The 143,371-nt window shown below is 43.7% G+C and overlaps 4 protein-coding genes across 14 annotated transcripts in view; 2 read left to right on the top strand and 2 right to left on the bottom strand.

Annotated features, from left to right (window-relative positions):
• Positions 1-12,626, top strand: part of ZDHHC8 (zinc finger DHHC-type palmitoyltransferase 8) — a 119,271-nt gene extending 106,645 nt beyond the window's left edge. For both annotated transcript variants that reach the window (XM_070762721.1, XM_070762720.1), the window contains exons 8-11: positions 2,483-2,588; positions 2,938-3,047; positions 8,299-9,335; positions 10,771-12,626. In XM_070762721.1, the coding sequence (XP_070618822.1) occupies positions 2,483-2,588; positions 2,938-3,047; positions 8,299-9,335; positions 10,771-10,951 (1,434 nt within the window). In that variant the 3' untranslated portion in view covers positions 10,952-12,626. The remainder of the gene's footprint in view (positions 1-2,482; positions 2,589-2,937; positions 3,048-8,298; positions 9,336-10,770) is intronic.
• An 18,491-nt stretch (positions 12,627-31,117) lies between these two features.
• PGAM5 (PGAM family member 5, mitochondrial serine/threonine protein phosphatase) lies at positions 31,118-47,100 on the top strand. Of its 4 annotated transcripts, none has more exons than XM_070762717.1 (7): positions 31,118-31,511; positions 37,537-37,715; positions 38,659-38,784; positions 43,027-43,115; positions 43,888-44,018; positions 45,294-45,444; positions 46,457-47,100. In XM_070762717.1, the coding sequence occupies exons 1-6, from the start codon at positions 31,228-31,230 to the stop codon at positions 45,442-45,444; spliced, it is 960 nt and encodes a 319-aa protein (XP_070618818.1). In that variant the 5' UTR covers positions 31,118-31,227; the 3' UTR covers positions 46,457-47,100. The 4 variants fall into 4 exon arrangements, with proteins under 4 accessions (XP_070618818.1, XP_070618817.1, XP_070618820.1 ...); XM_070762716.1 differs by having other exon boundaries at positions 31,138-31,511; positions 43,885-44,018; XM_070762719.1 differs by having other exon boundaries at positions 31,139-31,511; positions 43,027-43,112.
• Positions 47,101-49,336: 2,236 nt separating this feature from the next.
• ANKLE2 (ankyrin repeat and LEM domain containing 2) lies at positions 49,337-74,953 on the bottom strand. Of its 2 annotated transcripts, none has more exons than XM_070762700.1 (13): positions 74,334-74,953; positions 69,807-70,241; positions 64,977-65,171; positions 63,562-63,755; positions 62,774-62,962; positions 60,703-60,825; positions 60,330-60,396; positions 59,824-60,011; positions 58,562-58,668; positions 56,860-57,044; positions 55,403-56,102; positions 53,251-53,382; positions 49,337-52,498 (listed from the first exon to the last, which is right to left on the bottom strand). In XM_070762700.1, the coding sequence occupies exons 1-13, from the start codon at positions 74,557-74,559 to the stop codon at positions 52,273-52,275; spliced, it is 2,967 nt and encodes a 988-aa protein (XP_070618801.1). In that variant the 5' UTR covers positions 74,560-74,953; the 3' UTR covers positions 49,337-52,272. The 2 variants fall into 2 exon arrangements, with proteins under 2 accessions (XP_070618801.1, XP_070618802.1); XM_070762701.1 differs by having other exon boundaries at positions 74,641-74,904.
• A 1,274-nt stretch (positions 74,954-76,227) lies between these two features.
• Positions 76,228-137,957, bottom strand: GOLGA3 (golgin A3). 6 transcript variants are annotated; one of them, XM_070762694.1, is made up of 25 exons: positions 137,816-137,855; positions 133,347-133,409; positions 132,024-132,358; positions 130,477-130,758; positions 125,648-125,760; positions 122,252-122,910; positions 119,831-119,942; positions 116,942-117,248; positions 114,607-114,809; positions 110,745-110,882; positions 108,858-109,019; positions 107,601-107,969; positions 105,405-105,482; positions 102,895-103,158; positions 102,015-102,109; positions 100,404-100,620; positions 97,161-97,304; positions 95,176-95,373; positions 90,756-90,872; positions 89,051-89,190; positions 86,933-87,065; positions 84,492-84,614; positions 83,118-83,282; positions 81,250-81,407; positions 76,228-80,134 (listed from the first exon to the last, which is right to left on the bottom strand). In XM_070762694.1, the coding sequence occupies exons 3-25, from the start codon at positions 132,136-132,138 to the stop codon at positions 79,933-79,935; spliced, it is 4,494 nt and encodes a 1,497-aa protein (XP_070618795.1). In that variant the 5' UTR covers positions 132,139-132,358; positions 133,347-133,409; positions 137,816-137,855; the 3' UTR covers positions 76,228-79,932. The 6 variants fall into 6 exon arrangements, with proteins under 6 accessions (XP_070618795.1, XP_070618799.1, XP_070618794.1 ...); XM_070762698.1 differs by having other exon boundaries at positions 130,600-130,758; positions 137,816-137,843; XM_070762693.1 differs by lacking the exon at positions 133,347-133,409 and having other exon boundaries at positions 137,816-137,957.
• Positions 137,958-143,371: the final 5,414 nt, after the last annotated feature.

The following is a 143,371-nucleotide window of genomic DNA, read 5'->3' as shown; positions in this document are numbered from 1 at the left end:
AGATGGACCATGAGGTCTTTTTCTGCCATCAGTCTTCTATGTTTCTATGTTTCTATGATTAGGGGACTGGAGGCTAAAACATATGAAGAACAGTTGCAGGAACTGGGCATGGCAAGTTTGATGGGGAGAAGGACCAGAGGAGACATGATAGCAGTCTTCCAATATCTATGGGGTTGCTACAAAGAAGGGGGAGTCAAGCTATTCTCCAAAGCACCTGAGGGCAGAACAAGAAGCAATGGGTGGAAAGTAAACAAGGAGAGAAGCAACTTAGAACTAAGGAGACATTTCATGACAGTTAGAACAGTTAACCAGTGGAACAACCTGCCTCCAGAAATTGTGAATGCTCCAACACTGGAAGTTTTTAAGAAGATGTTGGATAACCATCTGTCTGAAGTAGTGTAGGGATACCTGTCTAAGTAGGGAGTTGGACTAGAAGACCTCCAAGGTCCCTTCCAACTCTGTTGTTATTATTATTATTCTTAAAACTTACCTATGTTGGGCTGAATTCATAAAACATGCTTTTTAAGCCCTAGGGGTTAAATAACTTTCACTATCTAGGTTTATTCAACAATTTAAGGCAAAGCCAGACAAACTACCGTAAGTTATGGTCTAGCATGAGAGGTGAATCCGGTCCATCTAGGCTGAAATCCAAGTTAATCGTTTATTTCGGGTTTCAATCCCTGCAAAGGAAAAACTCTAGGTGCCGGATTTGTGCATGGGTTTACATGTATTTGATTGTATCTTGCCTTCATTATTTTTATAAATATCTCAAGGTTCAAGTTTCAAGTTTTATTAGATTTATATGCCGCCCCTCTCCGAAAACTCGGGGCGGCTAACAACAATCATGAACAATATACAATATAATCCAATACTAAAAGCAAATTAAAACCCCTTAATATATAAAAACCAACATACATACAAACATACCATGTATACAGTTGTAACGGCCTAGGGGGAGAAAAAAGTCTTAATTCCCCCATGCCTGGCGGCAGAGGTGGGTTTTAAGTAGCTTACGAAAGGCAAGGAGGGTGGGGGCAATTCTAATCTCTGGGGGGAGTTGGTTCCAGAGGGCCGGGGCCGCCACAGAGAAGGCTCTTCTCCTGGGTCCCGCCAAGTGGCATTGTTTAGTTGACGGGACCCGGAGAAGACCCACTCTGTGGGACCTAACTGGCCGCTGGGATTCGTGCGGCAGAAGGCGGTCCCTGAGGTGGCCAACATATATAACACTCCTTCCTGCTCCTATGTTCCCTTCCGCAGTAATCCTGGGAGGTCAGGTGGGTTGAGAGAGAGGGATTGGGCCAAGGTCACCTAGCCAGCTTTCATGCCTAAAATGGGGCTAGAATCCCCAATCCCCTAGTGATTGGCCCAAAGCCACCCAGCTGTCTTTCATGCCTAAGGCGGGACTAGAACTCCCAGTCTCCTGGAGATTGGCCCAAAGACACCTACCTGGCTTTCATCACTAAGACAGGATTAGAATTTATGTTCTGGTTTCTTGCCTGATACCTTACCTATCCACTAGACCAGGGGTAGGCAAAGTTGGCTCTTCTATGACTTGTGGACTTCAACTCCCAGAATTCCTGAGTTATCCTGATTGGCTCAGATATTCTGGGAGTTGAAGTCCACATATCATAGGAGAGCCAACTTTGCCTACCCCTCTATTAGACCAAACTATCTCCTAGAAAAACTTCTCAAGCTACATTAAGCAATGCATTGGTTGCTGATCAGTTTCCGGTCACAATTCAAAGTGTTGGTTATGACCTATAAAGCCCTTAATGGCATCAGACCAGAATATCTCCAGGACCGCCTTCTGCCGCACGAATCCCAGCGACCGATTAGGTCTCACAGAGTTGGCCTTCTCCGGGTCCCGTCGACTAAACAATGTCATTTGGTGGGACCCAGGGGGAGAGCCTTCTCTGTGGCGGCCCCGACACTCTGGAACCAACTCCCCCCAGAGATCAGAATTGCCCCCACCCTCCTTGCCTTTCTCAAGCTCCTTAAAACCCACCTCTGTCGTCAGGCATGGGGGAATTGAGACTTTCCCTTCCCCCTAGGCCTATACAATTTATGCATGGTATGTTTGTGTGTATGTTTGGTCTTTTTTAAATTAGGGTTTTTAAATTTCTTAAATATTAGATTTGTTATATGTTGTTTCACTATTGTTGTTAGCCGCCCCGAGACTGCGGAGAGGGGCGGCATACAAATCTAATAAATAAATAAATAAATTATTTGTTGAACCAAGGTTTGTTGAACAAGTCTTAACTGGATGGGTTTAAGCAACATATTAAGCCATAAACCAGAAAGAAAGCACAGTGGCTGTTTTCAAATGCCGGCTAAACACAAACAATGCTGCAGTTTAACACAATGTGTGAAGACCACTGTTATCCTGCACAGTGTGTAGAGACATCTGATGTGTGTGTGCATGATTTAGTTGTTAGAATAGACCGCTGGGCAACACTTAACTTTGTTTTGTGATTGTTTCCAGTCAAAAATTAGCCTAGAAGCGCTGGACGAAAACACCATAGATATACAGCCTCCACTTCCACCCAAAGGGGATTCCAGTAAATACAGCGAACTAGGAAGTACCGAAGGTACGAGATTTGTTCTTTTCTATTTTAAATCAAATGAACGTATGAATTTATCTCTTTTAAAAGGTTCTTTCCGATGGAAAAATTTATGACTGGTTGAGCCCATGTTGCAGAAACTATTGCATTCGAAGAAACATAGCCACAGTTCATTGAACTATGGTTTACTGACTAAGCCATCATGGACTGGGTCCATGTAAACACCCTAAGCCATAAGCTAAGATTTCAAAAACGCGGAGCTGAATTTACAGAGTTTGCCAAACTGTCAGCAATCAATTTATATTATATGTTATGTGAAACTCAATCATGGTTTGGGCTTGACGTAAGCCATGGCTTGTTTCTTTCTTTTTTCCAGAGAGCAGCCTTTCTCCCAAACTGATCAGCCCTCCCACACCTGCCATGTATAAATATCGCCCTGCTTTCAGCAACAACTCTAAAGTCCACTATCATGGAACATCTGAGCAGGTAAGATGGCATGGTTGCAGGTTGAATCACAATTTGGACCGAATGAAACAAAATGGCCCAACTTCAAACCCACTTGAAATATTTTTCATCTATGTAATTTCCTCTCCCTTGGGTCAAAATAAAAATTACAGTGCAGTGATAGCAGATCGAACAGTGTTTCCCAATCAGGTCTTTACATAATATGTCTGAAGGGTATGTTGTGTTGTGGTTTTTTTGTCTTGTGCCTTGTCCTGCCCTGCCTTGCCATACTATACCATGACATTCTATGTTATGTTGTGTTATGCTATGCTATACAGTGGTCCCTCGATCATCGCGAGGGTTCCGTTCCAGGACCCCTCGCGATGATCGATTTTTCGCGAAGTAGCGGTGCGGAAGTAAAAACACCATCTGCGCATGCGCAGATGGTGTTTTTACTTCCACCACAGCAGCGAGGAGCCGAAGATTGGGGTTTCCCCGCCGCCTCGCTGCTGCCGCTTATCCGCGCGCGCGCCGCCGGGGCTTCCCCCACCCACCCGGTTAGTGTTGTTGCTTCCCAGCTGGGAAGCGGGTCTCGCGCGCGCGCCGCCGGGGCTTCCCCCACCCACCCGGTTGGTGTTGTTGCTTCCCAGCTGGGAAGCGGGTCTCGCGCGCGCGCCGCCGGGGCTTCCCCCACCCACCCGGTTGGTGTTGTTGCTTCCCAGCTGGGAAGCGGGCCTCGCGCGCGCGCCGCCGGGGCTTCCCCCACCCACCCGGTTGGTGTTGTTGCTTCCCAGCTGGGAAGCGGGCCTCACGCGCGCGCCGCAGGGGCTTCCCCCACCCACCCGGTTGGTATTGTTGCTTCCCAGCTGGGAAGCGGGCCCCGCACGCGCGCCCACGCCTTTGCTCGCGCCACTTACCGGGGCAAGAGGGGGAAGACCCAGGGGAAGCCGCTCAGCCCGGTGGGGAAACTCCACCATCTATGCATGCGTGGCCATAGAAAAAAAAGGCCACGCATGCGCAGATGGTGTTGTTTACTTCCGGGTTGAAAACTCGCGATATAGCGTTTAGCGAACATCGAGATCGCGAAACTCGAGGGATCACTGTACTATCTATCTATTTATCTATCTATCTATCTATCTATCTATCTATCTATCTATCTCTATCTCTATCTCTCTATCTCTCTATCTCTCTATCTCTTTCTATCTATCTATCTATCTATATCTATCTATCTATATCTATCTATCTCTTTCTATCTATCTCTCTATCTATCTATCTATCTATCTATCTATCTATCTATCTATCTATCTATCAGATTTGTATGCTGCCCCTCTCCGTAGACTCGGGGCGGCTAACAACAATAATAAGACAATGTAAACAAATCTAATATTTAAGTTAATTTAAAAACCCCAATTTAAGAAACCAATCATACATACAGACATACCATGCATAAATTTTAAAAGGCTAGGGGGAAGGGAAAGTCTCAGTTCCCCCATGCCTGACGACAGAGGTGGGTTTTAAGGAGCTTACGAAAGGCACGGAGGGTGGAGGCAACTCTGATATCTGGGGGGAGTTGGTTCCAAAGGGTCGGGGCCAACACAGAGAAGGCTCTTCCCCTGAGTCCCGCCAAACGACATTGTTTAGTTGACGGGACCCGGAGAAGGCCAACTCTGTGAGACCTAACTGGCGGTCCCGGAGATATTCTGGTCCGATGCCATGAAGGGCTTTATAGGTCATAACCAACACTTTGAATTGTGGTCGGAAACATATGCTACCCTATGCTATACTATGCTATGGTTATAACTCCTTTGCTTCTCTAGAAGCAAGCCTTTAACCATCAATCTTTGTCATTTTGAACAATGAGGCCACAGCACCAATGAAGAGGCCATTAAAAAAATATATTGATTTTATAATATAGAACATACACACAACATATAACAATGTGCTCAGTGATTTAGTGGCCACCTCCAGACAACATTCATACCCCTCCACCAAAATGGGGGCATATTTTTTATATACCATTTTAACTCAAGAGCAATATATCTATTTAGATCAGTGTTTCCCAACCAGTGTGCCGCGGCACACTAGTGTGCCACGGGACATGGTCAGATGTGCCGCGAGCCCGGCCTGGCTGGAGCTTCCCTGGCGGTGACGGGAAGTGAGCTTTTGGGGCTCGGTGGGAGGGCGCCGGCCACTGTTGCTTCTAAGCTGCGTGGGCGTGCGCCCGCAGTCATTACACCCCCCCCGAAGAAATTTTTGAAGTGGCGCAAAGCCACGCAGTCCTGAATCGCTCCCTTCTCTGGCCAGCAAAGTCAGCTGCCCGGGAAAGTGCCGCATTTGAAAAGCCAGCGCAAACTCCGCCGTTGCCTTCGCCTCCTCCTAAGAGGCAGCAGCCACTTCCAACCCTTCGCCCTCCCAGGTGTCTATGGCGCTCAGCGCCCGGCCACGCACCGCCTCCGCCTCCTGGTACCCCGCCCGACTTCTACCTGCAGGAACGGGTGGTGGGGCGCCACGAAGGGCGGCACTTGGAGGCCACCACGGCACCATTGTCATCACGGCGCAAAGCCACGCAGTCCCGGATCACTCGCTTCTCCGGACAGCAAGCCGGCTGCCTGGGAAAACGGCGCGCTTTTAAATGTGGCGCTTTCCCAGGCAGCCAGCTTGCTGGCTGGAGAAGCGAGCGATCCGGGACTGCGTGGCTTTGCGCCGTGATGACAACGGTGCCGTGGTGGCCTCCAAGTGCCGCCCTTCGTGGCGCCCCACCACCCGTTCCTGCAGATAGAAGTCGGGCAGGGTACCGGGAGGCGGAGGCGGTGCGTGGCCGGGCGCTGAGCGCCATAGACACCTGGGAAGGCGAAGGGTTGGATGTGGCTGCTGCCTCTTAGGCGGAGGCGAAGGCAACGGTGGAGTTTGCGCTGGGGCCATGCGGGGCCGCTGATGCAGGGGTCCGCGGACCAGCAAGCCGCCCTCCACTCTCTCTCCGCTCTCTCTTTCTATGTTGCCGGCATGGTGCACGAGAGAGAAAGAGAGAGAGAGAGAGAAGGAAAGCAAGAGAGGGAGAGAGAGAAAGCAAGGGAGAAAGAAAGAAAGAAAGAGAGAAAGAGAGAAAGAAAGCAAGAGAGAGAGAGAGAAAGCAAGAGAGAAAGAGAAGGAAAGCAAGAGAGTGAGAAAGAGAGAGAGAAAGCAAGAGAGAGAGAAAGCAAGGGAGACAGAAAGAGAAAGAGTGTGTCTGAGAGAGAAAGCAAGGGAGAGAGAAAGAAAGAATAAAAGAGATAGCAAGAGAGACAAAGAGAGAGAAAGAATACAAGAGAGAGAAAGCGAGAAAGAGGGAGGGAAGAAGGGCGAGAGAAAGAGCAAAAAAGAGAGGGAAGGAAGAAAGAAAGAGGGATGGAGAGAGAGGGAAAGAGGGGAGGAGAAATAGGGCGAAAGGGAGGAAGAGAGGGTTTTTTTGTCCAAACATTTTTAGCCCGCCCCCCCGCTCACCCCCCCCCCCCCGCTCAATGTTCTCCAGGATTTTGTAAATGTGAATAATGTGCCGTGGCTCAAAAAAGGTTGGGAAACACTGATTTAGATATTATAAAGTGATACCAATTTATTCTTTGTAGCTTGGTCTTGAATTCTACTGACCATATATCCTCTTACCTTATCCCATCATCCCATCAGTTTCATTGGCCGAATTCATCCTCTTATCCATAATCTCAAATTGGTATCGCCATGTACCGATACCAGTTCTGCATTGTCCATTTTGTCGCATCCTTCCAGCCTAAGACTGTTACCGCCTGAGCGCTTTCTATCACTGCTTCTTTCATTTCTCTAAATTCTCCCCTCTCATTCCTTTTAACTAATACTGCCATTTCCTTTGTAATTGTCCATCATATATTTAACATCCTATTAATGTCCTCTTGCACTTTTTTCCCAAAGGTTCTGCGCTACCGGGCATCCCCAAAACATATGTATAAACACTCCCTTATCTTGACACCCATGCCAACATGTAAACATTCTGCTGAAAATATGCAAGTGGAGAGAGTGTGTGATACCACTTATGTATTATTTTCTTCTCATTTCCCTGGCCCTTATATTAAAATAAAAATAAAAATGGAGAGGCCATTTTAAGGAAGTTATATACTGGCTCATTAATCTTTTTTCAGGGATTTGTTCCTTGGATATGAGAGAGAGACAGAGACAGACAGATAAAAAGAGAGAGACAGAGAGAATGAAGTGAGAGAAAGGTTGACAAAGACAGACAGATACACACAGAGAGAGAGTGTCAACAGACAGTCAGAGACAGAGAGACTTAGAAACAGACAGAGAGGAAAGAGAGAGACCGAGGCACAGAAGGAGAAAAGAGAGAGAGAGAGAAACAAACACAGAGAGAAACAAACACAGAGAGAAAGACAAAGAGAGAGAGAGAGAAATAAATTATCTCCCCTGATGTAGTGGCAGTCTGCATTGGTTGTCGATCAATTTCCGGTCACGATTCAAAGTGTTGGTTATGACCTATAAAGCCCTTCATGGCATCGGACCAGAATATCTCCGACACCGCCTTCTGCCGCACGAATCCCAGCGACCGGTTGGGTCCCACAGAGTTGGCCTTCTCCGGGTCCTGTTGACTAAACAATGTCGTTTAGCGGGACCCAGGAGAAGAGCCTTCTCTGTGGCGGCCCCCACCCTCTGGAACCAGCTCCCCCCGGAGATCAGAACTGCCCCCACCCTCCTTGCCTTTCGTAAAGTTCTTAGGACTCATCTCTGCCGTCAGGCATGGGGGAACTGAGACATCTCCCCCGGGCCTATACAGTTTATACATGGTATGTTTGTGTGTATGCTTGCTTTTAATAATGGGGTTTTTAGTGTTTTTTAAATTATTAGATTTGTTGTTACATTGTCTTTGTTATTGTTGTGAGCCGCTCTGAGTCTACGGAGAGAGGCGGCATACAAATCTAATTAATAATAATAATAATAATAATAATAATAATAATAATAATAATAATGTGGAAATGATCTGGGAATACAGGGGAAGATAGGTTGCCTAGGGAATAATCGACAAAGAGACGACATAAAGGGCAAAGATAGAAACTCAGAAAGGAGTACAAACTTCCCACTATTTCTTTTTTAGCCTAATAAGTTAGAGAACTTATCAGGCCAAAAGAAAAGATGATGGGAGATTTGTACTTTCAGACTTGCAAGATAGCCTTACAATAAAGTCTTATTAGCCCATCTGGTCGTGTTTCCTGTCTGGTTGACGCGCGCGAGGGCTGACGGCAGCTCCGTCTGACCCTTTCTTTCTTTTTTCTCCCAGATCTCCCTCCAGGACGGACTCAGGCAAAGCTCCCTGGCCGATGACAACGACAGCAGTCTGGATTACCAATCCGAGCCCAGCATGGAGCTCCCCAACTATCGGAAGAGTTCCCTTCACAAGACCTACCAGTCTTCCCCGCTCCAAGCCGATCCTTTGGCCGCCAACTCCAGATCCCTCAGCCTGAAGACGGGTGGACGGAGAGGCCCCGAAAAACTGTCCCTCCACCCTATGAAGTCCGAGGGAGTGACGTCAACTCCTTACAAGAGCATCTTCGCCCCCAATTCTCTCTCCAACAGGAACGGGAGCTTATCCTACGACAGTTTGCTCAACCCCATCTCCCCAGCCGGGAAGCGGTGCATCGCGCACGCCGCGGTGGGCTCCGTCGGATACCACTCGCCATATTTGTCTGCCAAAATGTGCCACCTGCGGGGAAGGGAACTCCAGCGCCCGTCTCCCCAGACCTTTAGCCCTGGGCAGGGTGGGCCAACCCCTCACCCGCGGGACCCCTCCCCGGTCCGCTACGACAACCTGTCGAAAACCATCATGGCGTCCATCCAAGAAAGGAAAGAGATGGAGGAGAGAGAGAAGCTGCTGCACTCTCACCCAGACTCCGTGTTTGCGGATTCGGGGGTGTATGACACCCCGAGTTCTTACAGCCTTCAGCAAGTCAGCCTGCTCTCGGACGATCCCCGTAGCTTAGTCCTGAGATACGGCTCCAGAGACAATTTGATGCCCCATGGCAGCTTCAGCGCACGCAATCCGGCTTTGCAGACCTCCGTGTCTTCCCTCTCCAGCGCCATGACCCGGGTGTCAAGGACTTCCACGCCTTCTCTCCAAGCAGACCTAGCCAATAACAACATCCAAGCCCATCAGGCGCTGCAGGGCAGGATGAGTAACGGCTCCTACAAATCGCCGATCCACCAGGTTCCTTCCTCCCCGAGCGGGATCCAGCGGTCCCCCTCGTACGGCGGTCCGAAATCCGTCTCCTTCGTTAACACTATGGAGCTAACAGAAGCCCAGTCCGTAGGCACCGCGAGGTACGGAGGAATTTTAGCATGAGTGCAGTTGTGTGGGAGAAAACTGGGTGCAGAGTTCAAACTGTGGATTATTTTTTAAATATTAATTTAAATAAGGGACTTCTTAGTAGTTCATCGGCTTAAGGTTGAGTCAGCCTTCCATCCTTCCGAAGTGGGTAAAAATTAGGACCCCGATTGTTGGGGCCTAGAAGCTGATTCTGTAAACCGCTTAGAGGGGGCTTAAGAGCACTAAAAGTTTAAATATTATTGCTATTGCTCTGCCGTCAGGCATGGGGGAACCTGAGATATTCTTTCCCCCTAGGCTTCTACAATTTATGCATGGTATGTTTGTATGTATGATTGATTTTATAACAAGGGTTTTTAGCTGTTTTTAGTATTGGATTGTCACATATTGTTTTTACCACTGTTGTTAGCCGCCCCGAGTTCACGGAGAGGGGCGGCATACAAATCCAATAGAGAGAGAGAGAGAGAGAGAGATTAGATAGATAGATAGACAGACAGACAGACAGACAGACAGACAGATACATAGATACATAGGTTAGTTAGTTAGTTAGTTAGTTAGTTAGTTAGTTAGTTAGTTAGTTAGATAGATAGATAGATAGATAGATAGATAGATAGATAGATAGATAGATAGATAGATAGATAGATAGATAGATAGATAGATTAGATAGATAGACAGACAGACAGACAGACAGACAGACAGACAGACAGACAGATACATAGATACATAGATTAGTTACTTAGTTAGATAGATAGATAGATAGATAGATAGATAGATAGATAGATAGATAGATTAGATAGATAGAAAGATTAGATAGATAGATAGATAGATAGATAGATAGATAGATAGATAGATAGATAGATAGATAGATAGATAGATAGATACATACATACATACATAGATAGATAGATACATAGATAGATACATAGATTAGATAGATAGACAGACAGACAGACAGACAGACACATAGATACATAGATTAGTTAGTTAGTTAGTTAGTTAGATAGATAGATAGATAGATAGATAGATAGATAGATAGATAGATAGATAGATAGATAGATAGATAGATAGATAGATAGATAGATAGATTAGATAGATAGATAGATAGAAAGGATAGATACATAGATACATAGATACATAGATAGATACATAGATAGATACATAGATAGATACATAGATTAGATAGATAGATAGATAGATAGATAGATAGATAGATAGATAGATACATAGATACATAGATAGATACATAGATAGATACATAGATAGATACATAGATAGATACATAGATAGATACATAGATTAGATAGATAGATAGATAGATAGATAGATAGATAGATAGATAGATAGATAGATAGATAGATAGGACTAGCTGCATGAAAATCCCCTTGTTTTCTGTCCACTAACTTTGCCCCTTCTCTTTTCTTCCGGCCGCAGAGAGGACGTCCCGCTGAAGACCCCTCACAGCCAAATCAATGGACAGCCGAAGGGCCTCTCCAGAGTCGAGTGTCGGATAGGCTCGACTTCTAGTGTGCAAGCTCCCGTCAGTCCAGCTAGGCACTCAAGCGTTAAGAAGGTCTCTGGGGTGGGCGGGACAACGTACGAAATTTCAGTGTAAGAGGAAGAATACGGGCAGCGGCCACACCCTCTGCGAGTCCATCTGGGGAGCCAAATACACTGTGAAGATCCAACAGGAGGAGGAAGAGGAGGAAACCGTACGGTGGGATTTGCTCTGTATTACTTCATGGCTGGACATGATTCCTCCCCCCCCCCCCCACATCCACCAACCAGGAGTGGGTTCCTACCGGTTTGGTCCAGGTTCTGGTGCTGCGGTAGTCGGCCGCCGATGATGTAATTTTCGCACGACGACTCCGGTGCTTTCTGTCCGCACCAACATAATTATTTTTGGGGGGTAATTTTTGGTGATTTTTCGACTTTCTGAGCAGGCGCGGAAATAAAACCGTCCCTCTGAGCATGCACAGAAGTGAAATTGCGCGAGGGGAGCCGTGTCGAGATGTGCCCCGGTAGGAAAAGGTAGAAGGAACCCACCCCTGCTGCCCCCAACCATTTTGAAAAGCCAACATGGAGGTCCCCCCTCTGGCGGCCAATGCCAGCTGTAGGCGCCTTCTTCAAAGGATGATGCGCTCGGCATAGCTCGTTGGGTACTTCCTGGACAAAGTGACCTGTCTACTAACAACAATGGCAGCTGTGTCAAACCATGGTTAAAAAACCTTGTAGTCTTTGTCCGTCCCACCCTGTTGCTTTCTCCTCCTTTCCTGCTTCAAAGTCTACCACAGAGAGGAGAGGGGTTTTCCAAAGCACCCCAAGGCCAGATGAGGAGTAACAGATGGAAGCTGACCAAGGAGAGCTTCAACCTGGATATAAGGAGAGATTTGCCGACGGTGAGAGCGACCAACCAGTGGAACAGAAGTTGCCTGCGGAGGTTGTGAGAGCTCCAACACTTGATACTTTCGAAGGGAGATTGGACTGCCAGTTGGTGTAGGGACTGCTGCTTGAGTGGGGGGTTGGACTAGATGACCTAAAACTCTAATCATCTAATCAAAAGTCTCCGGGCTGTTGGAAGGTCAAAGTGAAGAACTGATGGAACTCATGAAGAAGAGGTGGATGGAACCCAGCAGGTTTCTAGTTTTCTCTTTTTCAATGATCTGTACAAATCTCAGAAGACCTGTGTTGGAGGCAAGCGAGGGCTACCTAATTCATAGTCTTCTGGTCCCTCAAACGTTTCCTTACCTGCGATGGTCTTCTTAATTCATTTCAGGGGTGGCCAAAAGGAATCAGGTTTGTGCAACCAAGCTTTGGGCCAGACGTACAGTACATCTTCCTCCTGTTCGGATGAGTGAGAAATTCATGTGCATACATTCACCAGAAACCTAATCTACCGAAGGAAAGTTGATGTATCGCACTAGACCTCTAAGTCTTGTCCAGTCTCTTAGACACCATCCTTTGGCCCAAGAATTGGGACGGTTTTCTAGCCATCTTCTTACCATCTGCTGAAGCATCCAAAAACTAAAATGCGCCCATGAAGAGCTGCGCATATAAGGGACTTCTGTCCCCCTACCCTTCCTTTGGACAACTCTAGCTAGGTTTTCCAACATTGCCAATAACCCTGTTCTTCTTTTAAAAGAAAAAAAAAATCAAAATGTTTGAGAAGGTAACTTATGATTTTAAAACAGCCATACTCCTTCCAACCCTCCTTCTCCTGGGGGCTGTGAAACGGTGTGAAATTGTGCAGCGTGTATAATCTCGACGCAAGGTATTTCTTTTGATCTGTTGAATTTCGCAATGTGTGTCTGTGCGTATGCGTGCACATGTGTGATTGTGTGTGTGTGTGTGTTTCGGTCAGCTGAACGCACGTCTGCAGGAGACACATCGGTGGCCTGTTTGGAGATGGACGAACTGAATATGCACAGGAGAGGCAGCGAGACCGCGGATGGGTAGATAGAAGAGTTGATCCCCGAAAGAGAATTTGCGAAAGAAAAGCGCTCTATAAAGTCTGTTTACAAAGAAAAAATTCAAAGTATTTCTCCTCCAAATTAGGAAGCCTTCCTTTCCTCGTTCTGCCTCTCCCCTTCGGTGTAAATTAATCTCATATTTCAGTTTTAGAAAATAAGCAGAAAATAGAAGTAGTATATTTAGAGTGTCGATACTTAGCATAATGGCCTTAAATTTTTTTATATATATAATTATATATATATATATATACAGTGATACCTCATCTTACAAACTTAATTGGTTCCAGGACGAGGTTCTTAAGGTGAAAAGTTTGTAAGATGAAACAATGTTTCCCATAGGAATCAATGGAAAAGCGATTAATGCGTGGAAGCCCAAAATTCACCCCTTTTGCCAGCTGAAGCGCCCATTTTTGCACTGCTGGGATTCCCCTGTGGCTCCCCTCCATGGGAAACCCCACCTCCAGACTTCTGTGTTTTTGCGATGCTGCAGGGGAATCCCAGCATCACAAAAATGAGCGCTTCGCTGGCAACGGAAGTCCGGAGGTGGGGTTTCCCAGCGAGGTGAGCCTCAGTGAAATTGCAGCATCGCAAAAACACCAAAGTCCTCAAAACCCCACCCCTGGCTGGACCTCTGTGTTTTTGCGATGCTGCAATTTCACTGAGGCTCCCCTCGCAGGGAAACCCCACCTCCAAACTTCCGTTGCCAGCGAAGTGCCAGTTTAAACAGGTGCTTTGCTGGCAACGGAAGTCCGGAGGCGGGGCATCCCAGAGGAGGCGGTGGGTTTGTAAGGTGAAAATAGTTTGTAAGAAGAGGCAAAAAAATCTTAAACCCCAGGTTTGTATCTCGAAAAGTTTGTATGATGAGGTGTTTGTAAGACGAGGTATCACTATATATATATAAAGTTGGGTTAGCGTCTTTCAAGACTGAATGCTGCAAAAGATCACGGTGTTAAAAATAATTGTGCGGTTGGGGAGGGGTGTTGGTCCTTTTTTTTGGCCAAATTTGGTGTCTGTAGGTGTGTGGCAAGGGAGGGCAGGGGGGGAGTGCATTTCTGAGTGCAGTGTTGGCGAGTCTTTTCAGCACTGAGTGCAGAAATAAGGATGTCCATCCATGCACCAGAGACTGGAAGAGCCGCTGACTGATGCGCATGCGTGCATTGGGAAGATATTCTTCCAATTTCCACCGTATGCATGCGCCATGACCACCTGATATTCTGGTTTCTGGCACACATGCCTGCACGAAAACCAGCTCGCTGATGCGCATACATGTGCTAGAAAATGGAAGATTATCTTCCCAGAGTGCATATGCGCACCAGATGGCTGCTCTTCTGGTTTCCAGTGCTCTCGTGCACATGAAAACCAGCTGGCCCATGTGCCAGAACCCGGAAGAGCACAGGGCGATGGCTCGCGTTCCCCGAGAGATTGTACTATGTGCCTCTTCCGGCACATGTGCCAGAGGTTCCCCATCACTTCCTTAGTGCAAATGTTGTAGTTTGGATTAGATTAGATTAGATTTATTGGATTTATATGCCGCCCCTCTCCGTAGACTGGGGCGGCTCACAACAATGGTAAACAAAACATAGTAACAAATCTAATATTTCGCAATCTAAATTACAGTTTTTAAGTAAAAAAAAATCCAAAAGAACCCCAATATATAAAAAAGCCAGCACACAATCGAATCATACACAAAAACTACATGGGCAAGGGGGAGATGTTTCAATTCCCCCATGCCTGACGGCAGAGGTGGGTTTTAAGGAGTTTCTGAAAGGCAAGGAGGGTGGGGGCAATCCTAATCTCAGGGGGAGCTGGTTCCAGAGGGTCGGGGCCACCACAGAGAAGGCTCTTCCCCTGGGTCCCGCCAGACGACATTGTTTAGTCGATGGGACCCGGAGAAGGCCAACTCTGTGGGACCTAAAATGGTCGCTAGGATTCGTGCGGCAGAAGGTGGCCCTGGGGATGTTCTGGCCCGATGCCATGAAGGGCTTTATAGGTCATAACCAACACTTTGAATTGTGACCAGAAACTGATCAGCAACCAATGCAGACTGCGGAGAGTTGGAGTAACATGGGCATATTTAGCAAAGCCCATGACTGCTCTCGCAGCTGCATTCTGCACGATCTGAAGTTTCCGAACAGTTTTCAAAGGTAGCCCCATGTAGAGAGCATTACAGTAGTCGAGCCTCGAGGTGATGAGGGCATGAGTGACTGTGAGCAGTGAGTCCCGATCCAAATAGGGCCGCAACTGGTGCACCAGGAGAGTTGTTGGTTTATTCTGGAAAGAGGTGAAACTGTTCCCCTGTGAGAATCAGATCAGAGAACGAAATGTATATTAAGAATTGAGAATTGTAGATCTTTCTCCAATGGCTTCTCACCAGCGCCGACTCTCCAGCATACATTATTTTGCGTTTAATCCTCAAAACGTTTACAGGAAGTAGTCCTTCAACTTACGACGGTTCTTTTAGCGGCCATTCAAAGTTATAACAGCACTGGAAAAAAGCAGCATGCCCATTTTTCATGCTTAATGACCATTGTAGCATCCCCAAAATTCAGGTGCTTGGCAACTGACTCACAGTGAAGCAGAAGAAAGACTGATGCTGTCTGAATTTGTCTTGTTTTCTTGTTGACATTTCATTACCCAACTAGGTAACATCAACAGTGTTGGAAGGGAGGTTGGGTTAAAGAGAAGAGGAGGAGGAGGACTGTGGGGTTTTGGTGCTCTCTCAGCTCGCTATTTTCTTGTAGACTTTTAATTTCATTTCATTCTCATTTTATTGGATTTGTATGCTGCCCCTCTCCGTAGACTCGGGGAGGCTAACAACAGTGGTAAAAACAACATGCGACAATCCAATACTAAAGTAGCTAAAAACCCTTATTTTAAAAGCAATCATATATACAAACGTACCATACATAAATTGTAGAAGCCTAGGGGGAAAGAATATCTTAATTCCCCCATGCCTGACGACAGAGGTGGGTTTTAAGAAGCTTACGAAAGGCAAGAAGGGTGGAGGCTATTCTAATCTCTGGGGGGAGTTGGTTCCAGAGGGTTGGGGCCGCCACAGAGAAGGCTCTTCCCCTGGGTCCCCGCCAAGCGGCATTGTTTAGTTGACGGGACCCGGAGAAGACCCACTCTGTGGGACCTAACTGGTCACTGGGATTTGTGCAGCAGAAGGCGGTCCCTGAGATAATCTGGTCTGGTGCCATGAAGGGCTTTATAGGTCATAACCAACACTTTGAATTGTGACCGGAAACTGATCGGCAACCAATGCAGACTGCGGAGGGTTGGTGTGACATGGGCATATTTAGGGAAGCCCATGATTGCTCTCGCAGCTGCATTCTGCACGATCTGAAGTTTCCGAACTCTTTTCAAAGGTAGCCAACTAGATAACACTATCAGTGCTAGAAAGGAGTAAGCATGGGAAGAACTACTCAAAATTTCTACTACCAGTTCCACAGAACTGGTCAGAACCTGCTGGATCTCACTTCTGCCTGTCACTCAAAACTGATGTAACATTTCTGAAGAAATGGGGCTAATGCATATTAGCGTGAAAGACTGTACCCAAAGTTTCCATTTAAATCAGAGCTTCCCTCCCTGTGCTGTTTACTGATTTTTTTACAGAAATGCAAAAGTGGAAATTATTACCTAAGGGGGAAGCTGGCTTTAATTTTCAATTTCATTCTGAGTGAATTGAAGCCATTTTTTAATGTTTTATCCAGCCTTCTCCATTTCTCTTTTCTAGCTTCTCTTTCCTTTCAAATGAACATCTTCTCTTTCTTGGAACTGGGAATGTCTAGTCCAGTGATGGCGAACCTTTTTTCCCTTGAGTGCCGAAAGAGAGTGTGTATACACTATCGTGCATGTGCGAGTGTCCACACCCATAATTCAATGCCTGGGGAGGGCAAAAACAGCTTCCCCCAGAAGCCCTCTGAGGGCTGGAAACGGCCTCTTTCCCAACTGTTCCGAGTCCACAGAGAGGTGTGGCATAAAAATCTATTGCATTGCATTGCATTGCATTGCATTGCATTGCATTGCATTGCATTGCATTGCATTGAATTGAATTGAATTGAATTGGATTAAATTAATTTTTATATATATATATATATACTGTATATATATATATATATATATATATATATATATATATATATATATATATAATATTTTTATTAAATTTTTATTACAACAAACAGACAAACAAAAAAATCTTAAAGAAAAAGTGCCCAACACCAATAAACCCCACCACCATTTAGGGGGTTAAATTATTTCCAATAAACTTCCATTTCTTCCTTAGCTCCGGTTTACATTTCTTTACACGCAAAAAGTGATTGGAATTTATTTTTCACATTGTCGTCATAAATTCTACTTAAGATATGATTTTTCACCTTATTCCATCGTGCCATCAGCTTCTCCAATTTATTTTCATCAAAGTTACTTAATCTTATTTCCATAATTTCGAAGAGGATATTAAATTAAATTAAATAAAAAACTTCTGGTGGGCCCAGTAGGCTCGTGTTTCGCCCTCCCTAGGCTCCAAAGGCTTCCCTGGAGCCAGGGGAGGGTAAAAACACCCTCTCCCATCCCCCTGGAGGCTCTCTGGAAGCCAAAAATGCTCTCTCAGAGCCTCTGTGTGAGCCAAAAATCAGCTGGCCGGCACACACATGCACGTTGGAGCTGAGCTAGGGAAACAGCTCACATGCTAGCAGATATGGCTCTGTGTGCCACCTGTGCCATAGGTTCGCCATCACTGGTCTAGTCTAACAAAGAGAAGGAGTAGGGTTGACAAAGACAGGGAGCAATGGATGGAAACTCACCGTGGATAGAAGCAACTGAGAACTAAGGAGAAGTTTCCTGAAAGAACATCAGTGGAAGTTCTGGCCTCCAAATAGTTGTGACTGCTCCCTTACTGGAGGTCTAAGGGGTCCTTCAGGTCATGGCTGTTCCAAAGATGCTTCTTCAAAAGGCAACTGGATTTTGGTTATCCTTTGAAGGTGTTTCGCTTCTCATCCGAGAAACGTCTTCAGACTGATTTCAGTCAGAACTGAAGAAGCTTCTTGGATAAGAAGCGAAATATCTTCAAGGAAAAACGAAGACCAGTTGCCTTTTGATAAAAAAAGAAAACAAAACAACCATCACTGGAGATTTTTAAGAAGAGACTGGACGTTCCCTTTGTCCAGAATGAGCCGGGGTGGCGCAGCAGGTAGAGTGCTGTACTTGCAGGCCACTGAAGCTGACTTGTAGATCTGTAGGTCAGCGGTTCAAATCTCATCACCGGCTCAAGGTTAACTCAGCCTTCCATCCTTCCGAGGTGGGTAAAATGAGGACCCGGATTGTGGGGGCAATAGCCTAGCTCTGTTAAAAAAGTGCTATTGCTAACATGTTGTAAGCCGCCCTGAGTCTAAGGAGAAGGGCGGCATAAAAATCAAATAAATAAATAAATATAGGGCTGTGATGGTGAACGTATGGCACACGGAGCCATATCGGAAGGCACATGAGGCGTTGTCACTGGCCAGCTGATTTTCAGCCTTGGGGGAGGCTGTTTTTGCCCTCCAGAGGCTTCAGGGAAGGTTACCTGAAGCCTTGGAGTGCAAAACAAAATGCCCAATGGGCAAACCAGACGTTTTGGAAAAGGGGCTTAGTGCTGTTTTTCACACTCCGGGGCCTGAGGAAGCTTCCCTGAAGGCCCCAGAGTGCAAAAAAACCAGCACAACGGGCAAACCAGAAGTCCCTTTTTCCAAACTGAGTCCTGTGCGCATGCTCAGGTGTGTGTGAGTGTAGGGAGATTGTGCAGATGCGCAGGGGCAGCATGGGGGTGTGCATGCGTGGAATGAATGTGGGCACATGCACGCATGGTAGCCCACACACACCTTTTGGGCACGTGAACCAGAAGAGGTTTGCCATCACTGGTATAGAGTCTCGTTCTAGAGCAGGGGGGTTGGACTAGATTACAGTGATGGCGAACTTTGTTTTTTTCCTTGGGTGTCAAAAGAACATGTGTGTGCATGAGTGCCCACACCCATAATTCCATGCCTGGGGAGGGCAAAAACAGCTTCCCCCAGCCTGGAGGCCCTCTGGAGGCCGGAAATGGCCTGTTTCCCAACCTCTGGTGGGCCCAGTAGGCTCGTGTTTCAAAGGCTTCCCTGGAGCCGGGGGAGAGTAAAAACGCCTACCCCACCCCAGAGGCTCTCTGGAAGCCAAAAACGCCCTCTCAGAGCCTCTGCGCGAGCCAAAAATCAGCTGGCCGGCACACACATGCACATTTGATTTGATTTGATTTTGATTTATTGGATTTGTATGCCGCCCCTCTCCGGAGACTAGGGGCGGCTAACAACAATAATAGAACAGTATACACAATAATCCAATAGTAAAAACAATTAAAAACCCATTAAAGTAAAAACCAAACATACATTCAGACATACCATGCATAAAATAGTAAAGGCCTAGAGGGAAAGAGTATCTCAGTTCCCCCATGCCTGACGGCAGAGGTGGGTTTTAAGGAGCTTACGAAAGGCAAGGAGGGTGGGGGCAATTCTAATCTCTGGGGGGAGTTGGTTCCAGAGGGCCGAGGCCGCCACAGAAAAGGCTCTTCCCCTGGGTCCCACCAAGCGGCATTGTTTAGTTGACGGGACCCGGAGAAGACCCACTCTGTGGGACCTAACCGGTCGCTGGGATTCGTGCAGCAGAAGGCAGTCCCTGAGATAATCTGGTCCGGTGCCATGAAGGGCTTTATAGGTCATAACCAACACTTTGAATTGTGACCGGAAACTGATCGGCAGCCAATGCAGACCGCGGAGTGTTGGTGTGACATGGGCATATTTAGGGCAACGGCTCACGTGCCAGCAGATATGGCTCCGCATGCCACCTGTGGCACCCGTGCCATAGGTTCTCCATCACTGGACCAGGAGACCTCAGAGAGACCTCTGTGATTTTGTAATTCTGTAATCTCCCATTAAACAGGGACCAAGTGCAGGCAATGAATAAAAGAAATGAATGCACAATTTAAAAGTCCCGAAGCCATTTGAGAGGGAGGGGGCGGGAAGCAATTAAGGAGCACAGCGGCATATTCAGGGAAGTATGAAATTTAGCAGATGACTGTTGTTCTGAACACTTTAGTAAGCATAGATCAGGTGATTTCTCTTGTTGAAATGTGCAAAGCTCGCGAAAAGCCTCCTCACTACCAGAAGGAAATTTGCCTGCCTGGTTTGGGTTCCGACTGAGGCTGTGATCAGATCAGCACATGGATGTTTCTGTAGTGCCTTTAAAATCAAAGCAAAAGGGCGGATTGTTTAAAGCAAGCACAGACATAGACACACAGGCATACAAGACACATGTATGTAACAACAGATGTTTTGCTGGGATACATACAGGTCCAGTTGTGAAACCACTCGGTTGATGATGGGCACTGATCTTTCTCTTCAACCCCCACTCGCTCCCTTTCTCCCTCCTTCTTTCTCTCTCTCTGTTCCTCTCTTTCCCTCTCTCTCTGTCTCTCCCTCCCTCCTCCCACCTTTGTCTCTCTCTGCATCTCTCTCCCGCGCTCTGTCTCTCCCGCTGTCTCTCTCTCCCTCCTCCCCCTCTATCTCTCTCTGTCTCTCTCTCTCTTTGTCTCTCCCTCCCTTCTCCCACCTTATTTGTCTCTCTCTGCATCTCTCTCTCTCCCTCTCTCTGTCTCTCCCGCTGTCTCTCTCTCCCTCCTCCCCCTCTATCTCTCTCTGTGTCTCTCTCTCTTTGTCTCTCCCTCCTTTCCTCCTCCTCCTCTCTGTCTTTCCCCCTCTCTCTTTCCCCCTCCCTCCCTCCTCCCACCTTCTTTCTCTCTCTCTCTCTTTCTCCCCCCTCTCTCATCTCTCTCTCTCTTTGTCTCCCACTCCCTTCCTTCTCCACTCTCTATCTCTCCCCCCAGAGTCTCACTCTTTGTGTGTGTCTCTGTCTCTCCCGCTCTCTTTCTGTTTCTCTCTGCCTCTCTGTCTCTCCCTCCCTCCTCCCCTCTCTGTCTCTCTCCCTTCCTCCTCCTACTTTCTCTGTCTCTCTCTCTCTCTGTCTCTCCCCTTCCCCTCCCATTTTCTCCCTCCCTCTTCCTTCTCTCTCTGCATCTCTATCTCTCTCCCTCTCTTTGTCTCCCCCCCAGTCTCTCTCTCTGTGTTTGTCTCTCTCTCCCTCTCCATTTCTCTCTCTCTGCCTCTCTTTCCCTCTCCCTCCCTCCCACCCTGCCTCTGACTTAATTTGTTTTCCCCTTTTTAACTCCTGTGAGAAAATGAGGAATGATAAGAATTAAAAAGTCAGGACAGAGCTGAATTCTGTGAGGTCCATGATGTCAAGGGTTTTTTTTTCTTCTTCTAAAGACAAACACCTGGATGCTCATGACGCTGATCCAATAGGTCCTATATTTGTGTGCAGCCGAGTGGTGTGAATTTGAAAGTGCTTATTTATCTTGGCCAGGTTGGTTTAGCAAGGCCCAGTGAAGAAGGCAAAGGCACCAGGAGATGGCACCTCATTAGGTTAAGATGGGTCCAGGTATGAACCAATTGCAAAAGGGACCTTCTCAAATCTCAGACTTGAACCTCCTTTGGCGGGGAGAAGAGCCCTTTCCCATCAATCAATCAGGCGCTAGGAGAGCTGTGCTTTTCTTGTTCTTTGAAGTCTGCATTTAAAATAGACTAAATGGCCTTGAGATGGCAGTAAATTATTCAGATCTTTGAAGTAAGCTGGCATGGACCCATTAGCAGACCCCGGAAACCGCAGATGTCTTCCCTATGGGCTTATTTCCAGCGAATGTGGGTCACTGGTAAGAAAGGGATGTTAGCTCAGATTTTGTGTTTGCGCTTAGGAGAAAGTTTCTAGCGGGCAGTTTGATGCCAGATGACCAAAATGTGGAGGATTTTAGCTCTATCCCGCTCTCTGACTTCTTTTTTAAAAAACGGATGGCCAGTTGCTCTGTTCGCCACATATGTTAGGTCAGTGGTTCTCAACCTGTGGGTCATGATCCCCAAACGACTCTTTCACAAGGGTCACCTAAGACCATCGGAAACCATATACAATGGTACCTCTACTTACGAACTTAATTCGTTCTGTGACCAGGTTCTTAAGTAGAAATGTTTGTAAGAAGAAGCAATTTTCCCCATAGGAATCAATGTAAAAGCAAATAATGTGTGCGATTGGGGAAACCACAGGGAGAGGGGAGGCCCTGTTTCCTCCCAGGAGATTCCTAGAGGGGCCCCACAGAGGCTTCACCCCACCTTTTCTGTCCCTGTTTCCTCCCAGGAGATTCCTAGACAGGACCCACGGAGCCTTCTCCCTGCCTTTTCCATCCCTGTTTCCTCCCAGGAGATTCCTAGAGGGGCCCCACCGAGGCTTCACCCCACCTTTTCCGTCCCTGTATCCTCCCAGGAGATTCCTAGACAGGACCCACGGAGCCTTGTCCCTGCCTTTTCCGTCCCTGTTTCCTCCCAGGAGATTCCTAGACAGGACCCACGGAGCCTTCTCCCTGCCTTTTCCATCCCTGTTTCCTCCCAGGAGATTCCTAGACAGGACCCATGGAGCCTTCTCCCTGCCTTTTCCAGTTTTGGAGGCAAATTGTTCTTGAGAAGAAGCAAAAAAAATTTGAACACCTGGTTCTTATCTAGAAAAGTTCATAAGTAGAGGCATTCGTAGGTAGAGGTACCCCTGTGTTTCCGATGGTCTTAGGAACCGAGACACTGCTTTTTTATCTGTCTCCGGGTGGGTCCACCCACATGCAAATAGACTACTGCAAAAAAAAAAAAAAAAAGTACCGTGGAAACTTCTGAGCATGTGCAGAAGCCGAATTTCCATCACTGCACATGCGTCGCCATCTTGTTTTTGACTCTTTTTTTTGCAATTCTTAAAAAAATGGCAGTGCGCATTCGTGCGCGTGAAAAGCGTGCACATGCCCATGAAACATGGCCACGCAGCGCAGGAGAAAGCATACCGGCAATCAGGTAAGTTGGAATCTTCCCCTGAGTTTCCTAATAATTTTATTATTTTATGGTTTTGGGGGGGGGTCATCACTACATGAGGAATGGTATTCAAGGGCCGCAGCATTAGGAAAGTTGAGATTCACTGTTTTAGAAACTTTGGTTTGTTTTGGCGTGTTTTGCATTATCTGGTTTACCAACGTTTTTTTTTCATTTAAGAATGTCGCACCTCATGTGTTAGGCTATAAACCCAAAGGTTATTCATGATTATTATTCATGAAGGAGTTGACATTGGCTGACTTTGAAAATAGGTACCAAGAACCAAGAAAGACAAATGGAGCAGTTTCCTTTATTACCTATAGACGGAATCTTGCCCAACTAAAAAAGCAAGCTACCGTATTTTTCAGAGTAAAAGACACATTTTTTCCCCTCCTAAAAAAGGCTGAAAGTTTAAGCGCGTCTAATACGCCGAATATAGCCCTCGCCCACTCATCGGCCCCTACCCTTTGGCCTCTTCTTCCTGGCTGCAGAAATTGCCACTGACAATGGCATGTGTTTTTTGCATTTTTAGCCTCCAAATGCTTGCGCGGTGCCCAAGATGGCTTCCCAGAACAGCTGTTGTCTTTTCTTATCTCTTCCCTGCTTTGCCTGAATCTCCCTCCGAGGATCAGCTGTGCTTTTGAAGCTGTTTTTCAGTCCAAACACAAACTTAGGACCTTCCTGTTTTTTCTAATTGCTTCTCCCTTCGACAATCAGCTGTGCGTTAGAAGCACAGCCCCAACCATCCCCAACTCCAACAATTCGCGAGCGAACAAATGCACTTAAGCTGATCAAGCTAAGGACCAACCAGATGAATGCCTGATAGACAGAAATCTTCTCCCTCGTTTTCCTTCCCCAAAACTAAGGTTCATCCATCTTATACTCTGGTGTCTTATACTCAGAAAAATACGGTAGTTGCATCATTGTAGCTATAGGTTTGAGAACTACTGCAAAGAAGCCATCTTAACTCTCTCCTTCCCAACTGAACTGTCTAAACTTCATGTCTCTTGGGCCTCTGGAATGTGACCCATCCCTCCTGGGAATCCAGAGTACTTTCCACCACAGTAGACTTGGGGCCTGGTTTGTTCTCATTAGGAAATGTCTGGAGTGTAGACAAGGCTGTAGGTTCAGAATAGTATCTCAGAAGAAGACAATGTCTCCGCTGTTCCCTAGAGCAGTGTTTCACAACCTTTCCACCACAGTACACTTTGGGCCTGGTTTCTTCTCATCAGGAAATGTCTGGAGTGTAGACAAGGCTGTAGGTTCAGAATAGTATCTCAGAAGAAGACAATGGCCACAGATGACAATGTCTCCGCTGTTCCCTAGAGCAGTGTTTCCCAACCTTGGCAACTTGAAGATTTGGACTTCAACTCCCAGAATTTGGACTTCAACTCCCAGAATTTGGACTTCAACTCCCAGAATTCCCTAGACAGCAAATGCTGGCTGGGGAATTCTGGGAGTTGAAGTCCAGATACCTTCAAGTTGCCAAGGTTGGGAAACACTGCCCTAGAGGGACAATATGCCCATGTAATCACTAAGAATTCAGCTTGAATTCTTGAAACTCTTGAAAGCTTTTTCGCCCCAAACATGATTCACCTTGAAGAGGTGAACTGCAGGAAGGTGATCGCTTTAGAAAACCACAACAAATTTGTGTTAGGGGTCAACTTCTTCGTCTTATCCTTCAACTACCACACTTTGCTTTCGTTTAACTGGTCTACTTATTTTATTTCCACCAAACTTCAGATTTACCTTTTTGCAATCCGTGTGTGTGTGTGTATGTGTGTGTGTATGTGTGTATCCACACACAAACTTGCAAAGAATTGATGAAGAGATAGAGGGAGACTAGTATAGATCTATTTCATAAATGGTGGCGTTTCTAGCATTTTAGGTGGTTTTGTTTTTTTAATGTTTGCAAGAGGGAACAGGAGAAGAAGAATAAGTTTAGAGTTTCAGTTTGGTTTTCTTTCTCTTCCTTTTTTAAATTCTTCTTCTGAACTTGAAGCCTTAATGTTTTACTTCTTTGAATAAGCAACAGAGGGCAGAATAGAGAAAACCAGACACTGCTCTCTTTCTGCTTGGGTTTAATAATAGACTTTATCCCGTGCAGTTAAAACAACACACACACACACACCAAGCATCAAAGACAAAGAGAAGGGCTTGTGAAGTCGACAGGGATAGATCACAGAGGATTCCTTAGGGACGTACTGTATATGTATATATTTTTGTGGGAACAGCTGGTAACGTTCAACAAATCTTTTCGGAGCTGTCAAAATCCCAAGTCATCTTTTTTTAAAAAAATATTCCCTGAGCAGATATCCTTTAGTGTTTACACACACACACACACAAAACTATGCAGATGTATGCTTTAATGTTGAAATCCCCCCTCCCCAACATGCAGCCAAGTGGTTGTGCCGGAAAAGAAAATAAGAAAAAACGTACCCAAGGTCTTGTAAATATTTGCTCATCGTATTTGTACAATGGGGAGGGGGATCTGTAAGCAAGACCTTCTCGTTGAAGCATCTTGCAGATGAAAGCTTAACAGGGGCCACAATGTTGTGGACTGGCCCTGCACCCAAGCCTGGGATGAGGGACAGAGAGAATTTGAAGACTGGGAGAGAGAAAGAGAGATGTTGCTATTAAAATCACAGTTCAAGGCCCTCGTTGTCGGAGATACCTCTTAACAGTCTGTATTCACCTGTTCTCCTATCTCAAAAAAACCTGTTTGGAATGTAATCTGTGCAGGCTTTGTGAAACTTGTGTCTGTAATTCCCATCTCTGTCGCTTTAGTCTCAATACATATGTATATATTTTTCAATCCGGCTTTGAAGGTGGCTTCCTTACTTTTTCCTTCGTGTGCAGCTGTATCGCACCATTGCTGGGGGAACTGGGATATGTGTTGGGATATGTACTGGGTTGGTGCAGAAAAGAGCTACCAAAATGATAAGGGGACTAGAAACCTGTTCTGTCGGGCTCTCTCGTAGACTCCTCCCAAAAATTCACAGGTACAACTTTCAGACACACACACGTTTGAAAATTCAAAACAATGTTCTTTATAATGAAAATTCACTTAAACTAAGCCCTCTTTTGGTATAGCAAAGAGCCCTCGTCTCCAAACAAACTGGTAATGTATACAAGTCCCTTATCAGTTCTGTGATACTTGGCTTGCAGCTGTGAGGCAATTCAAAGTCCTTCTTTCACAAAGTGAAACACACTTTGCCCTGGTTTAGTTTCAAAGCGGGGAAAAATCAGCACACAAAAAGTCAAAGTCAGTAAAGCATTCACGAAACACAAGGATCAGATAATCCTCCACAATGGTTGCTCCACAGGCTGCTATTTATAGCAGCCTCACTAATTACCACAGCCCCTCCCAACCACAGGTGGCCTCATTTTCTTTGATAATAATCTCTCAGTTGTTGCTGCCTATGCATCGCTCTCCGCATGCGTGGCTGTATCATTAACTCTTGTTCTGAATCCAAGGAGGAGCTATATAATTGATCTCCTTCTGAGCTGTCTGCCCCACTCTCCTCCTCCCTGTCACTCATGTCTTCTTGGTCAGAGGAGCCTTCATCAGCAGATTCCACCGGGGGGGGGGGCAAAACAGGCCTGCAGTATGTGGATGTCTCCCCCACATCCACAGTCCTTGGGGCAGGAGTTGGGCCAGAGCTAACCACAACAGAAACCAAGACTTACGAAGAGAAATTGCTAGTACTGGGCATGAATAGCCTAGAGAAAAGAAGGACTGGGGGGACATGATAGCACTATACTAATACTTGAGAGGTTGCCACAGAGAGGAGGGGGTCACACTATTTTCCAGGGCACCCCAGGGCCAGACGAGGAACAATGGTTGGAAGCTGACCAAAGAGAGATTCAACCGGGAAATAAGGAAGAACTTCCTGATGGTCAGAGCAATCAACCAGTGAAACAGCCTGCCAGCGGAGATTAGATTAGATTAGATTTATTGGATTTATATGCCGCTTCTCTCCGCAGACTCGGGGTGGCTCACAACAATGGTGAAGAACAGTACATAGTAACAAATCTAATATTTAAAAATCTAGATTACAGTTTTAGATTAAAAAGTCCAAAATGAAACCCCAATATATAAAAAACAACACACAGTCGAATCATACACAGAAACTACATGGGCAAGGGGGAGATGTTTCAATTCCCCCATGCCTGACGGCAGAGGTGGGTTTTAAGAAGTTTACGAAAGGCAAGGAGGGTGGGGGCAATCCTGATCTCGTGAACTCCCCAACTCTGGACATTTTCAATAAGAGATTGGACTGCCATCTGGCTGGGGAGGTGTAGAGTTTCCTGCTTGAGCAGAGGGTTGGACTTGATGACCTTCAGGGTCCCTTTCAACCCTAGTAATAAATAAATAAGTTCTGAAACATTGGAAAAAAGATCTACCCCCAGTTAATGGCAAACCTATAGAACGTGTGCCGCAATTAGCTTCTGGAGCCTGTGGATGGTGAAAAAAGGACCCAACGGGACTATCGGAAGTTCGGCAATGAACTCCAGTTGTTTCTAGTTGTCAAGTTGTTTCTGAACCTACGGTTTGGCCTTTGGGCTGTTTTGCACCTTCCACAAGCTTCAGGAAAGCACACGTCCTTTTGGCACCTGAGCAAAAAAAGGTTCGCCATCACCGATCTACCCCTATCATCATCGACACCACAGCTAGCTGCCTTGTCCAAATCTGGAGCATCCTAGAATGACCAACTTGGGAATCCTTCTCATTTCAACCCATTTAGGAGAACGAAGAAAAGGACTGGACCGGGCAGTTTGGTCTTAGACAGAAGGAACAAATGGATGGGTGCTGCTGAACCATCCCTCTGTCTAACGTAGAGGTCTTGCATCCTCGGTGGCTTGTCCCCAGCTTTCTTGCCCCTCGGATTCTTCAAAATGCTTAAGATTGTTTCAAATTGAATAAATCAGTGGTGGAATTCTGGTGTGCTGACAGTGAAACAAAACACACCAACTTTGACTCTACTTCAATAGTCAACAAGGGCATCAAAGATGCAAGAAAACTGAAGAGCTAGAGAAAATCATTAGTTGTGGGATAGGGAAGGTAATGAAGGTTAGGTAGGTAGGTAGAGATGGATGGATGGATGGATGGATGGATAGACAAATAGATAGATAGATAGATAGATAGATAGATAGATAGATAGATAGATAGATAGATAGATAGATGTAGATAAAAGGTAGGTAGGTAGAGATGTAGATACAGAGATAGGTAGGTAGATTAGATGGATGGATGGATGGATGGATAGATACGGTAGATAGACAGACAGACAGACAGACAGATAAACATGTAGAGAGGTAGGTAGGTAGGTAGATAGATGTAGATACAGAGATAGGTAGGTAGATTGGATGGATGGATGGATGGATAGGTACAGTAGATAGATAGACAGACAGACAGACAAACAGATAGATGTAGATAAATAGGTAGGTAGAGAGAGATGTAGATACAGAGATAGGTAGGTAGATAGATTGGATGGATGGATGGATAGATACGGTGGATGGATAGATAGATAGATAGATAGATAGATAGATAGATAGATAGATAGATAGATAGATAGATAGATAGATAGATCAGTCCAGGACCAATACAGAGATTTTGACAGCAAATTACAGTTCCAAAATATAAGAGAATTAGTCTTCACAATTTATTACGTGGTATATTTCTCTTGGCAAGGCTAACATAGCCTTACGGCAAGATATAACATTTAGCAGTTAAAAAGGTATCATTAAGAAAAGCTTCTAAATAACATTGGCTGGAGCTGCCAAGCAATTAGGAACTGAATTAATGGAGAATGCAGCTCGCTCATAATATTTACACCTTAAAAGGACCATTTCATTTTTGCCAGAGGCTCCAGGGCATTCTCTCATAAGAAACTGATTGTATAGTATTGTACTATACAATATACAACTGTAGTATATGGTGTCACTTTAGCAGAGATGGTCCAAATCTCCCATCACAGTTTGAAGATTTCATCCACAGATCTAGACTTTCAATGGGCCTCAGTCAAATCCTGATTCTGTCCCGAAAGATCTGAAAAATTAAGAGGATGGAAAAGGGAAACCGTCAAATAGAACTGGAGAATAATCATCTTATTCTATCTATCTATCTATCTATCTATCTATCTATCTATCTATCTATCTATCTATCTATCTATCTATCTATATCTATCTCTATATATCTATCTCTGTCTGTCTGTCTATCTATCTACCTCTATCTATCTATCTATCTATCTATCTATCTATCTATCTATCTATCTACCTACCTACCTACCTATCTATCTATCTATCTATCTATCTATCTAATTAATTTGTTTTGTCAAATACATATTGGAGGTATGTAAAGATATAACAATACTCATTTACATGATACCAGTAACAAGAAAAAAATAAGAAACATTAGATATAATAATATTCATATACATGGTAGTAGTAGAAAAATAAATAAAAGAAACATTAGGATAGGGGTGGAAGACACACTGGTGCACTTATGCACAGCCCTTACTGACCTCTTAGGAATTGGGAGAGATCAACACTTCTGCTTTCTTTTTATTTATTTTATTTTTAAAATTATATTTATAAAAATATTTTATTTATATTTATTTTTAATTTTATTTCTTTATTCTGCTTTCTTTGCATTTCAATGTAAATTAAAATTACCTTAATTGAAAAGAAAGAAGGGTGTTTGAAGACATTGCCAATTCAGGGTTAGCTCCGGTGATGGGCTACCAAAATTTTTACTACCACACTGTGGCTTATGCATTTTGTTTCAACATCTTTCAGTGCAAATTGGGTGCTCTGGGGTGGAGCTCCAAATTTTGCTGACAGTACCCGTAGGAACCCATCACTGGTTAGCTCCATTTTTTATGGAGAGCAATAATGTGGAAAAAATTGTGAAAAGGACAACGGTGTGTGTGTGTACAAAATATACTTCCATCACTCATAAAGTCACAAGTTGCCTTAGTTTTTGGACCTCCTTTCCTGAATAATATGGAAAGTTAGGAAATCCCTCTGTATAATGTGAATTAAGCAAGTGTTGCTTGCTCAGTGTCAATGAATTATGTACTGTATATTAAAAATATTTGGGCAAGAATGTCCTAAATTTGGACAAGAATTAGGACATTCTTGTCCAAATATTTTTCTTTTACTATACACAATTTATCTCTCTCATCTAAATGGTTCTATTTTAGATCTAATTCCACTCCTCCTTCTGCTACCAAACAGAAATGCCTGTCATTTGTACCAAAATATTAGCACTGCTGCCAGTCAGTCATTGTGGGTTTTTGACAGTTTGGATGGAAACCAGCTGCAAAAAGGCTCAAATCAAATTACAGTTGGAAGGTTTTCTTGTCAACATTTTGAAGGGTTCTCTGTGGTCATGCAGATATACAGTAAAACCACACCAGAAATTAGATGTCCACTTTGCTGTAGCAATTGACAATTATATACCAGTCATTTATCCTAATATTTAATCTTTTTCTGGATGGGCATTTCCCCCCTAAAATAATTGGGAGAATTTATGTCACCCTTTCTAAATCTCAGCATCTTTAAGAGGAGTGGACTTCAATTCCCAGAATTCCCCAGCTATTCTCCCTTTAATACATTCTATTCCCCCTTTAATACATTCTACTTGATTATATCCTCTATATGATTATATCCTCTACTTGATTACATACTCTATAACCCTCATTGTGTATTATTGTGTATTGGACAAAACAAATACAGTAGTATATAAAAAAAATAAAAATTCTCAGAATTCTCCATACTGGCTAGGGAATTCTGGGAATTAAAGACAGGCTACCACTCTTAAAGATGTTGAGATTGAGAAACACTGGCTTAAGAGTTTCTGTTAGAGAAACAGAAAGGACTACACCTCCCATCAGCCTGGCCCATGGCAAAGCACCATGAAAGAGAAAGCCCAATGCATTAGAGTGGGAAAGGAGCATTCTGGCATTTTAATGACCCACGCAACAACGTGGAGCCTCCCGGGTTAGGCTACCGCTCCCATCATTCCCCACCCGGCCATGACCGTGGCTGATGGGGGCAGGAGTCCATCAAACTGGACTGTAGGAAGCTAAGCTGGTTTTCCTGTCCAAAAATAGTCCCTTCTCTTTCAAGGCGGAAGGATTACGAGACGGATAGCGAAGCTTCAGCGGAAGGATCTTCTCCTTCCAAGGAGGCTCCTCCCCCTAGCTGAAGACGCTTTTCGAGGCCGTTCCGTCCCTTCGGGGCTCCTTTAACCCCGCCCACCGGTGAGTCCCCGCCCACTCCTGTCAGATCTTCTCCCCGCCCTTAAGCCGTCCAATGGTGGACGCCCCTCACCGTTCCGGCCCCGCCCATGACGCCCGTCCCTCAACGACGCCGAGGCATTTTGTCCCGCGCCGCGCCCCGTCCGCGGCGGGAAAAGGTTGGCCGCGCGGCCGCCCCTCACGCAGCCCGGCTCCATGGCGTTCCGGCGGGTCGTCGCCGTCTCGGCCGCCGCGGCCTGTGGCTTGGCAGGAGGGTCCGTCCTCTTCTCCGCCGTGGCGTTCGGGAAGCAGCCGCCCTCGCCTCAGCACGAGAAGGCCGGCGGGGACGCCCCGGAGAGCCTCGCCGCCTCGCTCACGGGACCTCTGCCGCCGCCGCCCCCGCCGGGGCTGCTGCTGCTGCCGTCGCCCGCTACCTCAGCAGCGCCCGCCTGGTTGGAGAAGGCCAACGGCTGCGGCTATTGGGACAACAACTGGGACAGGTGAGGCGAGGCCCCTCCCCTACACTGCCCCCCCTCAGAGCCCCCTCCTCCCAGAGTCCCCCCCCCCACTCGCAGGACCCCCTCCTTTCAGAGCCCCCACCGACCAGACGCCCCCTATTTGCCACTCTATAATGCCCTAGTCCAGAGGTAGGAAAAAGTTGGCTCTTCTATGACTTCTGGACTTCAACTCCCAGAATTCCTGAGCCAATCATGCCAGCTCAGGAATTCTGGGAGTTGAAGTCCACATGTCATATAAGAGCCAATTTTGCCTACCCCTGCCCTCGTCAGACCACACCTAGAGTACAGTACTGCATTCAAATTTGGTCACATTGGACATTGGAACTCTAGAGCAAGTACAGAAAAGAGCAACAAAATGATAAAGGGACTGGAAACCAAGACATACGAACAGAGGTTGCTGGAACTGGGCATGGATAGTTTAGCAAAAAGTGGGGGCAGGTGGGACATGATAGCAGTATGCAGGTATTTAAGGGGTTGCCACAGAGAGGAGGGGGCCACACTATTTTCCAGGGCACCAGAGAGCCAGACCACGAGCAACAGATGGAAACTGACCAAGGAGAGATTCAACCTGGAAATAAGGAAGAACTTCCTGATGGTCAGAGCGATCAACCAGTGGAACAGCCAGCCAGCAGAGTGGTTCCTCGGAGTTGTGGGTTTGAAGCACCTGGAAAGTGCCAGCTGGGGGTGGGAAGGCGATGCCTGAAATCCACACTCCTTTTCTCTTAGCTGCCCAGAGTCCACTGAAGTTCTGCGGCATATCAATCTTGTTAAACATTAAACATTTATGTAGATTTATATTATGTTGTGAACCGCCCTGAGTCTCAGGAGAAGGGCTGCATAGAAATCGAATAAATAAATAAATAAATAAATAAATTTTCTCCTTTTTTGGTAGGTGCTCTCAACAATCCCCTGAGAACCCTCGGGGGGGGGGGGGGTGTCTTGCATTTAGGGAGCGGCTCTTTTCCGTCCCTCTTGGCCTTGGTTTAAGTTTCCTTGTTTTGACGGATGGCATCTTGGCTTGAACTTTTGTAGGCCCGGAGTCAAGAAGGAGAAATATAGACGTTTGATAAATAATTAAATTGCAGTGTCTTCAGTTAAGGGCTTGTCTCCAGAAGTTGTGGGTTGTTCCAACAATGGAGGTTTTCGAGAAGAGGCAGGACAGCCATTTGTTTGGGGATAATAGAAGGGCTTTTGCTTGAGCAGGGGGTTGGGCTAGAAGACCTTCAAGGTCCCTTCCAATTCTCTATTCTGCCCCAGTGAAGCTACATTGAGGTGGGCAGCTGTTGCCCTCTGGTTAGTGAAGTGTTGAAGGGGAGGATGAGGGAATGTTGAATGTTTTTATCCTGTTCCAGGTTCTGCATCTTGGCTGCTTGGGGTCCAATATTAAGTTGGCCTCCCTGGCAGGCTTGTTGGGAAAATGAGTTGGAGAGAGTGGGCAGGGCCTTGACAGTCCATGTTCTGATAGAGGAAAGGAAAAGATGCCCCCACTTTGGCACGTGAACCCAAAAAGATTCACCATCACTGTTATAGGGTCTCCTGCTTGAGCAGGGGTTGGACTAGACAGTGTTTCCCAACCTTGGCAACTTGAAGATATCTGGACTTCAACTCCCAGAATTCCAGCCAGCATTTGCTGGCTGGGGAATTCTGGGAGTTGAAGTCCAGATATCTTCAAGTTGCCAAGGTTGGGAAATGCTGGACTAGAAGACCTCCAACATCCCTTCCAACTCTTGTTAATCTGTTTCGGTATCTCATCTAAATGCTTGAATTATTAAGAAAACCTCTCCTTCTCTCCCCAGGGTGCCATTAAGAGCTTTTTAAGTTGAATCCTCTATTTGTGCAAGTTTCCTGCCCAATTTAGAAATACTTTCTCAAAATATGTTCTGGGTGCTGACCCTGTAAGTGAACATCTGGATCAGTGCTCTGGGATAAAAGGAGACACTTTATAGGGGTCCTTATTTCCTTCTAAGTAAGGTGGCTGAATGTACTGAATGTAAAGTGTTAGTAACTAAGGTTTCTCGTGCCACATCCTGCTGTTTGTCTTAAGGGTGAACACAGCAGGAGTTGCTGAAGATAAACAGTATGAATGAACTTTAGTGGATGTCACTTCTTCCCTGATTTGTTGACATTATTATTATTATTATTATTATTATTATTATTATTATTATTATTATTTTAGCAGAGCACAGCCATAACTGAGTGGAGTTTAAAATTGTTGGCTAGTGTTCTACTAATATCATAGGAACTGGAACCATATTCTTCAATTTTAGGGTGGTTTAGAATCCAGCAATCCTGCCATTCCCGTAAAAAAATCTCAAATGTTACCAATCCTTAAGCTTTGGCTGCCATTTCTGCTGAACATGTCTTGAATAATTGCCTTAAGCCTTACCAATTCAGGAGAACCTTTGAAAATATATAATCTATGGCAGTTCATATTCTATTTAGACACACACACAAACAAACACACACTTCACAGTTATTGGAAATTTCAGATGTCAAAGTAAATTGCCAAATGATTTCTGTTTTTCTGCTATAAATGAAATAATACCTATGCTTTTCTGAACGCTGCAGTTACTAATTCACTTAGTAAAGAGAATTAAGCATTATTTTCTGCCTGATCCCTTCCAGATTAATAACACTAAATCTGAACGAAAGCCTTACTAATATTTAATTTCATAATGGATTGGAGCTGCTTGTCTCAGTCTAGGTATTGGTAAGCAAAAAGCCCATAATCGGCTTATATGGAGACACTGGATCCCGTCTAAGGTTTGCATGCATGTATGTATGTGTGTATGTATGCACAGTATGTATGTATGTATATGTTTGTGTGTGTTTATACACACACATACACACAGAATAAACTCTAAACCAGAATGCTTTGGGAAGAACTGAACTTGCTGGTACAGGCTTTTTAATTGACGATGTCCAAGAGTAATTTTTGCTATAGGAAAAAAAGAACTTGAATAAATCATTTCTTGAATCCAAGCCAGGGTTCGTTGGCTTGTTGTAACATGCAGAACGGCTTATTTTGAATGTCTGAGCACTCATTTGTGGTTGGTTTTCTTACGTCGTCCCATTTGTAGAACTTTTAGCATATCGGGTATTCTGTCTGGGTCACTCCAGAAGCCAATACCAACCCAAAAAGAGAAGCCAGACACACTGGTAAAAGGCAAAGGCGGTTTTATAAAATTCAAGAAAAACACAGGTAACAGAAAATGTCCTTACAAACAGGAAAATGCTGTATCTTCAGATATATTCACGAAGGCCAAAAGTCCATGCAGCAATACAGAATTCTTGCTGCCAAGCCAAGGCTGTAGATAGAAGACCTATACCTCCCACGGATCTTCCAAAGCTGCTGGGCCACAAGCCAGGAACAGAGACGCCGAGAAACAAGACAGGATAACGCCACGCCAAGCTGATAACACTCCACATGGCTTAAAGGGCTTGCCTGCCTTTTAAACCCTGCTGATGAGTACCACACCCAAACCCAGCTGTTTCTACTACAATGGTGAAAATATCTCTTTAACTGCTCCTTTTGTTGCTCTGAACGTCGCTGTCTCATGTCAATGACAGCTTGTGCGTCATCACCTAATGACTCCAAGCTACTGGCTGGGGAGAGCCCCCCCCCCTCCCGGGGCTCTCATGCTGTTCTCCTTCATCCCATTCCTGATTTTCCTCTCCCCCGTCCGACTGTTCAGCCCCCTCCTCTGCGCTGTCATCCTCCTCCGGGCATGGAGCCAGCAGAGACACAGCTGGTCCCTGAGCAGCCTTAGGCTGAATCACAACATCGAGTGATTTGGTTTAGCAGCTATTATGGGCAAATAGTTCTTTTTAGGAATGATGTTGCTTATATGTTGTAAGTGTCCCTAGCTGTTTTTCTGAACAGTTAGTTGGTATGACTATATACCCTATGTTTCTAGAACTAACCACAGTTAATATGACTAGAGCCTAAATCTGTATGCAGTGGGCTTGAGCGGTTCAGTGGGGTTCCCTTTAAATAGGTGGTATTGTTTTCTTTATATTTGTATTTTTATGTGCATATTTCCTTTAAAAAAAAATCCTAGTTAAATTTTTTCTTTAAAACTAGGAATCAATACAGATTTCAAGAAAAAAATACTGATTTTGCAAATCAGAAAGTATTTAGCAAGAGCTAATTGATATTCATAACTATACCCTTGTAAATTTACCTTGCCATGGATTCCATTTTTAGAATTTACATTCAGATGTATATTATTTTTCAGTGGCCACTGTTGGGAAAGCGAAACACAGTATCTGCTTACCTGAAAGTGTGATTAACACCACAAACATCCATGACATCAAACAGATGAGATAGCTTTGTGCTGGTTATGTCTTTCATTGTCTGACTGCATTTTGTTTTGGCAGTTCCCAAGGCTTTGATCTGACTTGACTCTATTTCTCTACTGTACTTGTTTTCTTCAAAAGAAAAGGATTTAGGGGTAGTGATTTCTGACAGTCTCAAAATGGGTGAACAGTGCAGTCAGGCAGTAGGGAAAGCAAGTAGGATGCTTGGCTGCATAGCTAGAGGTATAACAAGCAGGAAGAGGGAGATTATGATCCCGCTATGCTGGTGAGACCACATTTGGAATACTGTGTTCAGTTCTGGAGACCTCACCTACAAAAAGATATTGACAAAATTGAACGGGTCCAAAGACGGGCTACAAGAATGGTGGAAGGTCTTAAGCATAAAACGTATCAGGAAAGACTTCATGAACTCAATCTGTATAGTCTGGAGGACAGAAGGAAAAGGGGGGACATGATCGAAACATTTAAATATATTAAAGGGGTTAAATAAGGTCCAGGAGGGAAGTGTTTTTAATAGGAAAGTGAACACAAGAACAAGGGGACACAATCTGAAGTTAGTTGGGGGTAAGATCAAAAGCAACATGAGAAAATATTATTTTACTGAAAGAGTAGTAGATCCTTGGAACAAACTTCCAGCAGACGTGGTAGATAAATCCACAGTAACTGAATTTAAACATGCCTGGGATAAACATATATCCATCCTAAGATAAAATACAGAAAATAGTATAAGGGCAGACTAGATGGACCATGAGGTCTTTTTCTGCCGTCAGACTTCTATGTTTCTATGTTTCTACTTAATAAATCATGATGGGTAGAAGCAGGAATAAATGGCCAAAATTGGATCTGCTCTTAAATGGAGAAAAAAATTATAATCTAGTGATGGGAAATGAGTCAAAGTGCCTGGGGGGCTGAACATGTGGCAGGAACTGCCTTTTGTATTTTTAAATATAAACAGTTGCAGGTAAATTGCTGTCTTAGTGGATGGGTTAGTAGTTGTAAGTGAAGGGATGAATGAAACAGGTGTCACAAATCCAAAAACCGGTTAGTTGTTTGTAGAGTAAATGGAACTGCTCTGTGTATTGGCCAAGAATATAAATTTCTGCAGGCTGACTTGCATTAGCAATAGAGTCTGGTGGTGTTTGAGGCACATACTTCAAATCAGCCATACAAGATCTGAAATGTAACTATAGGTAGTCCTCAACTTATGGCCACAATAGAGCCCCAAATTTCTATTGTTATGTTAAGTAAGATATTTGTTAAGTAGACCCATTTGACAATCTTTCCTGCCACAGTTGTTAAGTGAATCACTGCAGTTATTAAGTTAATAGCCTGTTAAATGAATCCGGCTTCCCCATTGACTTTGCTGGTCGGAAGGTCATAAAATTGGGATCATAAATATGAACCAGTTGCCAGGCATCCAAATTTTGATCACATGACCACGGGGAGCATTGCAACAGTCATTAGTCACAAATGTTTTTGTAACTTTGAACGGTCACTAAGTGAGTTGTTGTAATTCGAGGACTGCCTGTAGCTTCCATTCGCCCATTACTCTTCTGTCTCTTCGAGATAGTAAAAGGCCCGAAGGAGATATTTATGCAGTCTCAAGCTGCTAAGGCTGACTTAGAGCGCTTTGCCCTGTCTACCATGTTTAATAAAAGAATATGAACTTCCTGTTTCCTGCTTTTAGGAGGGAACCCCTAGCGCTCATGAACTTGAAGAAGAAAAATGAAGAGACCGGCGAACAGGAGGTCTCATCTCGCTTATCCCACTATAAAACAAAAGCTACCAGGCACATATTCCTCATACGCCATTCACAGTACAATCTGGATGGGCAAAAGGATAAGGACAGAATCTTAACGAACCTGGGTAGGTATGATGGGGGTAGTAGGTAGAGGCACAGTTCTATGGCGATGCTCAGTCATCCAGGCCATAGTTGTCCCAAAGGTGCTTTTCCAAGAGACAACTTGACTTTCTGTTTTTTCTTTGAAGACCTTTCGCTTCTCACAGTAGAACAGTGATGGGGAACCTATGGCATGGGTGCCATTGGTGGCACGCAGAACTGTATCTGCTGGCACATGAGCTGTTGCCCTAGCTTTGCTCCAACATATATATGTGTACTGGCCAGCTGATTTTTGGCTCCCACAGAGGCTCTGGGAGAGCCTCCGGGGGGGGTTGTTTTTACCCTCCCCCAGCACCAGGGAAGCCTTTAGAGCCTGGGGAGGGCGAAACACGAGCCTACTGGGCTCACCAGAAGTTGGGAAACAGGCCGGTTCCAGTCTCCAGAAGACCTCTGGGGGGTGGGGGAAGCTGTTTTCACCCTCCCCAGGCATTGAATTATGGTTGTGGGCACTCACGCATGCATGATAGCGTGCACCCATCCTCTTTTGACACCTGAAGAAAAACAGGTTCACAACAGTTTCTTCAGTCTCCTCTTGAAAAAAGCATCTTTGGGATACAATTTATGCTTACTTGGTGTATAATTGATGGAGAGCCTTCTGTACTTTCCTAAAAGTAGTTTTTTTTAATACTGATTTGCTTAGTAGCCATTCAGTCAAATGTCTCTGCTGGTTTTAAACATGCTAACCCCATTAACTGGTATCTGTTTTCAAGGCAAGGAGGCCTAGAAACCTTCCATTGCTTCCATTGCTTGCCAGCTTGCAAAGTTCTGTCTGAATGCAAAATGATCCTTTATATAAAAAACGCAAACAGGAATGCTTGAAAAAGCAGCACATTGTGATTTTAAAATACTGTGCCGAAACAAACAAATACAAATCTCTGAGACTAATTTACAGATAAATATACTTTTTAGGCCGCGAGCAAGCTGAGCTGACCGGGAAAAGACTTGCGAGCCTGGGGCTGAAATTTGATAAAATTGTCTATTCTTCAATGGCCAGAGCAACGGAAACAACCAACATTATTAGCAAACATCTTCCTGGTGAGTGTCTTCTTGGAACTGAGTTTATGGTGGTAAGCAACATTTATGTAGTTTTTTCCCACATGCCTGCAGGGCCAGCTGTCTGATTTTCTTATACTTTGAGCCTTTGTATCTGAAGGGCTGGATTCGAAGTCTGTACCTGTAAGGGACCCAAGAGGTTTTGCAGATTCTCGAAGGCTTAGCTCAAGGTGAGCAAGATCAACAGATCTAGGTTAGGAATCCTGCTGCATACTGGTCACTGGGAAATCTTGTCTTTTTGTGTAAGCGGTGTAACAAAAACGGCCTCATTTTAAATGTAAGGAAAACTAAAGGGATCGTTGTCAACTTCAGAAAAGCCAGGCACAGCCACACACACCTCTACGTATTAATGATTCACCTGTGGAGGTGGTTCATAGCATCATGTTTCTGAGTGTGCAGCTAACAAGTAGGCCGGCTTGGTCGCTCAACAGGGAGGCATTTATTTATTTATTATTTATTATAAACGGACTTTTATGTCGCCCCTCTCTGAGGACTCGGGGTGGCTCACAACATATAATAAAACAATACATAACATTTCGGGTCCAGTTAATTAACATTGATAAAATGGGTACAATAGTGGCTGCATTTTCATTTTCTTTTATATATTTATTTATTTCTCATGCAGACACTCAGATATACAATCTCTTAATCATTAATAATCATTTACCTTATCTTTCCTAAAATTTAAGCATATGATCGACGTTGCTCTTTTACTATTCCGTATCCTCTCTTCATTCCACAATAACCCTTCCCCTCCTTCTCTCCCCTTCTCTCCTTTCTTCTCTCCTTTTCCACTTCTTTCCTCCTCTCCTCCTCCACTTCTTTACTCTTATTTCCCCTCCCTTTCTTCCTCTCCGTCTCCTTTTTCTTCTTTCCCCTCTCTCTCCTTTCCTCTCTTCTCCTCTTCTTACCCTTCTACTCTACTCTCCATTCCCTCCTTTCATCGTTGTGTAGTGCCTGCATTTTCTGTGTCGTATGAGAAAAGCCTGCTTTCTTCCCCTGTCCTTACCACTTTCTTTGTAAAGTGTCCGGTTGTATTGCATTACAACTTGGGCGTCCGCAACTTGGGTGTCCTCCTCGATCCACAGCTCACATTAGAGAACCATCTCTCAGCTGTGGCGAGGGGGGCGTTTGCCCAGGTTCGCCTGGTGCACCAATTGCGACCCTATCTGGACCGGGACTCACTGCTCACAGTCACTCATGCCCTCATCACCTCGAGGTTCGACTACTGTAATGCTCTCTACATGGGGCTACCTTTGAAAAGTGTTCGGAAACTCCAGATCGTGCAGAATGCAGCTGCAAGAGCAGTCATGGGCCTACCTAGGTATGCCCATGTTTCACCAACACTCCGCAGTCTGCATTGGTTGCCGATCAATTTCCGGTCACAATTCAAAGTGTTGGTTATGACCTTTAAAGCCCTTCATGGCACTGGACCAGAATATCTCCGAGACCGCCTGCTGCCGCACGAATCCCAGCGACCGATTAGGTCCCACAGAGTGGGCCTTCTCCGGGTCCCGTCAACTAAACAATGTCGGTTGGCGGGTCCCAGGGGAAGAGCCTTCTCTGTAGCGGCCCCGGCCCTCTGGAACCAACTCCCCCCGGAGATTAGAACTGCCCCTACTCTCCTTGCCTTTCGTAAGCTCCTTAAGACCCACCTTTGTCGTCAGGCATGGGGGAACTGAGACATTTCCCCCGGGCATATACAATTTATGAATGGTATGTCTGTCTGTATGTTTGTTTAGAAAATGGGGTTTTTAAAATATTTTTAAACTGTAATTTAGATTTGTTGTAAATTGTTTCACTTTGTTGTGAGCTGCCCCGAGTCTGCGGAGAGGGGCGGCATACAAATATTAATTAATTAATTAATTAATTAATTAATTAATTACTGTCTGGTTTGGAAACATTCCTGCTTCAGGCCTGAAGGTGGTGCAGAGAGTGGTAAGGACAGCAGAAAAGATTATTGGCACTTCCCTCCCTTCTATACAGGGCATGGCATATAAGCGATGCTTGAGCAGAGTCCACAGTATTGTCTGGGATGCTATACAACCTCTCCATTACCTATTCCCCATGTTACTTTCTGGGAAGTGCACCTTTGGGCCTTTCTCCGTAACCGTTGCAAACTTATTTCCCCCCAGACGTGGCTGCAGTTGGGAACATATCTTTTCAGTTCTATAAAATAATTGCAACATTCACTCATTTTATGTTTGTTGAGACTTCATCAAGGTTTTGGAATGCATTGTGTCAGGTCATTCTGGCCTTTTGCTTATCTCTTTTTTCCCAGCTGTGATACAGATTTTTGTGTGTGTATCAGACAAAGATAACATTCTAGGACATAATGCCTGAGTAACACATGTTGTTGTTCCTTGTTCCTACTTCTAATCTTGGCTAGTTTACTCCCGCAACCCCAAGTCAGCAGTGTTGTTAGCCAATTACATTCCCTAAGCATCATATAAAATAACCTTGAAACACCTAGGTAGGCAAACAAGAAGCATTAGTCCAAAGGGTGTTTAGTTAAGGTTGGTGCTGATTTAATGATTTGAGAGAAGAGAGAATATTGTGTCAAAATGACCACAGTGTGTTAACAGCATTAACTTGGAAAATCAAAACAGTGTTCCCTCGATTTCCACGGGTTCAAACTTCGCGAAAAGTCTATACCACGGTTTTTCAAAAATATTAATTAAAAAATACTTCGCGGGTTTTCCCCCTATACCACGGTTTTTCCCACCCGATGACGTCATATGTCATCGGCAAACTTTCATCCGACTTTAATAAATATTTTTTTTAATAAACTTTAATAAATAAACATGGTGAGTAATAATCTGAATGGTTACTAAGGGAATGGAAAATTGCAATTTAGGGGTTTAAAGTGTTAAGGGAAGGCTTAGAATATTACTTTGACTTAAAGATTTAAGATTTTATCCTTTTTTCTGTATTAAAAATTGACTTCAAGAAAAGAGGGGTAATTGTAACCCCTACTATGTGTTTAAATGTTTGTGAGTTTGTATGTCTTTTTATTGAAAATTAATAAAGTTTATTTAAAAAAAAGTGTTAAGGGAAGGCTTGTGATACTGTTCATAGCCAAAAATAGTGTATTTACTTCCGCATCTCTACTTCGCGGAAATTCGACTTTTGCGGGCGGTCTCGAAACGCATCCCCCGCGAAAATCGAGGGAACGCTGTATTCGTAAAGAAGCCGTGACTGATTATCAGAAGATAGAATTGGGTTGAAAGGAAGATATAATACCAACCAGAGATGCCTAGTTAGTGACAAACAGGAGAATGAAACAAAATATTAAAATATAAGGGGAGGGTGAAGTTATGTGTTACTTGTTCCTGACTCTAGGGGGCGGTTCTCATCTCTGTTCCAAAGCCGAAGAGCCAGTCTCTGTGGCCATGTGACCAGTATGACTAAATGCTGAAGGCGCATGGAGCACTGTTGCCTTCCCACCAAAGGTGGTCCCTATTTTTCTACTTGAATTTTTCACCTGCTTTCGAACTGCTAGATTAGCAAAAGCTGGGACAAGTAACAGTAGCTCACCCCATTACATTGAATTGATGAACTGCCGACCTTTCGATCAACAAGTTCGGCCACTGAGCCACTGCGTCCCGATAAGGGGAGGGAGATAAGTCCATTTCAATGAAGAGTGGTAGAAATGCTGCAAACCATTTTTGAAGAATCAAAAACCTGTTGCAAAGAAACATCTAAGGGCTGCAACCACAGTTTCATAAGGAATTAATATTTTATATTGAAAATACAGGAGGCATAGTGGTGGTGTGGAACAAGTTTTAGGATCTGTGACAATATGAACAAATTTTGGAGTCCATGCTGGTCTGGGACTATAATAAAAATGATTGATTGAAGTCCATCATAAATTAGGACAGTCTTTCCTTGAAAGCTCTACAAAGCAAGACAAGGCATGTAGGTTGGCTCGACCATGGGGGAGGGCCTTTTCTGTAGCTGCCCCGGCTCTATGGAAACAACACCGATTTGCTAATATCTATCCAAAGTCTGTGATGGCCCTCTTTCATTTCAAAAGTAAGACTTGTGTTGGGGTATTGGCAGTAAACATCTGTGTCTTAAGTCTGTTTTGGAATTGTGTGCATGCCTATGGAAATGGAAAGACATCAAGACCGAAAGTCCTTTAAATCCTCTTGTGTACATTGGGTTGTGTATAAATCAGACCACACAAGGGTTGAACACATCCTTCTCTTCTGTCTTCCTCAGGGGTGGCCAAGCTGAGTACTGATCTCCTCCGCGAGGGAGCTCCCATTGAACCTAATCCTCCCAGTCCTCACTGGAAGCCTGAAGCTGTGGTAATATCTATTCCAGAATTTAGTGGGTATAAACTTCAGGGCTTCTTTTATGACCGACTTCTCTCCACCCGCCAGTAGTGGGTTTCTCTTACCTTTGCGACTGCAAATGCTCAGAGCATTTTTGATGATGTCTGGGAGTGGGCAGAGCCTCTTGCCACGGCCACTACCAGTTCGCCTGAATTGGTGCGAACCGGTAACAACCTACCATTGCCGCATTCATGTGTCAGGGCTAAAGTTTTGCACGTTGATAAGCCAGTCATCAATTTGCAAAGTTTACTATTCGCTATTCTTTTAGTGACGATAAATGAACCTTAACTTATTGGCAATGTGTTTTTCATTAAAATGGGCATATATAGATTAAAAGAATGATGCATTAACCGCAAAAAAAATAAAATCAGACATTGATAGTATTTCTTGGGAATCCAAAACTATTCTACTGAGGGTTTGGTGGTTTTTTTGCAATTTGTCTATCTTTCTATAATTCAGCAAATATAAGAATCTAAAACTTTGCAGAATATTTGCTTAAAGAAATGGTTCTGGTACAGATGAAGCACTATTTACATAGACGGCAAGGCTCAGCACTTAAAACTGGATTTCAAGAACTTATACAGACTGTTCTTTTAATTCCTGCTGATTCCAGCAATCCAAATAATATTAAATACCAAGGCCTCTAGATTTTAATCTGTTCCGCTCAGTAAAGGGGGGGGGGGGGAGAAAATCTATGCCAGTTTTAATGATCTTGCCCCTATCACCAAACTTTTGCTTTTAGCAGTATTACGAAGATGGCGCTCGCATTGAGGCCGCCTTCCGAAACTACATTCACAGAGCTGATATCAAGCAGGAAGTGGACAGTTACGAAATCTTCGTTTGCCACGCGAACGTTATTCGCTATATTGTCTGCAGGTAACCCGGGCCGCGGAAGAAATCCCCGGGAGGGAGGGGTTGTTGCGGCAACGCTTCTAAATCCTTGTGGTTCTTAAGTGGGTTTTAGCACGTTATGTCATGCATTAGACGGAGAGATCGGATGCTCTTAGCACATGGCTGGGAGTTTAGAGAGGCCCAGTAATTGGAACAGTTGTCTGCCGGATTAACTCAGAGCTTCGGTTTCTCGCTCTTAAATAGCGGGATTTTAAAAAATCATTTAAACAAATATAATATTTGAAAACTGGATGGGGAAGAAACAGAATATTCTATTTCCTGGGTTTGGAGCCCTTCTGAATTAAACATCAGTAAATTTCCCCACTTCACTTTGCCTCCACTGTTTCCCCCAGTAAGAAGCCTTGTTGATAGCTGTGGTGCTTCAGCCAACGGCTGGGGGAGTGGGTAATGGGAGTTGTAGTTCCTTACATGAGGGCTGCAAGAGACGGGATAAAGGGACGAATAGATTGGTTGGAATCACTATCTCTCGGAGGTTATTTCAAACGTGCGAGAAGCTTTTTATGTACCATGTTCTTGACAAATGTATATTTTATTTTATGTACACTGAGAGCATATGCACCAAGACAAATTCCTTGTGTGTCCAATCACACTTGGCCAATAAAATTCTATTCTATTCTATTCTATATTTGCTATTAAATTTAAAGCTGTGCCAGTTTCAATGACAAGCGATCTATACCTAAACCCATCTTTATATCTAGCTGTGCATACTATGGACAACATTATTAGACTTGAGATGAGCTGTTTTCAATTACTTAAGATTACCTTCACAAGATTGCTTTGGTATTTGCTAAGTTTATTTTGAGTTGGAGGAAGGTTCTAGAAGCAATTATCTCAAGAGAGGGGAGGGTGAGAGAGAGAAGGCAGGCAATGGCTGTAGAAATATTTATAGTCTTGCTGAAATAACAATTTCCTCTCTTAAAGATCCTTTCAACTCTCCTGGGGGAATAAAAAGCTTGCCAATTTAATTATGATTCTTCATTACGGCTCTTATTTCATCCCAGCATAATGAATTTCTTGGAAATGCTAATTTTAGGAAACCAGTTTGCTTTTGAGAATAGTTGAACTCACAACTCTGCCTTATAATAATAATTATTTAATAATAATTTCTTGATTTGTATGCCGCCCCTCTCCGTAGACCCAAGGAAGGGGCATCCTGATTTTATTTATATCTTGCTTTTCATTAATATTTTTAATAAATAACTCGTTTTCCTTTATTTATTTATTTTCTTTTTTTAAAAGAGCGTTGCAATTTCCCCCGGAAGGTTGGCTTCGGATATCCCTCAACAACGGCAGCATCACTCACCTTGTGGTTCGTCCCAACGGCAGAGTAGCCCTTCGCCTGCTTGGCGACACTGGGTTTATGCCGCCAGAGAAGATCACCCGCAACTGAGTAAGCCTTCTTTGGCGTTTCTCCATCCGCCTTGAACCTGTGCAATAATATTGAGAAACCATGCAGGTGGTCCTCCACTTACAGCAGTTCATTTAGTGACCATTCAGAGTTGAAGTGTCACTGAAAAATACAACTTAGGGACATTTTTCAGTGTTACAACCTTTGTAGCGTCCCGATCATCAGGTGATCAAAATTCAGACACTTGGCAAATGACTCATATTTGTGACCTTTGCTGTGTCCGGAGGTCACGTTTTGCGACCTTCTCACAAGCAAAGTCAACAAGGAAGCCAGATTCACTTAACGACCGGGTTAAAAGTATGCGGCTGCGAGAGCCATCGTGGGGCTTCCTCGATTCGCCCACGTTTCTGCAACACTCTGCGGCCTGCACTGGCTGCCGATCGGTTTCCGGTCACAATTCATAGTGTTGGTAATGACCTTTAAAGCCCTACATGGCATTGGGCCAGAATACATCCAGAACCGCCTTCTACCGCACGAATCCCAGCGGCCGATAAGGCCCCACAGAGTTGGCCTTCTCCAGGTCCCGTCGACCAAACAATGTTGTTTGGCGGGCCCCAGGGGAAGAGCCTTCTCTGTGGCGGCCCCGGCCCTCTGGAACCAACTCCCCCCAGAGATTAGAACGGCCCCCACCCTCCTTGTCTTTCGCAAATTACTTAAGACCCACCTTTGTCGCCAGGCATGGAGGAGTTAAGTTATCCTTTCCCCCTAGGCTACTACAAGTTATGTATGGTATGTTTGTGTGTATGTTTGGTTTTTTTATAATAAGGGTTTTTTAGTTGTTTTTATTAATTGGATTGTTCATGTTGTTTTACCACTGTTGTTAGCCGCCCCGAGTCGTAGAACAGGGCAAGGAACTAATTTAACTTTAACAACAGAAATGTTTTGGGGCTCAGTTGTGGCTGTAAGTCGAGGACAACCTGTAATATTGGAACATTACTCCTTTGTAGTATGCTAAGTTAATTAATGCCTCTTTCTTGTCCGTTGTCCTTTCAAGCTGGTGTAAAACAGGGAGGATCTCCAACCAAGAGGACAAAGCTACTTTCACACGTGGACAACACTTTTCCCTCAAAGCTCCGGGCTCCCTCGACTGGGCTTCGTTAGTCTCGGACTCTCTTACAGGTTAAGATTTTGCACTAGCAGGTCCTGGCGTGCGATACTTGCCGTTGAAAAAGTTTGGGGAGGACCCACCTTCTTTGCGGCTTCGAAGCAACAGTGCTGGTGGCCTCTCACCAAAGCCCATCCAAGGATTTTCCCCCCTCCCCTTTCACTTTGGGGGTGGGGGCAGGGAGTCAGAAATACTACAATGTCCTGGGATACATTTTGGGTTCTGGAATCAGTGTAAAGCCAGAAGCCACCAGATCCTGAGGAGGAAGGAGACGAAACCTTGAAAGTAGCGCCTTCTCTTGTTACGCAGCTCCAATTTGCACAGGGACACTGACAATATACTTTTAATATCAATGAAAAAAGATTTGGAGGCGGCGTCTGCAGTTAGAGTTGTCACCCGAAGCAGCGCTTGAATAAAAGCATAGAATTGTCTATGCTCTTCTCTCTTCAAGCCCTGTCTGGTTACTTGGTATTTTACTTCAAGACTTTTTGCTACAGGTGTCTCTTCCTAAAAATAAATTAATAAACCCTAAATAGCAGCCTTTCTTGACCGTTAATAACTAATTGCAGGATACCATTCATCGCTTGATTCCACTGAAGCACCATTGAGTTAGAAGTAAGGGTAAGCTATTCTGTTGATCCTTCTGTTGATGACCCAGGCAGTCAAGGCAAGGCAAAGTCCTTTATTTCTCTCAACACCTGGTCCAACCAATGACCCATCAAACAACCCGGTAAGATCCCCCCACCCGAAGGCAGCCACCCTCAGTCCCCCAAATATTGATTTATTCAATTTCTAGGCTGCCCTTCTCTTGAACTCAGGGCTCTTATAGTACCCACCAAGAAGGAGCACGCTCACAGGGCAGGGGCTGAGGTACCAAGTCCAGTCTACAAGGCAGAGTCTAGGGACAAGACAAGGGCAGTTCTTGGGACAAAGACAAGGCCCAAGGCACGAAACAGCCCAAAAGGCGAAGAGGGAGGCAAGGTAAACCAGCAACAGGCAGGAGTCCAAGCCAGGGGAGCGTAAGCCAATTGTTCCTGGCAGGGACTATAATTCCCCAGGCTTCTCCTGAAGTTACTCTCCTTCAGGTGCTCCTTGTGAGGAGGGGCAGGGCGACCTCCTCCCGAGTAGACTTGCAGCCTTCTCTTCCTGCACTCCGCTCTCCGTGCCCTTGGATCAGTGGAGGAGGCAGCTGTCCCTTACCAGAGGGGATCTGCTGCCTACCAGCATCACTGCCTGTCAATCCTCCCGTTTCTCTGAAGGCAGGCGGCTCTCCAGCCATGTGGCTGACCACTTCCCCATGTCTGAGGGACCCAGGACATCATCCTCAAGCCTCTCTTAAGGTGACCGGTCCATCCCTGTCAGACAGTTTCAGTTCCAACTCCTCCTCCGAACCGGACTCCGATGGCTCCCATGCCACTTCTGTACCTCTTAGAGCAAAATTTTACTTGTGTGTGTGTGTGTGTGTGTGAAGGGGGGCAACTGAACCCTCGGCCAGTAACTGCCACTTCTAGACCGATTCAAGTGCTTCTCGTAAACCTTGTTATCTTGCTGCTTGTGGAATTGCAGAACTGGAATTAGCAGGAGGTCGGCGTTATTCTGTGGTCAGAGGAGACACCGGTGGGTCTGTCTCAAATCAGTGTGGAAAATGTAAGTTATTTCTATTTGTCTTTATGAAAAAAAAAATTGAATTGGTTTTCACTCGAGACTGCTTTAAAATTAAAGAGTCCCTATTTTTTTTTTAATGAAGGTTTCAAATGAGATTGAATGCATAAAAATTCACATAACGCAACAAAAATAGAAGTGTGACATTTGTCTGGGCCTTTGCTACTTAACGCAATGAGACATCCAATTTTATTTTGGTGGTGGGAAGGCGGAATTGGAAAATAACAGGCATTATGAAATGTATCCCGGTTAATTTCAGCTGCTGCTGCTTTGGGTCAGATTCTAAAAAGGCTTGGAACATGTAAGTTTGTGTGTAATTAGCAAAGCCTTAGTCATCTGTGGTGTTTCTAATCTTACACACTTTGGAAAATTTTAAAGGCTGTACTTCAAAGGAGTTATTTTTTAAAACTGCCTGATTTTTTTCAGCATTTTAAGATCCATAGCTGAGTAGAATGGGATTAACAAGCTTCCTGTGGCCTGTACAGCTGTCTTCAGAGTCGTAGCATAGCTGGCTGGAGCATTCTGGGAGTTAAAGTCCACAAGTCTTAAAGTTGCCCAGTTTGAAGACCTGTGGTCTAGAGCAGTGTTTTTCAACCAGTGTGCCGTGGCACACTAGTGTGCCGCGAGACATGGTCAGGTGTGCCGCGAAGCTCAGAGAAAGAAAACGAGAGAAAGAAAGAGAGAGAAAGAGAAAGCAAGAGAGAGAAAGAGAAAGCAAGCAAGAGAGAAAGAGAACAAGAGAGAAAGCAAGCAAGAGAGAGAAAGAAAGAGAGAGAGAAAGAGAACAAGAGAGAAAGAAAGCAAGAGAGAGAGAAAGAGAGGGGAGGGAAGGTGGGAGAGAGAAAGACATAGAGGGAGATAGGGAGAAAGAGTAAAAAAAGAGGAAAGAAGGAAGAGAGAAAAAAAGAGGAAGGGAGAGGGAAATAGAGCGAAAGGGAGGAAGAGAGAGAGAATTCTTTTGTCCAATATTTTTTTAGCCGCCGCCGCCGCCCCCCCCCCCCTCAATGTGCCCCATGGTTTTGTAAATGTAAAAAATGTGCCACAGCTCAAAAAAGGTTGAAAATCACTGGTCCCTTCTACCAACAACTGATTAATGGAGAAAAGACATTTTTAAATAAACAAATTTAATAAGCTTGTTTAAAATTCACATTAACACAATTGACAAAAAAAAATACACAAGTCCGTTATAGACAATATTTTCAAGAACAAGTCTTTGACCTTTCTTCAGACTTAACAAAAAAAGTATTAATTGAACATTTGTGCTCCTAGAAACACCTTGTTGAGTACAAAAATATTAACAAAAGCAAAGGAAATTGGTCAGTTGCCCACGATTTTAATTTGCAGTGGCTAAGCACGAATGCTTTCCTTTATACTGTGGAGTAAGCGCTACACAAAGCCTGCCGCTGTCTACTATAGCCCTATCCAGCTTTGTACCATTTACGTAGACAAGGTGTAGAGCACTGCACAAAGGCTGGATTTTAGAAAAGTGCTACTATACTAAAGGGATTTTTTAGAAAACTGCCTTTTGATTGCAACATGTGTCAATTAGTACAAACCTGGAGAGGTTTTATACTTTCTGGAGAACGATATTGATCGCAAAAGCTGGGTGGCCGAAGAGGGGGCTGCTCCCAAAGCTGGTTTCTATTCCAAACTAGCTATTATTACCTGGTATTTATTTATCCTAAACTTGTATTAGACAGGAAAAGGACTGAATTATATCTATAGTGTCAAATCAAAGCTGTTTTATTTACAGGGGTTTAAAAGTATAAGGACCTTGTTCAAATCTCAGCTACAGAACCTGTGGGCAGCTGGGGGATTTAGAAGTGCGCCCTCCCCCTCATTTTACTATTTCCTCAAACAGCCTGGGACTGGAACATGCATCCCTGAGCTGGCCCGTGCTGCGTCTCCACCACCCCTGCTGAACTTGGCTGGCTCTGGCTTCCATTATCTGTTTCACCCTGATCGGGGTGGTCCCGCCCTTCATAGAGTGAGTTGGGGCGAAGGACGATCCTGGGAACATGGGCCGAAGCTGTGAGTGGGTGGGTGATCCGCTTAGGCTGTGGCGCATTTACTCAAAGGCCTCTTTACTGGCCTATTTAGGCTCCCTTCGCTTCGTAGGCCTACTGCGTGAGGGAAGCCTAGGCCCAGTGGTGGGCTATGAGCCGGAAGGCTAAATTGCCACGACGGCTCATAAGTGCTTGCGGGGCCAGCGCAATTTTGCTTCTGCACCTGTGGCGGTAGCAAAATCGCGCATTGAGTCGCAGGTGCGCCTGTGTTTTGGTATGCGCGGAAGCAAAAATCTCATCGAAACACCGGCGCACCTGCGGCTCCCTGCACGATTTTGCTACCGCCACAGGAGCAGAAGCAAAATTGCACTGGTCCCACAAGCACTTACAAGCTGCAGTGGCGAGCGCAATTTAGCCTTCCGGCTCGTAGCCCACTGCTGCCTCGGCCTCTTAAGAAAAACGCTGAGCTAGGAACACGACTGTTGACCGTTGTTCTGAAAGGCCACCCCTGGGGGTGTCTTACCCCCATGGTATTTTTTGTCAGGTAGTGAGTCATGCGTGTCCCAAGTTTGGTTGAGGCATTCCAGAGTTATACATACATACAGCCATTTTTAGATAGGTGATCCTTAAATCGCTTTGTTTAATTTTTGTTTTGTGTATAGGACACACACATATTACATATATAAAATAAATAGATGGTTACAGTACTTCTCAGAATCTTTCAAACTATAAAAAACTGCAAAAGTGGAAAGTTAAAGTGTGTTTTAATACGTAAGGGGACGTTACCCGTTGAAAAGCAAGACAGGAATACCAAACGTAAAAGTTACAAAAGGCACTAATAAAACTGGAAGAGTCTTTGAGTGTAGTTCTGAAGTTTTAGTACCAAAAACATCAAACAGGTAGTATATAAAATGTGGGTTACACATGGATAAGGAAACCACCGGTGCAGTTCCTAATGCTGTGATGATTTCAAGTTAGTGTGCCAGAAATAACTCCTCCCGCCACTCTTTTCAAGCCCTATGATTTAACAATTTCTCCCCTTTTTGTATTTCCCCCCCTCCCTTTTCAGCTATTGAAAAGTGCACAAGAGTAGACCTTTGCAGAATGGAACTTTGCTATTTTATTTTTTTTAAATGACCTGCGGTGAATAGAAGCATTATTTGGGGCAGGTTTAATCTTAAATGTTGGACACTCAGAAATCAGCCATCATTAAACAGCGTGAGATTTAAAACAACAGCAGAGTAACTGTGATCTGTTCCTAGTGGTTTAATCAAACACGGAGTTAATATCAATGCTATACGCTCCCCACGGGATGCAGTGATGAACTTGGCCGTGGATGGGAAATTGCTTTCCTGCCACGTGGAAGCTGCAAAGTCTGCCCCCCCTCAAAACCAGGGGCGAATGGGAGGGGGGGAATTCACTTGTGTTATTTATAACTTTCATTAGCTTTTCTTAAAGCTTCAGCAAAAGCCCCCTTATGCGTTAACGATTCCTAATTAAACCAGGTTGCAATCTGCCCTTGTATCCTCTGGGATTGAAGGTGGCTTATTCCTGTCTTGGCCCAACTGGAAGATGGGTTACGACAATGGAAATTCTCTTTTCAGGCGTTTATAGTCACAAGGATCCAAACATGTTCAGAGAGACTGGGAGAAAGACAGATTGAAAGTGAGAAAAAGAAAGACTGTAAGAGATGGGGCTGGGAGGGAGGAAGAAGAGACAGAAAGAAAGAGAGAGAAAATTACAGGTAGACTGGAATCTCAGTTTGTAATTCCTTGAGTCCAAAAACGCCCCTTGTACGCATGAATCCCTCAACCTCAAGATTTAGGCTTCCCATTCAAAGGCCTTGAACTTCCTAACCTTACAAGACTCTGACAATCTGGTGAATGGAATGCTTCTCTCCCCCCCCTCTTTCCAGCAGCCCCCTCTTCCAAGAAATAAATAAATAAAAAGTGGTCACAAAAGCCATCCCGTCAAGGTTTCCACTATCCAAAAATTCACTTCCAACCTTTTCACGGCCAGGGCGGCTGATTCCCCGCCCTAATGATTAGGCAGTCCTGAGTAATGTTGCCGCTTATAGTTCACGTAGTTCATGTAGTTCACGTACGCTGGCGTGTACCGTCCCGGGCTCCCTAAATCCGGAGAGAAGCTGCCGGCCGCTGCGTTATACTTCCCGGGGCTGTTCTTCCCTGGGCTGAAGTACGGAAGGTTTCGGGCAGGGCTGGCTTGGCCCCGGGGGAATCCTTTCAGGGAAGGGCTGGCCCACCTGTTGGGAAAAGGCAGCGGTTTGGTTAGAACCGAGGGGCAAAATTTGGGAAAAACTGCTTCTCTTAGTTTTCTGTACAGCGATTGGTCGTAAAGGGACTGTTAGAAAAAGGGAGCCAGAAAAAATGTCGCTGTGGCTTTTATAGATTATTTGTAATTAAGTGCAGGTCTTAGTAGGAAGTAATCAAAAGTTTCTTGACTGACAACAGAGAAAAATGCAAACATTGGTGTCTTTGTCCAAAATAAGGTTTCTCAACAACTCAGTGGTGGACCACTCACAACAGGTCACTTGAAGATGGGCGGACTTCCAATTCCCAGAACCGGTTGGGGCATTCTGGGGAGTTGAAGTCCACCCATCTTCAAGTGGCCAAGGTTGTGAAACACTGGCCCAGAATTGGTTCCAACACCCTTCCCTTGGCACCCAAAACGTTATCTGGAGGAGAAAACAGCTTTGTCCTTTCAAAAATGTATGTTGTCCCCCCCACCAACCGAGGGGAATAGGCAAAAAAACAAAAACCGAGTAGTAATTAATTTTAGTTCAGTATCTTTAGTTCAGCGCCACAAATTGGATTCTTAAGAAAGTAAGTCACCCGAGTAGTTTTAACTAGGGGGAAGAAGGCGAAAGAACAACAGACAACACTGTGCAGTGTAGCTTTTTACTCCCTGTATGCTAGAATGGATGTGACACCAACGCGAAGGGATAGCTGCTCCTCCCCCTGCCTAGTGAACCGTTTCATGCTTCCCGTAAGGTACCTTCGCCGTTCGGAAGCAGGGTAGGCCTGCACGGACTCGTTCCACTTGCAAATAGCAGGGTACCTCTGGGGGTCGATCTCTACGCCGAGTAACGCCATTAACACATCGTCGTCCCATTTTGACGGTTGATCCCTAAGCACAGGAGGAAAAAAGCTGGATTAAGGCAGCTGAGCACCACCAAAGGCAGCGGTTGATACTCACTAATCTCACAGAAATATTTCAGGATTTTTTTAAAAAAAAATAAAAACGTCTGGCCTTTTGCTGAGAGAGTGCCCCAATTGAGCAAGTGTCCCCTCGGATGACCCCGACGCAAATAAACAGCTCCTCCTAAAACTGGACAAGCTCTTTCAGCTGGAACAAAACTAAAGGAGCCGTGGTGGCGGAGTGGTTAGAATGCAGTATTGCAGGCCAATTCTGCTCACTGCCAGCAGTTCGAACCTGACTGGCTTAAAGTTGACTCATCCTTCCATCCTTGTGAAGTCAGTAAAACGAGGACCCAGGTTGTTGGGGGCCACAGGCTGACTCTGTAAACCGCTTAGAGGGGGCTGTAAAGCACAATAAAGCAGCCTATATGTGCTATTGCTATATCTGTTGCTTGTTAATTTTGTGCACATTTATCAATCACACCTGGCCAATAAAAATTCTATTCTAATTGGCCACAGTACTGAAGGACTTGCACAAAAAGATGCTTAAGGACTGAAATAACCCAGTGTCAGGATTTGCACAGCATAGACTAATCTAGAGAAGCAACCTAGAACTAAGAAGAAACTTCTTAACAGAACAATTAATTAGTGGAGCAACTTGCCTCAAGAAGTTGTGAATGCTCCAGCACTGGAAGTTTTAAAGAAGAGATTGAACAATCAAGAGATTGAATGCTTGCTAAATGAATTGTAGCAATAGCCCTTAGACTTCTCTACTGCTTCACAACCCTCTCTAAATGGTTTTTTGCAGTCAGTCTCCTTCCCCCATCAAGATGGGTCACCCACCTCAGGATGGAAAGCTGAGTTAACCTTGAGCCAGACAGGATCAAACTGCTGGCAGTGGGCAGAGTGAACTTGCAATATTGTATTCCAACCACTGTGCACCATGGATGGATGGAAGGAGGGAGGGAGGGCACTAGCAATAGCACTTAAGACAGGAAGGATTATATACTGCTTCACAGTGCTCTACAGCCCTTGAAGTGATTTATAGAATCAGCCTATTGCCCCCAACAATATGGGTCCTCATTTTATTAGAAATGTGGAAGAATGTTTGATAAAACTAGGACAGATGGAAGGCTGAGTAACCTTGAGCCTTCAAAGTGCTGAACTGCTTTAGCTGGCTGTAAACAGAATTACGTATTTTTTGGACTGTAAGACATACCGGTGCATAAGGTGCACCAAGGTTTTGAAGAGGTAAGTAAGGAAAAAAAAGGTTTTGTCCTTCCAGCCCCCAGAAGCACTCTGCAGGCCTCCCAAGCCCTCTGCATACTCAGTTCTTGCAAAAATTGGAGGCAGTAGTGGAACCTTGAGAGGTCAAAAATGGCTGTATTCTGTGTATAAGATGCACCAACATTTCCACACTCTTTTAGTGGGGAAAATAGTGTCTTATACTCTGAAAGATACAGTAGCCAGCAAGTACTGCATTCTAACCATTGCGCCACCACAGACCACCCACATGTGTTTAAAAGAACATTAAAAGTTAGCAGTCCTTAAAAACATTTCCTGATGTGTTTTTATTTTATTTTTTTTAAAAAATAAAATAATAAAATAAATAAAATTAAATAAAAAAATAAATAAAAATAAATAAACCATCAGAAAATGTTTATTTTTTATATTTGTTTTTTTTAAACAAAAAATAAAAAAATAAAAAATGAATAAAAATAAATAAAAATAAAACAAAAATAATTTTTTTTTAAAAAACCCACCAGGAAATGTTTCTTTTCTTTTCAAAAATAAAAATAAAAAACCCATCAGAAATTTGTTTATTTTTTATTTTATTTTTTTAAATAAAAATATATAAAAAAATAAACATTTCCTGATGGGTTTTTTTTGGTTTTATTTTATTTTTTTATTTTAAAAAAACAAAAAAAAGCAAAAAAATAAAATAAAACATTTCCTGATGTGAAGCCCACAAAGAAACCCCTTTCTCTACCCCAAGCCCCCTTTCATACCCTAAAAGGAACATCTGGTTGGTTTTCCTGTTCGAGGAAGGCGTTTTTAGCAAACCAGGAACGGACGTCTCGGTTTGTGATTCCAAAGCGCCCGGCGGCTTTCTCTCCGCGGGCCTGACCACCTCTGTTTCCGCCGAGGGCCCGGCTGCCTCTTGGGATTCCCCGTTTTCCTTCCTGCTTTTGCCATCCTTGTTCTTCCTGGCAGCTGCCCCTGCCTTAGAAAGCAAGGAGCCCATTTTAGGCAGCTGCTCCTCGCATTTCCACGTTTTTACCACCTGGTTCGGCTTGCCTGGCGAGCGTTCCCTCGACACATCTGGATCCTGGCAAGAGAGTTGATCAAATTTATCCATTAAGTTGGCAACGGGGGGCTGAAAGTTTTCTTCCTGGCTGGGATGCCTCCTGTGGCTTCCTGTCCTATCATCACTAGTGCCCGGACTGCAATATCCATTTTTACTGACGGGGTCTCCTTTTTCGGGCGGCCGGCTGGGGGTTTTTGTCCTTGGCATGATAGCCGCCGTATGTTCCATGGACAAGATGTCGCACTTGGCGCTTTCAAAGGTACTGATGGTCGGTTCATTGGGGGCTATGACGGGGCTGAAATTTCTGGCCGCGTTTTGCCTGTTTTTGACTTCTTCCAAACTCATGTCGTCGTCATCGAGAAATGCGCCAACAGAGACAGAATTACAGTTTTTGCTTTTACCTGTAACGTCAACAAAAATAAAAACTGTGTTCAAAACAATATGCTACAATTGCTGTGTCATACAAGTAAGAGTTTAGAGACTTGGAATGAAGCTTGGTTCAAAAGGTCTGACTGATTGGAAAACTATAGTTAATTATTCTTTTATGAAACAATATTTTCTGGTATTGACGCTACAACACACAAAGTTTAGTTCTGTTGAAAACAGTCTTACTCCGAATTAGAAAATTAACTAATTAGAAAATTAAAAATTGGTAACGCCAGTACCACCAATGCTTATTAACCAGGGGTGGGCAGCTAATAACCCCTTTGTCAGGGCTGTTTTTTCCAAGACGCAACTGGACTTTCTGTCTGTTCTTTGAAGGCATTGGACTTCTCATCCAAGAAGCTACCTGAGCTCTAATTCAGATGAGAAGCAAAAGGTCTTTAAAGAAAAACCACAAAGTCCAGTTGCCCGGGGGGGGGGGGGGGAGAAGCACCTTTGGGACAACCGTGACCTGGATGACTGAGAATTTCCATAGACATTTAATAACCCCATTTATGACCTGCAGACTTCAACTCCCAGAATTCCCGAGTCAGCCACTGAATTCTGGGAATTGAAATCCACAGGTTGTAAAGGGCCATTTTGTACTCCACCAGCTAGGTTTCTCCTGGGACTTTTCTAAGCGTTAGCAAGTTTGGCTAAATTTGCTTTGGAGGTTAAGCTATCCATTTAAACCACCCAACCAAGGTCCCTTGCCTTTTCAGCCTTCAATCTTACCATGAGGCTGTGGAAGTTTGTTGTGAGCCTCGTTTTCTCCTAGCTGAGCATTATTGCTCATTTCCTGTTGTTGACTCAGATGGTCTTCTAGGCGTCCTAGTCCCTCCTGGGAAGACAGGTCAACAAAACAGCCCAGGAATTCCCAGTATTCGACCCACGGGAACCCCTGCTCATGCGCTAACTCCCTGCAATAAATGAGACAGAAAGAAATCATTTGGGATGGTATGAAATTAATGTTGGCGACAAATTCACACTTTTAAAAAAATGATCCACCTCAGGACTGCACTTCAACACAAAAACTATCCCACACCTACAGTTTTCTGGTTTGTTGCAATCACACACTAAAATGCCAGTTTGTTTTATGCACTCATAGAATCATCAGGAAAACCAGCCAACCAACCCAACCCCTTTAATATTACTGTATTTGTTGCCCCCAAAAGAAAATCATGCCAAATTTCAAAAAAGTCACAACGAAAGATCAGGAAAATAACGAAGTAAAAAATACAGTGAGATAGATTTAAAAAACCACATGTAAGTTCCAGTTTCCAAATGAGCCAACTCAAAAAAGTATGACATGACACTGAATGATAATAATTTTTTTAAAATCAATTGTTTCAAAAAGCAGGACTGCTGAATACACAATGTTTAAGCCTCACAGACTCATCCCAATACATTTTATTTTCAAAAGAAAACATTCCAGGTAGTCCTTGACTTAACAACCACAATTTTGAGCTCAAACTTCCTGTTGTAAAGTGAGACATTTGTTAAGTGAGCTTTGTCCCACTGGCAATCTTTCTCACCACGGTTCGTAAGTGAATCGTGCTGTTCTTAAGTAGCATAGTTGTTCTGGACTTTGCTTGTTAGAAAGTCATAAAAGAGGATCATCATATGACCCCAGGACACTGCATCTGTCAGTCAGTTGTCAATTCTCTGAATTTTGGTCACAGATCTGTGGGGATGCTGCAAAGATCATGACTATGAAAAACATTCCATATTTGTCAGAGTATAAGACGCACCATTCCCCCTTCAAAGGAGGGTGGAAATGTTGGGTCCATCTTATACACCGAATATAGCCATTTTTGGCTTCCAGAAGCCCTGGTTGAAAAATGGCTCATTTTTCGCAAAAATTGGGGCATTTCTGCCTTCCTCAACCCACCAAAAGCATCCTGCAAGCCTCCCAAACCCTCTGCATGCCATTTTTCACAAAAACAGGTGAAAAATTGGTCTCTTTTTGAAAAACATGGGGTGTGCAGAATGCTCCTGAGGGCCGGGAAGGACAAAAACCTTTCTTTCTTACTTACCTCTTTGAAATGCATCTTATACACCGGTGCATATTATAGTCCAAAAAATACAGCAAGTCACATTTTTTTTCAGTGTCGTTGTAACAGTCATTAAATGAGCTGTTAAGTCAAGGACAACCTGTATTGTAGTTAGGAATGTTTCATGGTGATGTGTCAAACCACAGAGAAGTATTTAAAAGGAAACGGCCACCATCTGAAACACTTAATCTCTGCAATAAATGGTCTGTTCAGTTTACAGATACACCGTGTGCATATAATAATAATAATAATGATTACTTGCAGCTCTTGCTAGTCTATTTGGTGCACATGCTTGCTTTAAAGGCTTTTTACATGTTTCATGTTGAAGCCCAACTCCTCCCCTGCCTTTGGCCACCTGGCTTCAGGCACCGAGTCTGAAATACCTTCCAACTCGCTCGACCCCTCTTTCCAAATCAGATTTTCGGACGTGGTAGAAGTAGTCTGCCCTCTCGCGAGGTGGAGTCTTCCAAAGCCTGCGGAAATCTTCTGCCTGCCAAAAGGGAGAGGAGAGATGAAAAGAACAAAATCCCTACTTTTCCAGCCAGCTGGCCCTGATACTTCAAGATAAGCAGTCCCATGCGGGCGATTTATGGACCTGCGTTTTACTCTCAGGGTAGCTGTTCTGCCCCAGCTACAGACAACCAAGAACGCAGCACATACAAAGTCTGTACAAACACTTACTTTACCAATTAAGGACTATTAATGAGCTTCTTAGTAGCTGTCAAACACAAATACAATTTAAAGCAGTCTTTTCTGAACACCGGCTGTCAATTCAACTTCATTAACAGCCAGCACGAGTCCACGAAATAATAATTCTGAGTAAACAGTTTTGTAGATAGCAGCAATCTTACGGTGGTTGGCAAAATGTGGGACACAACAGTAGCACAGCCCTGACTCTTCAATTGTTATTCATATAATAATATTGTTAAAGTTACTGCTATTAACTTATGCACAGGCAGCCACTTGGCGAGCATTTGAAGTTACGACAGCACTGGGGGGAAAAGGGATTTGTGACCGTGTTTCACACACAACCGTTGCAGCATCCCAGTGGTCAGGTGATCAAAATTTGGATACCTGGCAACTGGCTCAAATTTATGACAGATGCGGTGTCTTCTGTGTGTGTTTGTGTGTGAAGTGGGAGGGAGAAAGCCGATCCGCCCAGTGGTGGCAAGAAAGGTCATAAAACACGCTGAACTGTCTCGCTAAACAACAGAAAGGTTGGGCTCAACTGTGGTCATATGTGGAGGACTACATGTACACCGTCTACCCAGCCAACCTCCAGGCCTGCTTCATTTTTAGATATAGCATCTTCATCCTAGTTTCACAGTCCCACAATAAAAAAATATATATTTACAATCCTGTCTTCCCTTAATTGGGGATAGAGTCAGGGCGACCTGTAGACAGCGGAGCGTTTACTGGCTGGATACCTTTCCTGACACCTGTGTGGTGTTCACAGCAGATATTTCCTCACTGTGCCCTGAGAAACAACTGCCTAAAAAACACCTGGGATTTAACCCTCCACCTTCTGAGTGGGGAGTGTGACTCTTCACCACTAAGCCCTCATGCGCCTCATTTTCAGAGTCTTGCAATATGCCATCGAAACAGAAGGCAGCGCTTCAGCGAAGAGTCCCTTCGCTCTCCTTACCTTGGAAGGACTCAGTGGCCCCGCGTAAGCCCTCACTGTCAGCATGGGATCTTTGGGGCTGCCGAAGTATCTGGGAAGAAGCGAAGAAGCCAGCGGGCTGCTGTCCGTTTGATCTGGGGACCAGGGGGCACCAATCATGGGCGAAGTGGCGTTATCTTCCGCTCTGAAGAGGGGCACGTAACACTGACCTAGTTCACAAAGGAACAAAAGGGATATTCAGGTAGGGAGCCTCCAAGGAACCGGTAGAATTTCCTACACATCTGCCACCCATCTCTGCTGCTGGTGTATGAAACATTTCCCAACTTCATCACTGCCTGCAGATTTTAAAAAATATATTTATTTGCTTAAATACAGCTGATTTGATTATCAGTTTGGTTTTTTTTTAAAAAAAGAATTCTACATTAAATATCCTTTTTGGTCTTGTGTTGTGCCATTTGCTTTTTGAACTGCCCCAATGCCAGCATGGTAGAACAATGCCCCCAAAACCGGCAATGTAAAATACGAACCTTCTAAGTATTCCCCGATTTTTGCTTTCAGATCTGCCGATTTATTTTTGTTCCTTTCACAGATGACCTGTTAGGCAAGAAGGCGTAAGGTGTATTAGTTAAGCTAAGTTGCTTCGGGTTTTGGACTTAAAAGGGGAACTTAGGTATAAAGCAGCATTTCACAGCCATGGCAACTTTTGAGATTTGTGGACTTCAACTCCCAGAATGCCTCAGTTCAGCCATGTGGATTTCAATTGCCAGAATGCCTCAGCCAGCATAGCTGAACTGAGGCATTCTGGGAGTTGAAGTCCACAAATCTCAAAAGTTGCCGAGGGATAAAGTGTTTTTAATGTGAAATCAAGACATTTTCTGACATGCTCTGAATGCAACTTACATCTGCTGGAGTTTGATTGTATTTATTTTTGGGATTCTTTACAATGCCCGGATGGGAAGCAAGAACACTGACCACATCTGGATTCCCAAACTTGCAAGCGAAGTGCAGCGGTGTATCAAATACCTACAAAAAAAATAAATGTATGAATAATCCATTATTGTACACTGTTCCTTTACGGATTGGGTGGTTCTGCTTTCCCAAAATAGTTTCTATTCTATTCTAAAATTCTATTTTAGAGACAATAGCAATGGATTCTTGAGGCCCATAGAAACAAGCAAGAGAGAATGTGGGAAGACAAATAATAAATATTAGACCACTCTCCTTCAATTTAGAATGAGGCATTTCAGGTGAAAAGCTTTTGATCACAGGCCTATATTTTCAGGACTACGTAGACTAGTATCCATTCAGTCGTATCCAACTCTTGACGATTCTGTGGGGCAGGTTTCTCTACATCGTCCAATCTTGCACTAATTTTTTCAGCTGTTCTATGAACTGGCTGGAGGCAACTTTGATGGTGTCCAGCCACCATGTTCTTTGTGCTGTGGCCTGTTGGCCACCAACCCCTTAAGCAGCTAAATCAGAGTAGGCGTTGGGGGAGTCAGGGCCAGCCTCAAGGCAACCTGAGAACTCCAAGGGGGAAGAGGGAATGGAGGTGGCAGAGAGAAGGAGACAGAGGCGAAGCCTGGGCCGTCCGTCAGCCCTCAGATGGAGAGTCAACAGCCCCCAGGTCTAGAGGTGGCTGATGAGGAAGAGGAAGAACAGCTGGGTCCAGTGGCTGACAGGCAGATGTGCGGAAGACAGAGGAGAGGAGAGCAGTGGAAATCTATGGGCCTGTCCTTGGGATGGAAGAGCCACCATTGTTAGCGAGGCCCCACTCTAGGTCTGGGGGCAAAAGGCAGGCGGCGGAGATGACTAGGTCTGGTGGACAACTATTCATCTCCCTGCTGGACAGACTTGTTAGAGAGAGAAACTTTTTAGAGGGTCTGCTGGCGCTCCTAATAAACAAATGATTTAACTACAGAGGGTTTGTCATGTTTGGCAGCCACTTTGGTGGCCTGGTTTCCTTTTACTGCTGACTCTTCCAAACATCGAACTGCTTCCTCCAATGAATTCCCACATGGCCAAAGTAAGTGAGAGGCAGTTTTGTTTTGCCTTCCAGCGACATGTCTGGTGTTATGGAGAACACTGTACCAGGCAGATTCCGGCTGACACGAGTAGCACTTTTCCACTTAAATTCATAGATGGAATTTACCACCACTATCTTTCACCGATTTCCTAGAATTAAATGGGAACGGTTCCGCTAAACAAGCAAGATGGGTGGCGTTAGCATCCTTTATCTTTTCACAACCCCATCATCCCTTCTGAGCTGGAGCCTGGGCAACTGAATGGAGCTGGGAGAGTGTTTTAATGGCCAGATGCTCTTCCTGTTGCCAATATGGAGCTTTGTTCAGCAGATATAGTCTCATGTGCCTCTACTAGGATCGAACTCACAGCCTCCTGACTATGTGAGGCAAGAGTTTCATCACTAGGTCATGGCACCATTCCTTTGGGTGGGATTCAAAGTGTTGGTTATGACCTTTAAAGCCCTACATGGCAATGGACCAGATTGCCTCCGGAACCGCCTGCTACCGCACGAATCCCAGCGACTGATAAGGTCCCACAGAATTGGCCTTCTCCTGGTCCCGTCGACTAAACAATGTCTTTTGGCGGGCCCCAGGGGAACAGCCTTCTCTGTGGCGGCCCCGGCCCTCTGGAACCAACTCCCCCCGGAGATTAGAATTGCCCCCACCCTCCCTGTCTTTCGTAAACTACTCAAGACTCATTTATACCATTTATACAAATCCAATAAATAATAATAATAATAATTATTATTATTATTATTTATTTATTTATTTATTTAGATTTGTATGCCGCCCCTCTCCGCAGACTCGTATAAATAAATAAACTGAATGGATCTCGGTTCTAAGTGGAGATGGGTCTGGCAGCATCTTTGAATGTGTCATAGATGGGCCCTTGGAAAGGAACAGGGTTTACTGCGAATATTTCGGCATGAAAGCCGAGGGAGGCTCACCATTTTATCTGGCGTATTCAGATAAAGGTCCACTATGTAACTGATGCGCTTCTCCAACATGACGGTGTCGTCGTCAGGATACATCAGCCGCATGAATTCTGGGTTTTCCAGAGTGTCCAACAGCAGCCGGCAAATGCCGGGTTGATTCTCTTTGGCTGCCACATGCATGACGTTGTACCGACACCCCTCCTAGAAAAAGAACAGAGGTCTTCACCATTTTGGACTCCTGCGCTCCAACATAAACATAAATTTCTTCTTAGCCTCCCAGGCTAATTCTCCAGGCTCTACTATCAGCCTCAAAAATTAGCTGATAAAGAGAGACTGGATGTCACACCTCATAGGGTGTGTTGGGTGTAGTGGTTAGGGTCTTGGCCTAGAAACAAGCTGACTGGGAGTTCTAGTCTCACTTTAGGCACAAAAGCCAATTGGTTGATTCCAGGCCAATCACCAGGTGGCTGGGAATTCTAGTCTCACCTTAGGCATGAAAGCTGGCTGGGTAACTTTGTGCCAGTCCCTTTCTCTAAGCCTAATCCAATTCACAGGGTGGGTGGGTGGGTTGGTGTGTGGGGGCGGGAATAGGAGGGAAAAATACACCTTGAGTTATTTGTAAAGATGATAAAGGTGAGATATAAATAAAGAAATACATCGCTCTTATTGCAAGACTGGCCCACAAGGCAGCGACACATTTCCCTGAATATATCGTGTCTGGATGGGAGAGGAAGAAAAGGGGATCTTGTTTGTCCTGCAGCTGGGAATAGCCAAGGCACCTTTGTTTTGTTTTTTTTTACCTGGACAATCGTTGGATTGTCCCCAGAGCCGATGAGATAGCGAGGATTACTCCAGATGAGCTCTAAGAAAGTACTTTCATCTCCTTTCTCCACGGCTTTGCGAAGCTTTGCAGTCAGATCCTGGGTACGAGGGCTTTTGTAACTGTTGGCTCTTTCTTTACTAACCGTTTCCAGTTCGGGAGAGCACAAACCATCTGTTAAAAAGATTTAAATAGCATTGTGCACACTCTTGATGCAACAGAGACTCACAAGCACACATTGGCTTTTGGCAAAATGCGAACTTCTGCATACAAAGGTCTGAAATGGCTCCCGTTAGCTTTTGGCTCATAGGTCAACTTTGCAGTGTGAATTTTAAATTTTTTAATTTTTTAATCACTAAGGCAGGCCTAAGCATCTGCGGTCCTCCATAATAGGATTAAATAGTAACTTTCAGCATTCTTACTCCCTATGTAGAAAGTAAGCCTACGAAACAGATCCAACTGCTGGGCTCACCTCTATTAGCCTCTCTCAAGATTCAGTGGCTGCTCTTTTTTCATAACGTTGCAAGTTCTTTTTTAAAGCACAGCCCATCCTTCTCTATAGTAATACCCTGCAATAAGGCCCAGCGCTTATTTCAGGGTTCAAAAAAATATAACACTTTTTTTCTTATTTTCGGGGGGAAACCTGTTTTTAAAGCAGTCTTAAGTTTAAAGTCTAAAGCAGTGGTTCACAACCTTTCTAATGCCGCAACTCCTTGATACAGTTCTTCATGTTGTGGTGACTCCCAACCATAAGTCTAAAGCCAATTCTCCCAACAGAGCTTTAAGCTGATTGGCAGGAAGGTCAGAGGGACACACATACACCTGTAAACGTCTGATTGGTCGGATTGTAAAAATATGTTCCAAGGCACAGAATAGAAGCTTTAGTTCCTAACACCATGGGAAATTTGTCTTTTCCCATGGTCTTAAGCGACCTCTGAGAAACGGTTGTTAGACCCCCCAAAGGGGTCCCAGCTCCCAGGTTGAGAATCACTGGTCTAAAGGTTCCCCTGCACCTGTGTGATAGTCGTTCCTGACTCTAGGGGGTCATGCTCATCTCCATTTCAAAGCCGAAGAGCCAGCTCTGTCCAATGACGTCTCCGTGGTCATGTAGCTGGAATGATTAAACGCCAAAGGCACCCGATACGCTGTTACCTTCCCACCAAAGGTGGTCCTTATTTTTCATGTGCTTTCCAACTGCTAGGTTGGTAGAAACTGGGACAAATAATGGGAGCTCACCCTGTTACACGGCGCTAGGGATTTGAGCCGCTGAACTGCTGACCTTTCGATCCAAAAGCTCAACTTCTTAGTCACTGAGCCACTGCATCCCCATAAACCAGTCTAAACGCCATTTAACTCTAAAAGCCCCGGTGGAACACACTTAAGCCTCTCACTTACCTCTGCTGAAGGCCGAACAGACTTTGACAGGAGACAGAGAAATGGCAGACTTGTTTGGAGACGGGAAGTAATCGCATACACCTTTGGCAAATTTCTCTGCATCTTCTCTGTTTGGGAAAGCTTTAAAACGTGACCCCTTAATCATTTTTACAGCTTGCAAAGCTTCCTTTTTGTCCTCATAGACATGTACCCTTTCTTTTTGGGGGGGGGGGAGGAGAAAAAACAACAGCAGTGAAGTAAATTCATTTCTGATGAAAACAGAAGACAATGCCAAGTTAAGAAATATATTCCTCTACTTTTAATCCCAAATGTTTATACAATGGAGACTGACAGCAGAAAACACTCAGATCAATTACGATAAATTTGCTTTTTGGTGAATTTTACTTTGGGGGAGGGAATTTTTCCCAGGGCCTTCCATCTAACGGATTAATTCTACTCAAAACTGCAAAGAGGTAATTAAATCAATACTGGAACGGAGTTAAAATCATTTCACTTAAATTATGATGCAACGTTGGGTTGTTTTTTCATCAGCAAGTCAATTTTGTTCCTTGAGAAACTAAACAACCTTTTGAAAGGAACGGAATTTGCTTAAAATTGTGGCTTGAAGTCAGAGACAACATTTTAAAAAGCGATTAGATTTACAGTGTATGTTTTCATGTCCTCCGGCACTGCTGTAAGGGGCCTCTCAAAGAATCCGTTGCATCTTCTGGGGCCTTGTTATTTCTTCCATTTCTGTTCAATATTTTATAGTTCCAGAACAGGTTGTAATTAACAGCTTGATCTTATCTTGTTTGGAACAAACCAACCCTTAATTCAGAATTGGGAACTCAGCCTGAAGGGCCAATTCAGGTAAGAGCTAAAAACTGGAAGGAGAAAAAAAGGCACCAGTCCCTAGAAAAATCAGGCAAGATGGGATTTAGCCTCTGGGACTATCCCTGAATTCAGCAAACTGAAGATTGCCAGTTTTGTATGTAACAAACAACTGGGCTCCTTTTAACAAGAGAAATAAATCTTTGTAATTCCAAAAACTGTTGTGGTTAGCTCTGGCCCAGCTCCTGACCCGAAGACTATGGATGTGGGGGAGACATCCACATGCTGCAGGCCTGTTTTGCCCCCGGTGGAATCTGATGATGAAGGCTCCTCTGATCAAGAAGACATGAGTAACAGGGAGGAGGAGAGTGTGGCAGACAGCTCAGAAGGAGATCAATTATCTAGCTCCTCCTTGGATTCAGAACAAGAATTAATGATACAGCCACGCATGCAGAGAGCGATGCATAGGCAACAACAACTGAGAGATTATTATCAAAGAAAATGAGGCCACCTGTGGTTGGGTGGGGCTGTGGTAATTAGTGAGGCTGCTATAAATAGCAGCCTGTGGGTTTGGCCATTGTGGAGGATTATCTGATCTTTGTGTTTCATGACTGCTTTACTGACTTTTACCTTTTGTGTGCTGATTTTTCCCCGCTTTGAAACTAAACCAGACCACAGTGTGTTTCACTTTGTGAAAGAAGAAGGACTGCGAATTGCCTCACAGCTGCAAGCTAAGTATCACAGAACTGATAAGGGACTTGTACAAATTACCAGTTTGTTTGGAGACGAGTGCTCTTTGCTATACCAAAAGAGGGCTTGGTGTAAGTGAATTTTCATTATAAAGAACATTGTTTTGAATTTTCAAACGCGTGTGTCTGAAATTTGTACCTGTGAATTTTTGGGAGGATTCTACCAGAGAGCCCGACAGAACAAAAAACAAGCAAGGTGGTAACGGGTAGGAACAGAGGCAGCTTGCAAGCTCAAGATTCATGCTGGGTCATCTCCTTCCTCTTAAAGCTTATACAAAAACCAAACGTCTTTGGAGAGGGGCAGCATACAAATCTAATAAACTATAACTATAATCTATTAACTATCATTAATATCTCCAGCTATTCTCTTTGGAAAAGAAACACACACACACACACCAGTATTTTTGTACTCCAAATCAGGGGTGAACCGGTAGCGGAAATTTTGAATAGTTCAGAGAACCTGCAAATACCACCTCTGGCTGGGCCCAGAGTGGGGTAGGACTGGAGATTTTGCAGTATCCTTCCCCTGCCATGCCCAAGTGACGGCTATAGAACGATAATGGGGAAAAAAATATTTTCACCCCTGCCCCAAATTTTCCAATTTTGCATGGGTGGGGGGAGAGAGAGAGAAACACGAGCCACCAAACAAATTCAAAATCATAATCCATAAACATTAAGCTCTGGGCACCACATCGATCGTTGAATATGCAGCACTGCTATTTTTATGCCAAGTATTCATTGCTATCACACTAAAAGGTCTCGTCCAGCGGCCATTTCTTCTCAAGCAATTCAACCAGGATGGCGCTGCGTGCACATTAAGCGCGGGAAATCGATGCCCTCCTGTTGAATTTTTAATTTGCAGGCCATAAGAAAGCCATCTATTAAGCCTCGCTGACATTTGTCTCACATGAAGGAGTCTCAGACTCAAGGCAGCTAACCGTCTGCTGTCTGTTCCTGCAGTTGTGCTGCAGAAAGTCAGATAATGTTGGGACTGCAAGATCCATCAGAACCAAGCAGCCTGGCCAATTTCAGGGAGTTGTCAAAAGTTACTGGAGGGAGGGGAGGGGGGGAGGGAAGATGTGTTTACACAACAGCTACCGTGTTTCCCCCAAAATAAGACCCTCTCTGTCTGTCTGTCTATCAATCTATCAAACTATCATCTCTCTCTCTCTCTCTCATCAATCTATGTATGTATGTATGTATGTATGTATGTATGTATGTATGTATGTATGTATGTATCTATCTATCTATCTATCTATCTATCTATCTATCTATCTATCTATCTATCTATCTATCTATGTCTCCCTGAAAATAAGAGAGTCTTAATTTTTTGAGCCCTGAAATAAGCCCTTGGCCTTACTGCCATGTGCTCAAAAGCCTGTTTGGACCAGGGGATGTCTTATTTTGGGAGAAGGAGAGTCCTCGACTTGCGACAACTGAACCCCAACTTTCCATTACTGAGCAAGGCAGATGTTTAAATGTGTTTTGCCTCATTTTGTGACCTGTTTGGCTATAGCTAGTCTTCGGAATAGCAGCATACAAATCTAATAAATAAATAAATAAATAAATAAAAATAAATAAACTATTACGTGAATCAAGCAGTACAAGGTTTCCTCCAAGGACTCCGCTTGTCGGAAGTCAACTGGGAAAGTGGGAAATGGTGATCACAGGGCCCTGGGATGCTGCAAGCATCATAAATATGAGTCACTGCCTGGTGTCTGCATTTTGATCACATGACCATGGGGGAACGCTGCGACAGTCTTAAGTGTGAAAAATGGCCATAAGTCACTAAATGGATGATTGTCCCAAAGGTGCTTTTTCAAGCAGCAGCTGGACTTGGATTTTCTTTGAAGACGTTTTGCTTCCCATCCAAGAAGCTTCTTGAGATCTGACTGGCTCGTGGGGAATGGAAGGATTTATGGTTCCTTGCAGGCAGCTGGTTGGCCTCAATAACCCTTACAAAGGATGCAAAGGACCAGCTGCAAGGAATAATCAATCCTCCTATTCCCCACCATCCAGTCAGAGCTCAAGAAGCTTCTTGGAGGAGAAGTGAAACGTCTTCACAAAGAAAAACAAAGACCAGTCCAGTTGCCTCAAGAAAAAAGCATCTTTGGGACCTGGAAGACTAAGAATCTCCACAGACATTTAAACGAATGGTTGTAAGTTGACTGTTAACGAAGGAGGCCTTGAAGGGACCTATTTCGAGCATACCGTATTTTTCAGAGTATAAAACGCACCTTTTCCTCCACTAAAAGAGGCTGAAGTTTTGGGTGCGTCTTATACACCAAATGTAGGGGGGTTTTTGAAGGTATTTCCCCCCAGCCCTAATGAGATGCTAATGATCTTCCCAGCTTGGAGAATTTTTTAATTCCCCTGAAGTTTGTTCCAGCCCTAAGTCTTTGCAGGCTTGTTTTCATTCCTACTTCCACTGAAGATAGAAACATAGAAACATAGAAGTCTGACGGCAGAAAAAGACCTCATGGTCCATCTAGTCTGCCCTTATACTATTTTCTGTATTTTATCTTAGGATGGATATATGTTTATCCCAGGCATGTTTAAATTCAGTTACTGTGGATTTATCTACCACGTCTGCTGGAAGTTTGTTCCAAGGATCTACTACTCTTTCAGTAAAATAATATTTTCTCATGTTGCTTTTGATCTTTCCCCTTGTTCTTGTGTTCACTTTCCTATTAAAAACACTTCCCTCCTGAACCTTATTTAACCCTTTAATATATTTAAATGTTTCGATCATGTCCCCCCCCCTTTCCTTCTGTCCTCCAGACTATACAGATGGAGTTCATGAAGTCTTTCCTGATACGTTTTATGCTTAAGACCTTCCACCATTTTTGTAGCCCGTCTTTGGACCTGTTCAATTTTGTCAATATCTTTTTGTAGGCGAGGTCTCCAGAACTGAACACAGTATTCCAAATGTGGTCTCACCAGCGCTCTATATAAGGGGATCACAATCTCCCTCTTCCTGCTTGTTATACCTCTAGCTATGCAGCCAAGCATCCTACTTGCTTTCCCTACCGCCTGACTGCACTGTTCACCCATTTTGAGACTGTCAGAAATCACTAGATGATTTTTTTTCAGCCCTAACCAGAAGATAAAAGAATATGTTTGATCAGACTAAGGACGCCAGCCAGATGAATACCTGGTAGGTAGATCCCCCCCCCCCCCCCCTATTTTCCTCCTCCCAAACTAAGGTGTGTCTTACACTCTGCTGTGTCTTATACTCAGAAAATACAGTATTTTTCAAAGAAACTCTTACCATTTCTGGTCAGTACGTCATCGTACACTGGGCACACCCCGTAGTAGAGCAGAGGCTCCTTGGAGGGATTCTGGGAACTAAGGGGAGAGCCACTGGCTTCACGCAGCAGTGCTTCCTCCTCGGGAGGGTTCAGGCCCAGGCTGTAGCCAAAATCACCCTCCTCGGCAGAGGCGGCAAAGTGGCCATTTGTTTTTCCAGATTCTGGCTGGTTCCCATCAGTCGCAGCATTTCCAGGGATGCCATTCGGAAAGGGAGCTGTGGTGTCGGAGGGTCCTTGCTGTTCCCATAAAGCCTGGGCCAATCTTTTTTCAAAAATGGCCCTCGTGGTTAAGGTGATGGGCCCGCATTTCAGGCCGGCTTTGACGATCTCGTCTCTCAGCTCATCAGGGTTCAGTTCTTTTAATCGGGAGAAGATGTCATCCATTGTTATCCTCCCTGTAGGGGGGGGGGGGGAGCAGAGATCATAGATAATTAGATAGTCCTTGGTTTACAACAGTTGGGCAAAATTCACTTAACAGATGTCTTGCTTGGAGATAGAAATTTTGGGCTCAAGTAGAGGACTACCTGCATGATTAAAAAGCTGTGCAAATAGAGGCAGAGTCAAAAGAAGTATTGGTCCGCTATGTTACACATTGATAGGATTAGTGTTTTTCAACCTTGGCAACTTTAAAATGCAAGGACTTCAACTCCCACAGTTCCCCAGCCAGCATGCTGATGGAGTTACACCCCGCCCCCCAAAAGCAGCGGTCACCAACTGGTAGTCCATGGACCATTGCAGGTCTGCAAGAACATTTTGGAGATCCACAAGAGAAAATATTTGCATTTTTTATGTTGCACTAAATCAGGGGCCCTCAAACTATGGACCCTGGGCCGGATACGTGCAATGAACATTTGTGTTGCTGAAGAGTCTCCCTCCTTTGAGGTCTTTTTGTGCGGGTTGGAGGGGGGGGGGCAGAAATTCCAACTTGGAGTCTGATTCAGCCTCCTGGTGCGAAGGCTGGAGGGAAGCGTCACTGGTGTCCAAGAGCCACAGGGCCTTGTTCCAGTGGGACTGCATCACGGCCTGGAACTGGCTAACCATCTCAGCCTGCTGAGCCTCCAGGTGCCGGTACCTGGTCTTGCACTCCCACAGGCCTTCCCTTTGCTTGGAAAGCCTATGGTCCTAGTCCTCAGTGAGGTGCTTCTGCTGAGTGACATCGAGCTAGTCACACCCAACCAGTCCCATGATCACCTAGCCACGCTCACTCAGCCGGTCATTAGGCAGATGATATTAGTGGTCCGTCGGATTTAAAATTATGAATTTAGTGGTCTCTGAGGTCCAAAAGGTTGGTGACCCTGCCGTAAAGCAATGTGTCTACTTATGGACATCATACTTAAAAGAAAGACTCAGGAAAAAAACCCTCTAGCTAAGAGCAGTTTGATAAGCTTGGTTAATCCGCTCAGAGTCTTCGGAGAGGGGTGGCATGCAAATATAATAAATTATTATTATTATTATTATTATTACATCTGGCTTGAAATACATTTAATAACTAATTAATTAAACAAGTTCAATCTTCAAAGTTACTGTACTTTAAAAAAAAAAAAAGCAGATCAGATCATTAATCTATTTCTGTTTTAGCACAGGATCTAATGTTAGCAGCAAGCATGCTGAGAATTATTCTAAATCTTAATCATTAAGCATCTGGCAGAATGCTTAAATCCACTTCTTCCCCCTTATTTAAAAATAGAACCAAGTAAGAGAAAAATCTCAACCGTAAAAGGAAAGCTGCTGTTAAGGACTGGAAATAGACATAAACAGAGCATTTCAAGGCAGTAAGAATATTGGATATATTGATTTTAACCAATATTTTAGAAAAAACAATTGCTATAAGTTTCCACAAAATCATGGATTTTGAAAGCGGGATGGTTTCTTTTAAAATGGAAAATAAATTGGCCCCTCTGGCCATGAGATTCTTTTACAGATTTATTTCCTCTGCATTGTTTCAAATTGAAGAAACTGATGCGAAAGAAATGCTAATTTAACATGTATTTAGCACCTTCTTAGGACGCCTAAATACTTTAGGAGATTTTTGCATTCATACAGAATACTTTGCATTCAATGGAATTTGAATACTGTTAAGAGAGGTTGACATCTTTGCAAATATTATTGTTGATCACAAATAGAGAATATCATACAATAAAATAGTTTTAATCAAAATATATAAATACACATTGCTTTCATGTCATTGATCCCATTAGGTGCAACAGCAAAATCAATATCTAGAAAGCAAACCCTTTACTAGTGACTCAAGCAGTCTGAATAAATATTTCTTGGGAACTAATTTCACCAGGGAACTAAGATTTGGGTTTATATCTAAGCATGTTTGACTTTTCCAGGAAAAAGTAAAGGCTTTCATATAAAACCAAAACAAATACGAGAACAGAACTATTGTAACTATCCTTATGCACTCGTGATTTTTGTCTTTATTATGCTTATATGTTACCAAATCTAAACAACCCTGTTTAACGAGTCTAAGAATCTAAATTGGAACTACCATAGAGAGAGTCTGTTCTTTTTGCTTTAAAAATTCTGCATTTCCATATGAATATCCTTTAAATAAGAAGTTCCTCAGAATTATTTGACATTTAGGCAGCTCTATCTGCCTACATAGTGATAGTCTGTGCATCCCCAGATACCCAAAATAAATATAGCCTAGGAATCCACAGAGGGGGACCAAGTGAGGGCACAGGCATCCTGACAACTGGCAAATGATGCAATTTGTGTAGTTGCATCAGATGTCATAATTGCCATCCTTTTGCATCGGAGGCTGGTCCTGGGTGCTGCTGCAGGATACAAGAAACAAGAGGAGGAAAAGGAAAGGGTAATTTTATGTCACTTTTTGATAGGCGCCATTTTACGTAGTGTATTTTGTTTTGTATTCCACTTTTATTACTTTTATAAAACCCCAAGGCAGCAAACTTATCCAATACATCTCCTTCCTCTTATTTTCACCATGATAATAACCCTGTGAGGCGGGTTGGGCTGAGAAGAGCAACTGACCCAAGGTCATTCAGGCTGCTTTCATGCCTAAAATGGGACTAGAACTCTCAGTCTCCTGGTGATTGGCCCAAAGTCACCGAGCTGACTTTCATCCCTAAGGTAGGATTAGAACTCCCAGACTCCTGGTGATTGGTCGGAAATAACACAGCCTTAAGGCAGGCCTAGAATTTCCAGACTCCTGGTGATTGCCCAAAGTTACCCAGGTGCCTTTCATGGCTAAGATAGGACTACAACTCACTGTCTCCTGGTGATTGGCGCAGTCACCCAGGTGCCTTTCACTGCTAAGGTGGGACTACAACTCCCAGACTCCTGGTTATTGGTCCAAAATCATATTTGAAATTGTATTTATTGCTGCTGTGTCTTTTATACTTGTAAGCCGCCCTGAGTCTGCAAGAAGCGCGGCCTATAAATCTAATAAAATAAATAAATAAAGCCACCCAGGTGCCTTTCATCGTTAAGGCAAGACTTGTATTCACCGCCTCCCGCTTTCTAGCTCTACACCTTAACCATTAAACCAAAGTGGCTGAAAAAAGCTTTTCCTTGATACTTAGGTGGGATCAGGGCTGGGCACAATGGCTCTTCCTCAGATTGTTTGCAGGAAAACTATGAAATAGTAGAAATGAGGCATAGAGAATAAGCATGTGTGTATATTTGTCTCTCCTGTTTTGAGCAGGAGGCTGGACTAGAAAATGTGGAAATAAGTTTCGGTTTTATGACCACATCTCCAACAACCATCTGGAACCAGAGATTAGTATTGCCCCCACCCTCCTTGCCTTTCGTAAACTCCTTAAAACCCACCTCTGTCCTCAGGCATGGGGGAACTGAGATATCTCCCCTTGCCTATGCAGTTTTTTTAGACTTTTAATGTTAGATTTATTATTATAGACTTTTAATATTAGATTTGTCATTGTATACTGTTTTTATCACTGTTGTGAGCATTTTTGCTAGGCTTGCAGGTGGTAAATCTATAAAACATTTTGTAGTTTTCCTGCCATATTTTTTTCCACTGTTCTAGTTGTATGTGGTGGCCAATATTCTTTGCTCAGCTATCATGCTTCCTTTAACTATTTCTTCTACCATCTTATATTCAAATAATACTTTATATTTACCGACTCTGTTCTTCTATGAAAGGCACAGAAGCTTCCCAAACGGTTGGATGCTTTTGACAGGCATGGCAAGCTAACCGAGAAAAAGCACATTCAGGCCATAGGAGAAGAACAGCCTGGCCTTCCTCCAGGCACCTTTCTGCTTGCCTCACCTGCTCCTGCAGGATTACCTGGTGGTCTCCCATCCCCACATTTTATCTCCCACCCCCCTCATTCTTGGGATTAACCAAAGCTCTCTCTCCCCATTCACGGTGCTTGGGGACTCCAGCTCCCATCATCCCCTGCATGGGGGAGTCCAAGACGTCTCCCGCGGCCTACCTGGCAGGGAGGCGTTTGAGGGAGAAAGGGGCAGAAAGGCGGCCGCGGGGAAAGGCCTCTCACCTCCGTCGCAGTGGTCGAGGCAGCCCGAAGGCCTCTCCTCAGGAGGCGGCGTGGACGGAGGCGTCGCGACAGGCCTCGGCCCTCGGCCTCTCCCGCGCGGGCCCCGCTCCAGCAGCCGCAGAAGCCAGCCCAACGCACCGATGACGGCGCAGGCAGCCAGCAGTTCCCAGGTGGGCCAACCGGCCCAGCCGGCCCGCCAGAACCCACCGGCCGCCCAGCGCTCCATCGCTTCCCCGGCCAACGGACGCCACTGCGCAAGCGTAAAGCAGCCTCGGCAGAGCAAGGGGGGAGAAATCCCGGGCGGTACCTCCTGAAGTATTTCCCGGCGTCCGTCGCGCTCCCTTTTCCCTCACACGTCGGTGCGCAGGCGCAGACGAGAGAGGGGGGGCGCGCGCCGACTCCAGGCACTCCCGCCCCCCGATGCTCCAACGGACGTCCGCGCGCCGGGCTGCCCGCGAGAACGCCTGCGCCGAAGGCATCGGCTCTCCCTTAGCCTCCGGTCAAACCCCCATCGAGGAGCTGGGGAGGAGGCCACCGCCTCGAGGTCCGGGTTTTGACTTGTCCCGCGGCCTCGGCGGCGAAGCAGCCTCTCTCTCTCGCGCGCGCTTAGGAGTTTGAAGAGGCCCCCGAGGTAACCAGTCGCGAGCCGCCACGTCACACGCAGGGAGGAGGAGTGAAACGGGCGTGCCGCGCTGCATGACGGGAAGCCCTTGTCAGAAATTCGATGGTTTGAGTTCAGCCGTGCATGGGAGAAAAGCCCATAATCCCTGCAAAGCATCATGGGAGGTGTGGTCCGATCTCGTGGAGGAGCCCCGCCGTCGCCTTGAGAAAGTGGTAGCTCGGTTGCCCCCGGCAACGGCTTGAGGAACAGAGAAAGGCGACGCGAGGGAGACACTTCCGGTTTCGGATTGAAGCCGGCGAGAACGCCACGCAAAGGCTAGAGATGAGTGGCGAAGTCGAAGCCGCACAAAAACCGGAAGTGGAGAATGCAGCCTAGTTCTCTTACAGCAAAGCCACGTTGTGCTTTAACTCTTCAGCATAAAAGTTTAAAGGTGGTTTAATTTTTCTAGCATACGGTTTCCAAAGGTGGTTTACTTTGGCAAATGCCTGGTTTCAAATTATTATGTTTTCAGTAGTGGATTAAAGTTGAACTTTCTGGACAATTTTCATCTCTGATCTGGTCTTTTTATCAGATCATTGTCTTGTCTGTCAAACACAATCAGTTATTCAAAAAGGGCCCTTCTATTGATCCTGTTAGGAGTGTACTACAGGTAGTCCTTGACTTATGACCACAATGGAGCCCCACATTTACGTTGCTAAGTGAGGCAATTGTTTTGCCCCATTTTATGACTCCATGCCAGGGTTGAGCGACTCACTGCAGTTGTTAAGTGAACGGGGCTTCCCTTAACTTTGCTTCTCAGATGGTCGCACAAAGGAATCGCCTGATCTCTGGACGGTGCAACTGTCATAATTATGAGTCAGTTGCCCAAGCATCTGCATTTTGATCACATGAGCATGGAGATGTTGCAACGGTCATTAAGTGTGAAAACGGCCATTAAGTCACTTTTTTCAGTGCTGTTGTAACTTCGGGCACTAAATGAATTGGTGTAAGTTGAGGACTACACGTCTAGTTGTTGGGGTGTTGGTTTAAAGGAGAACTGGACTCAGGCGGCTAAAAAAAACCAATATATCTCTGAGAAAACAATTCCAGCCTTCCCACTTGAGGTATAAATGACCAGATTCAAATGATCACAGACAATATATGCCCATGGACTGCTGATATAGCTCATATCATGAGGAATCATTGAGTCTCTCATCTGCACCTCTATAACGGTCTGGTTTGGTTCTGAGAGCCGTAGACTACATGGCTCTCTTAAAAATGAACGGGCACATCTTTTTTTAATGAAAAATAGTTTATTGCACAAAACCTTTCAAGAATGTTTTAGCATATATATCTTCCAAGATTTTTCTTAAATTAACATGCCCCCCGTTTAAAGCACAATTATTAATCTTTAATCAAACACATCTAACTCTTCTTTTGGAACACTCACTCAAACATGTTATGAAAATGACATTTCCCTCCTCATTAAATATAATCAGACAACCATTTGCCGGGAACAAGCAAAAAAAAATGTGAGAAAATGATATGCGTAAGATTCTCTCTGGGGAAAAGAAGGATTCCTCTGACTTAAGAATCAAAACTTTTTCCATCTTGGAGGGTAAGCATTCTGCATTTTCAAACAAGGGGGAGAAAAACACTTTGAAACAGATCCTCATTATAAGTGGGACAGTTTGACCAGGATTCACTTTCTAAATTAAGGCAACTTTCTACTTTTATTACGTACCTGTCACTTGAAAAGTCAATGACATAATTTGGTTTGTAAAGATGATATTTAGCATCAGTGCTCCCTTCTCACTTAGTGTAGCACCTTACCTACCTCCCCACAAAAAAGTTAATTACAATTTTGATACAGAGAAGAACCAGCTTTCCCAAAGCATTTTTCAAACTCTGCTTCCCTCTGGAGAGGTTTTTTTTCCCCCTTTCAAGCAGAATTTTGTTTTGCCAAATTGGAAAATGAAACTGATGATGAACAAGGAAAACGTTTGCAGAATGTGTTAAGACTCCAAATAACCTGGAAGGCCGTAAGGTGAATTAATATTCACCATATTGGTGCGCTGCAGAAAATTGCTATGAACACTTGACAGATTGAAGCCTTCGGAACCATCATCCGCTAATATACAGGAGGGGGGGGGGGAAACCACTGAAAATTGTCACATCTATCATCCAGATATGAATAAACACATTTTTTTTTAAAAAAAATGCAGTAACCATAAAGCAGGGGTCCCCAACTTGACAACTTTAAGACTTGTGCACTTCAATTCCCAGAATTCTCCAGCCAGTTATACTGGGAGTTGAATTCTGGGAGTTGAAGTCCACAACACTGAAAGTTGCCATGTTTGAAGATCTCTGCCATAAAGGCTCTATTATAGAGGTTTTGTGAAGTGTGAATTAAATGATAGCTGTTTTAAAAAGAGAGGATGACAGTAAATATTTTTCCAGGAGGAAATTTGCTGAGTCAGGATTCCCGGACTTAACACCAGCCACTTCTTTCCTAGCCAAAATGACAAGTCGCTGAAATATAAATAAGACTGTTTGAAAAAGGGAAACGGAAATTGATTTTTCATTTAGTACAAATACAACAATGGGGTTTTTCTCCCTGTTGTTGTCCCTTCAATTACCCGAAATTGTTGAAGGATTATTCTTGGGGGGGGGGGGGGGTGTCTGATTTTATAATACTTACAATGCATTCAGCTATGACTGATCGGATGCTCAGAAAAATCTTGAAGGGTAAATCAAAAATTGTGAAATGCAAAGAACTAAGTGGAAAAGCAAATTTTGGAAGTGATCATATGCATATTATCCATTACGTAATATTAACTTTGGTGTTTAAATACTACAGTATTTCTTGCTTACATTAGCAGATACATAAGCTTCACAGATATAAGCGACAATTTTTTTTTTGCTATTTTACTGTATAAAACCAACTTTATAATAAAAGTGACCACCTGTCTAAATTGACCCATAAAGCTTTCAAGCCTTGATAATTTAGGATTCGTCTTATTAAACACTTAAGCATGTGTGAGATTCCTTTTTCTCAAATTTAGTAAGCTTTACATTTAAAAACCACCTTTCCTTCATGTATTAGATGAAAATAAAAATAAAAAAATTCCTCACCAGAAGTTTCAGAATCAGAATACTAAAAATATCCAAACTTAGGTTGGAAAAAAGAACTGAACAATCGAAGTGTCCTGTTTTGAAAAAAAAGAATACCTAGAGAGAGAGAAAATGTCTTGGCTTTAACAGGAAAAATCAGGGTGACATTTCTACAAGCACTGGGGAAAAAATAACCTTCCACATTCAATCAATCCACACCGCTCACCGTTGGGCGATTTCTTTGGTCAGACTGCTGAAACAGAAATTTAATTTAAGAGATTGTGTCCATCTGTCAGTCCGGCTTCAAAATTTCGTTCATCACGTTTAACGTTCAGCCATCCATGAAGTTCTCTAAACTTTAGGCTTAGGTTTAGCCCTGGGGACCACTTTTCCTTTATTGCTTTTCCTCTCTTTCCATTCTCCAAACATCGTTTTCCTCCTTGTTTTCTTCATATGTGAGACTTCCCACCGTGACACAGTAAAATGCTGGGATCCATCCATCTTCAGTTGGGATACAGCTCATTAAAGATCCACAGCCCTCTATCAGGTCTACAAACTAGACTCAACTAAGCTGGGATGACAAAGAACACTAGATTGATGTGGCATTTTTAGGGGCAGTATGGTATGCTCCCGTAATGTGATGAGCACCAAGACAGGATGGAGTCCCACGTATGCAGTTTCACAATTGTGCCTGCTAAAGAACTTGGACAGGAGTCCCTCACTTGATTCTGCTTCCCAAACATTTAGAGTTTTCAGCCAAGGTCACAACAACTTCCTGTTTTTGTCCTCCGTTCACTCTTCCTTTTATTTCCTAGCATATCCTACAGTGCAATTTAGCCAGGGTAAAATCCAGCCTTTCCACCCAGACCACAAAAAAGGTGCTGTCAGTTGTTGAGAATTTTTTAAAAACCACCAACCTATTATTTCAACTGATTAATTATAAATGAAGATGCATTTGCAAAAAAGGACATGGATTCTGGCTCCTGGTTTAAGTCTCAGAGAATGGAATGGGGGATGGAATTAAAGCTAAGAAGCTAGGATTTTATAGGCAGAATAGAACATTTTTCTTTGACAGATAAATGAGTGGATTCAATGTCTAAAAAGCTCTGGTTTTAGCTTTCTCAGGCCCGTATGCATAACGTTTTGCAGGACACCAAAACTTAAAAAGTCACCTTAGTAAGACCAAAAATAAGACCGACCATGTGCTTTATAATCTATAGAAGAATCCATATATATATATATCCACAACAAAGCAACATCACCCACAACTCTGCCCTTCAGATGTCTGCAAAGACAAACAACAAAGATGTGCAAACAGCATCTGTCAGAACATTTTACTGGAAAATTATCTGCTTGGGAGTCAAATCAATCAACCCCATTGGAAACGGCTCCGCTGTGGGTTTTTCTCGAGATGAGCAATTTGGTTGATGGATTTGTTGGAATATGAATCAAAGATACACTAATTTTAAAAAGTGTGGGATTTGGTGGAGTATCCATTAACAGTCATGAAATTCCCAAGCTTGAAGCGGACCGAACCGTCACCAGATGAGTTTAGCAATTTTTTAAAAATAAGTGGAAACTAACGTCTTTTCTCTGCAGCCATCCTAATTCGAATCCTTTGTTCTCAAAAGCTCAGTAGGGCAAACCTCATGTCTTTTTTCTCTGTTCCAACCCACCGTCTCTATCTCTGCTCAAATAGGGCCAACAAAGGTCTAATCAAGCCACGGCCTTCACGTTCCTTTTTTCCCTGTTTGCTAAAACAAACTGTAGACCGAGGACTCTAAAAGGCTTAAGAACAAAATATAAATAGGATTTTGATAAATACTTTCTTTTCTTTTTAAACATACTTAAAGCAGTTCTGACGGGAATCCGTGGATCTTGGGATCACTGGGTCAACTCTTCCCCGACGTCCGAGCTTGGCTTATGACCCAGGAGGTCTCTGTGAGGAAGACTCTCATTGGCTAACGCAGAGAGGTCAGCAGTGAGGTCCGTTGTCTGGCCTTCAATCTGCGGCCAGGAAGACATCGATTCGTGGACCGTCACGGTGTGCTCTTCCATTTGACGCTGCAGGCTGTCCATCTCTTGCCTTTGAGGAGGTCAGAAACACGGGGGAGAAATGGAACGATTGTTTAGAGCCGTGGAGGGGCAGGTTACAGTGCAGCATCGCAGGCTGACTCACTGCCCATTGGCAGGAGTTCGATCCTGACCGGTTCAAAGTTGACTCAGCCTTCCATCTTTTCCAAGGGGGGAAAATGAGGACCCAGATCGTTGGAGGCAATACGCTGACTCTATAAACAGCGTAGAGAGGACTAAAAAGCACTGTGAAGCACAGAAGGGCTATTGCTACCTCTTTCTCTCTCTCTCTCTCTTTCTGCTATTTGTCAGTTTACTCTCTCTCTCTCTCTTTCTCTCATCACTCTGTCCTCTATTTATCTTCCATCTATATTCTATCATCCATCCATCCATCCATCATCCTTCAGTTATCCATCATCTGTCTGTCTATCATCTATCTATCTTTATAGTTATCTATAGCTCTATCCATCCATCCATCCATCCATCTATCTTTCTTTATAGTTCTCTATAGCTCTTTCTTTCTTTCTTTCTTTCTTTCTTTCTTTCTTTCTTTCTTTCTTTCTTTCTCTTTCCTCTCTTTCTTTCTTGTTATCTATAACTCTATCTATCTACCTACCTATCATCTATCTATCCACCCACCCACCCACCCCACCTATCTTCTATCAGAATTCAGTATTGCAACTAATTCTGCCCACAGCTCAATTTTGATTCAGCCTTCCAAGGTCAGTAAAATGGGGATTGTGGGGGCAATATGTCGATTCTGCAAACCGCTTGGAGAAGGCTGTAACGCCCTCTGAAGCGCTATATAAGTCTAATTGCTATTGCTGTTGCTATTAAGAAGAATCCTGCTGAACCATCTGTGTTTGTTTCCTAGGGGCTTCTAGATGACCACCGAAACCGGGAAGACAGTCCCTAACCCCAACCCTTTGTTATAGAAATATAAGAATATTCATTGGTGGTAAAAATCGAGTCAACTCTCAACATGGCACTTGTGATTCCCAAGTTACAGCATCATTTGAGATTATTTCTTTCTGGATGCTTTTTGTTTTTCTGCACAGCCATTTTTGATTTTTAAAAAAATGATTGATAGGAGTTGAGAAAAAAATAAAACCAGAAAACGTGACTCACCGGAGTTGCTGAAGGCAGCTATTGAGGTTCCTCAGTGGCTCTTTACTGACAGCTGATGGGGGTTTCAGCAGCTCTTCTAGCAAAGCAGCAGGGACCGGGCAATCGGGAATCTTCACTGGGGTCACCGGATTTGAACTGGTCTCCCCCTTGAGTTTCTTCTTTTCAAAAGAAAAAAAAAAACCACATCAACAACAAACTAACTTTCAGGCTGACTCAAGATTGACTCAGCCTTCTATCTTTCCGAGATGGGTAAAATGAGGATCCAGATTTGTTGTGGTTAGCTCTGGCCCAGCTCCTGCCCCAAGGACTGTGGATGTGGGGGAGACATCCACATGCTGTGGGCCTGTTTTGCCCCCCCCCCCCCCCGGTGGAATCTGATGATGAAGGCTCCTCTGACCAAGAAGACATGAGTGACAGGGAGGAGGAGAGTGGGGCAGACAGCTCAGAAGGAGATCAATTATCTAGCTCCTCCTTGGATTCAGAACAAGAGTTAATGATACAGCCACGCATGCGGAGAGCGATGCATAGGCAGCAACAACTGATAGATTATTATCAAAGAAAATGAGGCCACCTGTGGTTGGGTGGGGCTATGGTAATTTGGGAGGCTGCTATAAAGAGCAGCCTGTGGGTTTGGCCATTGTGGAGGATTATCTGATTGTTGTGTTTCCTGACTGCTTTACTGACTTGGACCTTTTGTGTGCTGATTTTCCCCCACTTTGAAACTAAACCAGAGCAAAGTGTGTTTCACTTTGTGAAAGAAGAAGGACTGTGAATTGCCTCACAGCTGCAAGCTAAGTATCACAGAACTGATAAGGGATTGGACAAATTACCAGTTTGGTTGGAGACGAGTGCTCTTTGCTATACCAAAAGAGGGCTTAGTTTAAGTGAATTTTCATTATAAAGAACATTGTTTTGAATTTTCAAATGTGTGTGTGTCTGAAATTTGTACCTGTGAATTTTTGGGAGGAGTCTACCAGAGAGCCCAACAGAACAAGATTGTTGGGGAGAAATAGGCTGACTCTGTAGACCGCTTAGACCTCTCCATGTCTGTCCGTCTATCTGTCTGTCTATCATCCATCTTCCATCCATTCATCCATCCTCAATCCATCCATCCAACTCCCAGAATTCCTGAGCCAGTCATGCTAGCTCAGGAATTATGGGAGTTGAAGTCCACATGTCATACAAGAGCCAACTTTGCCTACCCCTGGGCTATACAAACGGAACGTAATACACATATTTTTTCCAAACATACAAAATCAAATTACACAGCTTAATAAATCTGCAAACTAGATAAAAGGACTCATTGATAGGTCGCTTAATTACAAAAGTCAACAGTATGGTTGGCAAATAGATCTTCTATGTAACAAATTATTATTATTATTATTATTATTATTATTATTATTATTATTATTATTATTTATTAGATTTGTATGCCGCCCCTCTCCGTAGACTCGGGGCGGCTCACAGCAACGATAAAAACAATATATAATGACAAATCTAATAGTTAAACTCTAAAATAACAATAATACATTTTAAAAAGTCTAAAAACAAGGAACCCCAATATATAAAAAACATACATACAGTCATATCATACACAGAAAACTACATAGGCAGGGTGAGGTGTTAGTCTAAGTGCACAGAGTAAGATAGTTATGAAATCGAATAAGAACAAATAACCTAACTAATTATGAATATGTAGAAAAGAAAAGTGATGTTGTGATAGAATGTGTGCCTACAGTATGTAATTTAAGTTTATAAGCTTGTTAGTCAAACTTTGTTTACTTGTTTTAATTTAAATATTTAATAAAGATTTTTTTTAAAAAGGGGGGGGGAGAAAATGGAGGGACCCTCCGCGTTTCTCCAGATACCTTTTTCATCTTCCCCTGTTTCAAATCCAACTTCAACTGCTGGTTCTGCTGGAGCAGTGTTTTGATGCTGTTCTTCAGTTCAGATACTTTTGCCTGGAGCATGAATTTATCTTTCTGAGTGATGGACAAATCGTCCCGAACCATCTCCAATTCCGTCTTGAGGTTCTAGAAAGGGAAGCGTGCATAGCCAAGAAACCGTTAATATAATTGTGTGATTGGACATGCTAGGAATTTGTCTTTGGTGCATAAACTCTCTGTACATAAAAGAAAATATACATGAATCATGAGGTGCAATACTTAATTGTTGTGGTTGGCTCTGGCCCAGCTCTTGCTCCAGGGAATGGGGAGGTGGATGCAGGGGAAAATTCAACATGTTATTGCCGACAGAATCAGATCAGAGTTTAGGTTCCTCGGACGAAGAAGAAGGTGGGAGTGACTCGGCAGAGGGCTTGGCACAGAGCCAAGTCAGTAAATCTTCCTTATCTTCTATAGCTTCAGATGATGACATCTTGGACCCACGCAAGCGCAGAATTATGCGTAGAAGAGACCAAGTAAGAACATATTACAGGAAATAAGGGAGGCCACCTGTGTTTGGGTGGGGCTCAAGTAATTAGGGCTGCTGCTATAAATAGCAGCCGTAATTACTGGAGCCCCATAAATAGCAGCAGCCAGGTTTGGCCGATGTGGAAGAATATCTGTTGCAGTTTCGTCAGGAATCTTGTGTGCTGGACTTTGTTGCTTTTTCACGCCTTTGAAACCAAAGCAGAGCAGTGTGTGTGTGGGTGTCTCCCTTCGTTGGAAGAAGAAGGAGTGTGAAGTTACTCCACAGCTGCCGGCTAAGTACTTAATAACAGCTTAAGGGAAATTGTACAGACTATCTGGTTGTTTTGGAAAGAGTGCTCTTTGCAATACAAAAAGAGTGCTTAGTTTATTTTGACTTTTGTGATAAAGAATATTATTTTGAATTTTCAAACATGTGTGTGTCTGAAATTTGTATCCTTTAATTTTCGGGAGGCTCCTATCAGAGACCCCGACAGAACACTTAATGATTGTCATAGGAGTCAAATAAGCAATGAAATCATAGAACAGAATTAGTGTAGTATAGAGTAGAGTAGAGTAGAGTAGAGTAGAGTAGAGTAGAGTAGAGTAGAGTAGAGTAGAGTAGAGTATAGAATATAATTTTTTATTGTCCAAGTGTGATTGGACACATAAGGAATTCATCTTTGGTGCATAAGCTCTCAGTGTACATAAAAAATATAAGCGATAAACCATGATCATAGTCATCATAAACTCATCATAGGATGACCTGCCTATGGAAAAAACTCATAGAACAACCTGCCTATGGAAAACATCTGTAGAATCCAGTGAAAATACCTGGAGAACTAACTGCACGCCTTCTAGCTCCTTCTGACTCCGTTGTTCGGTCAAATCCAGCTGTTGCTTCAGAGCTTGGAGTTCCCTCTCTTTCTGTTCAACTTCCCATTTGAGATCTTCCAGCTGCAAGGGCAAACAGACAAATCAATGTCAGGGCAGGTTTTGTGTAGACTTTTGCTGCAGGAGAGGTCAATAGCAAAAAGACTGTAGAATTCTATTCAGTGCAAAGAAAAGTAGGTTTCAAAAAGGGGGCTTTCCTTTGCCATCAATCATCCAGGAAGGAATTCTGTTTAAGAATCTGAATTTATTTATTTATTTATTTATTCAATTTTTATGCCGCCCTTCTCCTTAGACTCAGGGCAGCTTACAACATGTTAGCAATAGCACTTTTTAACAGAGCTAGGCTATTGCTCCCACAATCCGGGTCCTCATTTTACCCACCTCGGAAGGATGGAAGGCTGAGTCAACCTTGAGCCGGTGATGGGATTTGAACCGCTGACCTTCAGATCTACAGTCAGCTTCAGTGGCCTGCAGTACAGCACTCTACCTGCTGCGCCACCCCGGCTCACCTACCTATCCATCAACCCAATCCTGGCTCAAAACTAATGAAAGCCCTTTCTCTCCAAGAAGTAATTTCACTATGTAGTGGAATGCAGTCTGGATTCCCAGCAGGGAGGGGCTGCATTCCAGAGGGCTAAGAGACAACACAGTTTAGGTAGTTTGGTTAGGAGAAAGAGAATCAAGATAGCTTCTTCCTAGAAGTTCTCAACATATGTCTTTAATGATGTAACTAGCCTGCTTGAGATTGGCAAGATTCTGTCTACCGGTGAGGATCAATAAAGGACACAGCTCAGAAGTAACTTTGCATGTCTTTCTTGGTTTTTGGAGCCTGACACAACCTTTCGGAGTGCCAATTGAGCCACAAAGCATGTTGTGGCAGCCAGATCTATAATTTTATTACATATTACAAAGGCGGGGTAAATAGATCCCTATATTCAGATTCCAAGTACTGATGGCCTATAATAGGACAATGAAAACAAAATGCTTAACAATGCTTTTGTCTTTTCTCCACCTCAGTTAAAAATCCAAACTTGTAATCTTTACACTTAAAGGGAAAATTTAAATAATTATGGGCTGCCCTTCTTCGATTAATAAAGGAGAATATTTGTAGCTCAGGGTTGACCGGAGGGAGGCCTTAGTGCTCTCTGAACTTGTTTCCCTGAAGATGTCTCAAAATGGGTGAGCAGTGTGGTCAGGCAGTAGGAAAAGCAAGTAGGATGCTTGGCTGCATAGCTAGAGGTATAACAAGCAGGAAGAGGGAGATTGTGAACCCCTTATATAGAGCGCTGGTGAGACCACATTTGGAATACTGTGTTCAGTTCTGGAGACCTCACCTACAAAAAGATATTGACAAAATTGAACGGGTCCAAAGACGGGCTACAAGAATGGTGGAAGGTCTTAAGCATAAAACGTATCAGGAAAGACTTCATGAACTCAATCTGTATAGTCTGGAGGACAGAAGGGAAAGGGGAGACATGATCGAAACATTTAAATATGTTATAGGGTTAAATAAGGTTCAGGAGGGAAGTGTTTTTAATAGGAAAGTGAACACAAGAACAAGGGGACACAATCTGAAGTTAGTTGGGGGAAAGATCAAAAGCAACGTGAGAAAATATTATTTCACTGAAAGAGTAGTAGATCCTTGGAACAAACTTCCAGCAGACGTGGTTGGTCAATCCACAGTAACTTAATTTAAACATGCCTGGGATAAACATATATCCATTGTAAGATAAAATACAGGAAATAGTATAAGGGCAGACTAGATGGACCATGAGGTCTTTTTCTGCCGTCAGTCTTCTATGTTTCTATGTTTCATTACCCAACCAGCTGATATCTTCAGTGTATTGATGGCATCAGAGAGCACCAAAGACCCCCACCCAACATTTTAAATGAAGTTGCAACATAGGTTCTTCACCTATTCAGATCTTTTTCACCCTTCCATCCAATTTCCTTTTTATTTGTCGTTGTCTTCTTCTACTGCAGTAGTTCTCAACCTTGCTAATGCTGCGACCCCTTAATACAGTTCTTCATTTTCTGGTGACCCCCAACCGTAAGTCTACTGCCAATTCTCCCAACAGAGCTTTAAGCTGATTGGTAGGAAGGTCAGAGGGAGACTCCCACTGTAAACGCCTCATTGGTCGGATTGCAAAAATATGTTCCAAGGCGCCAGGATAGAAGCTTTAGTTCCTAGCACCAGGGGAAATTTGTGTTTTCCCAGGGTCTTAGGCGACCCCTGTGAAACGGTCATTCGACCCCCAAAGGGTCTTGACTCCCAGGTTGAGAAACACTGTTCTACTGTGTTCCCTCAGTGCGTTTCTACTGCACAGGTAAAGCCCAAACGCTCATCAAGGAGGAAAGGAACATCCAAGACCGAGATTTACCTCTTGGTTTTCTACGGGTTGCTTCTCAAGTTGATCATCCAGCTGCTTGTGCAGTAGCTGAAGCTGGGACCGAGCATCGACAAGCTCTCGCTGGATCTGAGCGACTTCCTCAGAGTGCTTTCCATCTTCTGCCCTAGAACGGACATGACACTGAAATCAACTTGAGAACATCAAAGTCCTCAAGAAACTACCGTCCAACAGCATTAAGGAATATAAACTACATATTGATTTGTGACCACAACTGAGCCCCAAAATTTATGTTCCTAAGTGAGACACAGGAATCTTCTCAGTTCAGAGTTATTATTATTATTATTATTATTATTATTATTATTATTATTTATTGGATTTGTATGCCGCCCCTCTCTGCAGACTCGGGGTGGCTAACAACAGTAACAAAACAGTATAATCCAATACTAAAAAACAGTTAAAACCCATTATATAAAAACCAATCATACATACAGACATACCATGCATAAAATTTTAAAGGCCTAGGGGGAAAGTGTATCTCAATTCCCCCATGCCTGGTGGCAGAGGTGGGTTTTAAGCAGCTTACGAAAGGCAAGGAGGGTGGGGGCAATTCTAATCTCTGGGGGGAGTTGATTCCAGAGGGCCGGGGCCGCCACAGAGAAGGCTCTTCCCCTGGGTCTCGCCAAACGACATTGTTTGGTTGACAGGACCTGGAGAAGACCCACTCTGTGGGACCTAACTGGTCGCTGGGATTCGTGCAGTAGAAGGTGGTCCCTGAGTAGTTAGCACCTACTGATGTTCGTCCAACGTATTCTAAGAGGACCTTGACATATAATGGGTTGTGGGCTGTACACGATATGTCTGCAGGTGGCTGGTGAGGCCCATATTGGTAGGAAATGTTCTGCCACATGTTGTGTGTACCACTGTCACAGCACCTATATCGCCAGGCATGGGGGAGTTGAGACACCTTCCCCCAGGCTCTTTATATTTTATGTTTAGTATGTATGTGTTATAAATTATTATTATTGTTACATACAGGTCAATAGGACTTCAAAGGAGGAGTTGGACTCAGTTCGCTTGTGGCCACGTAAGGATTCCAGGTTGATACCTCTCTTAACTCCGTCCCTGGGTTTATTTATTTATTCTATTTTTTAATGCCGCCCTTCTCCTTAGACTCACGGCAGCTTACAACATGTTAGCAATAGCACTTTTTAACAGAGCCAGCATAGGGGTCCCTATAGCCATAGGAACTAGGGCTCCTCTAGTCCAGGGCTCAGCAACCCACAGCTCTGGAGCCGCATGTGGCTCTTTCATCCCTCTGCAGTGGCTCCCTGTTGTTGGTTGGTAAAAGGGAAAAACACCGTGCTAGGAGGAGACTCTATGGTGGGGGAACCGGACTTCCAGTCGGCAGAGGAAAAAGGACGCCAAGCTAGGAGGAGACTCTATGGTGGAGGAACTGGCCATCCAGTTTAGATCCAGAATTGAATGGGGAGCTTCCGGTTAGGACTTTTATGGCTCTTTGAGTGTTTAAGATTGGCGACCCACACTCTAGCCCAGGGGTCCCCAAACTTTTTACACAGGGGGCCAGTTCATTGTCCCTCGAACTGTTGTAGGGCCAGACTATAAAAAAAAACTATGAACAAATCCCTATGCACATTGCACATACCTTATTTTAAAGTAAAAAACAAAATGGGAACATACTATTTAGAGGGGGGGAGAAATCTGAAATTCATATATGTTTATGTTTTGTTTTTAATTTTCTTTTGTTAACATCTGATTGGCTATACAAGGTTTTCTTGGTTTATAGAAAAATGTATAAAAAAGAAGGAAGCACTTTGGCATAATGATTAATAAGTTAGAAATATAATTGGTGTTGTACTTTTTGAAGGAACATCAAGGAGAGAATTTAATTAAAAGTATGTACCTGTGCTCTTGTCACTCACCCGCGGGCCGGATAAATGGCCTCAGTGGGCCACATGTGGCCCACGGGCCGTAGTTTGGGGACCGCTGCTCTAGCCCTTCTGTAGGTTGCTTCTCTCGCTCACCATCCCAGGTTCCCTCCCCTCATTTGCACAGTTCACACATGACTAAGGCAGCCAAATGCACAGTGCCATAGGAACACCCCCGTTTCCTTTCGGTTTCAACACTCACTGCAACTTGTCGACTTCCGCTTGGAGAGCCTCGATCACGACCTCCTTCGCTTGCAGCTCTCGCTTGACCTCGCCGAGTTCCAGGGCGGCAGCTTTATAATGCCGGCGGTTGTGTGCCGACTCCGCTTTTGTTGTTGCAACCTGCCACAGGACGATGCATCATTACCGCACCGGCAAAATGTAGCCCTTTCCCAACCAGATGGGCCAGGTTTCAGCTCCCCCACACTAAGAAGTTAGGAATTCTGGGAGTTGAAGTCCAACCCATTTGTATGAGAGTCTATGTAGGGGCGGGGGAGATAGGAAGAAGAGGATGCTGCTTAGGAAATGCGTCAGATAAGAGGCAGCGTAGCCCACAGCTGCATAATGGGTGGGGCAAGAGATTCAGAAGGGGTCCACCCTAGTTTCTCGGGCTGTAAAAGAGACAGTGGGAGAACTGCAGTTTCAAATTTGCAAGATTCTGTCAAGGTTGCTTTACAATAAAGTATCGTTAGTTTATTGTCAAGTTGTGGTCCCTGTCTGATATACTTGATCAGGCCAAACCTGTGATCTGACCCAGCCTGGGCTTAGCCAAAGAATCACAATTGCTTGCTGTACACTAGAAAAAAATGGTTGTCTACGACAGTGTTTCCCAACCTTGGCAACTTGAAGATATCTGGACTTCAATTCCCAGAATTCCCCAGCCAGCATTTGCTGGCTGGGGAATTCTGGGAGTTGAAGTCCAAATATCTTCAAGTTGCCAAGGTTGGGAAACACTGGTGTATGACAACAGGCCACTCCCAAACCCCTCCTATTTATTTCCTAGCCAGGGAGGGGCTAGCTGACGCCTACGTCTGCCCTTCCCCGAGAGCCGGCTTATTGCTTTCCGTTGCTCTCCTCTCTATACATACGCGCATCCATCCAGGCAGGGGTTGCCGCTACGCCACTATCGGTGCGCTACACATGCAGCTTTGCATCTCTGGCTTGCGTACGTGCGCTTCCCAGAGATATTTTGCTTCTGGATATGCGCAGGAAGCAAAATCTCATGAGAGGATGAGCACGTGAGATTTTGCTGGTTTTTTTGCTTCAGGGCATGTGCAGAAGCAAAATACAGTGGCACCTCTACTTAAGAACTTAATTGGTTCCTTGACCAGGTTCTTAAGTAGAAAAGTTTGTAAGTAGAAGCAATTTTTCCCATAGGAATCAATGTAAAAGCAGATAATGTGTGCAAACCCATTAGGAAAGAAATAAAAGCTCGGAATTAGGGTGGGAGGAAGAGGAGGAGGAGGAAGAGGAGGAGGACAGTCGCTGCTGAAGGAAGAAGGGGAGGGGAATCAAAGAAATCCAAATCTTTAAGGCTTAAAAAAAAAGAGGGACTCTGAGACGGCGAGGAGGAGCAGGCACCTCCCATACACCCGGCACGAGGCTCCCTCTCGTACACTGCGCCAGAGAGAGAAACCCAGGGGGAATGGCAGGAAACTGGCCGGGCCTTCATGCTGCTCTCAAATTTCCTGGGAAAATTTTCCGGGCTCAGGTTCTCAAGTAGAAAATGGTTCTTAAGAAGAGGCAAAAAAATCTTGAACACCCGGTTCTTATCTAGAAAAGTTCGTAAGTGGAGGCATTTGTAGGTAGAGGTACCACTGTACCATCTTTGACCTTCTGCCCAGAGGTGACCAAGCACCCAAGAAGTCCTTTAACGGAGCTCTGAACGCTTCCAGCCAGGACTGTACCTGTTCCTTAAGACTGAGAACGTTGGCTCTTTCTTTCTCCAAAGCCATTTGCAAAGTCTGAATCAGCTGCTTCATCTTTTGATCTTCTTCTTCTTTGCTCTTCAGAACCGCCTGGACCTGGAAGGAACACAAAGCAGAGAATGCACCGTTTATTTCTGCGCTTGTTTCTTAATTTAATTCTTCTGCCGCACGAATCCCAGCGACCGATTAGGTCCCACAGAGTGGGCCTTCTCCAGGTCCCATCAACTAAACAATGTCGGTTGGCGGGCCCCAGGGGAAGAGCCTTCTCTGTGGCGGCCCCGACTCTCTGGAACTAGCTCCCCCCAGAAATTAGAACTGCTCCTTCCCTCCTTGCCTTTCGTAAACTCCTTAAAACCCACCTTTGTCGTCAGGCATGGGGGAACTGAAATATCTCCCCTGGGACTATACAATTTATGTATGGTATGCTTGTATGTATGTCTGCTTAATAATGGGGTTTTTAAAATATTTTAAATTGTAAATTATTAGATTTGTCATGAACTGTTTTTATTGTGTTGTGAGCCGCCCCGAGTCTACGGAAAGGGGCAGCATACAAATCAAATCAAATCAAATCAAATCAAATAAATAAAAATGAATGAATGAATGAATGAATGAATGAATGAATGAATGAATGAATGAATGAATGAATGTGTGGCACACCCACCGACGCGCAATTTATTAAGCTTTTCAACTCCCGGTAGGCCAAATATGGATAAATCCAAGAAAAGAAACATTTCAGAAGAAAATAGAATTCAACTACATATGCTAGTTTTGTGGCCACTCGGGAAATAGTCAGGCACAGGGAGAGTTTTGTGGCTCCCGGTGTTTTCTTTTCTTTGGGAAATGGGTCCAAATGGCTCTCTGAGTGTTTAAGGTTTAGGAATCCTTTAAGGCAGTGTTTTTCAACAAGTGTGCCGTGGCACACTAGTGTGCCGTGAGACATGGTCAGGTGTGCCGCGAAGCTCAGAGAGAAAGAAAGCAAGGGAGAGAGAAAGAAAGAAAGCAAGAGAGAGAGAGAAAGCAAGAGAGAAAGAGCGAGAGAGAGAGAGAAAGAGAACAAGAGAGAGAGAAAGAAAGCAAGAGAGAGAGAAAACAAGATAGAGAAAGAGAGAGAAAGAGAGAGAAAGAAAGCAAGAGAGAGAGAGAAAGAGGGAGGGAAGGAGAGAGAGAAAGACAGAGGGAGGGAGGGAGAAAGAGAGCAAAAAAGAGAGGAAGGAAGAGAAAGAAAGAAAGAGGGATGGAGAGAGAGAAAGAAACAGGAAGGAAGGGAGACAAAGAGGGACAGAGAAAGAAATAGAGTGAAGGGGAGGAAGAGAGAGAGAGAGAGAATTTTTTTGTCCAAACTTTTTTTAGCCGCCCCCCCCCCCCCTCAATGTGCCCCAGGGTTTCGTAAATGTAAAAAACGTGCCACGGCTCAAAAAAGGTTGAAAATCACTGCTTTAAGGCACTTTCAGATCACAGAGAAAGGTAGTGCTCCTTACATTTTGTATTTTTTGAATTCAAGGAGGTGGGGCAGATATTACTGGCTGTAAGGGACAATTTTATTGGCAGTTTGTGTTCAAGCTGTAAGGGACAATTTTATTGGCAGTTTGTGTTCAAGCACAGACCACTCAGGTTAGGCTGCAGTGGGGCTAGACTGGGAAGTATAAAAAGGAGGGTAAAGCCATTTTAAATTGCACTTTCAGATCACAGTGATACAGGAGAGAAAGGTAGTGCTCCTTACATTTTGTATTTTTTGAATTCAAGGAGGTGGGGCAGATATTACTGGCTGTAAGGGACAATGTTTCTATGTTTCCAAGGTTGCAGACCCTGGTCTAAAACATCTGGAGACCAATCACTTGTAAAGCTGCAGGAGGCGGTCAGATGGATCCACGATTAGATTAAGAATGCAGAATCTCATGATGCAGGTAGTCCTTGATTTACAACAGTTCATTTAGTGATCGCTCAAAGTTACAAACGGCACTGAAAAATGTGGCTTACGACCACTGCAGTGTCTCTGTGGTCACATGATTTAAAATCCGGGTGTTTGACAACTGACTCACATTTATGATGGGGTTATGTTTCCCCTTTTGCGACCTTCCAACCACCAAAGTCGACGGGGGAGGCTGGAGTCAGTAGTTACATTAATTGTGCTGCTAATTTAACTACTGCAGCAATTCGCTTAACAACCGTGATGAGAAAAGTCGTAAAATGGGGCCAAATTCACTCAACGACATAAATTTTGGATCAATTGTGGTCGTAAGCCAGGGCTACCTGTATTTTCCTATAATCAGCACAGACCTACCGTGTTTCCCCGAAAGTAAGACAGTGTCTTACTTTCTTTTTATCCCCAAAAGCCCCACTATGTCTTACTTTCGGGGTATGTCTTATATTGGAGCTTCCCTAGCGGTGACGGCGTGAGCTTTTGGGGCCCCGGTGGGAGGGCACCGGCCACTGTTGCTTCTAAGCGGCGCCGTTGTTGTCCTCACGGCGCAAAGCCACGCAGTCCTGAATCGCTCCCTTCTCCGGCCAGCAAAGTCTGCTGCCTAGGAAAGCAGCGCATTTGAAAAACGCGCGTTTTAAAAGCACGCTGCTTTCCCAGGCAGCCGGCTTGCTGGCCGGGGAAGCAAGCGATCCGGGACTGTGTGGCTTTGCGCCGTGAGGACAACAACGGCACCGTGGTGGCTTTCAAGCGCCGCCGTTCGTGGCGCCCCACCACCCGTTCCTGCAGACGCGGCGACGTATGGAGAGGGGGACGTGGGCAGGAGGCGGCGCGCAGCTACGAGAGGGAGGCGGCAACCCCGTGTTTCCCCGAAAGTAAGACATATGTCTTACTTTCGGGCTACGGCTTATATTAGCCGACCCCCCTGAAACCCCCGATACGTCTTACAATCGGGGGTGTCTTACTATCGGGGAAACACGGTAGGAATGGTCTAAGATCTTCATCACGGGGAGAAGTAGACTGAGGGGAGAAGCAAGAAGGAGGAGGATATTTTCATAGTAATGGAGAAAGTGGAGAAAGTGGAGAAGGAGAAGTTGTCATAATAACAGAAAAAGGAGAGGGTTTTTTTCATAAAGGAAGAGGAGGAAAAAGAGGAGGAGGAAGAGGAGGAGATGTTTTCATAGTGGTTATAGTTATAGTTTATTAGATTTGTATGCCGCCCCTCTCTGAAGACTCGGGGCGGCTCACCGCATAGCAGTAATACAATACATTACAAATCTAATAATAAAAAATTAAATGCATTTAAAAAGACATTAATAACATAATAAAACCCCTAACTATACAGTCACACACATTCAACCTAATCTATCATACAGAAAGGCCAAAAACATGATGAAAAGTAATTATCCCCACGCCTGGTGACAAAAGTGGGTCTTCAGCATTTTACAAAAGGCGAGGAGGGTGGGGGCTATTCAAATATCTGGAGGGAGTTGATTCCAGAGGGCCGGGGCCGCCACAGAGAAGGCTCTTCCCCTGGGTCCCGCCAGCCGACATTGTAAGGGAGAAAGAGGCAGAGGAGAAGGAGGGAGGAGAAAGGAGGAGGAGTTGTTGTAGTTTTTGTGTACGGTTCGATTGTGTGCTTGTTTTTTACATATTGGGGCTTCTTTTTTGGATTTTTTAACCTAAAACTGTAATTTAGATTGCTAAATATTAGATTTGTTACTATGTACTGTTTTTTACCATTGTTGTGAGCCGCCCCGAGTCTGCGGAGAGGGGCGGCATATAAATCCAATAAATTTAAATCTAAATCTAATAATGGAAGAAAAGAAGAAAGGTTTTTTCATAAAAGAAAAAGAGGAGGAGGAGATGTTTTCATAGTAATGGAGAAAGAGGAGGATAGAGGAGGAAAGAGAAGGAGAAAGGGAAGGAGGAGAAGAAAGTGAAAGAGGAGACGTCATAATAATGGAAAAATAGAGTTTTTATATAAAAGGGAAAGAGACGGAGGGGATGTTTTAAAAATGGAGAAAGAGGAAGAGGGAAGAGGAGGAGGAGAAGGAGAACAAGGAGAAGATGTTTTTATAATAATGGAGAAAGAGCCGGGGTGGAGCAGCAGGTAGAGTGCTGTACTGCAGGCCACTGAAGCTGACTGTAGATCTGAAGGTCAGCGGTTCAAATCTCATCACCGGCTCAAGGTTGACTCAGCCTTCCATCCTTCCAAGGTGGGTCAAATGAGGACCCGGATTGTGGGGGCAATAGGCTGGCTCTGTTCAAAAGTGCTGTTGCTAACATGTTGTAAGCTGTCCTGAGTCTAAGGAGAAGGGCGGCATAAAAATTGAATAAATAAATAAAGAAGGAGGAGGAGGAGAAGAAGAGCAGGAAGAGGAGGTTTTTTTTAAATAATAATGGAGAAAAGGGAGGAGAAGGCGGAGAAAAGGAGGAGAAAAGAAGGAGGAGAAAGGAGGAGGATGCAGCAAAGTCTACCTGGAGATTCAATTGCACCAAATCCGCCTCTCTCTTAGCTAGAGCCGCTTCAAGGATGCGGTTATGTTCTCGCAGAGCCGTGTTGGACTGGCCAAGGCCGGTGAGCTTTCCTCGCTCGTGTTCTAGCTCAAGCGAAAGCTTCTTGTTGGCGTCTTCCAGGCGCTTGATCTTCCTCCGGAAGCCTCTTGCTTCTTGAAGCTGCAGGGCCACACAAACAACACCCACCCACCCCCATTTAATTGAGCACTGCATCCTCAATAAAAAGGAAAAAAAAATACTGACCTCTTTCCCTGAAGAACTTTCTCAGGGGTATCTCAGCGTCATCCAAGGATGGGGCCAAAACAAGATTTGGATGGGTAGGAAAACTACACTTAATTTTGAAGACAAGACGGGTAAACTCAATTAGTGATTCCAAAGGACCCCATATTTCTTTCTTTTCTTAAACTCTCGGAAATACTTGAGTTTTTTTAATTCGATAGGGCAAGGACTTGTATATAAATGAGCTCAACTCTCTTCTGGCACTGATGATGTTACCTAGTTGAGTAATGAAACGTCTGCAAAAAAACAACCAAGTTCAGAGAGCAGCAAGGACCCCATCGTCCTCCTCCTCCTCCACAAACACCATTCCCTTCTAGCACTGATGGTGTTGCATAGTATGGTCATGAAACGTTTGCAAGAAAACAACCAGCTCAGAGACCTAACTCAGCTAAGAGTTCACAACACCGCCCTGATGCGGCCATTGAGCCTCAGTGGCGCAGTGGTTAGAGTGCAGTACAGTAAGAACTCACCTATTGCTGGTGTTACGTTCCAGACCTGGCCGCGATAGGTGAAATCCGCGATGGGGAATTTATCGACTGATAGTACTTATTTAAGTATTTATATTGTAATTGTTTGGTAAGTTTTCATTGTTTTAAGTGTTTATAAACCCTTCCCACACAGTATTTATTTTAGATACAGTATTTAAATACAGTATTTACAATTTTAGATATTTTTTTTTTTAAAAACCTGCCGATCGAGTTCCGCGGGCTGTTTAAATCTGCCGATCGACTTCCTCAGAAACCCGTGAACCAGCAAAGATCCGCAAATGATTTTTTTCATTAATATTTCTTGAAAACCCGCGATGAAGTGAAGCCGCAGTAGGTGAAGCGCGATATAGCGAGGGACTACTGTACTGCAAGCTACTTCTGCTGATCCCCGGTGCCAGCAGTTTGCCAGATTGAATCTCACCAGGTTCAAGGTTGACTCAGCCTTCCATCCTTCCGAGGTCGGTAAAATGGGGACCCAGATTGTTGGGGGCAATAGGCTTACTCTCTGTAAACCACTTAGAGAGGGCTGTAGAAGCACTATGAAGCGGTATATAAGTCTAAATGATATTGCTATTACTATTAAGGGTTTTTTTGTTTTTTGTTTTGTTTATTTACTAAATTAACAACAAACAAAAAACACTTAAAAGAAAACGTGCCCAACACCAATAAAAACCCCACCACCATTTAGGGGGTTATATTATTTACAATAAGTTTCAATTTCTTCCTTTACATTTCTTTACATACAAAAAGTGATTGGAATTTATTTTTCACATTGTCGTCATAAATTCTACTTAAGATATGATTTTTCACCTTATTCCATCGTGCCATCAGCTTCTCCAATTTACTTTCATCAAAGTTATTTAATCTTATTTCCATAATTTCGAAGTGGATGTGGTCCACCATGTACCAGTACCAATTCTGGATTGTCTATTTATTGCTATCTTTCCACCCTAATACCACTACTGCTTGAGCGCTTTCCAAAGCTGCTGTTTTGATTTCTTTAAATTCTCGTAATTCCCCATATTTTACTAGTATTGCTAATTCTTTTGTAATTATCCAATTAATGTTTAGCATATTATTTATTTCATTCTGTACTTCCTTCCAAAAATTTTGAGCTATTACTATTAAGTGAAATTGAGTTTGACACCCTGAACTGTCAATCAACCATTTAGCCCTTACCTCATCTTCAAGCTCAAGGACCTTCTCTCGGTATTCTTCCAGTTCTTGGCTGGTGACTGAGATGACTTCTTGAAGTTCCTTCTCGAGAATCATCTTACTATGGGTTAGAGACTGCAATTCCGCCTCCAGAGTCCGGATTTTTTCCTGAAGGTAAGAGAGAGAGGCACATCAAGTGAGGGAAGTGAGAATTTAGAGGCATGGGGGATAATAAATATTTTTGAAGGTAAGCCATAGCGGTTCATTTGGGAATAAAATAAAAAATTAATTGGTGGTTGACCCAGGAGACAAAACAAGGTTTGGAAGAAGCAGCAGCAGATGAGTTAACATATACCTAGAGTTTCCCAAATATGCCCATGTTACACCAACACTCCACAGTCTGCATTGGTTGCCGATCAGTTTCCGGTCACAATTCAAAGTGTTGGTTATGACCTATAAAGCCCTTCATGGCACCAGACCAGATTATCTCTGGGACCGCCTTCTGCTGCACGAATCCCAGCGACTAGTTAGATCCCACAGAGTGGGTCTTCTCCGGGTCCCGTCAACCAAACAATGTCGCTTGGCGGGACCCAGGGGAAGAGCCTTCTCTGTGGCGGCCCCAGCCCTCTGGAACCAACTCCCCCCAGAGATTAGAATTGCCCCCACCCTCCTTGCCTTTCGTAAGCTGCTTAAAGCCCACCTCTGCCGCCAGGCATGGGGGAATTGAGATACACTTTCCCCCTAGGCCTTTAAAATTTTATGCATGGTATGTCTGTATGTATGATTGGTTTTTATATAATGGGTTTTTAACTGTTTTTAGTATTGGATTATTGTTATACACTGTTTTATTACTGTTGTTAGCCGCACCGAGTCTGCGGAGAGGGGCGGCATACAAATCCAATAAATAAATGAATGAATGAATGAATGAATGAATGAATGAATGAATGAATAAAGAGTTATATTTACAGAAAAGATATAAACATAATAATTATAGGAGAGGCATCGCTAGTCTAAAATATTTGTTTGTTTGTTTGTTTGTTTGTTTGTTTGTTTGTTTGTTTGTTTATTTATTTATTTGTTTATTTATTTATTTATTTATTTATTTATTTATTTATTTATTTATTAAATTCGTATGCCGTCCCTCTCCGTAGACTCGGGGTGGCTCACAACTGTAATGTATGGCATATGTCATCAGTCTGTTAAATATGAGATTAACTGAGATAAGAAGCACTGAGGGAGAAGTAAAGAGGAAGAAGGAGGAAGTAGAAAAGTGAAGAGAGGGAAGAAGGAGCGGAGGGAAGTAGAAGATGGAGAGAAAGAGTAAGAAGGTTGAAGGAGGAGATGGAGATAGAAGGGACGGAGTGTAACGGAGTGAAGGAAAGCAGACTGATGAACAGGATAAAAATAGGACTAAAAATAGTCAAAAATAACTCATCCCGTTGACATTCTCTATTTTCCTGAGAAAAAACAGGATATATAGCAGATAGGAAGGAACAAACACTAATATCAATGCCATATCATGTGTGTACACTAAAAGATCAAGAAGAGGTAGAACTAAAATTTCCAGCACTGGGTAAACCTGGAAACTACAGTGATACCTTGTCTTACAAACTTAATTGGTTCAGGGACGAGGTTCTTAAGGTGAAAAGTTTGTAAGAAGAAAAAATGTTTCCCATAGGAATCAATGGAAAAGCGATTAATGCGTGCAAGCCCAAAATTCACAATTTTTGCCAGCCAAAGCGCCCGTTTTGCGCTGCTGGGATTCCCCTGAGGCTCCCCTCCATGGGAAACCCCACCTCCGGACTTCCTTTGCCAGCGAAGCTCCCGTTTTTACAATGCTGGATTCCCCTGCTGGGATTCCCCTGCAGTATCACAAAAACATGGAAGTCCGGAGGTGGGGTTTCCCATGGAGGGGAGCCTCAGGGGAATCCCAGCAGCGCAAAAACAGGTGCTTCGCTGGCAACGGAAGTCCGGAAGCGGGGCATCCCAGCGGCAGTGGTGGGTTTGTAAGGTGAAAATAGTTTGTAAGAAGAGGCAAAAAAATCTTAAACCCCGGGTTTGTATCTCGAAAAGTTTGTATGATGAGGCATTTGTAAGACGAGGTATCACTTGTACCAATATACCGTTTATTTAAGATCGGATTCCTACATGGGCTCGGATCAGATTAAACCATTAAAGCTGGAAGTTCATGAAGCAAAACCTGTGCCGGAAAAACATCCACAGTGGGATACAGCAATAGAGGTAGATGAAGACCAGGAAGACAGTGAAGGTTTTGAAGACAGTTTTGAGGAAGAAGAAGAGGAGGAGGAAGAAGAAAATGACTAAATAGTATAATAAATGAACTCTGCGATACAGGATATCTCTAAAAATGTGTCCTGGGAAAAGATAAACACAAATGCAGTTGAACAAAAGATTATTTTTTCAACTTTCTTTTTACCAATTATGAATACTTCGTGTAGTTTCCCAGTATAGATCTGTCAGTCAGTTGACTACAGTGTTCCCTCGATTTTCGCGGGTTCAAACTTTGCGAATAGCCTATACCACGGTTTTTCAAAAAAATATTAATTAAAAAATACTTCGCGGTTTTTTCCCTATACCACGGTTTTTCCCACCCGGTGACGTCATATGTCATCGCCAAACTAATAATTTTTGCAAATAAATAAAAAACAAAAATAATTATTGTTAATAAATAATTATGTTTATAAATATCAGGATCACTAAGTGTCTTATTCAATGGTGAGTACCAGTAATAATGGTGAGTAAATGGTTGTTAAGGGAATGGGAAATGGTAATTTAGGGGGTTAAAGTGTTACGGGATGGCTTGTGATACTACGTAGCCAAAAATGGTGTATTTACTTCCGCATCTCTACTTCGCGGAAATTCGACTTTCGCGGGCGGTCTTGGAACGCATCCCCCGCGGAAATCAAGGGAACTCTGTATATAACTTGGGAGATGCTTAAGGCTTAAGTATAGGATTCATTTATTTCAACAGAAAATAAAAGCTTTTCTATTTTTTAAAAAAGAATAAAAATAGGTATGAAACAGGATATTGATTTTTGACTGGTTGAATAAAAATGTATAGATATGTATGTGTTATTGACATTTTAAGGTATATGAGTTGACATAAAAATGGAAATTGTGGAGTAATTTTGTTAAACAAAATTACCAAAAAAGAAAAGAAAAGAGAGAGACACATTCTGGGTTAGCGTCCCCACTCAAACAAGGGTGCAAATGTTTTAAAAGATCAAGGAAACGAGGTCTCCTTACCAGGCTAGCGTGGTTATTTTCGTTCTCAGAGATCTGGGCCTTGAGTTCATTCAGTTCGGCTTCGGACGACTCCTTGGCTGTGAGGGCCTCCTGAAGGCGCCGGCTGAGGACCCCAACGGCGTTCTCGTAGGCTTTGTGCTTGGCTTTCATCTCCTTCTGGGCCGTGCTCAGGTCGGAACCCAACCTGTTCATCTTCTGCTTCTGTTCGGTAATGGCCCTACGAAGGGAATCCACAAAAGCAACTGCAGTTTAATGTTTCCAAATGTAAAATAATGCACTTGGGGAAAAGGAATCCTCAATCTGAGTATTGTATTGGCAGTTCTGTGTTAGCAAAAACTTCAGAAGAGAAGGATTTAGGGGTAGTGATTTCTGACAGTCTCAAAATGGGTGAGCAGTGCAGTCAGGCGGTAGGGAAAGCAAGTAGGATGCTTGGCTGCATAGCTAGAGGTATAACAAGCAGGAAGAGGAAGATTATGATCCCACTATATAGAATGCTGGTGAGACCACATTTGGAATACTGTGTTCAGTTCTGGAGACCTCACCTACAAAAAGATATTGACAAAATTGAATGGGTCCAAAGACGGGCTACAAGAATGGTGGAAGGTCTTAAGCATAAAACATATCAGGAAAGACTGAATGAACTCAATCTGTATAGTCTGGAGGACAGAAGGAAAAGGGGGGACATGATCGAAACATTTAAATATGTTAAAGGGTTAAATAAGGTCCAGGAGGGAAGTGTTTTTAATAGGAAAGTGAACACAAGAACAAGGGGACACAATCTGAAGTTAGTTGGGGGAAAGATCAAAAGCAACATGAGAAAATATTATTTTACTGAAAGAGTAGTAGATCCTTGGAACAAACTTCCAGCAAACGTGGTTGGTAAATCCACAGTAACTGAATTTAAACATGCCTGGGATAAACATAGATCCATCCTAAGATAAAATACAGAAAGTAGTATAAGGGCAGACTAGATGGATAATGAGGTCTTTTTCTGCCGTCAGTCTTCTATGTTTCTAAATGGCAGTCGGTAAAGAACGAGGGCTCGTGCGGTTAGGATGCTGGTGGACGAGCAGCAAGCTCAGCGTTCAATACCCAAGTGGTGTCGTGGGATGGGATGAGCTTCCGTCCTTAGCTCCAGACGGAAATATGAAAGGAGCCTCCCCCCCCCCAAACCTCTTACAATACTAGACAACACAGTATCAAGAGTCGAGACCTTCAAATTTCTAGGTTCTATCATAATTTTAACCCCTTGCTCCACCCAAGGAATAAATGTGTGATGGATGATGGATGAATGTCTTGTTAACTTTTAATTGTGGGGATTTTAATCTGAGAGGGGCGATTTTAATTGGAGTGGGGCAGCATATAAATCTAATAAATTATTATTATTAATTATTATTATTTAGATTTCTACATGTTGATAGCCGCCATGAGTCCCAGGAGAAGGGCAGCAAAAGAAATCAAAATTAATGAAATAAATAATAACAGTATTACGCAATATGCCTCACTTTGTCCTTCAGGTTTTGCAATGATCAAAAGGGGAAAATAGAGTTATCTAAGAACGGATAGAGGGAATGTGGTAGATTCAGGTAACTAAAGCAAGTTTATACTCACATTTTTGTTTCTTGTTGCATTTCGTCAACTTGTCGTTTTAAGTCTTCGTTTACTTTGACAAGAGCTGTCATCTGTTCTTGGTCAAACTGCAAAGACTGGGAAATTTGGTAAAAACACGAAAGAAAAATATTGAAATAATACGTTCTTTAATGCAGCGAGCTCACCTATTTAGGAATAGGGCTGGTTTAATTTAATTTAATTCAATTAATTTGACTTCTATGCCACCCAATCCCAAGGGGACTCATTGAAAGAAACACACGTAGTCCTTGAGTTATGACTACCACCGAGCCCAAAATGTATGTTCCCTGAGGGAAAGCTTTTGTTAAGCGAGTTTGCAGAATTCCAGACACAAATTATTACTAAAATCTGATAAACATAAATTTAAAACAGAATTGAAATAAAATACCGTTTAAAATGAAATTGGAATAAAATACAATTAAAAATGAAATTTTAAAAAAATCAGTTTAAGGTGAAATCGGAATAAAAATACAATAATTTAATATAAAGTATGATAAAATTATACGCTGCTCAAAAAAATTAAAATAAAGGGAACACTTAAACAACACAATATAACTCCAAAGTAAATCAAACTTCTGTGAAATCAAACTGTCCACTTAGGAAGCAACACTGATTGACAATCAATTCCACATGTTGTTGTGCACATTCAACTTTGTACAGAACAAACTATTCCATGGAAACATTTCATTCATTCAGATCTAGGATGTGTTATTTGAGTGTCCCCTTTATTTTTTTGAGCAGTATATTTCAGTGCCATCCCTACAGGATTATGGAAAAGAAGAATGGTTTTTAAAAAAGGGAAAAGTACAGAAATGTCTCAGGTTTTTTCTGTTGAATTCTTAAATTTAATTCTCCTTCCCACCTGTAGCTCTGACTCCATGTCGTTTCGTTCTTTCTGGGCCACGTGGAGTTGGCTCTCCAGTTCTTCCATCTGCTGCTGAATCTGCTGCAGTTCCTTTGCTAACTTGGAGTTCTCCAGCTCCGTGGATTTTTTCTCACCCTGCAGCTGAAGGAATTGCCGCTTCAGCTCTTTGACTTCGGCATCCAGCTTCTTCTTCGTGGTCTTCAGTTCACTGATTAGCTGGTCTTTGGAAAGTGCGTCTCGGCGGTAGGCTTCCACCATCACCTGCAGACCAAGAACCAAACATAACACAGGTCTACAAAAAATATTTTTTGCAATCTTCTCAGTTGACCTTGTACTTTTCTGAATCGTTTTTTTAAAAATTCTGATTTCAAAAAGGTATATAGTTTTTTCTGTAGCAGGTATAGTTTCCACAGAGCAGCATCATTATTATAAGGTATAGGAAACACGGGTGTAGAGAAAATATTTTTTGTAATCATCTCAGTTGACCTTGTACTTTTCTGAATCATTTTTTTTGTTCTGATTTCAAAAATGTATATAGTTTTTCTGTAGCAGGTAGAGTTTCCACGGAGGAGCATCATTATCATAAGGTATAAGAAATATACTGGCGACAGTAAGTAAACAGTAATCTACACATCAGAAATAATGTAATAACAAAAATGCTTCTATATCAGACACTTTATGTCAGGGGTCCCCAAACTTGGCAAGTTCAAAACTTGTGGACTTCAACTCCCAGAATTCTCTAGCCAGCTATACTGGCTGGAGAATTCTGGGAGTTGAAGTCCACAAGTCTTAAAATTGCCAAGTTTGAAGACCTCTGCTTTATGTGATAGAGCAAAACTAAGCATATTTTTGGAATCAGCACATCAAACTCCATAAAACAGACATATTGCTTTTGCTGATAATTTTTTGTGTTGACCAGTGCAATTGTTTGATGGAAAATATTACAGGATATCTAATTGTCAGGCTGAAGCCAGATTTGCTTGGAGATTTTGGCCTGCCACATTATGCTATATTCTTTTGGAATGTATTCGTGCTGTGAGGATTTGGGAGGGGCTGTTGAATGAGGAGGTAGAGACAGCCATAACAAATTCCTTATAGGAATTTCAAGGTCATCCTTTGTCCAGCACCTGCCCAGAAGAAGATGGGAGTGTACGGACCTGTTGGCAGACGATGAATGGTCTAAGGGACAAACGTGTGGGTGCAGAACAGGGGAATGAACTTTAAACCGGAAGGAGAAATCCTGGGAATTCAGATTCGAATTTCTCACAAATGCACCAGCAGGACTATCGGAATAAATTGGAACTTTGAGGAAACTTTTGCCTTGGACTCTGATTTGAACTTAGATGTTATTTGGAACGTTGACAAAACTTGTTTTGCAGCAAACTGGCTGTTTGGATCCCGGGGGAGGGAATACAACTGCTTTAAAATGGTGTAAATATGTACGGAATTTGCAAATCCAAAACACTTTTGGAGATCGAATAAGAAGAATATGAATCTTGAATATGAGACAGCAATGTGCGGCAGCAGCCAAAAAAAGCCAATACAATCCTGAGTTGTATAAACAGAGGCACAGAATCAAGATCACGTGAAGTATTAGTGCTGCTTTATAAAAACCCTAGTAAGACCACACCTGGAACATTGCAACCAATTTTGGTCACAACACTGCAAGAGATGTTGAGACTTTAGAAAAAGATCAAAGAAGAGCAACAAAGATGATCAAAGGCCTGGAGATGAAAACATATACAGTGATACCTTGTCTTACGAACTTAATTGGTTCCAGGACAAGGTTCGTAAGGTGAAAAGTTCGTAAGACGAAACAATGTTTCCCATAGGAATCAATGTAAAAGCAAATAATGCGTGCAAATCCTTCAGGAAAATCCCAAACTTTAGAAGGGAGGCGAACAGAGGGCAGGGAGGAGCAGCTAAAGGGGGCAGGTGGAAGAAGCAAGGCTAGGCTAAAGGGTGAGTGGGAAGGAAGAAAGGCAAGGGGGGCGCCCCTCCCTTTTCTTTCTTCAAAAAACACCCTTTCAGTGCCGCTGCAAGCACGCTGCTCTCCTACTTTTGTTAATGCAAACTCTTTCCCCCTCCAAGCCGCCCCTCCCTTTTCTTTCTTCAAAAAACACCCTTTCAGTGCCGCTGCAAGCATGCTGTTCTCCTACTTTTGTTAATGCAAACTCTTTCCCCCTCCAAGCCGCCCCTCCCTTTTCTTTCTTCAAAAAAGGAGGAAAAAAAGAAATCCCTTCTTCCCAGCAGCAATGGCTTGGGTTCGTAAGGTGAAAATAGTTCGGAAGAAGAGGGAAAAAAATCTTAAACACAGGGTTCGTATCTCGAAAAGTTCGTTAGAAGAGACGTTCGTAAGACGAGGTACCACTGTATATTATTTCAGGTGCTTAATTTGACAGTGCCAATTAAGGTGCAATTACGGTGTTTTATTAAGGATAAAACATTTCACATTTTCCAATTTCTCCAAAATGAGAAAATTTGGAAAAAAGAACGCACGTACACACCTTCTGTTGGAGATACTGTTCCTTCACTTTCTGGGTTTGCTTCTTCAGATTTGTACTTTCCTGTTGCAGGTTTTCCACCTACCAGAACAAAAAGAGGAAATGTTAGATAAGAACTAAAAAAGAAATTGAGCTAAATCAAAAAAAAAAAAAAGATTCAGTGTATTTCGAGGTTTGGGATATGTTTTACAAATGGATGGAAAGAAAGAAAACAGAGGGAAAAGGGGATGCATAAATATATATAGTTGTAATCATGAGGGTGAAGGAAAATAAACTTCTCAATCAAAGAAGGAAGATATAAGTAATGATATGTAAGGAATAGATATTATCTTTATTATAATAGGTAAATATCAATCAATAATTAATTAGTGATAGATGAAAACTGTAAAAGAAATACAGTTTAACATAAATACATACATAAATACATACATACATACATACATACATACACACACACATACATGGAAATGTGACATCAAAGCAATTTACCGTACCAAAAAAAGTGTGATAAAAGTTTTTGTGCTTTGTTTTTCTGTTTTGTTTGTGTTGTACTGTCTTAAGTTTGTATTGTAATGTTTTAAATGTTTTTTTTAAAATATTTATACTCAATTTAAATTTTTTTAAAAAAAAGAACCAAAGAAGAAAAATCAAGGGCCTCATGCATAATCAGGAAGCAAGACTGAACCTAGGAGACCAACGTTTTAATTTCCATTATACTGGCCAATACAGGTAGTCCTCAACTTGTAACGGTTCATTTAATCACCATTCAAAGGTTAAGGACGTAGTGGCTCAATGGCTAAGATGCTGAGCTTGTCGATCAGAAGGCTGGCAGTACGGCGGCTCAAATCCCTAGCGCCGCGTAATGGGGTGAGCTCCCGTTACTCATCCCAGCTTCTGCCAACCTAGCAGTTTGAAAGCGCATAAAAAATGCAAGTAGAAAAATAGGGACCACTTGGGTGGGAACAGCGTCCCTTGCACCTCCTGCATTTAGCCACATGACCACGGAGATGTCTTTGGCTCTCCAGCTTTGAAAAGATGAGCACCGCCCCCTAGAGTTGGGAACGACTGGTACGTATATACAAAGGGAACCTTTACCCTTACAAAGTTATAATGGCACTGAAATAAGTGACACGACTGTTTTTCACCCTGACGATGGTTGCCGTATCCCCGTGGCCATGTGATCAAAATTCAGACCCTTGGCAACTGGCTCGTATTTAAGATGATTGCAATGTCCTGGAGTCACGTGATCCCCTTATGTAACATTCTCAGCAGCAATAGGTCAATAGGGAAGTCAGATTCACTTATCAACTGAGTTACTAACTTAATGTTGTGGCCCGCCAGCAGCCCATGCAGCTGGTAGTGGATTCCGTTCAAAAAGAGACCGACTTGGTGATGCATCAGTGGCCTGTGCAGCTGAACCCCAAGTCGGACAGTGAGGAGGCTGACGAGGACTCGGTGCCAGAGGCAGAGGTTCATCAGGACCTTTGGAACCTCCAGGACCTCAGAGCAGCGATGAGGAAGAAGAGGCTTTTCCTCTTCCTGATGCATGAGCGCGCGGAGCTGCCCAGAGACAGGAATGGTTAATCCAGAGGAAGTCTCCTTGGGAGTAAGACTTGGGGCAAATTGGCCACTCCCCTAGTCTACTTAAGGACAGCAGAGGCAGCTGAAAGGCTGCAGGAAACAACGTTTTAGAATCATGTATCTGTCGTGAGTAACTCAGGTCTATAAAAGCTTATACTCTGTTTCTCTGCTTCGGCTTGCTTATCAAGGAAGACTTCTAGGCATTTTGCCAAGCCTTTGAAACTTTGTGAGATAAATAATTGCATTCCTCTGATTTAAGACTTTTTGAACCTAGGCCAGCTATTAATGAAGATTAATCTTTTGTAAGAAAAGATTGCTCTGAGATGTGTGTGTGTGCTACTAAGCCAATTATTAGTCGTGGTTTGTTGATTACTGTTTGTCCAAACTGTATGTTTGTTACGTTTGTAACTGGGACAGAACTGGGGCAGAACACTCAATAACTGCAGTGATTCATTTAAGAACGGTGGAAAGGTTGTAAAATTGGATAAAATTGATCTTAAGAACTGTCTCGCTTAGCCACAGAAATTTTGGGTTCAATTGTGGGTCGTAAGTCGCAGGTTACCTGTAATAGCTAAGAACACTAATGAAAAAGGGAGGGTTAAATGGAGAAATTTATACCTGGCTTGATTTGATGGCTATTTCTTGCTTGAGCTGCTCCAAAACATCGGAGGCTGCCTCAGTGTGGCCCCCCAAATACTGGACGGACTCTTTGAGTCCTTCTTGCCCTGACTTTGCCACCTGCAGGGCAACTTCTAAGACGATCTTCTCGTTCTGCAAATAGCAGATGGAGTCGTCCTTCGAGGCGGCCTCTCCTTGTAGTTCAGCCCACCTGGCCTCCAGTTCGTCATAGCGCAGCTGAAGGTCCTCCACGGTTTGGTCTCGGGTCTGTAACGTCTCTTGGGTGATGGTCAACTGTTTCATCAGATCCAGCTGTTCCTGCTGCAGCGTCTCCACCTGAATGTCTCGCTGCTGAAGGGTTAATTTGACCTGGGCCAAGAACACAAAGAAGTTCGCCATCACCATGATATTCTCCCAAGGTAAAAGAAAACATCCTTCTACCTGGCCTTAACTCAAGACGTCCCAAAGGTGCTTTTTCAAGAGGAGACCGGACTTCGTGGTTATTCTTTGAAGATGTTTTGGTTCTCTTCAGTTTTAGAACTGCAGCTTCTTGGATGAGAAGCAAAACGTCTTAATAGCAAGAAAGTCCAGTTGCCACTTGTAAAAGCACCTTTGGGACAACTATGACCTGGAGGACTGAATATCTCTATAGACTCTTAACTCAAGAGTTGCCAGCTTCCAAAAACTGAGAAAGGCACATAACAATTCTTCCAAGCAAGGACCAGCCCATAGATTTCCACTGCTCTCCTCTCCTCTGCAAATTCACGCATCAGCTGTTTCTCCTGTTCCTCATCAGCCACCTCCAGACCTGAGGGCTGTTGACTCTCCATCTGAGGCTCTGCCTCTGCCTCTCTCTCTGCCAGTTCCATTCCCTCTTCCCCCTCAAAGCTCTTAGGTTGTTTTGATCCTGACCTTGACTCCATCACCTCCTCCTTCTCCTCTGGTTTGGCAATAGAAGGGCCCTCAGTTGAAAGGCCACAACAAGAATGCTTTGTTGTTTCTCGCCCACTGACAGAATCTTGCCAAGTTAAAAGCAAACTACCGTCCCTATAAGCAAATATTGGGGGAACTGTTGAGGAGGAGCCCTCTTCACCCTCTTTTTCAGACACACAAACTCTGATTTGCCTCTTAACTCCTCTGGAACATAGCCCCTCCCTCTTGGGAATCCAGACTACATTCCACCACAGGAATCAACCTCAGCCTTTACACGAGAGTCACACACCTTTGGCTGTAATGCAATGCACAAAACATTTGTACCTTTTCTAGCTCCTCTTCCAATGATGCTGCGGAATCAGCCATCTTCTGAAGCTGCTCTTTCTCGTCCTCAAACTCCTCCAGTTTCCTCTGCAAGTCGTCTTCTACCATACTCTTAGCCTCCTGGATTTGCAGAAAGGCCGCTTCTTGGTCTAACATGTCAGCCTGTGGAGAAGAAGCATCAGTGGTTTTAAAATTGTGGTGAAAGCTGTCAAGGCGATGGTTAACTGCATGTGTGCGGTTAACTGCACCTTTGTAGAGATTCTGCTATACAATTTGGGATGAATACCCTTGGAAAGGTTTGGGAGTAGGAATGAACTTCCATAGGAAATAAATTGCAGACTACAGGAACCCAGAGCACAACTCAGATGACTCTGAGGACACAGATAAAACTCCAAGTGGCCTCAATGACACTCTCAAAGAATGCAAATGACCAGCTCTCTGTAAGGAATATACAGTATAGGAATATGAGATATATTCAGAGTATAAGAGGCACCCAAATTTCCAGCCTCTTTTAGGGAGGAAAAAGGTGTGTCTTATACTTCAAAATACGGTACTTTGGTTGCTACTTGGAAACCGCTTCTTGACTTTATGCTTGAGGTGGGCAGGAAAAACTGAAACCTTGATTTTGGGTTTTACTGATTAGACTGATTTGTTGTTATAGAAATGGCTAGTTTGTACTATTACAGAAAAGTAAAAAGTTGAGAAAGTTCCCTGGGGAGGGGGGGAACTACTGACCCCCTCAGAGAGGGTTCGCAACTTGGGCGTCGTCCTCGATCCACAGCTAACATTGGAACATCATATTTCGGCTGTGGCAAGGAGGGCGTTTGCCCAGGTTCGCCTGGTGCACCAGTTGCGGCCCTATTTGGACAGGGAGTCATTGCTCACAGTCACTCATGCCCTTATCACCTCAAGGTTCGATTACTGTAACGCTCTCTACCTGGGGCTACCTTTGAAAAGTGTTCGGAAACTTCAGGTCATGCAGAATGCAGCTGCGAGAGCAATCATGGGCTTTCCTAAATATGCCCATGTTTCACCAACACTCCACAGTCTGCATTGGTTGCCGATCAGTTTCGGGTCACAATTCAAAGTGTTGGTCATGACTTTAAAAGCCCTACATGGCTTTGGACCAGACTACTTCCGGAACCGCCTGCTACCGCACGAATCCCAGCGACCGATACGGTCCCACAGAGTGGGCCTTCTCCTGGTCCCGTCGACTAAACAATGTGGTTTGGCGGGCCCCAGGGGAAGAGCCTTCTCTGTGGCGGACCCGGTCCTCTGGAACCAACTCCCCCTGGAGATTAGAATTGCCCCCACCCTCCCTGTCTTTCGTAAACTACTCAAGACTCATTTATACCGCCAGGCAATGGGGAGTTGAAATATTCCTTCCCCCTAGGCCATTACAAGTTATGCATGGTATGTCTGTGTGTATGTTTGGTTTTATAATAAGGGTTTTTAGTTGTTTTATTACTGGATTGTCACATGCTTTTTTTATCATTGTTGTTAGCCGCGTCTACGGAGTGGGGCGGCATACAAATCCAATAAATATTATTATTATTATTATTATTATTATTATTATTATTATTATTATTATTATTATTATGCTTTATTCTATTGCAACAGAGGGAGTTGGATTTTCAATGCCTTTTTCCTGAGACCAATTGGGATTGGGCGGCATAGAAGTCAAATTAATTAAATTAAATCCCCCCTGCCCACTTTTCTTTCCCTTTCCCCTCCCCACAGTGTCCTATTATTTGCTCTTGTGCTTTTCTATTTTTATTCTAGAATCTAATAAAATGTTAAAAAGTTATTCCTTGGAACGGGATTGCCGATCAAATAGTCCCGATTCAGATAACCTGTGTTGCGCAGAGAAACCTGTGTCATCTTTACCTCGATGTTTTGCAGCTGCGCAGCGATGCGCTCCTTCTCCTTGATCGATCTATGCTGCGTCTCCGTTAATTGATGAGACAGAGTGACGTTCTCTAACTTCAGATGTTCCAGCACCCCAAACTGAGTCATCTGTCCAGCCTGGGAAAAACGGAGAAAAAATAACTGTATTTAGAGACATCTGAAGAAATCAATTCCCAGCTATTAGGAGTTATAATTTGTGGCCTTCTTTTCTGTTGTGATTAGCTCTGGCCCAGCTCCTGCCCCAAGGACTGTGGATGTGGGGGAGACATCCACATGCTGCAGGCCTGTTTTGCCCCCGGTGGAATCTGCTGATGAAGGCTCCTCTGACCAAGAAGACATGAGTGACAGGGAGGAGGAGAGTGTGGCAGACAGCTCAGAAGGAGATCAATTATCTAGCTCCTCCTTGGATTCGGAACAAGAGTTAATGATACAGCCACGCATGCGGAGAGCGATGCATAGGCAACAACAACTGAGAGATTATTATCAAAGAAAATGAGGCCACCTGTGGTTGGGTGGGGCTGTGGTCATTAGTGAGGCTGCTATAAAGAGCAGCCTGTGGGTTTGGCCATTGTGGAAGATTATCTGATCCTTGTGTTTCGTGACTGCTTTACTGACTTTGACTTTTTGTGTGCTGATTTTCCCCCGCTTTGAAACTAAACCAGAGCAAAGTGTGTTTCACTTTGTGAAAGAAGAAGGACTGTGAATTGCCTCACAGCTGCAAGCTAAGTATCACAGAACTGATAAGGGACTTGTACAAATTACCAGTTTGTTTGGAGACAAGTGCTCTTTGCTATACCAAAAGAGGGCTTAGTTTAAGTGACTTTTCATTATAAAGAACATTGTTTTGAATTTTCAAACGTGTGTGTGTCTGAAATTTGTACTTGTGAATTTTTGGGAGGAGTCTACCAGAGAGCCCGACAGAACACTTTTCTTTAGATTAAAAGGTGATTTGGCTTGTAATTGTGGATTTGATACCCTTTATAAAGAGATTCAAAGCAACCGTTTATTGCTGATTGGTGTTGCTCTCATGAGTTTTTACATCGTTGTGAGTGTGCCCGAATTTAGCAGTCTAAGTGAGATGCCATTGTGAGATGGATGTCTGTCCATAGAAACCGATTAAATAAATGAACAAGGAGGAAGAAGAATAGCCTTCGCTGTGGCAGCTATGGAAGAACTACAGAGAGATTAACAGAGTTGGAAGGGACCTTGTAGGTCATCTAGTCCAACTCCCAGCCCAAGCAGGAGACCCTACATCAGGGGTCCCCAAACTTTTTACACAGGGGGCCAGTTCACTGTCCCTGAGACTGTTGGAGGGCTGGACTATTAAAAAAACCTATGAACAAATCCTTATGCACACTGCACATACCTTATTTTAAAGTGAAAAACAAAATGGGGATGTACTATTTAGAGGGGGGAGAAGTCTGAAATTCATATACATTTATGTTTTGTTTTTAATTTTCTTTTGTTAACATCTGATTGTAGGTTTTTTTGGCTTATAGAAAAATGTATAAAGAAAGAAGGAAGCACTTTGGCATAATGGTTAATAAGTTAGAATATAATTGGTGTACTTTTTGAAGGAACATTAAGGAGGGAATTTAATTAAAAGAAAATGAATGTAACTGGATGACAAAATTAGAAAAAAAACTTTTGCAACTTTTTTGATGATAGATATTAGTTACTAACAAAATACCGCATTTTAGTCATAGGAAATTAGATGGAACCCTGTGTTGTGTCACTCACCCACGGGCCGGATAAATGGCCTTGGCGGGCCACATGCGGCCCGCGGGCCATAGTTTGGGGACCGCTGCCCTACACTATTTCTGACAGATGGCACTCTGGTCTCTTTTTGAAAGTCTCCAGTGGTAAAGCTTCCACAACTTTCGAAGACAACTTCTGTTCCATCAGTTGATTGTTCTCATTCTCAGAAAGTTTCTCCTTATTTCCAGGTTGAATCTCTCCTTGATCAGTTTCCATCCATGGTTCCTTGTCTGGCCTTCAGGTGCTTTGGAAAACAGCTTGTCCCCCTCCTCTCTGTGGCAGATCCCCAAATATTGGAACACTGCTATGATGTCTCCCCTGGTCCTTCTTTTCATTAAACTAGACATACCCAGTTCCCGCAACTGTTCATTATACGTTTTTGCCTCCAGTCTCCTCATCATCTTGGTTGCTCTTCTCTGTATTCTTTCTTGAGTCTCAATGGTCTGCAGCTGGTTTGCTCAGAGTCAAACATGTGTCAGGACCCAAACCAAGAATGACACGCAGTAATTCTTCCAAGCTGTTTCATACCTATAGATCAGAGGTCTTCAAACTTGGCAACTTTAAGACCTGTGGACTTCAACTCCCAGAATTCTCCAGCCTGCTATGCTATGCTGGCTGGAGAATTCTGGGAGTTGAAGTCCACAAGTCTTAAAGTTGCCCAACTCTGGGGACCCCTGCTATAGATAGTCTCGTGCCAGGCTGAACTACACTGCTCAAAAATAAATAAATAAAGGGAACGCTCACAGAACACCTGCTAGATCTGAATGAATGAAATATTCTCATTGAATACTTTCTTCTGTACAAAGTTGAATGTGCTGACCACAAAATGAAATTGATTGTCAATCAGGGTTGCTTCCTAAGTGGACAGTTTGATTTCACAGAAGTTTGATTGACTTGGAGTTATATTCTGTTGTTTAAGTGTTCCCTTTATTTTTTTTGAGCAGTATATACACATCTGCAATATAGTCTGGGAACTGTTAGGGGGAGACTGTCTTCACCCTCTTTCGCCCCACGCATAATATCCAAGTTGAATCCATCCCCTCCCTCCATCTCTTCACATCCAGGGAAACCCGCAGAAAATTGTTAGAAACATAGAAGTCTGACGGCAGAAAAAGACCTCATGGTCCATCTAGTCTGCCCTTATACTATTTCCTGTATTTTATCTTAGGATGGATATATGTTTATCCCAGGCATGTTTAAATTCAGTTACTGTGGATTTATCTACCACGTCTGCTGGAAGTTTGTTCCAAGGATCTACTACTCTTTCAGTGAAATAATATTTCCTCACGTTGCTTTTGATCTTTCCCCCAACTAACTTCAGATTGTGTCCCCTTGTTCTTGTGTTCACTTTCCTATTAAAAACACTTCCCTCCTGAACCTTATTTAACCCTTTAACATATTTAAATGTTTCGATCACGTCCCCCCTTTTCCTTCTGTCCTCCAGACTATACAGATTGAGTTCATGAAGTCTTTCCTGATACGTTTTATGCTTAAGACCTTCCACCATTCTTGTAGCCCGTCTTTGGACCCGTTCATTTTTGTCAATATCTTTTTGTAGGTGAGGTCTCCAGAACTGAACACAGTATTCCAAATGTGGTCTCACCAGGGATCACAATCTCCCTCTTCCTGCTTGTTATACCTCTAGCTATGCAGCCAAGCATCCTACTTGCTTTTCCTACTGCCCGACCACACTGCTCACCCATTTTGAGACTGTCAGAAATCACTACCCCTAAATCCTTCTCTTCTGAAGTTTTTGCTTAACACAGAACTGCCAATGCAATACTCAGATTGAGGATCCCTTTTCCCCAAGTGCATTATTCTACATTTGGAAACGTTAAACTGCAGTTTCCATTGCTTTGACCATTTATCTAGTAAAGCTAAATCATTTACCATATTACAGACCCCTCCAGGAATATCAACCCTATTGTTTCCCATTAAAAGCAAAGATTGTCACCCCCCATTTGAAACCACAATCAGCCAATCCCCCTTCGGATCTATTGAATTAACACGGTAATAGCGCACCTAGGGAAATAAGGTCTGGGTACTGAATGGGAGGAGGAGGAGAGAAGCAAGCTGTGCTCACCTTTATGTTGGCCATATCGCTCTGCAGACGAATCCTTGCTTGTTGAGCTACAGCCAACTGTTGTTGGTACCAGTGCCGAACTTTCTGCAGGGATGCGATCTCTGCCTGGGATGACTTCAGCTTACCGGTCAAGGACGCGCGGTCCAGCTCGACCTGCTGGAGTTGGCTTTTTAACGTGGAGAGCTGCTGCCGGAGATCGTGAACTAAAAGTAGAGGATGAAAAAAAATGTAAATAGAGGAAGGGTGGAGTTATATTTTTTTCAAAACCACAGTCTAAAATAAATCATACGACATCCAATGGAATGGAACAGGTCATCAAAGCACAAAGAAGCTCCTGAATAGACTTCTCTTTAGAAGATAGCAATAGCACTTAGACTTATATACCGCTTCACAGTGCTTTACAGTCCTCTCTAAGCGGTTTAAAGAGTCAGCATATTTCCCCCAACAATCTAACATTAGAGAACCATCTTTCGGCTGTGGTGAGGGGGGCGTTTGCCCAGGTTCGCCTGGTGCACCAGTTGCGGCCCTATTTGGACCGGGAGTCACTGCTCACAGTCACTCATGCCCTCATCACCTCGAGGTTTGACTACTGTAACGCTCCCTACATGGGGCTACCTTTGAAGAGTGTTCGGAAACTTCAGATCGTGCAAAATGCAGCTGCGAGAGCAATCATGGGCTTCCCCAGGTATGCCCATGTCACACCAACACTCCGCAGTCTGCATTGGTTGCCGATCAGTTTTCGGTCACAATTCAAAGTGAAGGTCATGACCTATAAAGCCCTTCATGGCATCGGGCCAGAATATCTCCGGGACCGCCTTCTGCCGCACGAATCCCAGCAACCGGTTAGGTCCCACAGAGTTTGCCTTCTCCGGGTCCCGTCGACTAAACAATGTCGTCTGGCGGGACCCAGGAGAAGAACCTTCTCTGTGGCGGCCCCGGCCCTCTGGAACCAGCTCCCCCCGGAGAATAGAATTTCCCCCACCCTCCTTGTCTTTCATAAACTTCTTACAACCCACCTCTGCCGCCAGGCATAGGGGAACTGAGATATCTCCCCCGGGCCTATACAGTTTACGCATGGTACGTTTGTGTGTATGTTTTCTTTTTAATAAGGGGTTTTTAGTGACTTTTAATTGTTAGATTTGTTATATATTGTGTTATTGTTGTTGTGAGCCACCCCGAGTCTACAGAGAGGGGCAGCATACAAATCTAATAAATAATAATAATAATAATAATAATAATAATAATCTGGGTCCTCATTTCACCCACCTCGGAAGGATGGAAGGCTGAGTTAACCTTGAGCTAGTGGTGAGATTTGAACTGCTGAACTACAGCTAGCAGTTAGCTGAAGTAGCCTGCAGTGCTGCACTCTGTTGTGGTTAGCTCTGGCCCAGCTCCTCCCCCAAGGACTGTGGATGTGGGGGAGACATCCATATGCTGCAGGCCTGTCTTGCCCCCGGTGGAATCTGCTGATGAAGGCTCCTCTGACCAAGAAGACATGAGTGACAGGGAGGAGGAGAGTGTGGCAGACAGCTCAGAAGGAGATCAATTATCTAGCTCCTCCTTGGATTCGGAACAAGAGTTAATGATACAGCCACGCATGTGGAGAGCGATGCATAGGCAGCAACAACTGAGAGATTATTATCAAAGAAAATGAGGCCACCTGTGGTTGGGTGGGGCTGTGGTGATTAGTGAGGCTTCTATAAATAGCAGCCTGTGGGTTTGGCCATTGTGGAGGATTATCTGATCGTTGTGTTTCGTGACAGCTTTACTGACTTTGACCTTTTGTGTGCTGATTTTTCCCCGCTTTGAAACTCAACCAGAGCAAAGTGTGTTTCACTTTGTGAAAGAAGAAGGACTGTGAATTGCCTCACAGCTGCAAGCTAAGTATCACAGAACTGATAAGGGACTTGTACAAATTACCAGTTTGGTTGCAGACGAGTGCTCTTTGCTATACCAAAAGAGGGCTTAGTTTAAGTGAATTTTCATTATAAAGAACATTGTTTTGAATTTTCAAACGTGTGTGTGTCTGAAATTTGTACCTGTGAATTTTTGGGAGGAGTCTACCAGAGAGCCCGACAGAACACTAACCATTGTGCCACCTCGTGTTACTTGGAACCCTGACAAAGTCTTCATCTTCCCACTTACCAAAGGCATGATAATTAAGGAAGGATGAATCAGAAAGACTTGTGAACTTTCTGATTTCTCTCTTCCATACAGACTCACAAAGAAAGTGGTTTGGGGTCAGGTTCCAATCAATCTATTTGGGACTCGACGCTTTGTAGGCTTCTCATGCAAGAGCAAATGGACCGAAGACACTCAGCTTGGTTCTACTCACCCACGCTGTCCTTGCCAAGGACATTTTTCTGCAAGTCTTCCACCTTCCCCATCAGTCTCTGGTACTGTTCTTCGGCCAACTGAAGGTCATTATGGGAAGCAGCCAAGCCAGCGTTCTTGGCCTCCAGGGTGGTCTGCAGCTCGGCCATGGCACATTCCAGTTCCCAGCAGGACTGCTTCAAGGTAGCCACCTCTGAATTCAGCGAGTCCTGCTTCCGCTGGCTGGTCTGCGAATGCTCCATGTGGGTTTGGAGTTTCATCTGGACCGCGGCCAGCTGGGCTTGCAATTCTGCTTTTTCCTTGAGGGCCTACACAAAGATAAATCTGGTGGTCATGTTTTCTATCATAGCCAAGCAATGGTGGAAGTATCGTCATCGAAACTGGGTTGAGGTAGGCCTTCAAAAACCTTCTATAATAGAGATCTCCAGCCTTGCCAACTCTACAACTTGTGGACTCCAACTCCCAGAATTCCTTGGCCGGCCATGCTGGGTAAGGAATTCTGGGAGTTGAAGTCCACACATCATAAAGTTGCCAAGGTTGGAGACCTCTGAAATACCCTTCATGTTTTGGACACAAAACCAAATACAGTAGTACCCCTAGATACGAGCATAATTGGTTCCATAAGGGAGCTTGTATCTCAAGGCAACTCGTATTCTGGAACAAATAACTTTTTTCCCCTCCGAGATAACCAAAAGCAAGGATTCTAACCAAAAGCAAGGATTCTTGCGCCACCTAGTGGACGCTCGGCTCGTATCCCGAATTTCAGGTCGGGAATAGAACAGAAATGTCTCTCCCCTCCTAGCTCGTATCTGAAAATACTTGCATGTAGAGCGGCTCGTATCTAGAGGTACTACTGTATCTCGTCCATGACACCTCTTCAGAAGGATTTTTTAAAAAGAATTGGTTTTTTAAAAAATTACTTACTTACTTACTTACTTACTTACTTACTTACTTACTTACTTACTTACTTACTTACTTACTTACTTATTGGATTTGTATGCCACCCCTCTCCGCAGACTCGGGGCAGCTTTTTTCTCCATCATATATAAAATAATTGCATCTATATATACCACACATAATAATAGAAAAAAACCCAAAAATATCTTGCTTCGATTTCAATCTGGACTACCAAAATCTGCCAGTCTGAAATTCCATTTTTTATTCTCCTCTTATCCCGCTACCTTCTTTAACTTTCTCTCCTCCTTCCTTCTCCAACCTCTCCACCCTCTCTCTTCTCCGGCCTACTTCCTCTCCTTCTTTCTTTGCTTTTCCCTGATTGAACTGTTTGTAATTCTATAAATCGTTTATTAGAAAATGCTGGCAGTTTCTTTCTATTATCTTGTCATTTTGTCAAAGTTTTTTGTTATTATATCATAATTTTTAATCTAAACTGAACTTGTCTTGTATCAATGCTGCCTCCCCACTCCCTACTATTCTCGGCAGGGATGTTTACAGGTGGATTGTAGATGTGGATAACAACCCTAAACTACCATCAAGATCATAAACCATCCCGTATTACTTTCACACTCGCTGTCTAGGAAGAACAGAGGCTAATCCCCCATCTCCTTGGAATGCTTTCATTGGGATCCCTACACCTGGAAGCAAACGGAATCCTGCGGCTTAAATGGCCCCAGTCTAAGATCATATCATCTCAAGATGTTTTGAGTTCTACAGATAAGACTACATTGATCAACAATGACCTGAAATGCCCCCCTCCTTCTAGTGATACCTAATATATACTGCTTGCTGTGGTTAGCTCTGGCCCAGCTCCTGCCCCAAGGACTGTGGATGTGGGGGAGACATCCACATGCTGCAGGCCTGTTTTGCCCCCCGGTGGAATCTGCTGATGAAGGCTCCTCTGACCAAGAAGACATGAGTGGCAGGGAGGAGGAGAGTGGGGCAGACAGCTCAGAAGGAGATCAATTATCTAGCTCCTCCTTGGATTCGGAACAAGAGTTAATGATACAGCCACGTATGTGGAGAGTGATGCATAGGCAGCAACAACTGAGAGATTATTATCAAAGAAAATAAGGCCAACTGTGGTTGGGTGGGGCTGTGGTGATTAGTGAGGCTTCAATAAATAGCAGCCTGTGGGTTTGGCCATTGTGGAGGATTATCTGATCCTTGTGTTTCGTGACTGCTTTACTGACTTTGACCTTTTGTGTGCTGATTTTTCCCCGCTTTGAAACTAAACCAGGGCAAAGTGTGTTTCACTTTGTGAAAGAAGAAGGACTGTGAATTGCTTCACAGCTGCAAACTAAGTATCACAGAACTGATAAGGGACTTGTACAAATTACCAGTTTGTTTGGAGACGAGTGCTCTTTGCTATATCAAAAGAGAGCTTGGTTTAAGTGAATTTTCATTATAAAGAACATTGTTTTGAATTTTCAAACGTGTGTGTGTCTGAAATTTGTACCTGTGAATTTTTGGGAGGAGTCTACCAGAGAGCACGACAGAACACTAAGATCATGTCATCTCAAGATGTTTTGAGTTCTACAGATAAGACTACATCTATCAACAATGACCTGAAATGCCCCACTCCTTCCAGAGATATCTAATATATACTGCTCAAAAAAAAAGAGGGAACACTCAAATAACACATCTTAGCTCTGAATGAATGAAGTATTTTCATTGAATACTTTGTCCTGTACAAAATTGAATGTGCACAACAGCATGTGAAATTCATTGTCAATCAGTGTTGCCTCCTAAGTGGACAGTTTGATTTCACAGAAGTTTGATTTACTTGGAGTTATATTATGCTGTTTAAGTGTTCCCTTTATTTTTTTTGAGCAGTGTATGTTTCATAACCCATCCTTGAACCTACAAGACTAGTGACATGCTTGTCATAATTCTGGACAATGAGTTTTTTTAAATAAAGATCCTTTTGTACCTCGTTGGCTTCCAATGACAGTGCCTCTAGTTGTCCTTCGAGCCTCATCTTCTCTTTGAGGACCTGGAGTAGCTCATCATGGGTTCCTGCGATCGAACTTTCCATGGATATGCTGGGGTGAGACAAAAGAAACAAGTGCCTTGTGAAACTGTGCCAATTACAAAAACCTTAGCGGATCAAACATATGCAAGGCAACAATCCATGATGTCTATGGAGATTCTCCATCATCCAGGTCATGGTTGTTCCTAAGGTTCTTTTTCAAAAGGCAACTGGACATCGTTTGTTTGTCCTGGATACAAAGGGAATTCCTTCTTTCAGTTCTGAACTGAAGCAGATTCTTTTTTTTAAATAAACTTGATTGATTTTCTTAAAATTGACAAACATACAAACACACACTTAACATAAAGTTGGGGTTGCAAATACCCCTCTTATTCTAGAAGTCAAATTGCAATACAGAAAAAGAATTCATTATTAATATCTTAAGTCAACCTATTACTTTAAATCAGGGGTAGGGAACGTTGGCTCTTCTGTGACTTGTGGACTTCAACTCCCAGAATTCCTGAGCTAGCATGATTGGCTCAGGAATTCTGGGAGTTGAAGTCCACAAGTCATAGAAGAGCCAACGTTCCCTACCCCTGCTTTAAATGAAAAGAAGAAATTTTGTGTAACCTTATTATAAAAGAAAAATAAACTTCATACATAAGCAAAATACAAACGCAAGGATTAAATCCTAACCATACTACTATTGTGCACACCTAGCATTCATTTTTACTTCTTCTTTTTCTCTATCCATATATACACTTTATTCCAAATCACATAAAATTCAGATTCTTCTTGGTTATTTAACCGCCTTGTCATCATATCCATTTCCTCTTTAGGAATATCTTCCCCCTTCCAATTTTGCGCATATACTATCCTGGCCGCTGTCGTTATATGAATGACTAGATGTAAAATATCTTTCTTATATTTCTGTTTAGCTATACCTAATAAGTAAAATTCCGGAGTTTTTTTCTATCTCTTGCATTACTATTTCTTTTATTATTCTTTCTATCATTTTCCAATATATCTTAGCTTTGCTACAACTCCCCCATTGATGATAATATGAACCTATTTCTTTTTTACACTTCCAACACAATGGGGACATATTAGGGAACATTTTTGCAATTCTACTTGGTGGGAGATGCCACCTATAGAACTGAACTGAAGAAGATTCTTGGATGAGAAGAACGGAACTGAAGAAGCTACTTGGATGAGAAGAACGGCATTCTGTCTAAGTTTCGAGCCCCAATAATCAGATGCACACAAATTGTCTAACTAACAAAAGGATTTAATATTTACAAAAGTCTCAGTATTGTAAGAGTTCATCCAAGAAGCTTCTTCAAAGGGAGAAGCAAATCAAGTCCTATCAGTTGGTCAAAATCCTAGAGCAAAGATAAACATGGTAATAATTTATCAGCTGCAGCAAGAGTTCCAAGGCGTAGTTCTCAGAACTTAACTGGAAGACGGAAGCTCATTATCAAAGCTAAGAATGTGCTCTTTTGAAACACAAACTGAATTCAAGAGTGAAGAATAAATTATTCCGAAATGAACAACATTGTTTTCTGCAACAAGTCGGAACATGCCTCACCCTTAAATAGTGAAGGTGTGACCCAATAGCCAGCAATACCACTCATGGGTCAATCTACTCTTAGCCAACCATTCATGTGTCTTAGATGCCCTCCGAACTCTGGCATCCAGAAGAGGCTCCTCCACTTCCCCTGAGTCACTCAGCACAGGAAATGCTAAATCATTCTTTAACAGGAAGTGCTGACTCACTCATGTCAGGAAATGCAGAAGGGCCCTGGTTGTTGTGACCCTGGCCCCTCGTCAATTTCACTGTCACTCGCAGGCGCCAGGAATACAGGATGCCTGCACCGCCCCTCTACAGTCCCTGCATCCTCTGAGTCCATAACGCAAGTGAACCGTCACAAACAGAACTGAAGAAGCTTCTTGGATGAGAAGAACAGAACCGAAGAAGCTTCTTGGATGAGAAGAACAGAACCGAAGAAGCTTCTTGGATGAGAAGAACAGAACCGAAGAAGCTTCTTGGATGAGAAGAACAGAACCGAAGAAGCTTCTTGGGTGAGAAGAACAGAACCGAAGAAGCTTCTTGGGTGAGAAGAACAGAACCGAAGAAGCTTCTTGGGTGAGAAGAACAGAACCGAAGAAGCTTCTTGGGTGAGAAGAACAGAACCGAAGAAGCTTCTTGGATGAGAAGTGGAACATCTTCAGGAAAAAAATCTCTTCATCCAACAAGCATCTTCAGTTCAGAACTGAAAGAAGGAGGGAACTTCATTTGTTCCCAGGACAAACAAGCAAAGTTTTTGAAAAGGGGACTAAGCTGGGGACTTCAGAGTTAGAGAAGATACCCATATAGTTTACCTGCTAGAAATACTGTCCCGTCGGCTTCTGGGTTCCCCATTGACTTCCTGTTCCTGAGCTCGTTGCTCTGTTGCCGCAGCCTGCAATACCTCCCTAATGGAAGGAAACTGTCCAACAGCATCCAGTGGGACCACCTGCCCGTTGACGGTGACAGCCATACCCGGCTTGCTTTTGGGGCTGGAGGAAGTGAGGCCTCTTCCCGACATGCTACTGTAGGTCGAGCTGTCGCTTTCATTGCCATCCAGCCTCATTCCCGCTTCGCTGCCATCCATTTCTGACACGCTGTCTCCTGCCAAGGACGAAGCTTCTAGACGGTCGTCTGAATCAGGCGTCAGACTGATGGAAGACACAACGGAGGCCAGACTGTTTGAGTTCTGTTTCAGAGACCCGCCCGAGGAACCGGCACTTCCGTCTGGGTTTTCTGTCCGGTAATCTGCCAGCGACCGAATCCGACTTGTTCTGGAAGATTTGGAACTTTTTTTCTCTTTAAAGGAAGCCGGGAGGCCCAAACTCCCCACTTTCGGGCCTCGTGGGACATTGGTTCGTAAAAAGGAATATTCTTTGGTCATTGCCACAGGGCTGGCCCTCGGTAATATCTCCGGATTCCACATCAGCTCGGGATCCAGGGTGCTGGAGGGGCGACTTTTAGCTGTAAACAGCTGGAGTAGATGAAAGGCAGGAAAGAAACAAATGAAATAACAACAACAGTATAGCAGTCATCAAAATGATGTGATTATGGATCTAACATGTAACCGTGATACCCATTGTCATTGAAGCACTTGGCACTATGTCCAAGAATTTTATTTATTTATTTATTTATTTATTTATTTGATTTGTATGCCGCCCCTCTCCATGAACTCGGGGCGGCTAACAACAGTGGTAAAAACAACATGTGACAATCCAATACTAAAAACAGCTAAAAACCCTTGTTATAAAACCAATCATACATACAAACATACCATGCATAAATTGTAGAAGCCTAGGGGGAAAGAATATCTCAGATCCCCCATGCGTGACGGCAGAGGTGGATTTTAAGGAGCTTACGAAAGGCAAGGAGGGTGGGGGCTATTCTAATCTCTGGGGGGAGTTGGTTCCAGAGGGCCGGGGCCGCCACAGAGAAGGCTCTTCCCCTGGGTCCCACCAAACGGCATTGTTTAGTTGACGGGACCCGGAGAAGGCCCACTCTGTGGGACCTAACTGGTCGCTGGGATTCGTGCGGCAGAAGACGGTCCCGGAGATAATCTGGTCCGGTGCCATGTACGGCTTTATAGGTCATTACCAACACTTTGAATTGTGACTGGAAACTGATCGGCAACCAATGCAGACTGCGGAAAGTTGGTGTGACATGGACATATTTAGGAAAGCCCATGATAGCTCTCGCAGCTGCATTCTGCACGATCTGGAGTTTCCGAACACTTTTCAAAGGGAAGCCCCATGTAGAGAGCATTACAGTAGTCGAGCCTCGAGGTGATGAGGTCATGAGTGACTGTGAGCAGTGACTCCTGGTCCAAATAGGGCCGCAATTGGTGCACCAGGCGAACCTGGGCAAAGGCCCCCCCTCGCCACAGCTGATAGATGTTTCTCTAAATTACAAAATACATTCGTTTCTTTTATTAATTAAACACGAAACTCAGTCAACTGAACATTTGAACATTTTAAAATGTATCACAAATATTATTGACTGGCACTGATGGTTGATACGAGTTGCTACCAGTTTCCTAGGTATCAACCACATATCTTCTTAAGATGTACGATGTTCCGAGTAGCACAGTTTTTTGCAGTTCCACTGGTGTTATTGTAGGAATCTGCAATTTTATGATGTGTTTTGTAAAATTATTGGACATGGTGCCAAGCGCTTCAATGACAATGGAAGTTGAAATCCATAAGTCCTAAAAGTTGCCAAGTTTGAAGACCCTTGCGATAGGGAAGTGATGGCGAACCTTTTTTTCCTCGGGTGCCGAAAGAGCATGGGCGCAAACTATTGCACATGCCCAAGATCCCACACTTATAATTCAATGCCTGGGGAGGGCGAAAACAGCTTCCTCCACTGCCCAGAGGCCCCCTGGAGGCTGGAAACGGCCTGTTTCCCAACTTCTGGTGGGCCCAGTAGGCTCATGTTTCGCCCTCCCCGGGCTCAAAGGCTTTCTTGGAGCTGTGGGAGGATAAAAACGCCCTCTCCCATTTTCCTGGAAGCTCTCTGGAAGCCAAAAATGCTCTCCAGAGCCTCTGAACTGAGCCAAAAACCAGCTATCCGGCACACACATGCATCTTGGAGTTGAGCTAGGGCCATAGTTCCCTCTAAGCTGAGCAGTGAGCAATCGCTCACTTAAAAATCATCATCAACTCAGAGTTTTCCAAACCTGCCCAGAAGCCGAGAGGGAAAGAGTGAGAGGGAAGGAGAGAGAGAGGAAGAGAGAGAAACAGATAGAAAAAAGAGAGGAAGGAAAAGAGAAAGAAAAAGAATGGGAGTAAGGAAGAGAGAAAGAAAATCAAAATCTAGTTTGAAACTAGCTCAACTATTTAAGTGGCATTTTGATATTGATAGAGTTGCCCTATTATGAGCTCACTGTTATAGACACACAGTACAGTATTTTATTTTGAAATTCTCTGAGGCAAAACAGGGTGGGTTTTTTATTTGTTTGTTTGTTTGTTTGTTTATTTATTAATTATTTCTGTGCTGCCCAGTCCCGAAGGGACTGCCGCTCAGACACTATACTTTTCCGCCCACCCCAAAAAATAATTAGAGGGAACACTGCCTAGGGCTACAGCTCGTGTGACAGTAGATATGGCTCTGCATGCCACCTGTGGCACCCTTGCCATAGGTTCGCCATTACTGCAATAGGGGGACAATAGGGAGCCTGAACATCTGGCCGATTCTCCAATGATTCCTAATACTGGCATTTACACCATCCTTTATCAGTCAATTGCCAAAGGCAGCCTTATTTAGAACAGCTGACATCCTGCAACAATGAGCCGGGGTGGCGCAGCAGGTAGAGTGCTGTACTGCAGGCCACTGAAGCTGACTATAAATCTGAAGGTCAGCGGTTCAAATCTCATCACCGGCTCAAGGTTGACTCAGCCTTCCATCCTTCCGAGGTGGGTAAAATGAGGATCTAGATTGCGGGGGCAATAGCCTAGCTCTGTTAAAAAGTGCTATTGCTAACATGTTGTGAGCCGCCCTGAGTATAAGGAGAAGGGCGGCATAAAAATCAAATAAATAAATAAAATAAATAAAATAATTCCTAAACATCAACTTGTGCTTATCAGAGATCCTTGGGAAGGGCTCAAATCAGTGGACAAAAATGCAATTTCCAGCCTAAACAACCGGCTGGCCATGCGAGGAATTTTTTTTAAAAAAAACAAACGCCTGTGAAATTTTTTTTGCTAGGCGCTTACTCTCTCCTGATGCCTCTTGACGCGGTACTGCTTGAGCTGTTCTTCCAAGCGCTTCCGGGCCTGAAGACGGATCAGTTCTTCCTTCTCCAGCGGGAGAGGAGCATCGGCTGAGCCTACGGAAGAACAAAGCAAGTTAAATTGTTCGGGGGACACTAAAGTCTAAAACGAGGAGGCAGGACAGACAGGAAGCCCTCTTTGCAAAGGCGCCAGAAATTTAGACACCAGGTTAAAAAAGGAGGTTAAAAATGTTCTAGAGTGTTGGGTTTCGAGGCAGTTTGATTTTTTCCCCCTGTGTCCAAAGCAAAGCATTTCGTAAGGAGAGTGCCAGTATTCCGAGTCTCCGGAGAGGGGTGGCATACAAATCTAATAAATAATAATAATAATAATAATTCCAGAGATCAACAACCAGATGCTTTCCAAATGTTTTAGATACTAACTTCCTGGATTTTCAGAATATATTCAGACCAGAATAACTCCGAGACTGCCTTCTGCCACACAAATCCCAGCGGCCGATTAGGTCCCACAGAGTTGGCCTTCTCCGGGTCCCGTCGACTAAACAATGTCGTCTGGCGGGACCCAGGGAAGAGCCTTCCCTGTGGCGGCCCCGGCCCTCTGGAACCAACTCCCCCAGAGATTAGGACTGCACCCACCCTCCTCGCCTTTTGTAAGTCATTAAAAACTCATCTCTGCCACCAGGCATGGGGAAATTAACACACACACCCATTGTCAAGGTTTGTGTATGGTTTGATTGGATTGGGTGATTATTTTATTATAAGGGTTTTAAATTGTATTTTAAAAATTGGATTTGTACACTGTTTATGTTCTTGTGAGCCACCCCGAGTCTTCGTAGAGGGGCGGCATACAAATCTAACAAATTACAGTATTATTATTATTATTATTATTATTATTATTATTATTATTATTATTATTATTATATGCACTTCACACATACACCCTAAAAAGTTGAAATTTTAGGTGCTATTTGTTTGTTTGTTTGTTTGTTGATTGATTGATTGACTGGATTTGTATGCCGCCCCTCTCCGCAGACGCAGACTCGGGGCGGCTAACAACAGTGATAAAAAAACAGCATGTAACAATCCAATACTAAACAACTAAAAAAAACCTTATTATAAAACCAAACATACATGCAAACATACCATGCGTAAATTGTAAGGCCTAGGGGGAAAGAATATCTCGGTTCCCCCATGCCTGACGGCAGAGGTGGGTTTTAAGAAGCTTACAAAAGGCAAGGGAGGTGGGGGCAATTCTAATCTCTGGGGGGAGTTGGTTCCAAGGGGGCCGGGGCCGCCACAGAGAAGGCTCTTCCCCTGGGTCCCGCCAAACGACATTGTTTAGTTGACAGGACCCTTATACTCCGAATGCGAAGCTTTTTTTCAGCTTTAACAAGGTGCTAAGAGTTGAGGGTGAAGCATTTGCCCGATTCTTTTATTGCTACCCCCCTCCCCCCGAAAATCAACTGTGCGGTAGAAGCCTTTTCCAGCCCTAAGGAGGTGCTAAGGAGGGAAGCAATCTTCTTTGCCTGCTTTTTTAGATCGCTTCTATCAGCTGTGCTTTAGAAGCTGGGTTTTTTTTATTCCGCTCAAAAACCAGCAAACTAAAATGACCAGGGGTGGTAGCCAGATGAATACCTGGTAGGCAGAATTTTTTAATTCTTCTTTTTCTCACCCCCCCACTCCTCCCCAAAAAACAAGGTGTATCTTATATTCCAGTGCATTTTATACCCCGAAAAATATGGTAATTAGGATGACAATGTTATTGTCATCAATTCAATTCAATTCAATTTATTAGATTTGTATTGCCGCCCCTCTCCGAAGACTCGAGGCGTCTCACAACAATAATAAAAACAGTATAACAATGGAACAAATCTAATAATAAAATTACGTTAAAAACCCCACAATTTAAAAACCATACAACACATACATACCCAAACATAAAAAATAAGAAAGCCCTGGGAGAGATGTCTTAATTCCCCCATGCCTGGCAATATAGATGGGTCTTGAGTAACTTGCGAAAGGCAAGGAGGGTGGGGGCCGTTCTAATCTCCGGGGGGAGTTGATTCCAGAGGGCCGGGGCCCACCATAGAGAAGGCTCTTCCCCTGGGGTCAACCAAACGACATTGTTTGGTTGACGGGACCCGGAGAAGGCCAACTCTGTGGGACCTTATCGGCCGCTGGGATTCATTTCATTTTATTGGATTTGTATGCCGCCCCTCTCCGTAGACTTGGGGCGGCTAACAACAGTAATAAAAACAACGTGAGACAATCCAATACTAAAGAAACTAAAACCCTTATTTTTAAAACCAATCATATATACAAACGTACCATACATAAATTGTGGAAGCCTAGGAGGAAAGAATATCTTAATTCCCCCATGCCTGACGACAAAGGTGGGTTTTAAGAAGCTTGCGAAAGGCAAGAAGGTGGGGGCTATTCTAATCTCTGGGGGGAGTTGATTCCAGAGGGCCGGGGCCGCCACAGAGAAGGCTCTTCCCCTGGGGCCCGCCAAACAACATTGTTTTGGTCGACGGGACCCGGAGAAGGCCAACTCTGTGGGACCTTATCGGCCGCTGGGATTCGTGCGGTAGAAGGCGGTTCCGGAGGTATTCTGGTCCAATGCCATCAGCATGTTTGCTTTGCGATCTGTCAGTCTAACATCATTGAAGAATCACAAAAGGGGGGGGGGTGTTGTGTGTGTTTGTGTGTGTGCGTTTGGAATGTACCTTGTGTCGGACAAAGAGGCATCTTCTTTCCAAAAACAAAATCAGCATGGCTAAATTGGACCATGGCTGATTGCAGGGTCCGGGGGGTGGCCAGGGGAAAGGGAAAAATTAATGGGTAAAGTTTTGGGACTAATTTGCCAGATTTCACAAAGTCCCCATTCCCTCCCCCCACTGTGGGCCCAACCAGAGGTGGTATTTGCCGGTTCTCCAAACGACTCAAAATCTCTTGAATCTGTCAGAACCCGTTGGATTTCACCTCTGGATCAATCCGTGAATAACTGTTGTCCGTCGTTCAAAACATAATCCAGCCAATCCATTCATCCCAAATGAAGCTTTGCACCACCATCTAATCTGCATGAAGATAGCCAGTTTGCCTCCCCCCCACCTTGGAACTTCTTAAGCCTTGGAGAGTCACAGGGAGATGACAAGTGAATGACACAGAAGTGTGACTCAATTTTTTCCTCTTTGTTTGGGTGACTCTGTGTTAACTCGAAATAGGATTGTCGCTCAGAAGTAAAACATGGTCTTGTGTGACCACGGGACACCGCAGATGTGTGTAAATGCCATGGACGCAAAATCTGGTCTTGTGATGTGCCTGTCTGTCTGTCTCTCTCTCTCTGTGTGCTGTGAATGCATGCATACGTCTATTAGTCTGTCCAAACTTCAAATCCAGGTCCTTTGTAAACCCCAAGTGGGTCCCTTGGAACTTCAAATGGCTGCTCAGCCACAAGTCCCAAGTCAAGGACCATCTGTCTTAAGAACCTAAGAAGAGCCATGCTGGGTCAGGCCAAAGCCCATCGAGTCCAGCATTCTGTGGCCCACAGTGGCCCACCAATTGTCCATGGGGATCTTGAGCAGAAAGAGAAGGCAAGACCCTCCCTTTCCCTTGACCCCCAACAAATGGTACCCAAGGGAATCCAGCCTGCCTCAACCAACATAGCGGTGGCACTTGGACATCCGTTTCAATAACCACCTATGATAAACTTGGCATCCATGAATCTGTCTAATCCTGCCTTGCAGCTATCCTGGCTGACAGCCGTCACCTCTTCTGCAATTGACAATTGACAGCCTCGTCTTGACAATTAAGAAACGACCACAACAGCTGACTTACAAAGTTCCTTTAGTGGCTGTTCAAAGTTACAACACCGATAAAAGTGATTTCTGACCGTGACTGCATCCCCATGATCATGCGATCAAAATTCGGATGCTGATGGACAAACTAACTCATATTTATGACGGCCCCTTACATTTTGTAGGATGGCCGCGTAGACAGGATCTCACCACATTGCGGCCCAGGGGCTTTGAGTTTCGACACCCCTGATTTAAGAGGCAAAAAACCTTGTTCCTAAGAGAATGGGAAATGGCAACCTTGATTACAACCCACCAGGTCATTAAAATAATAATAATTAATTTAATAATAATAATTTATTAGATTTGCATGCCGCCCCTCTCCGAAGACTCGGAGCGGCTCACAACAACAATAAAAACAATATTATACTGGCACAATTCTAACATTTTTTTAAAAAAACTATAATAATTAAAAACCAAACAGCACATACATACCAAACATAAATTATAATAAGCCTGGGGGAAAGGTGTCTCAAATCCCCCATGCCTGGCAGTATAGGTGGGTCTGAAGTAGTTTACGGAAGACAAGGAAGGTGGGAGCAGTTCTAATCTCCGGGGGGAGTTGATTCCAGAGGGCCGGGGCCACCACAGAGAAGGCTCTTCCCCTGGGGCCCGCCAGACGACATTGTTTAGTCGACGGGACCCGGAGAAGGCCAACTCTGTGGGACCTTATCGGCCGCTGGGATTCGTGCGGTAGCAGGCGGTTCCGGAGGTACCCTGGTCCAATGCCATGTAGGGCTTTATAGGTCATAATCAACACTTAATAACAATAATAATCAAGCCAATTTGTTAAAGGCAAAGTCGGAGACGCCCAGGGTTAAGAACCAGCTCATGCTTCCAAAGCGGCATTCAGAACAGATTCTGCAGAGGCAGAGAAATGGAAATAAGGAAAGGGGAGGAGACTTCTTTGAAGGCGGAGCGAGAAAGAACGAGGTGGGCTCCACCGCGAAGAGATGCTTACACAATTCCGTCTCTTGCAAATGGAGGCTTAGTTTGAGTGACTGCAGGGTGTCCTTCCTAAGATCTAAGCTCTCATCACTACCGCCCTGAGACGCCTTTAGGTGCTCACGGAAACCAAGCACACCTGAAGCGGGTTCTTCCCCCCGGGAGTTTTCCGTGGGGCCCGGAGGCACGGGTGATTCGGGGTTGTAAGACGTCGGTCCGTTCGTGCAAGGATCTTGGCTGCTCCTGAGGGCTAAGGCGTCGCCTTCGGTTGGCACTCCGGCATTATTTACACTAAGCGCTGGCGGGGGAAAAAACAGAACAGGGGTTGCAAAGAGTTTAATGACAGATGCGAATCCTAGGGGACGATTAGGTCCCACAGAGTCGGCCTTCTCCGGGTCCCGTCGACTAAACAATGTCGGGGAAGAGCCTTCTCTGTGGCAGCCCCGGCCCTCTGGAATCAACTCCCCCCGGAGATCAGAACTGCCCCCACCCTCCTTGCCTTTCGTAAGTTATTGAAAACTCACCTTTGTAGCCAGACATGGGGAAATTTACATATCCCCCAACTATCTTAGTTTGTGCATGGTTTGATTGGATTGGGTGATTATTTTACTATAAGGGTTTTTAAAATTGTTTTTTAAATATTGGATTTGTAGACTGTTTATTATTGTTGTGAGCCGCCCCGAATCTTCGGAGAGGGGCGGCATACAAATCTAATAAATTATTATTATTATTATTATTATTATTATTATTATTATTATTATTATTACCTTTCCTTTGCTCAAGAAGTCACGGAGGGAACAAACGACCAAGAACATCCAATATACCACATTTTTCAGAATGTAAGAGGCACCTTAGCTTTGGGGAGAAAAATAGGGGGCAAAAAATCTGCCTACCAGGTATTAATCTGGCTAGTGTCGTTAACCTGGTCAGCTTCAGCACATTATTTGATCCCCTAGTTAGGGCTTTGAAAAACCTTATTCAGATAGAGTAACAATGAAAAAGCCTGCAAGCCAAAAAGATCATTAGCACCTTGTTAGGGCTGAAAAATGCTTGGGAAAAAGCTACACTCAGGCGTATAAGACAGCACCCAAATTTTCAGCCTCTTTAGGGAAGAAAAAAGTGACCAATATGGTACAGTACTCCTACTCCCGAATCGCTTTAAATAAATTGCAGGTGAAAGCAAGCTTAGCAAGTAAAAACATAATCTTATTAACTGGATTTACATTTACATATTTATTAATTGGATTTATATGCTGCCACTCTCTGGGGACTCGGGGTGGTTAATAATAATAGCAATATTTATTTATTTATTATTTATTAATTAATTGGACTTATATGCCGCCCCTCTCCATGGAATCGCACTTAAGACTTATATTTTCCAGCACGCTCTAAGCATTTTGCAGAGTCAGCCTCTTGCTCCCATAATCTGGGTCCTCATTTACCAAACCAGAAGGATAGAAGGCTGAGTCAATTAACAACAGCAATACCAGTTAAGATTTATACACCGCTTCGCGGCCCTCTCTAAGTCGTTACAGAATCAACCTCTTGCCCTCAACTGCTTACAGTTAAGATCCTCTCCTTCCATTGTCCGCTTCGATTTGACCTCCAGGTCTGGCCGCTGTTCAGAACTTCCCAGGGTACCATTGCTGGCTTCCTGAATGATCACCGATGAGTCCATGGCTGGTGGAGTTAGGGTTCAAAGGGAAATATTTCCCCAGCGGAACTTTCCAAGTGATTTATTGAGTCCAGTTTTTCTCCATCAATAAGGCTGGGAACCCAAAAATGAGCCTGCACATTGTTAGTGCCTTCTGCGCCAATTTATTCACAGCAAAGCAATTTGGTTGAGTTCCAGCCTGCTTGATGGACAACTGAAGAATTTCTGAAGATCATTAGGGGAGCTGCAAGAGAAAGAAAACAATGCGAGGAGTTACATCACACGCTGAGATAAATAGACACAAACACACAGACACACACACACACATGTGGAATGACACTCCTTTTTAAAAATAGTTCCTTGTGGGTTTTTTCCTGCCAGAAATCACCTACAGCTGCCGCACATATAATTCTGAGCTCACTGGGTGCCAATCCTTATGTAAGTCACATTGGCACCATCTTTTTTATTTTTTATTTTTATTAAACAGACATAAAAATACAATATTCAACACTGAGGACACAAGACAAACAATTGGAGGTACTATAGCCCCCTATACACAATAAGAAGTTTTCATCGGATAGAATCAAATTATATTATCCATTAATAAATATATTAATGTTCCTATGTGTTGACGTGGTCTTTACAAAAATACAGGATTTTGACTACTTCTTATCATGAATGTGCTTGTTATGTAGAGATAGTATGTTCACTAATCAGTTAATATAAGAATATTCATTTAACATGTGTTTTAGAATTTAAGAATTCATTAATTATTTTTTAAGATTATGAGGGGCCAATATGAAGCAGATACTAACTACAGTAAATTCTGCTATTCCGGTCACAATTCAAAGTGTTGGTTATGACCTATAAAGCCCTTCATGGCATCGGACCAGAATATCTCCGGGACCACCTTCTGCCGCACGAATCCCAGCGACCGGTTAGGTCCCACAGAGTTGGCCTTCTCCGGGTCCCGTCAACTAAGCAATGTCATTTGGCGGGACCCAGGAGAAGAGCCTTCTCTGTGGCGGCCCCGACCCTCTGGAACCAGCTCCCCCCAGATATCAGAGTTGCCCCCACCTCCTTGCCTTTCGCAAGCTCCTTAAAACCCACCTCTGTCGTCAGGCATGGGGGAATTGAAATTTCCCTTCCCCCTAGGCTTATAGAATTTATACATGGTATGCTTGTATGTATGAGTGGTTTTTTAGATTGTTTTTAATATTAGATTTGTTTACCTTGTCTTTTTATATTGTTTTATATTGTTGCCCCAAGTCTTCGGAGAGGGGCGGCATACAAATCTAATAAATACAAATACAAATACAAATGAATGATGGATGATTGTTTTCTAACAACTGGCGTTTTTAGATTAGATTTAGATGAATTTTAACATTTGGGTTTGTTACATATTCTACTTCTATTTATTCTTGTAAGCCGCCCTGAGTCTACGGAGAAGGGCGGCCCAGAAATCCAAATAAGAAATAAATAAGAAATAAATAAGAAAATTGGGAATCCTTTAAATTTAAATGTATTTTGACTTTTTAACCAACACGTGCTATGGACCTTCGATAGTTTCCTGCTCTGGAGCTTATTCCTTGTACGTGGTATCAGTTTCGGGGAATGGGATTGTTTGGGATTCTTCAGGGTTTCCTTTTGAATAGACTTTGGATTTACAGGTATTAGTAACTTCCAGATAAAACATGTTTTATTTGTATGTTCCTAGTCTTCTCCCATGCCCACCTTTTTCTCTGTAGAACAGTTTTGGGGGGGGAAATAAAGCACTATAATAAAATAAATATAAATACTTTAGACTGTGCAGTCCTCTCTTAATTATTTTAAGAATTAACAGTTATGCATCATTCATTTAATCTTTCTGCCTCTCAACCATTCATAAAACCTGTTCCATACATAATAGAAACATAGAAGACTGACGGCAGAAAAAGACCTCATGGTGCATCTAGTCTGCCCTTATACTATTTCCTGTATTTTATCTTACAATGGATATATGTTTATCCCAGGCATGTTTACATTCAGTTACTGTGGATTTACCAACCACGTCTGCTGGAAGTTTGTTCCAAGGATCTACTACTCTTTCAGTAAAATAATATTTTCTCACGTTGCTTTTGATCTTTCCCCCAACTAACTTCAGATTGTGTCCCCTTGTTCTTGTGTTCACTTTCCTATTAAAAACACTTCCCTCCTGAACCTTATTTAACCCTTTAACATATTTAAATGTTTCGATCATGTCCCCCTTTTCCTTCTGTCCTCCAGACTATACAGATTGAGTTCATTAAGTCTTTCCTGATACGTTTTATGCTTAAGACCTTCCACCATTCTTGTAGCCCATCTTTGGATCCGTTCAATTTTGTCAATATCTTTTTGTAGGTGAGGTCTCCAGAAGTGAACACAGTATTCCAAATGTGGTCTCACCAGCGCTCTATATAGCGGGATCACAATCTCCCTCTTCCTGCTTGTTATACCTCTAGCTATGCAGACAAGCATCCTGCTTGCTTTTCCTACTGTCCGACCACACTGCTCACCCATTTTGAGACTGTCACTACCCCTAAATCCTTCTCTTCTGACGTTTTTGCTAATGCAGAACTGCCAATGCAATACTCAGATTGAGGATTCCTTTTCCCTAAGTGCATTATTTTACATTTGGAAACATTAAACTGCAGTTTCCATTGCTTTGACCATTTATCTAGTAAAGCTAAATCATAATAATCAGTTTCCTCTTTTCTTTTTAATTCCTTGGTTAGCTTGTCTATTTTGGCACCATTCATTATCTTTCTAATTATATCTTCATCCTTAGGTATTTCTATACTTTGACATTGGCACCGTGGAGAGGAGTTTTACCGGGCTTCTTCAGACTGGATGGTAAAACTAAGGAACTCGGGGGAGGAAATTCACAAACTAAAAGATTTCAGGATGTGTACAGGTCTCTCAGCAACACATCCGAGCTTTCTAAAGGTGGCTGACACAGGCCGGATCAATGTCCCTTTGACTGTTCCTGCGGGGAGTGAAAACAAAAAAACTATTTTCATTTCCAGTTGCTTTTTTATTTCCATCATGGCAACTGCCAGCCAGACTATTTTATGCTGCCGACCAACCCGGGCAGTTTGATTTATAGGACTACGCATGTGTTTATGAGGCTGAGGATTTGGCAGAGATTAAAATACCTCTTATTGCAGATGAGCATCTTACTAACAGAGGATTGGGGGGGGGGAAGAGGGGAGAGAGGCCTATGGCCTGTTAAGGTTGCTTCATTTTGCCCAAGGAGATAAAGAATCACAGGAAGTCCTCGAGTTACAACCATTCATTTAGAACTTGAAAAAAGCAAGTTAGGACAATTTTCCCACTTACGGCCCACTGCAGAGGAGTGTAAATTTATTTATTTATTAAATTTGTATGGCGCCCCTCTCCGCAGAGTCAGGGCGGCTCACAACAGCAACAGAAAATAATATATAATATAAATTCAATAATTAGAAAGCTAAAAACCCATAATTTAAAAAACCTGCACACATACCACACATAAACAGTATAGGCCTGGGGAAGATATTTCAGTTCCCCCATGCCTGATGGCAGAGGTGGGTTTTAAGGAGTTTGCGAAAGGTGAGGGGGGGCAGTTCTAATCTCAGGGGGGAGCTGGTTCCAGAGGGTCGGGGCCGCCACAGAGAAGGCTCTTCCCCTGGGACCCGTCAAACGACATTGCTTGGTCGATGGGACCCGGAGAAGGCCAACTCTGTGGGACCTAATCGGTCGCTGGGATTCGTGCGACAGAAGGCGGTCCCGGAGATATTCTGGTCCGATGCCAAATGCAGCCCAGCCAGGCACACAAAATCTGATCATGTGATACCTGTGTGTTTGTGTGTCTTTACATGTTTGCATGTGTGTGTGAACTTCAAATACAGGTCCTTATTAAACCCCGATTAAATTTTGGGCTCAGCTGAGGTCTTAAGTCGAGGACTACCTATATAGAAGAATCCAGCCAAAGGAGGACTAAAGAACCTCAGAATCAACTCTCATACAATGTTAAAAGTCAAAATCTTTCAAAGAGGTTACCCAGTTTCAGATCACAAAATCCGTTGAAGCCATCACCAGGGATAAATTGTCAAAATGCAGAAAGCAACTTGTCAAGGCTGTCCTTTATGGGGCACTTAAGAGGCGAAGGCTTTTGAGGGACCTCATTGAAGTCCTCAAGATATTCCATGTTTAGCTGCCAACCTAAGATACCGCTTAAAAAACGGGTTAGCAAGGCATTAAAGTCCTCTCCTTCCTGTCATTTAGAAAACAGAACTGCAAGGTTTCAACCCTTGATGTCCATCTTGGAAGGGTTTTCTTAGCAGGCAGACTTTAGCCTAACACAACTTGCTGGGATGGCAGAGAAGAGGGGATGGTACATCCAAGCCCATGTTTCCTTGGGAAAGGAGCAGGGTTAAAGTCATTAGCACACCTCAACCTCCCCTTTTGGAGTCAGATTGCCAACCTCTGTTCACAAGGCCAAGAAAAATTAAAGTAGGTATCCATTAATGCTTCACAACAGTAACTCTTAACCTCTATGGGTGGCTTCAGTAGGCGTGTTCAATCCACCATCCATTAAAACAACCACTTGTTTTAGAGTCCTTGACCACACATCACACCTACGCAGGGCTATATAGTTCATAAACAAACTTCAAGGATGTACACACATCAAACCTTACACTTATTTTGGCCTATAAAATCTGTGAAGCCACTTCGTACACTAATACACACACACACAGATACTACTTACATCACTCCTATCCAAGTCTATAGGGTCCATAAAGTAACTCCATAGATGCACACACAAACAGACCCACACACACACACCACATCAAACATTTAAACCTTCCCAGGTCTATACACATACACACATTGGCGCATCCTACATCACATCTACCCAACTCTGTATATGTGCATGTGTATAGACCAGGGAAGGTTTAAAGGTATAGTGTATAAGTCCATCAATCAACTTCATACTGATGTTCCACATCAAACATACACATCAAACCTTACCATCCATGAAGCAACTTTGAACACAGACACATGCAGGTACACACCCACAAAGATACCCCCTGCATCACTCCCATACAACAGTCCCTAAAGCAACTTCATATAAACATACACAGAGACTCACACACACATCAAACCTTTAAACCTTCCCAGGTCTATACACATACACAAACACACACATATGCATATCCTACATCACATCCACCCAAGGCTCACCCCCCCCCCCACACACACACACAAACACCAAACCTTTAAACCTTCCCAGGTCTATATAACCCATAAACCCACTTCGTACACATACACGCATACAAATACCCGCACCCCTAGTCTCCACCTCAGCCCTACAGAGCCCATTCCATACAACGCAACCGACAAACACACAAACACAACACAACACCCACAAGGGAAGGACCCAGAGATTCTCCCAGGCCCAGGGACACGCGTGTATTGCAAGGACGCGTGTGCATGCCATCCCCAGAGACCCCCGTCTCCCCCCGGACAGGGAGGCGTGTTTCGAAGTGTGTGTTTTGCACAAGGGTGTGATTTTTGTACACAGAAACACGCAGAGACACAGGAGGTTTTGAGCCCCCCCTCCTCATCAGTCCTATAGGCCCACCACCCCACCCCGCTCCTTCCATTCCCAGGTCCGGCCCGGCCCTTCGCCCCGCTGACCTACCCGGCTCGGCTCGGCCTGAGGCGCCCTTCCTTCTCCCGAGACGTGGCGCGGGCGGCAGGCGGGGCGGCAGGCGGGGCAACGCCGCCCCTTCCCCGCCGGACGGCCGCCCCTTCCTCCGCCTGCTCCGCCCCACAGCCCGCCCGGAGGCTCCTCGGGACACTCCGCGGCCGCACCGACCTGCACAGATTTCGGGAGGGGAGAGAGTCGGAAGGGAAGGGGGGGTCCGAATGGAGACCGGAACGGAAGGAGCGGGGTGGTTTTTTGCTCCTTCCACAAGCGGAGGACTGGTGTTGTCGACGGAACTTCCGAGAAGGAGGGGGTGACGAGAGAAAGAGGGAGAGAGCGCGGGGGATGATGACGCATCCTCGCCCCGCCTTCTGAGCTTGCCCCGCCTCCTCAGGGAAGGTTTAGTTTATCTCAGGCGTAGGCGAAGTGGGCTCTTCAATGACTTGTGGACTTCAACTCCCAGAATTCCTGAGCCAATCGTCCTACCTCAGGAATTCTGGGAGTTGAAGTCCACGTGTCATAGAACCAACTTTGCCAGCCCTGGACTTAGTCTTTCCCCAACGAGGCGCCCTCTGCTAGTTCGGTTTCCTTGGCTGCCGCACACGGAGGGGGTTGATTTATTTTTGGGGGAGGGTCTGGGGCGCCAGGTTGGGGAAGCTGCTTTTAGGACAGAGTAATGGGCCTGCTCTTTGATGTATACACAAATATACGCACACATAGACACATATACTGTACAGACATATAAATACATATACAGACACATATATACATTAATATGTATATGTGCATATGCATACATAAATATACACATAAAATATAGACATGAATGCATGTGCAGTTTATGGATATGCACGTAAGTAAACACAGGGATGTATATCCCTTATATCTATGTCATAGATATAAGGAATATGGAGAACCACATATATATGCACCAAGAAAAATTCCTTGTGTGTCCTATCACAGTTGGCCAATAAAAAATTCTGTTCTGTTTCTGTTCTGTTCTGCTCCACTCTACTCTACACGTGGAAGACAGAAAGATAAAGATAGACATAACAGATAGATGGGGGGGGGGTTTGTATGCACACAGATATACACAAATACACGGAAAGTTTATACACGTACAGACACACAGATATACATACATAGACATATATATTATTATTATTATTATTATTATTATTATTATTATTTATTAGATTTGTATGCCGCCCCTCTCCGTAGATTCGGGGCGGCTCACAACAGTAATAATACAGTACAATATAAGCAAATCTAATAATTAAAAATCGCTAAAAAACCCTTATTAAAAAAGAAACATACATACAAACATACCATGCATAAACTGTATAGGCCTGGGGGAGATATCTCAGTTCCCCCATGCCTGGCGGCAAAGGTGGGTTTTAAGAAGTTTACGAAAGGCAAGGAGGGTGGGGGCAGTTGTAATATCTGGGGGAAACTGGTTCCAGAGGGTTGGGGCCGCCACAGAGAAGGCTCTTCCCCTGGGTCCCGCCAGAGTCAGACGACATTGTTTAGTCAACGGGACCCAGAGAAGGCCAACTCTGTGGGACCTAACCGGTCACTGTGATTCGTGCGGCAGAAGGCGGTTTAGTTTAGTTTAGTTTTATTGGATTTATATGCCGTCCCTCTCCGAAAACTCGGGGCGGCTAACAACAGCAGTCCTGGAGATATTCTGGCCTGATGCCATGAAGGGCTTTATAGGTCATAACCAACACTTTGAATTGTGGCCGGAAACTGATCGGCAGCCAATGCAGACTGCAGTGTTGGTGTAACATGAGCATACCTAGGTAAGCCCATGATTGCTCTCACAGCTGCATTTACATATACATATACACATCAAGAAAAAAAATATGCACAGATATACACATCAGCAGATACACATATAAAGACCCATACACACTATTAAAATTATTTTTAAAAAACAATCAAATCTGATGATATAGAACATGGTCCACTGGAGGGCACTGTTCTTTACCTTTGAAATGGGTTGTGAGATTTGTCTCACCACAAGTTAGTCTTACTAGGGCATCCAGGACTCTTGAGGAATGCATTAAAAAGGAGGAATGAAGCCAAAAGCAGAGAAAAAGCAACAGTTTTGAAGGTATCCAGAATGTACTTCTTCTGAGCCTTAAAACTGCCTCCCCTACCTTCTCCCTCAACTTCAAGAAGTTTATGGGATGAATGAAGGCATTAAAATCTTCTGTGTATTTTTCAAGACATCTTCTCCACTGGCTGTCAGATTTATGACCTGTTTCATGGATGTTTTGCCTATTGTAGGAGTCTAGGAGTTACTGAGATAAGTAAAACCACCCGATATTTTTCATTCCATCCTTACTTCAAGGTTAAGCCGTTTTGAACAGTCGGAGACAAACATCTACAAATGCTTCTCCTTCTCCTTCTAGGAATTTGAAGAATGTCCTCATCTCTAAGCATACATTTTTAAAATTTGGGGAGAGGATGACTTCTCTCACACAAAACTTTGGATACTTTTAACAATTAATTGGTGGAACGACACACCTCCAGAAGTTGAGGGAGTTCTAACTCTAGGTTTTAGATTTGAATTGAATTCTTTATTGGCCAACTGTGATTGGACACACAAGGAATTTGTCTTTGGTGCATATGCTCTCAGTGTACATATAAAGAGAAAATATACATCCATCAAGAATCATGAGGCACAACATATGGATCTGTTAAAAGTGTAATAAAAAGAGATATTGAAGATATATGTAAGATATAAGATGTAAAATAATAGTTATATTGGTAGTATGGATAGGGCACAATAAGAAATAGGAAACAGGTATGTCACACACTGTGCATGCTTCTAAATGTTGGTGTTTGTATGTTTGTGTTGAAATAAAGAAATATTTTAAATTTAAAAAGAAGTACAGTACCAGTAACTCTGAGCAACAGCTCTTCCCTTCTGTTGGGATAAGGCCAATCTTTCTCCTGGCCTTGAACTTGGTTCAGCGGCTACTCAGTCAGCTGAATAAGAGATGGGGGTGGGCACCATCAACCCAAGGGTTGCCCCTCCTTCAACTGTAATCCAGCAATGAGCATCTTTCTCAGCCTGCAGTGAGTCAAAGCAGAAGGCATCTAATTCGCATCTAAGAACTGTAAGATGAAAAGAAATATAAAGATGAGAACCCTTGGAGAGGTTTTGAGTTGGTTCCATCAGCAACAGGTGGAAACTAATCAAGGAGAGAAGCAATTTAGAACTAAGGAGAACTTTCCTGACAGTTAAAATAATTAATCTGTGGAACTGCTTGCCTCCAGAAGTTGTCAATGTTCCAATACTGGAAGTTTTAAAGAAGATGTTGGATAACCATAGAAACATAGAAGACTGACGGCAGAAAAAGACCTCATGGTCCATCTAGTCTGCCCTTATACTATTTCCTGTGTTTTATCTTAGGATGGATATATGTTTATCCCAGGCATGTTTAAATTCAGTTACTGTGGATTTACCAACCACGTCTGCTGGAAGTTTGTTCCAAGGATCTACTACTCTTTCAGTGAAATAATATTTTCTCACGTTGCTTTTGATCTTTCACCCAACTAACTTCAGATTGTGTCCCCTTGTTCTTGTGTTCATTTTCCTATTAAAAACACTTCCCTCCTGAACCTTATTTAACCCTTTGACATATTTAAATGTTTCGATCATGTCCCCTCTTTTCCTTCTGTCCTCCAGACTATACAGATTGAGTTCATGAAGTCTTTCCTGATACGTTTTATGCTTAAGACCTTCCACCATTCTTGTAGCCCGTCTTTGGACCCGTTCAATTTTGTCAATATCTTTTTGTAGGTGAGGTCTCCAGAACTGAACACAGTATTCCAAATGTGGTCTCACCATTTGTCTAAAGTAGTGTAGGGTTTTCTGCCCAAGCAGGGGGTTGGACTAGAAGACCTCCAAGGTCCCTTCCAACCCTGCTATTTTATTATAAGCACAAGATGGGTGGCCTTTCTATTCCCAAATCAGTTGTCATTTCTAAGAGCTCATTTATACCTGCATATTAAACATAATTTCTACACAAAGCTGAGCTTTGTCTTCTGTTTTTTTCTAGCAATGTCTCCACACAACCTTCTTGTTTCTTCCTTTCCTGTGGTACCCCGTTTCCTGTTTCTGAAATTTGTGGTGGACGTTGGAATCATAAACATCAAGGACGACAAAAATATTTATGTGTGGCAGACGAAATAACACAATGGCTCATTCTTCAATATATGTGATTGAGTTTTTTCTCTGACTTCAGATTTTAGACTGGGGGCTAAGGGAATGAGGGAGAAGCCCCCATTTCTCTGGCTTATTTATGCTATTTTAAATTTCAGGCGTCTTTAAAAACTTTCTGCCTTCTCCTCTCTTGTTCATCATAAGGTAGTTCAGTTTATTTATTTATTTTATTTATTTATTGGACTTATATGCCACCCCTCTCCGTGGGCTGGGGCAGCTCACAACATTCAGATAGAAAGATGCAATATAAAAACATTCCTAAGCCAATTAATAAAATAATTACAGTACTTTAAAAATATATCTTATATTGTGCATGAAAGTAGTATAATTGGGAGAAGAAAGGAAAAGAATAAAGGGATTGAGAGGGAAAGGAAGAGGGAAGGGGAGGGAAGAGAGAGGCAGGGAAGGGAAGGGGGAAATGGAAAAAGAAAACAAGAAGAAAGAAGGAAGGGATACAAAAGAAAAGGGAGAGAGAGAAAAAAGACAGAAGGGAGGGAGGAGGAAAATGGGAAAGAAAAGAAGGAAATAAAGGAAGGAAGGAAAACGAGAAGGAGGAAAAGAAGGAGGAGGAAGGGAAGGAAGAAAAGAGGGAAAGTAGAAAGGGAATGAAATAAAGGCAAGGAAGGGAAGGGGGAAATGGAAAAAGAAAACAAGAAGAAAGAAAAAGAGAAAAAAATAAAAAAGGAAGGGATGCAAAAGAAAAGGGTGAGAGAAAAGGACAGAGAAGGAAGGGAAGGAGGGAGAAAAATGGAAAAGAAAGAAAGAAAGGAGAAAGCAAAGAAGGAAAGAAAATGAGAAAGAGAAAGGCAAGGAAGGGAAGGGGGAAATGGAAAAAGAAAACAAGAAGAAAAAGAAAGAAGGGATACAGAAGAAAAGGGAGAGAAAGAAAAAAGACAGAAGGGAGGGAGGAGGAAAATGGGAAAGGAAAGAAGGAAATAAAGGTAGGAAAATGAGAAGGAGGAAAAGAAGGAGGAGGAAGGGAAGGAAGAAAAGAGGGAAAATAGAAAGGGAATGAAAGAAAGGCAAGGAAGGGAAGGGGAAATGGAAAAAGAAAACAAGAAAGAAAAAAAAGGGATGCAAAAGAAAAGGGTGAGAGAAAAGGACAGAGAAGGAAGCGAAGGAGGGAGAAAAATGGGAAAGGAAAGAAAGAAAGAGAAAGAAAGAAAGAAAGCAAAGGAAAGAAAATGAAAAGGAAGAAAAGTGAAGCAGGAAAGGAAAAAGTTGAATGAAAGAGAGAAGGAAGAGAGAGAAAGGAGCAGAAGAAAATGGGACTGTGCAATACCACTTTATAAGGCTTTGGTAAGGCCACACGT

Source organism: Erythrolamprus reginae, chromosome 10, assembly GCF_031021105.1.
Source record: "Erythrolamprus reginae isolate rEryReg1 chromosome 10, rEryReg1.hap1, whole genome shotgun sequence".
NCBI lineage: Eukaryota > Metazoa > Chordata > Lepidosauria > Squamata > Dipsadidae > Erythrolamprus > Erythrolamprus reginae.
This window is presented reverse-complemented; position numbering and strand designations above follow the sequence as displayed.

Excerpts from the sequence above, each read along its gene's own strand:
- GOLGA3 (XM_070762693.1), bottom strand. The coding sequence starts at position 132,138 with ATGGACTCATCGGTGATCATTCAGGAAGCCAGCAATGGTACCCTGGGA. Across the intron at positions 97,305-100,403 it reads AAAATAACCACGCTAGCCTG|GAAAAAATCCGGACTCTGGA; the intron begins GTAAGGAGACCT and ends TCTTACCTTCAG. Across the intron at positions 80,135-81,249 it reads AGCTGCCTTCAGCAACTCCG|GCAAGAGATGGACAGCCTGC; the intron begins GTGAGTCACGTT and ends ACCTCCTCAAAG.
- ANKLE2 (XM_070762700.1), bottom strand. The coding sequence starts at position 74,559 with ATGGAGCGCTGGGCGGCCGGTGGGTTCTGGCGGGCCGGCTGGGCCGGT. Across the intron at positions 63,756-64,976 it reads CTGTTCGGCCTTCAGCAGAG|ATGGTTTGTGCTCTCCCGAA; the intron begins GTAAGTGAGAGG and ends TCTTTTTAACAG. Across the intron at positions 57,045-58,561 it reads GGGGTCGAGCGAGTTGGAAG|GGAGTTAGCGCATGAGCAGG; the intron begins GTATTTCAGACT and ends CATTTATTGCAG.
- PGAM5 (XM_070762716.1), top strand. The coding sequence starts at position 31,228 with ATGGCGTTCCGGCGGGTCGTCGCCGTCTCGGCCGCCGCGGCCTGTGGC. Across the intron at positions 31,512-37,536 it reads TGGGACAACAACTGGGACAG|GAGGGAACCCCTAGCGCTCA; the intron begins GTGAGGCGAGGC and ends TCCTGCTTTTAG. Across the intron at positions 43,116-43,884 it reads ACTGGAAGCCTGAAGCTGTG|CAGTATTACGAAGATGGCGC; the intron begins GTAATATCTATT and ends TTTTGCTTTTAG.